The following is a 144,179-nucleotide window of genomic DNA, read 5'->3' on the forward strand; positions in this document are numbered from 1 at the left end:
ATGCATGTGCCATGGCAAAAGAACATTTCTGAATTTTAGGGTTTTCCTTTTCTTTGTTAAGACTCCAGCACTTCCCCTCAGTCCTACAGGTGAGAATAACAGAATATTAGACATGAACGTGATCTCAGAGATCATCTAAAGAATTTAACTTTTTCGTTTTACAGTTGAAGACATTGAGTTCTAGAGATGGAAGTGAGGGAATAATGTCACACTGTCAATTCCTGGCAGAAAAACGAGAATGACTACTAGGTCTCCTGACTAAAGGCTGGAGAGGCTTTCCCTGAGTGCTGCTTCTAAGGAGCCCCACACAATGTAGTAATGCCATTACTTTGAGTCTCTGGTTCTTTTTTTTTTTAAAGATTTATTTTATTTATTTCTCTCCCCTTCACCCCTCCCCCAAGTTGTCTGTTCTTTGTGTCCATTTACTACCTATTCTTCTTTGTCCACTTCTGTTGTTGTCAGTGGCACAGGAATCTGTGTCTCTTTTTGTTGTGTCATCTTGCTGCGTCAGTTCTCCGTGTGTGTGGCACCATTCCTGGGCAGGCTGAACTTTCTTTTGTGCTGGGTGGCTCTCCTTATGGGGTGCACTCCTTGTGCATGGGGCTCCCCTATGCAGGGGCATCCCTGCTTTGGCAGGGCACTCCTTGCACGCATCAGCACTGCACGTGGGCCAGCTCCACACGGGTCAAGGAGCCCTGGGGTTTGAACCGTGGACCTCCCATGTGGTAGACAGTCACCCTATCCATTGGGCCAAATTTGCTTCCCCTCTGGTTCTTCCATGAAGTTTTAGGGCTAAGCTCATTGTAAATCTTGATGCCATCTATGTATTTTGAGCAAGGACATATACATGCAGCAGGAATTTAAGAAATAATTTTATGAAATAAGTTCCAAGCATCCTCCATGAAAGCTTTTTTTTTCCCTTTTTAAGATGGAAAAACAGAATTCAAAAAAGTACACAGGAAGAAAAGGCATAAAAGCTGTCCTCTGCAAAGTAACACTTCCTCCAAGCCTTGACCTGGGTATTTATGGTTGGCCTTCTTAGTTTCTTACTTTCCCCCTGAGCTTGGTATTACTGTTAAATCCCTTCTCTCCACTTAACTCTGAGGCATAAATCTTCAGCATTTCCTTTAGAGTTCGAAGAATAAAGAATAAATAGCATTCTCTAGACTACACAGCAAGTCACTATGAGTATTACAAGTGGAGCACAGGAATTCTCTCTAACTCTCTAGAACACACAACCACCTTAGTTTGTAAACATCTCTAAGAGCATGGACTGTTGCTCTTCCTCTATTTACAAATGTTTGATGCAACAGCAAAGAACTTCTAATCCTGCTACTTTTGTGTGAAACTGTGCAGAAAGACGGTCTGGTACATGTTGTATACAGACAGGTTTTTTGTTTGTTTTCTGTAACACAGCGTGGCATTCAGAAACATTCCTCTTGCTTAGTCAGTGCTTTGGGGCATTAGGTATCGGTCCCATGAGGGAGACACTATTTAAATGACACTTCGAATGCACTATGCTCTCATGAATTGGGAGCAAATGTTCATCCTATAAAACATAATGATAAACTCGAGGGGCTCATTTTTAAGGGGTTTGTTTAAGGTGTAGAAATCGGGGGAAAATACTATGTAAATAATCAGATTTTAGCACAATTACTTTATTAATATGATATAAGGTAATTTCCCAGGCAAATATTTTCATAAAAGTTAGAGCGGTATTTGAGAATTACGACAATTTTTAAAGCCTTATTTAGTTAGAATGTTTTATATTCCATACCTTTAGTTTGAATTCTAGATTATCCTTTCTTTTCCTCTTAAAAACTCTGTTATTACCAGCGGTCACCCCTCGGGCTGAAGTGTGGTTTGCTGGCCTGGCGGGGGAGCAGCCGCGGCAGGCCAAGCCGCTGCCCCCATAATAGGGTGGCTGGTTGGACTCACCGCCACCCCTGAAGGGAGCTCGGCATGGGCGCAGAGTGCCCTCGGGTCTCCCCTTCTCGGCAGCCATGCTTCCGCGGCCGCCCCTCCTCCCGGATGGCGCCACACGATGCCTGTGGGGCGGCACCCTTCTTCTTCTTTCTCCCTGCGCAGGCGCAGGGCAGAAAATTCCAGTCTGCCCTTTTCCCCTCCCCCGACAGCAGCAACAGCCAGGCGTGGGCGGAAAAATCCAGTCTGCCCTTTTCCCTCCCCCCGGCAGCAGCAACAGCCAGGCGTGGGCGGGAAACTCAAGTCTGCCCTCCACCCCAGCAACAGCAGCCACCAATCCCTAAACCCTGCCCCTTCCCCCAGCAACAGCGACAGCCAATCCCTAACCACCACCCCTCCCCCGTCCAGTACCGCCCACTGACCTTTCGCCGGCAACCAATCAGAACAGGGCGTGGCTTCGACCAATCAGCCTTCCCCAGCCCCTATAAAACTGTTGCCTCTCCCTCAATAAAGTGGACTTGCGTGTTTACCTTGTCTCCGCGGTAGTTCTTCTGCCGTGCGCCCTCCAGTCCTGAGAGCCCCCGACAAGGGCCTGGCCTCCCTTGTCCCCAGTTCGTCGCCTGCTTCTCCACGCAACCCCTTCGTCGCCGGCTTCTCCGGGCGACCCCTTCGTCGCCGGCTTTGCCGGGCGACCCCATCAGCCGAACCGCGCAACCCCTTGTGAGACCGATCCCTCGTCTGCTGCCGGACCGACCCCTCGTCCCAAGCGGGACCGACCCCTCGTCCAGAGCTGGACCGACCCCTCGTCCGCAGCCAGACCCCACCTCTACCGACTGAGCAAGCCGCCGCAATTACCAAGTAGATGATGCAAGGGCACTTAATGACAAAACATTTTAATTTCAAAGCTGAAAATAGGCCCAAATAGAAAGTAAACTGGGTTTCAATGACTTCATTTCACTGACTAATACAAGCTCTGCAGAGGATGCATCAGGCTCTGGCTTGATAAAGGAAAACTTTGAAATAATCAATGTGACTGACATTCAAGGGTGAGGAGCCCTTCACTTGGATAGAGTTGAGAATTTTTTGATTGTCAAAAGAACTTCATGTTTTTCTAAAAATAACACATAATACCTTAATGTAACATCCAAGAGGCTTATTTCATCTTTTATATGCTTTATGTTATGAATGATATTATTATTATTAAAAATGTAATAAAACACTAATCAGGCTCCATTCCCAACAGGTCATAATTAAATAAATGCCACATTCTTGATTGTGCTAAGGCCAATTAAACCTAATTTCTCCTCTGTTTCCATACATAGGCTGCAGCTGTATATGCTATTGGGGTAATTAATTGCCACCAACTGCCTTCCTCTAAAAGTGGGATGTCTGAAATTGGTAGCACAACATGTGTCCCTGAGACCAAACATAACCTAATGCTGTTTAGGATGTTCCTGGTTCTTTAATGGCCCAGAGTGATTTTATTTTCTCCACAAACTGCCATTCATTTTGTCTATCTCTTATGCAGAGAACTGCTCAAGGATTCAGACTGCATAGGCAGCCAAAGGCAAGACGGGAAGCTCCCTGCTCCATCCCTGCTGGCAAGAACCAACCACGGCCTTTCAGCAGGCCTCAGCGAGATGAGCGGCACCCTCTCCTCGGAAAGTCTATGCCAGCTCATAAAATTACAAATGGGTCTAAGTTTAAATGAATAAATTTTTCAATTCCAATAGAAAATAACCTACCACTTGGAGAAGATATTTGGGGGAGGGAAGAGAGTTACAATGTTTATTATGTAGAATTCAAGATCAAAAGCAGCCTTAGATTGTCTTATTCATGATTAAAATATACTCTCAGTGGAAATGTCAGAAACTGTGCAGGGTAGGGACTTGCCCATGGCTAGATCATAGAGTCTTAGAGCTGGAAGGAAACACAAGAGGTTATACAACCAATGTCTTTCTTTTAAGGACAACCTATTCCTAACGAATGGAGACAAATTTTTAAAGTCTCAGCAATAGAACTTCCAATACAGAGAGAATGCATTTGATCTCCACTCACCCTGCTGTACCAGCCTACTGGGGAAGAAGGAAAACAGTTTATCTCCCATTTCTAGTTAAGAGCTACTTTAGAGGTAAAGATTGTTATTCAGCCTCACCATTCTCTTCTACAAGCTACATATTTCAATTCCTTAGCCTTTTCTGTCCATAATTTCTATACTCTGTAGCAGCTAGACTGAAAACAATTCAGAAGCTGAACAGTACCAAGCACAAAGATTGATTATATTCCCTAGTCTAGACTATTTTAACATGTACAGTATCTTGCTTGATTTTTAGATACTCATTCTGTTTTGCTGTCAACTGACTTTATCTACAGTGAAAGTGAGAAAAGTTTGCCTGCATCTATAAAGAGCTAACCAGCCCCCATCTCATGTGCACACAACTTAGCTTTCCTCCCCAAAGGAACTTCTTGCCTTGCACCAGCCCTTATTGAATTCCCTTCTATTTAATTCTGATCATGCCTCACAATTTATAAGAATCACTCATCATTTGGATTCTAGCTTCCATGGTCATCCTCCAGCTTGGAATCAGTTTGTCTCTATTTCATTATTTTGGGATATTTATGAAAGTGGTAAACAACCAAGGTCCATGAGTAGCCCCTTAAAAATGTCCCTGGTTTGAATCTGATTTTCTGATAAAACTACTCTCCAAGTAGACTCTGCATTTACTCTCTTCATGCTGATATTTTCCATTCATCTGAATTTTTACATTACAAATACCAGTAACCTCGGTGATACCCTATGAGAATGTATTCATTACAAAATATCTATGTGTATATTTCTCTGCAGTATATATAGTAAATTAAGATGTCCTTCTGAGATCACTAAAGCTATGGTGCAGAAGGCTATAGCATTTAACCACAGGTTTGATCCCACTTTCTTTGTAAATCACCTTGGGCATGTGCTTTCTGAAATATGTACGTGAATTATTGTCTTATTTTCATACTGTGGGTATTGTTTATTATGGAAGGGCCATTAACCCTGTAAGATGCAGATAATCTTCCACTTGCTCACCTACAGCAGAAGATCATTTATTGTCATACTGATTAAATATATTATGACAGCAAAGCTAGTAACATGCAAGGTATGGGCATGGAAAGAAGATGCTTCATGTACTTTCTCTGCCTGCTCTCTACAAAACAGTTTCTGTATCTAATTTGATCCTTTTCAAATAAAGAACATCACATTACCAGGAGCCATTTTATCCTCATCTTCTCACACATTGGTCTCCAGAGAAAACTCAAATCAAGGATTTATATAAAAATTGTACTCACAAAGTAGCACTCCTGATTAAGTTTATCATCAGTGCCAGCGTATTTAAAGTCTCGATGCCTGAAACACTGAACTCAAAGTTTTGCCTTTAGTACAAGCAGTAAAACAAATCTCAGGCTGACCTTCTCCAAGATGAGCGCTAAAATAATAATACCCCCTACTTACTTTTAAACCCAAGCCTACAGTGGAAGCTTGAACGAGATTACACCATGGCACAAACCACATGCGTGTGTACATAAAGATACATTATAAATTACATTTTCTACACACTGTCTCTATACACACACATAAGCTGCTATAATTTAGTTATTTACTATGTACTACTAGTGCTGTAAAATGTCATTTTCTAGAATACATCTGAGGGTTAAGTCAGCATTTTTATGATATCATCTGCACTGGGAAAACATTAAAGGCTCAATATTTAATAAACATAATAAACATCCCCATGAAACAAATTGTTCATAAACTACCTGTTTAATTTTTCAGGGTTCTTGAACCACATATTTTCTTATTAGTTGTGAGCCTGCTGGGTTGGAGGATAGATAGGGCCTGTCAGGGATAGAATATAATGTAGCGGTTTTATGAATTATTTCTGTGAGGAAAAGCCTATTACAGCTGACAAGAGGGTGATGATATTAGCCCATCATCATTCAGATGGCACCACCCTTCCCCCTTTCATCCGTCAGGCCTCTTGTATGGGGGCTGTAAGCCACACTGTCTTTGCACAGCCAACACAAAGACAAATTCTACTCTTTTCCTGAGTCCATGAAACATTTAGTATTTCATTTTGAATCATGGCAGATGACAGAAACAAATGGCCTAATGAATCTCCCTTATTGTGCCTTGCAAATCCGAAGATGAGCTAAAAGTAAAAATCTCTGTTTCTTTTCTTTCCTTTCCTTCCTCTTTTTTTTCTTTATATTTTTCATGCTTTTCTTATCCATGGACAGAAAACCTTTGCACCATAAATAGATGCTGAAGCTATAGAATTATTTTAATAAACAAGTCATTTTATTTTGAAATCTACTGCACCACTCTTCAACATCCTCTTTCTCCACCCTTTCTCCACAGTAACATTTGGGATAATATGCATTTTCATGCATTTTGTTGCTTTATAAAATATAAACACAACAGGAGGAAGGATCAGAAGGAAAAATAATAGGAAAATTTTACTGCATTTGGGGAAAATGGCAACTACTCATCAAGGTGAATTGAGAAGTATATATCTTTTTGTTTAATTTGAAGAAAAATTCATGAACTCTGCCCAAATCCTCTGCAGCACGAATCTGCAAGTAATTTGGCTGAACTGGCAGAGCTTTGGTGGTTATCTTTTCTAGGTGCCTGGACTTTGACTATGACATTGAGGTTTTTGTTGATGGAGTTGATCTGGAAAATAACAGAAAAGACTGGGAAGTGATTCCACTCTCCAATGGCCTCCATTTCTTACTCGCTATTTGAAAGGCTGCTGGGCAGAGCTGAACTCAAGGCAGTGGTGCCCTGGCGGCCAGACAAATACCATCTCTTAGGTTTCCTTCATGCTCTTTGCTCTTCCTTTTAAAGGAAAGGCTTGTTTGCAGTGCTTAGTGGTTCCTTCAGCTGTTTAAGCCTGCTTTACCATGTGTTCCCAGTGGCCCTCCGCTCTCAGACAATATTTCTGTATCATATATGCTGTTTTCAACAAAACTCAGACATAGGTATCGAAAATATGCATTTTCCCCCATAAAACAGGCAAAGAAAATATGGTGATTTAGGGCTAAACACAGGGAGAGTTGTAGGAGTTAGTAGGAGAGAAAAAGAGAAAAAAATCCTCCTCTGGTTCTTTGGCATGACTTGGCCTTTTTCCTCCCCTTTCTTTGACTCTGTAGTAGCTTTTTCACAGCCATTTGAGTTGTCAAGCAAATTTTTCTTAGTTCAAGTATGGACAATTGATCCTGATAGATGTAATAATTCCCAAACTTAGGCAAAGCCTGCAGTCAACATACAAGAGACAACTGATGCCATAATATGGACCAGTGGCTCTCCAGGTCAAACTTCCTTCAGTTTTTTTGAGTAAAAGTAGAGCAGTTACGCTGCCAAGTCATATAATATTAATTATATTGCAACTTAATTTGTTAAGATTTAGTTTTAAGTAATTTCTTTTTTCCTACAATGTGATATTTGACAAGCCACATTTAGAAAACATGAAATTCAAATATGTGGGTTTTCTTTAATTTTGAAAACTTTTTCAGAAAGAAAGAACTCAATGTTTTAATATAAGTATTATATATTTTGTTAAATGAATTTAGTTTGCTAGCTGCCACAATGATAACTTTAAGAAATGCTGGATCAAAGGACTTCTCTCACCTTTCTTATGCTCTTGACTTACCAATTTCAAAAATATTTGCCTTTTTCATCCCATAAATATCTGAAAAGTAAGAAATTGTTATAATCCAAATATACCAGAAACTGGAACCATGGCAAGAATATTCAGTTGCACAAATAGAACATTTGGAGATGTGTGGGTCCAAAAGTTTAGCACGGGCTCCTTCTTCATTCCCCAGTGCCCTTCTTGTCCTCTCCTCATCAGTCTCTGAGCCCAGTACTGGGCAGGATTAATTTTTTTAATTGAAAGAATTAATGAATACCTTCTGCTTCTTTCTAACTGCTACATGTTATTAGGCTGAGAGAAAAAATTAATTAACTAAAGCAAATGTACATTAACATTAGCAAATATAAACCAAACCAAACAAACAAAAAAAACTAAAAAGAAGTAGAAGTAATAGATTTGCCCCCATAGACCTTTTGCCTGGTTTCTTAAAGGACTTAACATGTAAAGCAATGCTCAATGGAGTCATGGTGAAAGAAATCTCCCAGGAATTAAGACAATACCTTATCTTCAACTAAGACAATACCTTATCTCCAAGTTTCTCCCTCCTTACCATCAAGGCAAACATATTTGCTTCTAACTTTGATGGACTTCCTAGTTAATGAATGTATATTGATTTTCTAGTGTTAGTAAAGGGCATCCTTTTAAACTTCATAGAAATATATGATCAGGAAAATGCTGAAATTTTAAAAATTAAAAATAGATGTGATCTTGCAAATCAGCAAGCAACTAGACTTGGATGGAGGAAAATAAGAACTGAGACAGTATTTGTGCATACTTATTAATGAGGAAAGGAACATTGGCCAGGTAACGTGGAATCAAACGAAACTGCTGTTTTTGTAGGTCAGGAACAGTTGACCATCAGCAGTTTCGTATAGTTCAACCTAATTAGATACTGGATTTATAAAAAGCCTAAGTTGCACATTTCTTGTAGAAAAAGAAATACATAAAATTTCTTAATGATATCTTGGGGCCTGATGAGGGGTAGTTATTTCCAAAGTCAACATAAAATTTCATTAGAAGAATTAAATACCAAGAGAGTTTGAAGGAAGTCTCAAGGAGTTTACTTGTATTTCTGGCAGCTTTATTTCAGCTCTGTCATTCCTTAAAGGAACAAATCTCCTTTTCCTTTCTTGCTTCACCCTGCCCCACTGCTTACCACCCCTCCTTATCAAAGTAGATATGGTTCTTTCCTTCCTATCTCTGATTCTGTGGTAGGCAAAGAAGAATAGCTTAAAGATAAAAAGCATGGCAACACTGAAGCCTGGTAAGGAGAGCAGATGCCCGGGGCCCCACATGCAGAAAAGGACCCCACTCTTGGGGTATAATGCTTTGCTGTCACCATCTTGAAAGTATTAATAATTATATCATTATTAACAATTATATCTTTGTGTTTTGCAAGTGGAGTACTATGGGGTAATGGGGTGCACGTGGAGTTTGGAGCCTTGAAGTTCGGCTTACCACTTTTGACCTGACTGTTCCCCTGTGCCAGTCCCCACCAAAAACACCCTTGGTGCCTGGCAGGAGCCTGGTTGCAGGCACAGGGAGGGTTGGGGTAGGCATCCCCCCTGGCTGAGGGAGTGTGTTATTAAAAAGAAAATAAGAAACGCCTTGACAGGTTGAGAGTGGGACAAAGGAATAAAGGGTAAAGGCTGTTTTTTGTTTCTTGGTTTTTTTAACAAGGAGCCCCACAATTCATTTTTCTATGAGCATGACAAATTATGTAGCCAGCCTTACATAAATGTATTTGTAGTACACATGTGAGAAAGCAGAATTCCTAGAAAAACTTCAAAAAGACAGTTTGGAATCTGGCAGGTATTCAAGTGTGTGTGTGTGTGTGTGTGTGTGTGTGTGTTGAGGGGAAAGGAAAGAGGAAGGAGTATGTGGTATTTTGAGACTGTATGTACCCAAGAAAAGATCAAGTTCTTAGAGCCAATCAACTCCTGTGGTGTGAACCCATTGTAGGTGGGGCCTTTTGATTAAATTACTCCAGTTAAAGCCTTTGATTATATTACTTCAGTAAGGTTTGACCCAGGGTGGGTCTTAAACTCTTACTGGAGTCTTTTATAAAATGAATAAATATGGAGAGACAAACAGAGGAAAGCTACAGAAACAGAGAGACAGCCAGGGAAGCCAGAAGCTGAAGCAATGAAAACTGGAAGAAGAGGGAGAGACCAGTAGATGCTTCCATGTGCTGATCTTTGGGGGAGAAAGCATCACCTGATGATGCCTTGATTTGTACACCTTCACAGCCTGCAACCTAATAAATTTCCAGTGTAAAAACCAACCCATTTCTGGTATATTGCTTTTGGCAGTTTTTAACAAACTAAAACAGAGGACAGGTGAATAAGAAGTCTATTTGAGGGAAAACGTTCAAAACACCGAGAGTAGAAATTACTCTTTCAACCAAAAAATGTTTGGTGAGTGGATCAAGTCAACAATTCAGAAAGGAAGAAGGAGTGAATATCATGTTAAAGCTAAATTTCACCTCTTTTCTACTAAGATCATGAGTCTGAAATACAGATTATTTCAGCACAAACTATTTGAGAATGTATAGTACAGGTAATAGGAGATACTGTAGCTTCCATAAAGTTTTGGAGAACTTGAGAAAGGATAAAAACCAGGAAGAGACCCTGGAAGCCAGAACAAAAATATTCTGTATTTTTTTTTAGGTGCTTTAAGTGAGATGAAGGAAGTTCAAAAGATTGGACTTTTTTGTTATTTTTGGAAGATTATGTTCAATATGCATATATTTTTAAAAGATTTATTTGTTTATTTATTTTTCGCCCCTACCCCCCATCCCGGTTGTCTGTTCTCTGTGTCTATTTGCTGCGTCTTCTTTGTCCGCTCTGGTGTTGTCAGCAGCACGGGAATCAGTGTCTCTTTTTGTTGCGTCATGTAGTTGTGTCAGGTCTCCGTGTGGGTGGCACAATTCTTAGGCAGGCTGCACTTTCTTTCGCACTGGGCGGCTCTCCTTATGGGGTGCACTCCTTGCGCGTGGGGCTCCCCTACATTGGGGACACCCCTGCATGGCACGGCACTCCTTATGTGCATCAGCACTTCGCATGGGCCAGCTCCACATGGGTCAAGGAGGCCTGGGTTTAAACCACAGACCTCCCATCTGGTAGACAGATGCCCTAACTACTGGGCCAAGTTTGCCGCCCAATATGCATATTTTGATACAAACTTTTCTCATGTTATTTTCTGCTAAATAATTTTATTTTCTCAGAAGATTTTGAGAATGATAATTGAGCATTCCATACCTATTTCAGATGGCAGATATTTATAGGAGTGGGGGGAGATCATGAATATGTAATTAAAGGCAACTTGGGGTTTTGTAGGAATGGTATTTTTGACAAGAGTGTCCTGCATTTATTTAGTGCTAAGGTGAGATTCAACTCTCTCTTTGAACATCTATAGTCTGCATGTACTTCTTAATTTCCTATTAGTTGTGGCCAGTCTCGAAGCCAAACTCAGCTTGTAAATGCATTACATTCCCCCTAGCGTGGGACATGACTCCTGGGGATGAGCCTCCCTGGTGCCAAGGGATTACTACCAAGTACAGCTGATGATGTAACTAGAAAATGACCTTGAATAAAAGGGTCAACTCAGACCAGCAGAATATCTCAGTCTACATATAATACCAGGAGTTAAAATGCTTTTTGACCTGAATAAAAGGGGGAAATGAAAAGGACAAATGAGTTTACATAGCTATGAGTCTCCAAAAAGAGCTGGGAGGTTATCAGGGGTTTGCCCTTATGCACACCTCAGCAGAGTCTCAGAAACAGATAAAGTAGATACAACCCCAGGCATTGGTTTTTCTGAGGGCTACAGAGACCCACAGGTTCTATAGTCATGGCAGATGGAGTTCAGTGCCATGTCAGTTGGCTCTACTTTGGAATTTGTGTTTCTGTGTGATGGAGCTGGACTCAGATATGATCTTTGTCCACAGGTCTTTCCTGTTACTTTTACCAGAACTGTAGTTGGTGCTGGGGTTTAATGTATACCCAGGGGACCTGAGTCTCTGGACTGACCATGTGATAGCCAGGCTCTGAGTCTCAACAGACTTGCAACTCCTACACTCTGGTTTATTGGACTTACCCCACTCAGCTAACATGGAGGTGAAGAAGGTCAACCACCACACTAGGGAGCTAAGAGTGCCTACAACTGAAAGTAGGAGAATTGCATCTAGCATCCATGTGGCATCTAAGCCCCCTCTTGATATAGATGTGGAGTGGACACAACCATTCTAAGGTCCACAGGATGGAGGAATAGAGTATGGATTAGAGTGGACTTACTGATATTCTATTCATGAACTATTGTGATTAGTAATCGAAGAAAATGTGGCATTGGTGTGGAGAAAGTGGCCATGGTGGCTGCTGGGGGTAGGGAGTGGGAAGAAGAGATGTGATGTGGGGGCATTTTTGGGACTTGGAGTTGTCCTGGGTGGTGCTGCAGGGACAGTTACCAGACATTGTATGTCCTCTCATGGCCCACTGGTTCGACTGTGAGAGAGGGTGGGCTATATGTGGACCATTGACCATGAGGTGCAGTGGTGCTCAGAGATGTATTATTCACCAAATGCAATGAATGTCTCATGATGATGGAGGAAGTTGTTGTTATAGGGGGATGAGTGAGATGAGAGGGGTGGAAGGTATATGGGGACCTCATTCTTTTTAATGTAACATAAAAAAAAGAAAGACAAAAAAACTTTAATAAAAAAAATTTCTGATTAGTGTGGTCTTAATTTTAAATTTATTTTTATGTGCATTTACTTCATCCATTGAACTGAATAAAGTCCTTGAGAGTATAATATCCTTGAACACAGTGATTTATTCATGGTTGGCAATCAGTCAAGCTGTTAATTAATAAATTAACTAAAATTAAAGTCAACACACCACTCTTTATCTGATATATTTTAATATCTAAACAGTCACTACACCATTTTTTATTGTGATTTGCTCCATCTTCTCAAATTGCCCTTCCTCTCCTTTTGCTCACTTTTAATATAATTTAATTTAATTTAATTTAATTTAATTTTATTTTATTTTATTTTATTTTTATTTTTAGTAGGCACCTGGGATTGAATCCAGGACCTCATAGTTTAGAAGCAGGTGCTCAACCACAGTTTTGGCTCACTTTAAATCTCCCTTTTGCCAAGACCCAGTTCAAATGGAGCCCCCTACCTGAAACTTTCCCAAATTCTTCCATGGAAATTGGTCTACCTCTTTGTATTCTCTCAGCATATTGAACTTCGGGATTGTTAGTGCACCAGTCACACTGTGCTGCATTTTGTCTTCAGTGAATCCAACAGCAAGGAAAGCCAGTTATTTCAGCCCTAAACCAGATTAAATTGACATCTCACACACACACATACACAATTATTTAGCTAATAAATGACATCATTTTCCAATATAGGAAAAACAATTTGGTTATTGCCTGTAAAGAAGACCTATAAAATAAATGGGTAGATTTAGAATAAAGCAGTTTTATCTCATATGTATTCATGAACCAGCTAAAAATATTAGTACCAGGGTAATTAATTACTCTCTCTATAGGAAACTGACTAAAAAGAGTGATCCTAAATCCCATCATTAAAACAAGTTGAGTAACAAATTGGGAAAATTCTATGAGTTTAGAGCAAAAGGCAGAACTTCCAAGAGAGGTAACACTTGTTATAAATCATGCCCAAATCTGAAAGAGTAAAATGGTGATGATATAATTTATACTATCATTGTTCAAATAATATGTTTTAGACAATATATTCCATGATCAAGTAAAGAGAGTATGCATCCCATAATCTAGTACTAGAATTAATGAACACTGAGACAAACAATAGCAACTTTCTCAAGATAAATAGAGGTGGCACTTGAGCAGTCTTTTGAAAATCTAAAGTTTTGAAACACTTAATACATTGTCCACAACTTCACTTTTAAATATCTTGTTCCTTTATCTGGAATATCTGCCGCTGCTATTCATACTTTGTGACCCAGGTTTTTTTGTTCCTTTTTAATATCATTTGCCATTTTGTTCTATAATTATTCACATGCCAGTCTTCTTCACTGGACTGTGAGATCCTCAAGAACAGGGGTCCTATATATATATATATATATATATTTTTTTTCCCCTTAATCACTGACCTTCTAATATTTGGTATAGTGCCTCACATGAAGTATGTGATCAAGACATGTTTTTTTGAAAGCTACTGTTTTAAAAAGGCTTAAAGATAAATTATGACAATAGTTAGCCAATTTTTATATTTGAATTACATAGAAAATTCCAAGGAAAATGGAGACGAATACAGATTAAATACCCACTTGTACATTCACACTCTCTTTCACACATGCACATACACACACATACACATGCACTTCATACAGACCCAAGCTCCAAAAGTGACAAATCAAAACCCTGCTTCCAAATCTCAGCAAGTAAATGCATTACCTACCCCCCCAATGTGGGACATGATTCCCAAGGATGAGCCTCCCTGGTGCCGAGGGATTACTACCCAGGACCAGTTGGTGATGCAACTAGAAAAAGACCTTGAATAAAAGGGGAAAATGGTAAAAACAAATGAGGTTTATGGCTAAGAAACTTTAAAATGAATCAGGAGGTCATCAGAGGTGTCATGCTTACATATGTCTCAGTAGGATCCCAGAGACAACCAACTAGATACAACCCCAGGCAGAGGTGCTCCTGAGGGCTACAGAGACACCCCGGTCCTATGGTCATGGCAGATGGCTCTGGAGTTCAGTTCCTTGCCTGTGGGCCCTACTTTGGAATTTGTGCTACTGAGTGTGATGGAATTGGACTCAGAGGTGACATCTCTACACATGACTCTTCTGTCACTTTTACTGAACCTGTGGTTGGCACTGGGGTTGGTGTGTGCTCAGGAGACTTGAATCTCTGTGCTATGTTCTAGCTGGGCCCTGAGCCTCAGCAGAGTTGCAACACTACTCTCCAGTTCATTGGACTTACCCAGGTCAGCTAACAGGGAGATAAGAATGGTTAACCATTACACCAGGGAACCTAGAGAGTCTACAACTGCAAGCAGGAGAATCCCATTCATCAGCCATGTGGGATCTAAGCCCCTCTCAAATTAGAGATGGAGTGGACATTGCCATTCCAGGGTCCTCAGGATGGAGGAATAAAATATGGATTAGAGTGGACTTATTGGTATTCTACTATAGAATTATTGTGACTCTAGCAATGAAAGAATTTGTATCATTGATGTGGAGACAGTGGCCACAGGAGTTGCTGAGGGCAGCGAGAGAGAAGAATAGGGGTGATATGAGGGCATTTTTGAGACTTGGAGTTGTCCTGAATGATATTACAGGGACAGACACATGACCTTATATATCCTGCCATAACTCACTGAATGGAATGGGGGAGAGTGTAAATTACAATGTAAACTATAATCCATGCATGTATTAATCAAATGTTATGAATGTGCCACAATGATGAAAGAAGTTGCTGGTGTGGGAGGAGTGGGAGGGGTAGGGGAGTGGGATATATGGGAACTTCATACTTTTTAATGTAACATTTTGTGTGATCTATGTATCTTTGAAAAAAATGCCTCATCCAGTATAAATAAATAAATGAATGAATGAATAAAATTTAAAAAACAAAACCAAACCCTGCTTTCCCCAGCCTGAATGACAGCTAATAGGAGGTGGTTCAGAGGTGGGGCTCTGGGATGGCAGCAGGCTTGTTTCTCCCTGCCTCCTTCCCTTTTCCAGGGGCCAGAGGGAGCTTGGGTGGCAATTCTTCCCCACTGTGCTCCTGGTAATTCTTGACCCAGATCTCATTCACAACCTCTTCAGCAGAGTGTGTGTCCTTCTTTTTGGCCACGGGCACAAAGCTATAGGTTTTGTTGGCCTGTTAGCATGTGAGCTACATCCTCGGCTGCCTCCCTACTGATGAGGTGGTTGTAATTATCCTTGTATTCACTGGCCAGGCTCACAGCTGCACGTCCCCACTGGGCTGCCTCTCTTCCTGCCACTGGGCCAGCTCTTTCAGCTTCTGTTTTTCCTCAGCCATCTGGTTCCACTCCTCTCCATGATGGTAGGAGTCCAGGTCTTCATCTGAGGGTGCAAACTCCTTTTTGAAGATCATGATATAGTGACACTTGTCATCTTCCCAGAAGGAGAAAGATGCCAGGCCAACCACTCCACCATATGATGTAGTATGTGCCTCTCTATCTTGCTCATTGCTGAAACATTTCTTGACCTGCCCACTGTCTTGGATGAAATCTGACACTCTTTTTCCATCCTTTTATGAAACACCACTGATACAAATTAAATATTGAAGAAAACCCAAGCTAGAGAATACATATTCTACCCAATGGAAAGATTATAATGTTTTAAAAATCGAACAACTAAATGTGTATTTTAAGCAACATGTGATATATCTAAAAGGCATAACAAATAGTATAATGGACAGAGATGTAACAAGCCAAGAGGTGAAACATTCTATATATGCTGGAATATCATTTTATAACCCCATGTATTCCATTCTTTTCTTTTTCTCTTTCTCTCCCCATCTCCCACTTTCTCTGTCTGCCTCCTGAGTAATCACTATGCTAAATTTGGTTAACCTTTCCATACATGTCTTTGTACCTTTACTACATGTTTGTATCCTTAAATACAATAATTTATTATTTCTGGAAAAATTATTCTGTTTCATGTTACTTCTTTTCACTCAGCATTTTATTTTTTGAGGTTTATTCATGATGATACATGTAGCTCTAGCTCATTGAGCATTGCTGAATAGTGTTTCATTTGTAATATACTATTCTCTTTTCTACCTAAATTTAAGTCATTTCTTTTTCTTTTTAAAAAATGACAATTAGTGTTGCTTTAAACATTCTTTTTTTGCCTTTGTGTACAAAAGTTTTTCTTGGGCATATACTGAAGGTTCTTAAATTTAATGTAGTTGAATTTATTATTTTTTTCCTTTATAGTTTTTTTGTTTTCTTTCTGTCTTAAGACATAATTCCATTTTCTTCTAAAAGTTTAAAATTTCCCCTATTACATCTAAGTCCTTGATTCATTTGGAATTGATTTTTGGTGTGAGAGAATAAATAATATTGTTCCACATGAAAATTTATTTGTCTCAGCAAAATTTATTGAAGAGACTTCCCTTTCTTCATTGATCTCAATGAAAGCTATGTCCATAAATGCATGGCTTTTAATATATGTAAATTTTCTTGTCTCTCTATTCTGTTTCATCGGCTTGTTTTCCCTACATCAATACTACACTGTTTTAATTATTTAGTTTATATGTCTTAATATTTAATAGGACAAACCCTCCTGCTTGATTCATCTTCTTTAGAAGTGTTGTGGCAATTCTTAACATCGATTTTACAAATAAATTTTAGAATGAGTTAACTGAGTTGTACAAAGATTTAAATAGGATTGCTGTGAGTTAATGGATCAATTTTGGAAGAATTAACATCTTTGTGAATATTAGGTCTCATCAATGAACATGGTATATTGCTCCATTTTAATCTCTTACTCAATTAAATGTTATAATTCTAATTGATTGTTGCTTCTATGTAAAACTACAATTGAATTTTGTATATTGAATTCATATCTAGCAAACTTTGAACAATTTCTCAAGTAGGAACTGAATAATGGGAGTCCTGGTTTTGTAACATGGCAGACCTTGAGCACCAAGGATCCCTTTCACTGCAGAACAACTGAAGTCTGAAAAGCTATACTGTTTGAGGCATCTCTTTGTGGTGTCCAAGGATCTCTCCATTCCAAGACAATAAATGGCAAAAACAGAAAAGAAAACCAGCAGAAATTGAGAAGTCTAATTATAAAGTTGTTGGAGAGGATTTGGGCCAAGGAGACTTCTCATACACTGCTGGTTGGAGAGCAAATTGTTAAATTGTAATTTTCAAATTACCTTGAAAAAGAATGTGGCAATTTTCCTCAAAGGTGATTCATTTTATACCTCAAGACCCAGAAATCTCATTTCTACATATATGCATGCAAGAAAGTCTTATGAATATGTACTATATTTATATAACATAAATATCAATATAACATTTGACTATATAACATAAATATTTGTATGTTAATATAATAAAAATAAAATGAATAAAGATGGGAAAGATTATAAAAGATGCATCCATTCCTTTAAAAAATAATCATTAAACACCTACTCATGCCAGATGCCCTTCCATGTACTGGGAATTAAATAATACCATGTTACAGAATTTAACCAGACAGAAAAAAAAAATCTCTGCATTCAAGGAGCATGAATTCTATTAAAAATCAACTAAATTAAGCTTGTGCAACAGAATTTATAAAAATTAACATACTCATAAATTTACCTGACGGCAGATTAAAAAGATTCAATGACTGCACTTTAAGCAATAAAGTATTTTAAAATTGTCATCAATCTAGACAAAGGAGAATGACAAAAGTCCACTTAAGGAATCAAATTCCTCTAACATATTTATCTGATTCCACTCTTTCTGACAACAGGAGAGCTGCAGAGATGGCCAAAGGGTTTGATTTCAAAAGTAAACTGAGTAAATTATTGTTTAGTCTCTTAAAGGATTTATTTTCTCTTTATTGTTTCAAAGAATGTGAAGACCAACTCTATTTCTCTTCACTAACGGTCAAATACCCATATGCTTAAGATTTAAAATAACTGTCTTTCAAATTCGGGTGCAGATATGGATCAACTATACCTTGGCTATAAATATTGAGCCTTTGCCCATCCCTTCAGAAATTCAACGTGAGCTGCAGCCAAATAATCACTTGTTAATATTCAAAATATACTAGCCCACAGTAGAGAACCTGGAGGTCATTGTGTTCAGAGTGTTAATTAATAAGTACTCCGTTGTCTTAGAACTGCAGAATTTTTACCAATCTGAGAAAAATTACTGATGTAGCTACAAAATATTCTAATTCAAATTTGTAATATTAATGGATGCTTTGACATAGCAAGGCTGTCCTTAACCTATATAAATAGAAGTAACCAGAGGGGGAAAGAAATATAATCTAGCATAAAAACTGCAAGTGACCCTGGAGCTTTAGACGTGAAAACAAAACAAAACAAAAAGCAATATTTACTATTTGCTCCCACCTGAGTGATGATTTATAGTTTAATTCTGATTTGAATAACAGCAGTTATTGGGCTAGAGTTTGGAGCATTAATTCAGGATAGGGACTTTTGCATTAAAATTTTCTAAGTTATGATTAAATAAAAGACTTCTACTAAACTCTAAATACACCTTAAAAATGGCAAGTGAATTTTTGAAAATCAGTGCTTAAGCCAAAGCAATAAAATATTTCTAAAGTTTTATGAAAGATATTAGTTTTTACATAGATTAATAAGAAGAATTATACTACTCTGAAATGAGTCAAAGCAGATGTCAGAAAATAAGTGGTCTTGAATAAACTGGGATCAAGAAATCCTGCCCATGAGGGAAAACACTTTACTATCTTTCCTGGCCGATTCATAGTAGAAGACGTATAAGGCTGCTGACATCCCTTTGGCTGCGTCTCAGTATATAGGTTAAAAAATAGATTTGACCAATGGGACCTCACTTTGCCACAATGAATCCAGTACTGATTCATTTTAATAAAAGAGATATAATACAAATAAAACCAATATTTGTACATCATTGTCAAATGGATATTTATATGTGGAAAAGAGATACTTTAGAAATATTCTCAGAAAGTCCCTAAGGAAAAAATTAAGACCAAAGATATGGTAAAGTTTTCTAAAAAGAACCTATCATTTTTATAGGATCTCTCTCTAGAACTAAAAAATTCTATTTTACTCCCATCTGTTAATATCTTCTCTGAATATAAAATCCAAATTAAAAACTAGTTCTTAATAGAAAGCTTTTGTTAAAAGCAACATTTTGAAATGCTGTCAGTAACTATCATAAATATTTGAGAAGTTAATATTTTAATCTTCAACTATAGCACAGAAAACACTTTTAGTGACAGACAGTGCTTCATTAATGGAGTTCTGTGTGTCTAATTGCTTTAGGCACAGTGAGCTGCATTATTTTGACACATGACATGCAATTAGTATATGGTCACACGGCTAACGGGAGATTTTACACCTTTTTTCCTTCTACATTCAGAGTGAATAATTAGCATATTTTTTCTGCTTAGAATAATAATCAGAGCCTTAGATCAGAAATTGCCTAATGAGGTAAAATTCCAGTTGTTGACATTAATACATGTGACACATTTTTTCAGTTGTAAAAGTAAACCTTGTGCTACCACTTCATTTACCCTTTCCAAAGTGCCCTCATGAGTCAGGTGTTACATTGTTCTTAGCATAAAATTGTTGAGAAGAAAGACCCCAGTAGATGGTTTCTGCCATTATTTCAGTGATCCTCACAGAATGGGAGCCAAATAAATACTGCTGACAAATTTTAAAAGGGTAACTTTCAGTATCTTCTGTTGCCATTAAATGATTATCAGCATTCAAAACGGAAATATGAAGCCAGTTATTTGGGAGAGTTCATAAAATGAAAAAATAGATTATTTTACAATACACAAGTTCAAAAAGTTGAAATTTTCACCAAAATGTTCCTAATTTTGTTTAAAAGTAACTAAAAGTCCATCCAATATTTCCCTAGACTTCCAGCCTAGAGCAGAAGAAATCTTAGGTGAAGTTAATGAAACTTAAGTTTCAGGGAACATCAATTCAATAGCCCCGACGAAAATGTTGTATTCCTAATAATTTTCTCCACAAATTTTTTGCTTTTTGTTTAAAGAGCCCTCTGTCTAAATTGTATGTGTTTCAGTCCCCATATGACTTGGATTGGATCCTGGTAATAATCATCATGACACATAAATATAAAACTGTTAAACCCTCAAATAATTTTTTTTCTCCTTTGAAAATAAGGTCCTTTTTTGGTCAAAATCACATTGACTTTGAAAAGTTCTATCAACAACATTATTAATTATTCAAAGTGTCAGACCTTAAAGCTATCAAGTTTCTACCCTTATCAAATTCAAAGATATGAACTTTCATTTGCCCCCTTTACTTATTCCTAAACATGACCCTGTAAAATTATTAAGCATTCTCAAATTAAGCTTAGTGGTCAAAACTATGACCTTGATATTATTTAATGTGATCTATACTACAGAAGAAAGAATGCCAAGGAAAGAATAAAAAACGGAGCATTTGTCTGGTCTTAGTTTCTTCTTTAAAGTAATTTGCGTAGGCCAGAATGTTTTCAAATGTATTTATGGAAAAGTAAAAGAATTTTATTATTAATTAAAATTAATTGATATTAGTTCTAAGGGGCTTGGTTAATCAAAGAAATTCTAATCTTCAAATGCAAACCATCAATATACTCAAATATGTGTATATATATAGTCAATAATGTTAGGATTATTATTACTATGGCCCATAGTGAATGACTTATTGTTTCACATACAAGAAATCACCAGGCAAAATATCAAATGGCCTACGAACTGTACCAACTCCTGTTTGGTGCCAGATGCTTGTGAAATATAAAAAGAAATGCACCCACCATATCAAATTAATTAAATGATATTTAAGATGAATTTTTAGTTTATAGAGTAGCCCTATCAGTGTTTGAATTGGCATCCACAGAGTGTCCACAGAGTGTCTTCTCATTTTCAGCCAAAGAAAATGTCATTATGTCACAGCAGGAAATAGGTATAGAAAGGGACCATTGTTGGGAAGTTTACATAGGAAATAATGCAGCTGGTGTGTGTTGACAACAGAGAAAATAAATTTCAAAGGAAAGTAGTGTAATAGGTGTGATTCTCTGGCCAAGGTGGATGATAGCAGCAAGGTACATACACTGGAATAAACTTATAGGTATATTCCATAAAAGTAATGGTCATCATTAAGTGAACATATACTATTACCATATATTTTACATAATCCATCCCTAATATTCAAGATGCGCTGTTATATGAAATATTTTTGTTTTACAGATAATTTTTGTAGTCTTTTACTGGGCTAACCTAGCTAAGCTGGGAATATATTTTTCCAGGTAAGGTCTGGCTGCCAGAGACATTGTCATGATACTGTGAAGACCAACATGAAAGAGCAGCCCTTTTGCTCAGAAGGTTGGTATAGGATGCCAGGGACCGCTGTGGCCACTAACCACATTGTGGTGTGTGTGTGGCTGAGGGGAAAAGGGGAGGTGGGGAGTTGCAGCTAGTCAGCAGCAACTCCAGTTCCCCTGTATCTTCTCCTTTGGTTTCTCCTAGTCTGGCCAAGGGCCATGCACCTCAAGACAAAGGACATCAACTTCTGTAAGCCAATGGCTTCGCTGAGGTTGGAGACAGGTACAGATTCAAAACAGTGCTTGCACTTTCCAGTTTGTCTTCACTGTGCCTTGCTTGCCTCACATCCATCTTTGTTCCCAACAGTCAGCCCTGCTGACTTATAACAACTTCAGGCCCTCCCTTGGTGCAGACGCTTCTTTATTAGCTCCCACAATTGTCTGAGCCCGTAATGAATCTCTTCTGTCATATACTCTTGCGACTCTGATCAAACTCTGATTCAGAAACTGAACATTAGATAGAAAAATCAGGATTCTCTGCTTCCAAAGCTTATGACGAGGTTATACAATACAGCACATTTACATATTAAATAAGAAAAACAGAAAAAAAAGCAAGGGATTTGATTAGACATTAAATGTTCCCCTGCAAGCTACTATAAATAGACATAAAAGAATACATCCCCGGAAAAATAAAACTCATGAAACACTAGAGATGTACTCATAAAAATTGGAGTCAAACCTGGAAAATGACTTTAATCATTACCTTTAATTATTATTGTCCCAACAGCACTAGCCAGTACAAGTAGAAATGAGGGCCATAAATCTTGATAATGAAAACAAACAAATAACTATTGGATCTTATATGATCTTATTGTATAATCAGAAAATCTATAGGAATCAATTGAAAAAAAATAGAATTCATTTTTCTATTTAAGTGCAAGAAAATTTATTATTCCAGGAAGTGGCAGAAGAGACTCTAAACTAGGTCTGTCTGACTCTTCAATGCTCTGCCAATTCTGGAATAGTTTTAACAAGATGTGCACATGTGGTTTATATTAAGAAAATGATACACATTCTACGTATTTTTAAAATATAGAGAAAGATTTGATGATGTAAAGATATACAAAATAACCTTCATGGGAAGGTAAATATTGTAAAGATCAAATTCTGCCCTTATTAATCTAGAAGTTCACAGAATTAGCAATAAAATTAATATTGGGCACTTGAAACTGGAAAATTGGCTCTATTTCTTTTGTAAAAGAAAACAAGGAGGGAAGAGTATTAGAGAAAATTACACCAAATAGTAATGGTATGGGATATTAAACTCCTTCATTTAACTACAATAACTAAAGTAGTGTGGTATGGTCTAAAAAATATATATGCAGATCCATGAAATAGATATAGACCCTATTCCATATAAGAATTTAATAAAAATGGAGAAAGACCAATGAAATGGGGAATATAAAAAAATATTAGGACAACTAACAGACACTTTGAAGAAAATAATCAATTTGTACTTTCCCTTACATCAAATGCCAAAACATAAATTGCATATATATGGATATTTGCAAACATACATAGATAATCAAACTATAAGAAAATATAGCTAAAAGAAAATATTTATAAGACCCTTATAGAGGAGAAGACTTTCTAAACTTTGAAACAATGGAAGAAATTGCAAATTTATAGAAAATATAATAAAATGGTTGCTTTTATTATATAAATCATCAAATAAATAAATTCATAAGACAACCATTAACATTATAAAAAATGGATAATGAAAAAAACAGATAATGAAAATGATCAGATAATTTACAAATGAATTATAATTAGTAAATAAACATAATGCAAGTGTTAACTCTCACTAGCAATCTCATTAATGCAAATTTAAACAATAATGATGCATCATTCTCACTTCCCAAGTGAGTTACACATGTGACTGTGTATTTTAATATTTTGATCAAACAATCCTAATTCCAGAAATGTGTCATTAACAAAATCCCAAATACTGAAAACTATGTATAAAAATGTTCATGTCAGCAATATTTATAACAAAATAAACCTAAATGTCCAATTAATCATGATACATCTTTTCAATCAGATACACTTTATGGAATAGAATGTAGTATTTAAAAGAGTGGCAATAAAGATTATATAATTACATTCATAATATTTTAACAATGTCTATTTTTAAAAGCAGAATAAAACATTATATACAGTATAACTGCAATACCATTTTTAAATTAAAATAATAGTAAGGGAAAAGAAGACTAAAGGGAAATATAACAAAATATCAACAGCAAGGAGAAACATTGCAATTAGTAATTTAATTCTGAAGTTTTCTACTGTTTCATATGCCATTTATATGTGGTAGATCCTAGGATTTATAAACCCTTTATCAAGATTCTGTTCAGGCTTAAAATTTGATGAGATTAATCTAGCATTTCCCTCTTTTTGAGTGTATTTTGTAGGCCACTAAGTTCTATGGATTTTTCTGTCTGACATATACTTAGCAAATAATTCCTCATTGTGTATCTGGGCAGATTGTTTCCATTTCTTCTCAAGTATTCCATTCTGATTCCTATGCTATAGTCAACTACTTGTTCAAAAATACTATAATATATATTCAAAATCAGATTTTGAATTATAGTAACTTTATTATTATTTCACCTGCTCCATTTTTTACTATAAAATGGTAGAGACTGGTTACAATACACACAAAATCAGAACATTAGAAAAACTGTATAACATCTATGAGTAGGAGAATTACTATTTCTACTGCCTCTCTGAAAGTGTTATAAGAAAACAGGTATTCATTAATTTAGTAGATTCAAGCATGTTTTCTTTCATCTCTCCTACTCTTCGCTTACATTACTTGAGACAACTTATTTTTCCTAATTTAAAGGTTTGAAATAGGATAGCTTCAAAGTCAGTTTCATATTTTAACATATTTTATTACTAATACGAATCTATAAAGCAATTATCAGAAAATTTAAATTCTATTAGTTGTTTTGAACATATAGGGATCAACAGCTGTCACATTTTTAAAAATTTAATTGAATATATTAATTTACTGAGAGTACAGATACTGCCAAATCTCATCTTGTATAATTTAGCCTTATAATTTAATTTGTTATTTGTTATTCACTTAAACATTACCCAAAGAGAAAAGAGTTTTCATATTAAACCATGTGACTGAACATACAATTTTCTTTTTTTAAACATATTTTAAGAATGGAAAAACCTAAAGTTTTAGTTATTATTGAAAACTCTATTACTTTTGCACCAGCATCCTCACATTGCATTCGTTTACTAATTTCCCACTTTATAAAGAAGACTTACTTCTGAAAATTCACTCAAAGACAGGGAACTATAAAATAACATTTCAACCATTTTAGACTTCACCCACTCTATAAATATTATGTCACCAAATACACCTGCTTCACAAAAGCCACTCAGTAAGGAGAACTTTATACAAACAGCTTTTCCTCAATGTAAATGTGTTTGCAATCTATCAGGGCCTCTTAGTTTGTCTATCTCCTTAAAGATGTAATTTTGGTTATTGAATAAATTTTACTGAGTGACCATGCACCAGGCTCTCTTTTCTTTCTTACTGGAATTTTACTTAATGGGTTCTAGATATGACCTATAGCCTTTTAAAGTGAAATCTTATCTCTAGAACCATGTTGCCTCCTAAATAGTCCACCAAATAATAAGAAACACAACATTGAGTTTTGTGTAGAGATTAATAGTTTTGAAAGTACATTCACAAAAGTTACCTCCTTGGAATTTCAAATCCAACCTGTAAGAGAAGCAAAGTCATCTTATTATACCCATTTGAGAGGATCAAAAAGTCTCAGAAAATGTATAGACAGAATTCTGGACTCCAAGGCAACTGTTCAACTAACAAAGCCATGCCATTCTTTCTCAATTGTTTTGAATTTTCTCACACTTGATATATTTCATCTTTGAGAATAAAATTAGAGGAGTGATGAAAACATTTCATTCTGTAATATCTCATTCATTTTAGGTACATACCTAGTTAAAAGAGCTTCAGATGTACTTATTCTATATTTCAACTACTCCCAGGCAAGCTTTCTCCTGGCTTCTAAGTACACTTCATGCTGTTTTTTTCTTCTGGGCTCACTGTTTCCTCTCAGTTAATTTGTCTGGCTTTTCTTCTTCTGTTCATCTCTTATATTTTAGTATTTCTAGAGTTCTGTCCTGGATTCCCTTCCCTTCTCACCTGCTCACTTTTCTTAGATATACTCATAACTTTACACAGTTTTAAATGCCTACATGCTAATGACTCCTTAATGCATAGCTCCATTCCCAAACTTGCACCAGAGCTCCACACTCACTTATACAATTGTGTTCATGACACTTCCACATGGCTATCTTATACTCATCTTAAAGCAGCTGATCTTAACATGACCAAAAAGAGCTCTTTGGAACCCAGGTCTACAGAAAATTAGATCCTTCCTTCAGAATTCCCATCTCAGTAGATAGCAGCTCCATCTACCCAATTTGATCATACCCATCACCAAATACTATCTCTGAAATGATGTCTCAACTAGACGATTAGTTCTTAGCCAGTTTTGTTACCTCCATTCTTGGCCTTACAATCCATTCCCCAAACAGTATATATTTACCACTTTAGAACTTAGATCATGTGATTGTCATAGAATTAAAATTTTCCAGTGACTTCCTATTACACTTAAAATGAACTCCAAAGCTTTGAGTGGCCAAAATAGTGATAGAAGGTACTCTAGGGTACTGGTCCCCCACAGAACTTTTGAGCAACTCGCCAATACTGGCAGAACCATCTTCCTCAGGATTATGGAAAACAGTCAAAGGGTTTCTGTAAGTGGACAATGCTGAATTAAGAAAACACAGATTTAAAAACAGTAGGAGAAACATGTGTTAACCTTGCTGACCCCTCCCACACTCCTTCCCAGTGCAGTATGAAGCTGCACTTCCAAGTGGGTCTCTGGTCTTTTTTGGGAAAGAACAGATAAACCACAATGAACATACTAGGATACCTAGTCAGTGCCTATCTCTCAGGTGGCAACCTGAAATAATAAACCAGGAAACTCTTCTCAGGCTCACCTTCCCAGAACTAGCCTGCAGGCAAAATAAGCTTGGGGACAACTAATGTTGTATAAGAAAGGATTAAGTTAAAGCAGCCCGTGGCAAAGGATTGCCTGCTTTAAGTGATATAACAAAGCACCCAAAGGAGAAGAAATCTATTTATTGGGGAACAGAAGGACATTCAAATTCCTCTAAATTTCAAAGGCCATGAGCAAAAACAAATGAAAAACAGGCTCAGAAAAATCTTTGCATTTGACTCTAGCTGAAATTCTTGATGGGAAAGTTAATTCGGAAGGACAGCACCAGTCAAACACAGCCAATCCATAAAAAGTGTTCTTTTGTGATGGTTCATTTGAATTTGTAAGCCCCTGGAAATCAGGATATCTCAGTCGTATCACTAGCTGGATATAAACTTAAGGAACAGTCAGCTAACAGACTAATCCCAAACTTAACACTTAATATATTAAAATAGACAGGGTGCAATATTACAATATTAATTTGTCTGCAATATTACAGACAAACAAGAAATGGGAAATGATGGCCAATTCAGAGGAACGAGATAAAAATCTAGAAACCATCAAAAAGAAGAACAGTCTTTGGACATACCAGAAAAACACTTAAAAATAATTTTTCTCAATATGCTTAAAGAGATAAAGGAAAACACAGAAAAAGAACTAAAGGATTTCAGGAAAATGATGAATGAATAAAAGGAGAATTCAATGAAAAGATAAAAAATTTTAAATGTAACAAACAGAATACCAGAGTTGAAGACCACAGTAACTGAAACGAAAAATTACATAGAGGGTTTAAACAGCACATTGGAGCTGGCATAAGAAAAGAAGTCATTCAAAGGCAACTGAATTGATTCAGTTGGAGGAGCAGAAAGAAAAAATAAAAATTTAAAAAGTGAACAGAACCTGTGGGACAACATCAAGCATACAAATACATGCCTTATGGAAGTCCCAGAAGTAAAAGTAAGAGAAAAAGGGACAAAAGGAATATTCAAAGAAGTAATAGGAGAAAAGTTCTCTAATGTAATAGAAGACATGAATATGTACATTTATAAAGGCCAATGAACTACAAATAGGATAAATTTGAAGAGAACCACACCCAGACACATAATAATCAAACTGTCAAATATCAAGGATGAGGAGAGATTTCTGAAAGCTGCAAGAGATAAGCAATGTGGTATATATAAGGGACCCCCAATAAGATGTAGTGCTGGCTTCTCATTGGAGACTATGGAAGAAAGAAGGCAGTGGGACAAAATATTTAAATATGGAAAGAAAACAATGCCAACCAAGAATATCATATCTGGTGAGACTTTTTTTTCAAACAATGAAGTAGAGATCAAGATGTTCCCAGATAAACAAAAGCTAAGGGAGTTCATCACCACTTGATCTACCCTACTAGCAGTATTAAGGGAGTTCTCCAGACTGAATGGAAAGGACATTAGACAGGGCATTTAAGAGGCTTAAAGAAATAAAGACTTTTAGTAAAGCTAATCATGTAGGTAATTATAAATGCACTTTCTGGTATGTAACACCACTTCTTACTTCTAACAGGTGCTAGAATGGAAATGCATAAAAACTAATAATGTATCTATGTTTTTGGATGTAAAATGTACAAAGACATAATATGTAACAAGTACAACAAAAATGCTAGGGAATGAAAGGGTAAAGGAAAAGAGTATGTGCATGCAACTGAAGTTAAATAGGTATTAAATCATAGGTCAGTGTTATAAGTTTTGGGTGTTAATTTCAAGGGAATCATAAAGAAATTATATAAAAAATATAAACAGAAAGAAAAGAGAAGGGACTCCAAATGATACAATATAAAAAAGTCAGACAAATGCAGAAGTAAATCAAATGTGAAATCTCTCACTAATGGATGATTTGAGGGACATAAAGATATGAGACTTACAAAAACCAAATAGTAAAATAGCAGAAGAAAGTACTGTATTTTCAGAGTTTTAAATGTAGGATGGATACGCTCTCCAATCAAAAGGCAACTTGGGATAATAGATAAAAAAGCATGACCCAGCTAAATGCCATTTAAAAGAAACTCATCTTGAATTCAAAAATACAAATAGGATGAAATTGAAAGGATAGAAAAAAATATATACCATGCAAATAATAACCAAAACAGAGCTGAAAAAGAAAGAAAAGACAGCCAAGTTGGAAAGGAAGAAGTAAAACTTACCCTATTTGCAGATGACATAATCTTATATATAAATTTCTGAAAAACCCATAACAAAGCTCCTAGAGCTAATAAACTAATTCAGTGAAGTGTGAAGTGGTGGAGCACAAGATAGCATGTAAAAATCAGCAATGTTTCTATATACTTACAATTTTGCAAGCTGAAAATGGAATCAAGAAAAAATTTCCATGTACAATAGTAACTAAAAGAATCAAATATCTGGAGATAAATTTAACCAAAGATATAAAGGACTTAAACACAGTAATCTAAGTTAAAAGAAATAAAAAAATGGCCTAAATAAATGGAAGGGCACTCTGTGTTTATGCACTGGAAAGCTAAATATTGTTAGCATGCCAATTCTATCCAAAGCAATTTAGAGATTCATTGCACTCCCAATAAATATTCCAACAGACTACCTTTCAGAAATGGAAATATCAATCCTCAAAAATATATATGGAAGAGTAAGGAGCCCTGAATAGCCAAAACCAGCTTGAAAAAGAAAAAAATAGGAGGACTCACATTTCTTGCTTTTTCAAATTATTACAAAGTTGCATCAATCAAACCAGCATGGTACTGCCACAAGGTTAGAAATATAAACCAATGAATTCAAATTGAGAATTCAGAAATAAACCCTCATGTCTATAGCCAATTAATTAATCACTAGTTTTTTTATTAGAGAAGTTGCATAATGCACACAATTCCCATACATCACCCCTTCACTGATACCTTACATTGTTGTGGAATATTTGTTACAGATTATGAAAGAACATGATCAGACTATTACTACCAACTATGGTCTATAGCATACACTTGGTATATTTTTTCCCATACACTCCCTACGTAATACACTATGTATTAGTATAGTACATTTGTTATAGTTCATGAGAGAACACTCTCACATTTGTACTGTTAACCATAGTCTATCTTCCACCATATAGTTCACTGTGCTATAAAGTCCTATGCCTTGTAAATTTTATCTGAAATGTACACTTAGAGTGGCCAATTAATTTTTCATGAGGTGCCAAGACTACTTAATGGGAAAATAATAGTCTCTTCAATAAATCATGCTAGGAAAACAAGATATCCATATACAAGGAAAGAAAGTCAATCCCTACCTCACATCATATACAAATATTAACTCAAAATAAAACAAAGACCTAAATATAAGAAACAAAACTATGAAACTGCTAGAAGAAAACATAGGGAAGTATCTTCAGGACCTTATCATAGATAATGTTTTTTTAGACCTTACACCAAAAGCACAATCAACAAAAGAAAAGATAGATAGATGGGACTGCATCAAAATCAAAACTTTTGTGCATCAAGAGACTTAATCTTAAAAGACCAATCTACACAATGGGAGAAAAATATTTGGAATCCACATATCCAGTAAGGGTTTAATTTCCAGAATATAAAAAGAAATCCAGGGAACACGGCCGATGAGGTAGGCAGATAAAACTCAGCCCTCACTGAACCAACTGAAAGGAATACAGCTCAGCCCTCACTGAACCAACTGAGAGGGATCTAAGGACTGCCTTGTTGACCCGCTTTGGTGTACAGCAGAACAGGACACTGCTTCACAATTCCCAGGAAAGTCAGGGGCAGAGAGGAAGAGGCCAAAGTAGCAAGATGTGAATTATTAATCCTCCCGGCCACTGGGAAGTGTTCCCCACCCCCACCTTGGAAATACTGAGCGAGGATAAAATTCCTGGTGAATTGTATCTGACTGAGAGGAAAGAAGACTTCTTCCCTGCCAACTCCTTTAGATATATATAGAGCAGGAGGGTGCTTTGGGTCATCTAGGAGGATACTGGAAAGATAAGGAACCCCCAAAAAATCTTGAGTTTCTTGCCCCTGTGACTGGAAGTGGCATATATACCCCGCCCTCAGGACAAAGAGCCTAGGTGGAGCCCCGGCTTCAGCTTCCTCCTCCAAAAGGAGTGTGATGGCAACCTCCCTGGGAGGAGGAGGGGTCTGGGAAGGTGAAGAGTCGTTTTTTTGTGTGGTTATTTTAGCCAGCCAGGAGCCCTGCTTGGGTGTCAGAAGGGACCCTGCCACCACAGAGATAGGAGAAGGGGATATCCTCTGGCAGGTTGTCAAGCCCAGCAGCCTAGGTAAAGAGAGGAGTTAGACCAGAAAGGAGGCAGAGATAGCAGACTAAACAGCAGGACTGCAGGGAATCTAAACTGTCCAAGGGAAAAGGGGCAAATAGCCTTCTGAAAGGCTCCCTAGCCTAAGGAAACAGATCAGCCGTGGAAGAATTTCTGCCTAGAATATACAAGGTCCTTGGTTTGATTCCCTGTTCCTCTCTGAGGAGTAGTACAGGAGTATAGGGCATCCAGCTGAAACTTTAGGACAGGGAACATATTGACATTCTCTTTGTAGTAACTTCTTGGATCTCTCATTTTAAAAAAAAAAGTTTCCTTTTTTGTTTTCCTTATTTTACTCTTTAAAACCTGGCTTAAAACCTGCAGAGGACAGGCTGAAGGGTGCTTCATTGAATAGCAGGAGACTGAGAAGATTCCTGGGGGTCTAAGAGAGAAGGCTGTTTTTCCATGTTTATCTTTGTTTTATTATTATTTTTGCCTTTTTTCTCTTTTTTTATTTAAAGAGTAGCTGCTGTCTTGTTTTCTTGTTTTTGTGTTTCCCCTTCATTCATTTCTGTTTCTTTGTTTTTTTCTTTTTTTTCTTTTGTTTACCAATTTTCTCTACTTACACTGTATCTTTTCTCTCCTTCATATTGATATTTTCTGTTTTCTGTTATTCTTTCATTCTACCTCTTTTTGCTTGGTTTTCAGTTTTTTTCCTCTCATTTCTCTCTCTTTCATACTTTCTCTGTTATGTTTCTTTTTATACTTTCTTTACCCCTTTTCTCACCATTCTAGCCTTTTAAGTCATTCTATACTTTTCTCTTTTCTGTTTCTTATTTCATTGTTTCTGTTCCACATTTCTAATCTTATTTCCCTATACTTTTTACTCAGGTTAATTGTTAAATTTCCTAGGTCTTCTATGGCAACTCTCTTCCTTTTACTATTATTACTACTATTATTCATTTTCCCACCTATCTCTTCCTATTTCTCTGGTCCTAACTTTCTTTTCAAGGGAACATAGACAACAGAAAGGAAATAGAATAAGAAGCATGAGGTGTCAAAGTGAAACCTTACTACACTAAAAAACAACAACAAAAAACCCTATATAGAGAGAAGCTAATCAACTGAATAAACCCATCAAGATAAAGAGATGCCTAGACACCAACAAAAAATTACAAGCTATAATAAGAAACAAGAAGACATGGCCTAGTACCATGAACAAATTAAAACCAGGAGGAGATGCAGAACATGGAACAACTAATACGAGCTCTCCAAACAAATATCGCAAATCAACTTAATGAAGTGAGGAACAGTTTAGGGATATTAAGATGATATTGCGAGAACATACTGAAGAAATTGTAAATATACATAAAAAGATAATGGATATGATGGGAAGGAATGGCACAATCCAAGAAATAAAAAATAAACTGATGCACATAACAGCAGATTTGAATAGCTGGAGGAATGAATTAGTGATGTGGAAGACAGTACATCTGAAATCAAGCTGATAGCTGAACAGATAGATAAAAAAAATAGGGAAAATCCAGCAGGGACTTAAAGATTTGAATGAAAACATGAAACACACAAACATATACACTATACACATCCCAGAGGGAGAAAAGAAGGGAAAAGGGACAGAAAGAGTGTTGGAGGAAATAATGGCTGAAAACTTTCAACCCTATTGAGGGAGATGGATGTAATGTCCAGGAAGTGCAGCACACCCCAAACAGCATAAATCCCAACAGGCCTACACCAAGATATATACTTGTCAAATTGTCCGATGCTCAAGACAAAGAGAGCATACTGAAAGTGGCAAGAGAAAAGAAAACCATCACATACAAGGGAAGTTCAATAAGACTAAACACTGATTTCTCATCTGAAGCCATGGAGACAAGAAGGCAGTGGTAGGACATAGATAAGGTGCTGAGAGAAAAAACTTCCTGCCAAGAATACTCTGTCCAGCAAAGCTGACATTGAAAAATGAGGAAGAGTTCAAAATATTCACTGAAAAAAAGAAATTAAGAGCATATGTCAATAAGAAATCTGCACTTCAAGAGATACTAAAGAGAGTTCTGCACGTTGAAAGAAAAAAAGAGAGAGTTGGAGGAGAGTGTAAGAACAACTAAAAAGACAAAAAGAGAAATAAAAACAACATACAACCTACATAAACCCAAAGAAAAATGGCTAATGTTAATAATTTCTTGACAGTAACAACATTGAATGTTAATGTATTAAACTCACCAGTCAAGAGACACAGATTGGCAGAATGGATAAGGAAATACGACCCATCTATATGCTGTCTACAAGAAATCCACCTTAGACCCAGAGATTCAAGGAGGCCGAAAGTGAATTGTTGGAAAACAATTTTACAAGAAAGCAGTAACCAAAAAAGGGTGGGAGTAGGTATAATATTATCAGACAAAATAGATATTAAATGCAAAGTTATTGTAAGAGACAAAGACAGACAGTATATATTAATAAAATGGGTAATCTTTCAAGAAGAAAGAAAAAATCATAAACATTTATGCACCTAACAAAGGTGCCTCAAAATACATGAAGCAAACACTGGAAAAACTAAGTGGAGAAACCGATGACTCTGCAGTTATAGTGGGGGACTTTAATACACCATTACCACCACTAGACAGAACATCTCAAAAGAGAATCAATAAAGAAACAATGACTTTGAGTACTGTATTAGAGGACCTGGGCTTAATAGACATATACAGAACACTACACCAAATACAGTGGGATATACATGATTCTCAAGTGTACATGGATCATTGTCCAAGATAGACAACATGCTAGGCTTCAGAACAACTCTCAATTAATTCAGAAAGATTGAAATTATTCAAAGCAATTTCTCTAACGATAATAGCATAAAGTTGGAACTCAGTAAGGGCCAGAGAACGAGATTAGATACAAAGATATGGAAATTAAACAATATGCTCTTAAACAGTGGGTCAAGGAGAAAATCTCAGAAGTAATCAGTAACTATATTGGGATGAATGAAAATGACAACAGAACATATAAAAACCTATGGGATGCAGCAAAAACTGTACTAAGAGGGGAATTCATAACCATAAATGCATATATCAAAAAAAGAATAAAGAGTTAAAATCAAAGACCTAACTGAACTCCTGGAGGAATTAGATAAAGAACAACAATCTAACCCCAAAGAAAGTATGAAGAAGGAAATAACAAAGATTAGAGCAGAATTAAATGAAATAAAAAATAAGAAAGCATGAGAAAAAATAAACAAAATTAAAAGCTAATTCTTTGAGAAGATTAATAAAATTGAAAAGCCCTCAGCTAGAAAAATAAAGAAAAAAAATAGAGAAGAGGCAAATACACAAAATAAGAATGGAAGAAGATGTCACAGAAATAAAGAGTATATTAAGAGGATATTTTGAAAAATTATTTGCCAACAAGATGGATAATTTAGAGGCAATGGACAAATTCATAAAACACACAAGCAGTCTACATTGATGAAAGAAGAAATCAATGAACTCATCAGACCAATCACAAGTAATGAGATAGAATCATTCATAAAAACCTCACAACTAAGGAGAGCCCAGGACCAGATGGTTTCACAGGTGAATTCTGCCAAACATTCCGGAAAGAACTAACACCAATCCTGCTTAACTCTTCCAAAAAATAGAAGTAGTAGGAACATTACCTAACTCATTCTATGCTGCCAACTTTACCTTAATACCAAAGCCAAACAAAGATGCTACAAGAAAGGAAAATTACAAATCAATCTCCTCAACAAAATGCTTACTAAATATATTCCACAACACACCAAATGAATTATACACCATGACCAACTGGTATACAAGGATGGTTCATCATAAGGAAATCAATCAATGTTATACAACAAATAAACAGATGGAAAGAAAAAAATCACATGATCAACCCTATAGATGCAGAAAAAGCATTTGACACTATACAGCACTCTTTCCTGATAAAAACACCACAAAAGATAGGGATAGAAGGAAACTTTCTCAACATGGTATAGCTATATATGAAAAACCCACTGGTAACATCACATAAAATGGTAAAGTCCTAAAAGCTCTCCTTCTAAGACTGGGAACAAGACAAGGATGCCCACTATCACTGCTCCTATTTAACATTGTGTTAGAAGTACTTGCTTGAGCACTTAAGCAAGAAAAAGATATAAAATGCATCTGAACTGGAAAATAAGAAGTAAAAATTTCACTATTTGCAGATGACATGATCTTATACCAGAAAGTCCTGAGAAATCTACAACAAATCTTCTAGAGCTTATAAATGAGTTTAGTAATGTAATAGATAATAAGATCAATGCACAATAATCAGTAGCATTTCTGTACACTAATAATGAGCAATTGGAGGAGGAAATCAAGAAAAAAATCCCATTTACAATAGAAACTAAAAGAATCAAATATCCAGGAATAAATTTAACTAAAGATGTAAATGACTTATATACAGAACACTACACAACACTGTCAAAGGAAGTCAGAGAGGACTTAAATAAGTGAAAGATTATTCCCTGTTCATGGACAGGAAGACTAAACATCATTAAGGTATCTATCCTACCCAAACTGATCTACAGATTTAATGCAATCCCAATAAAACTTAACACAGCATTTTTTACTGAATTGGAAAAATGAATGATGAAATTTATTTGGAAGGACAGGAGGCCCTGAATAGCTGAAACATATTGAAAAGAAAAAAATGACACCAGAGGAATCGCACTACATGACTTTGAAACATATTACAAAGCTACAGTGGTTAAAACTGCATGGTATTGATACAAGGATAGACATACTGACAAATGGAACCAAATTGAGAGTCCCAACATAGATCCTCACATATACAGCCATCTGCTATTCAACAAAGCCACCAAGCCCACTCATCTAGGAGAGAATGACCTCTTCAACAAATAGTGCTTGGACAACTAGACATCCATATCTAAAAAATGAGAGAGGAACACCATCTCACACCTTATACAAAAATTAATCAAGATGGATCAAAGATCTAAATATAAGAGCCAAGAGCATAAAGACCTTAGAAAATAATGTTGGGAAGCATCTACAGTATCTTGTAATAGGAAATGGTTTCATGAACTTCACAACCAAAGCATAAACAATGAAAGAAAAAATAGATAAATGTGACCTCCTCAAAATTCAAAACTTTTGCACCTCAAAGGAATTTGTCAAGAAAGTGAAGAGGCAGCCTATCCAATGGAGAAAACATTTGGTAACTATATATCTGATAGGGGTCTAATATCCTGCATATATAAAGAAATCCTACACCTTGAAAATAAAAAGACAACTTATTTTTAAAATGGGCAAGTGATTTGAATAGACATTTCTCCAAAGAAGAAATATAAATGGCTAAAGAGCATATGAAAAGATGCTCAACATCACTAACTTTTTGGAAAATGCAGGGATATGACAGGGGTGCAGTGATACTATTGGGTTGAGTGGTGCAGGTTTGACAGGGGGTAGAGTGGGTTGGGTTGGGTTGGGCTGTTCATGGAAATGGGGGGATGGTTAAAGGAGAGAGTAGGTGAACACTGGGTATTGGTGGGTATGTAACTGAAACTACAATGTTGGGAAAGCTCTTTTGGATATAAGACAAGGAAGGGTTGTTGGTTTAGGGAGTTTGATGGGGAGGGTATCCAGAATAGGGTGCACCTGGGGCAGACTTCTAGGAAGTATGCAAGTGATCATTTTGTCATAGTGTGTTGAATCAGTGGGTGGACACCCACATAAAGAGTGGGAAGGAGTTGTACTCCCATTCTGAGGAGACCCACTATATTCTCAGAGGGTGGGAGTCTCTTGAGAGCATGGGTAGTGACTAATAGGGTCAGACAGGCCAGTGTGTCAAGCCCTCAGTTTCATTGCAAGTAACTACGAATCTTGCCCTTCAAGGAGGAGTGAAGTCTGGTGGTCACCATGGGCCTCCAGGGAAAGGGGTGGGAGCAATAGAATAGATGGGACAGGAGGTATTTTGACGGAAATGAAAGTGTTCTACATGATCTTGCAATGATGGATACAAGCCATGTTAAATTTCATAAAAAATTTATAAAAGTGGATGGTCCAAAATGTAAACATAAAGGTAAACCATTGACCATGGCTAGTAGCTATGTTTCAGTATTTGTACACCAGTTGTAACAAATATATCATCCACATATAAAAAGGTTATTAATATGGGAAGGGAGAAAAGGGAGAGGATATCGGGTAAATGGGAGTCCTTTGTGTTCTGTATGTAATTTACTGTGACCTAAAACTTCTTTGTAGGCAAAGTGAAAATTTTGGGGGGAATAAATGGAAGAAAATGTCACTACACATACAGGACTACAGATCTTACAATAATGAAAGGCAAAATGTCAAAAAAATTTTTTAAATATTTTTCATTATTTTTTAATATCCCAATTTTTAAATTCTCTTTTTAGTTTTTAAAAAATTTTTCTGTATTTTATTTGTTTATTTAAAAATATCACTATTTCATTTTCTTATTAATTGTATTTGGCTATTATATTGACTTCATTTTTTAAGAAGGTTTGGATCACATAAAGGTTACAACTGTTGCAGGGAAGGATCATTAGTGTGGGGTGTCAGTAATGGGGGATATATGGAGGAATTTCACCTGGGCATTCATATAAGGCATATAAATGTGTTCAAATGTTCATGGACATTGTCTTGTGGATGGAGAGTCACACAATAACCAAAAGAATATCAAATTCCCACCCAGGGGTGCTCTGCCACATTCTCTAATGGAACAGCAACAATACCCCCAAGTACAGGGGAAATGACTAGTAAAGGAGGATGGTCCATTGATGGGCCTTTGATATTGATGACTATGCTTATGAGCCTTTGCTCTTGAAGTTGAAACTTAGCCTAGTGTTGGAGGGTGCCTAAGAGTTACTGACTGGGAGCCTCCTTGTTGCTCAAATGTGGCCTCTCTCTAAGCCAAACTCAGCATATAAATGCAATGACTTCCCCCCAGAGTGGGACACGACTCCCAGAGATGATCCTCTCTGGCACTGAGGGATTGCTACCAAGTACCAACAAGCAATGAAACTGGGCGGGGGGAGGAGGGGGGGGCCTTGACCAGAGGGAGAAAAAATAAAAACAAATGAGTTTATATGACTAAAAGACTTCAAAGTGAGTCAGGAGGTCATTTCAGAGGTTACCCGTATGCACATCTCAGCAAATGACAGGGTTCCCAAGGGCTCTGAAACATCCAAACACTATAGTCAGGGCAGAAAGCTCAGAAATTTGGTTCCTTACCAGTGGGTCCTATTTTGGAATTTATGCCCTCCAGCGTGACAGAGTTCGACTCAGTTGTGGTTTCCCTACACATGACTCTTTTGTCCTTCTTTTTAAACTTATAGTTAGTACTAAAGTTGGCAAGTGTACAGCCAAGAGATTTAAATCCTTGGGCTGTCCATGTGCCAGCTGGGCCCTGAATTTAAATGGAATTACAACAACTACTCTTTGGTTCATTGGACTCACCCAGGACAACTAACAAGGAGGGATGATGGATAACCTGCAGTGGCTTGCTCGGTCAGTAGAGGTGGGGTCTGGCTGTGGATGAGGGGTCGGTCCAGCTTTGGATGAGGGGTCGGTCCCACTTGGGACGAGGGGTCGGTCCCACTTGGGAAGAGGGGTCGGTCCGGCAGCAGATGAGGGGTCGGTCTCACAGGGGTTGCGCGGTTCGGCTGACGGGGTCGCCCGGCAAAGCCGGCAATGAAGGGGTCGCCCGGAGAAGCAGGCGACGAACTGGGGACAAGGGAGGCCAGGCCCTTGTCGGGGGCTCTCAGGACTGGAGGGCGCACGGCAGAAAAACTACCGCGGAGACGAGGTAAACACGCAGGTCCAACTTTATTGAGGGAGTGGCTACAGTTTTATAGGGGCTGGGGAAGGCTGATTGGTCGAAGCCACGCCCTGTTCTGATTGGTTGCCGGCAAAAGGTCAGTGGGCGGTACTGGACGGGGGAGAGGTGGTGGTTAGGGATTGGCTGTCGCTGTTGCTGGGGGAAGGGGCAGGGTTTAGGGATTGGTGGCTGCTGTTGCTGGGGTGGAGGGCAGACTTGAGTTTCCCGCCCACGCCTGGCTGTTGCTGCTGTCGGGGGAGGGAAAAGGGCAGACTGGATTTTTCCGCCCACGCCTGGCTGTTGCTGCTGTCGGGGGAGGGGAAAAGGGCAGACTGGATTTCTCCGCCCATGCCTGGCTGTTGCTGCTGTCGGGGGAGGGGAAAAGGGCAGACTGGAATTTTCCGCCCTGCGCCTGTGCAGGGAGAAAGAAGAAGAGTGCCGCCCCACAGGCATCGTGTGGCGCCATCCGGGAGGAGGGGTGGCCACGGAAGCATGGCTGCCAAGAAGGGGAGACCCGAGGGCACTCTGCGCCCATGCCGAGCTCCCTTCAGGGGTGGCGGTGAGTCCGACCAGCCACCCTATTATGGGGGCAGCGGCTTGGCCTGCCGCGGCTGCTCCCCCGCCAGGCCAGCAAACCACACTTCAGCCTGAGGGGTGACCGCATTTCCCCCTTCTTTTCAAATAAGGGCCAGGATGGCAGCAGCAACAAGTAGCCGAGGCCCAAGAGGCAGTAAGCAATGAGGGAAGCAGGGCTGAAGAAGGAGGTGAGTATGACGGGGATATAAATGTACAATTTAGGGGGCGGTATCTTGCCGTTGCAAGCAAGGGTGGCCAATGTCCAATTTTCGTTGATCTCGGTGGCTATAAGGTCCATCTGCTTGTTAAAAGTCCAGGGTGACAGCGCGTTACAGGTAGTTGATCTCTTCTTGGCGGCGAAGAGTGGTAGAGGTAGACTGTGTGATGGTCTGGAGGATCACAGTTGTGAGGACAAGTCGCGTCAGGGCACCAGCGATGATGGTGGCGGCAGCGTCGGGAGTGGTGGAGACATAGGCGAGGGCAATAAGAAGGCCAAAGTCTCCATGGGCATGAGAGAGGCCGATGTTAACGGGGCGGGCTGACATGGGGCGGCCCAATCTGCAACGCAATGGGGGTTCAAGCAAAAAAAGGAGGGGGGCAGGGGACGAGAAAGGACTCTTTGGATGGCTGAGAAGAGGAGTGAGGTCGAGACAGGAGGAAACTCTGCAGAAGTATGGGGAGGCAAAAACAGAAATGTTATTAGATGCTAGAAAGCAGGCCGCGGGCCGGGGAAAGCGGGTTGCGGGCCGTTTAGCAGGGCTGGAGCTGCTTGAGAGCGATGGCGGCATGTGGGGCCGCGGTTACAGAAATCTTGGGGCTGTTTCAAAGAGATCTTACACCAGCGAGTGTCTAGGAGACCGGCGAGGGCCCGAACTTGCGGGGCTTGCTTAGCAGATAGGATGTTACCCATTGCTAATGGCCTTTTGGAGCCGATAAGAAAAGGGGCCCTTACCTTGAGAGCGTGGCGATGGGAGCCGAGGTGCACGGTGAGACGAGGGGTCGGAGCCAATGGGACTCTGACGGTGGTCGCGGGCCAAAAGAAGGCCCCGACGAGGGGAGGGCGGAATGACGAGCAGTGGAGCAAGACAAAGGGGAGCAAGCGCGGAGGGGAGGAGGCAGAGGTGAAGGCAGGGGTGGAGGTGCTCAGGCACGCGCTCCTGAGAGTTTTATTGGCGCCTCTTAATCATAGCGGGTTGGTATAAGCCCCCGACATGGAAGGAGAAAGCCATCCAGCGAATCTCCCAGACCGCCGTAGATCATATGAGGTCACCAAGGTTCAGGAGCAGCAATGCAGAGCGAAAGGGTAGGGGTGGGAAGAGAGGAGGGTGTAGGGCTGTGGGAGGGTTACTTCAGACGTGCAAGCGCGCGCTCCCAAGAAATCCAAGGCTCCTCTTAATCATAGCGGGTTGGTATAAGCCCCCGACATGGAAGGAGAAAGCCATCCAGCGATTCTCCCAGACCACCGTGGATCATATGAGGTAGCCAAGGCTCAGGTAGCAGCAATGTTGCACGAGAGAAGTCCCACGGTGAGAAGAGAGGAGGGGGGGGCCCGTCAGGTTATGGAGTGAGGCTGTGGTGGGGTTGCCTTGCCCCACGTTGTGCTGTGGTGGGGTTGCTTTGCCCCACGTTGGGCGCCAGCTGCAGTGGCTTGCTCGGTCGGTAGAGGTGGGGTCTGGCTGTGGATGAGGGGTCGGTCCAGCTTTGGACGAGGGGTTGGTCCCGCTTGAGACGAGGGGTCGGTCCCACTTGGGACGAGGGGTCGGTCCGGCAGCAGACGAGGGGTCGGTCTCACAGGGGTTGCGCGGTTCGGCTGACGGGGTCGCCCGGCAAAGCCGGCGATGAAGGGGTCGCCCGGAGAAGCAGGCGACGAACTGGGGACAAGGGAGGCCAGGCCCTTGTCGGGGGCTCTCAGGACTGGAGGGCGCACGGCAGAAAAACTACCGCGGAGACGAGGTAAACACGCAGGTCCAACTTTATTGAGGGAGTGGCTACAGTTTTATAGGGGCTGGGGAAGGCTGATTGGTCGAAGCCACGCCCTGTTCTGATTGGTTGCCGGCAAAAGGTCAGTGGGCGGTACTGGACGGGGGAGAGGTGGTGGTTAGGGATTGGCTGTCGCTGTTGCTGGGGGAAGGGGCAGGGTTTAGGGATTGGTGGCTGCTGTTGCTGGGGTGGAGGGCAGACTTGAGTTTCCCGCCCACACCTGGCTGTTGCTGCTGTCGGGGGAGGGGAAAAGGGCAGACTGGATTTCTCCGCCCACACCTGGCTGTTGCTGCTGTCGGGGGAGGAGAAAAGGGCAGACTGGATTTTTCCGCCCACGCCTGGCTGTTGCTGCTGTCGGGGGAGGGGAAAAGGGCAGACTGGATTTCTCCGCCCATGCCTGGCTGTTGCTGCTGTCGGGGGAGGGGAAAAGGCAGACTGGAATTTTCCGCCCTGCGCCTGTGCAGGGAGAAAGAAGAAGAGTGCCGCCCCACAGGCATCGTGTGGCGCCATCTGGGAGGAGGGGCGGCCGCGGAAGCATGGCTGCCAAGAAGGGGAGACCCGAGGGCACTCTGCGCCCATGCTGAGCTCCCTTCAGGGGTGGCGGTGAGTCCGACCAGCCACCCTATTATGGGGGCAGCAGCTTGGCCTGCCGCGGCTGCTCCCCCGCCAGGCCAGCAAACCACACTTCAGCCCGAGGGGTGACCGCAATAACCAACATACCAAGGAACCAAGAGTGTCCTCAATTGCAAGCATGAGAGTCCCATCCATTGGCCATAAGGGATCAAAGTCTCTCCTCAGTTAAAAGTGGAGTGGGCATCAGTATCCCAGAATCCTCAAAATATGGACTAAAGTAGACTTACTAGTATTCTACTACTGACTTTTTGTGATTCTAGCAATGGAAGTAATATTGATATGGAGGCTGTGGCCACAGGGGGTTCTGAGTGTAGGCAGAGGAAAAACAGGTGTAATGGGGACATTACAATAACAGATACAGGCCATTATGTATCTTACTATAACCTATAGAATTGAGTAGGAGAGAGGGTAAACTACAATGTAAACTATAATCCATGCTTAGCAGCAATGCTCCAAAATGTGTTTATGAATTGAAATGAATGTACCACACTAATAAAAATGTTGCTAATGTGGGAATATGTGGGAGGTGTGGAAGCAGGGTATGAGAATCCCCTATATATTCTCTGTAATATTTACGTATATAAGTATCTTTTAAAAATTAAAAAAATGAAAAGACAAAAAAAGAAATCCTACAACTCATTAACAATAAGACAAACAACCTAATTTAAACATTGGCAGAAGACTTAAATAGACATCTCTACAAGGAGGTTATACAAATGGTCACAAAACACATGCAAAGCTGCTTCATATCATTAGCCATTAGGGAAATGCAAATCAAAACCACAATGAAAGAAATTTCCATTTTCTAAATTAATATTAACCATTTCTAAAGAGCAAGGAGTTAAAAGTTAATAGTTAAATTACTGCAATTTTTCTTCCTTGAGAGAAAAATATATTTTAAGGCATTTTAAAAAATGTTTACCCTTTCAACACAATAACAATCTTCATATTTGAAATGATTAGATATTCTTATTACATCAGTTCTAACCTAAGACTATTTCTGAACCTTAATTTTTCATCAGTATAAGCTAAATTTAAAATGGTTACAGTTTTTAAAAATAACAAAGGTATTATTTCTTCTCATTAAACTAATGGAAGTGAATTAAATGCAGAGATTATCACAAATAAAATAAATTAGTAATTTTTAAAAATGTATTTCTTTCAAGATTTATTTTTTTTCTCTTCCCTTCCCTGCCTCTCCACCCACCCACCCACCCACCCCAGTTGTCTGTTCTCTGTGTCTATTTGCTGCGTGTTCTCTTTGTCCGCTTCTGTTGTTGTCAGCGGCACGAAAATCTGTGTTTCTTTTTGTTGTGTCAGCTTTCCGAGTGCACAGCGCCATTCCTGGGCAGGCTGAACTCTTTCACGCTGGGTGGCTCTCCTTATGGGGCACACTCCCTACGCGTGGGGCTCCCCTACATAGGGACACCCCAGTGTGGCACAGCACTCCTTGCGTGGGCCAGCTCCACATGGGTCAAGGAGGCCCAGGGTTTGAACTGTGGACCTCCCATGTGGTAGACGGACACCCTAACCACTGGGCCAAGTCCGCTTTCCAAATTAGTAATTTAAAAAATATTCTTCTGGATCAAAATTATTATTTCCATATAATAACAATGCATTTACAATCATGCATTAAATTCCAAGTCAATTGATCATGTTAAAGGTACTGATTTAAATGCCAAAATAATTTAAATGGTTTTCATATATCAAGAACTTTTGCCATTTTGAAAAGAAGGAATGCAGAAAACACTTTTCTGTGGATACTTCAAAACTCTCAGAAACGATTTAAATATTTCTTTCAAAGACAGACTACTTCTCAAGTATAATGTTATAAAAATAGATAAATGTTTTGATGGAGGAGGATTTAAATATTTCTCCAAATGAGGGAATCATATTAACACTCAAAAGCTGTTCTGAATATATACTTTTTATATTTGAAATATTTATCTTTTAAAAAACTTGCAAGATATCATTTCATGCCCACTAGAACGCCTATCATGAAAAATTGAAAATAACAAAGTGTTGGAGAGGATGTGGAGAAATAGGAACACTTGTTCATTGTAGGTGGGACTATAAAATGTTGCAGCCACTATTGAACACACTTTTTTGGTTTCACAGAAAGTTAACTATAGAATTACTACATGATCCTGAAATTCCCCTTCTAGGTACATATCCCAAAGAACTGAAAGCAGGGACTCAAGCAGATATTTGCACACTGATGTTTATAACAGTGTTATTCACAATTGCTAAAAGATGGAAGCAACCCAAGTGCCCATCAACAGATAAACACATAAAAAAATATGGCATATGAATATAGTAGAATATTATGCAGCCACAAAAAGGAGTGAAGTTCTCATACATGTGACAACATGGATGAATCTTGAAGACCATGTTGAGTGAAATAAGCCAAACACAAAAGGACAAATATTGTATGATCTCAATGTTAGGAAATAATTAAAAATTCATAGGATTAGAAATGAGAATATGGGTTACCATGAGCTGGGGTAGCAGGAGGGAATGGGAATTCAACACTTATGTGATACAGAGTTTCTGTTTTGGGTAATGGAGAAGTTAGTAATGGATGGTGCTTTTAGTAGTACAATATCGTGAATGCAATTAAACTACTCAATTATATGTTTGAATTTGGCTAAAGGGGAAATTTAGGGTTGTGTATAAGTAAAATAAAACAGGATTGTACAACTCAAACAGTGAAACATGAAGCAAACTACTAACTATAGTTAATAGTACAATCATAATAATATTTTCTCATCAATTGTAACAGAGATACCATACTAAAGTGCTAAAAATAAAGGAATGTATATGGAATTTTGTATTTTCTTCATGATTTTTCTGTAAACCTACAACTTCTCTAAAATATGGTATAGACATAAAAACAGAATACAAGTAGCTATTATAAACTTTGCCATTTAGCTCACTGGATTGCTCAGGAGTACCCTTATTCTACAGACCTCCTGAAGACAATGTAAAACTGTGCTGTTGTATCTTGAATTTGCTTCAAAATAATCTGAGGAGGGGAGAGTAGGTATGGATCATGAGTTGATAATTGGTCAAACTTAGTGTTGGTGCATTAGTCAGCCAAAGGTGTGCTGATGCAAAATACCAGAAATTGGTTGGTTTTTATAATAGGCATTTATTTGGGGTAGGAGTTTACAGATACCAGTCCATAAACCATAAATTGCTTCCTTCACCAAAGTCTATTGTCACATGTTGGAGCAAGATGGCTGCCAACATCTGCAAGGGTTCAGGCTTCCTGGCTTCCTCTGGGCTCAGTGCCTCTGTTTTCTCCACCAGATCAGCTGTAGACTATGAGGCTCTCTAGGTTTTGCCCCTCTCCACAAGGTCAGCTGTAGACTATCAGTTGAACAGCTCTGTCTCTCTCCCTAAGGCTTCTGCTGTATCTAAGGAGCTGTCCCTGTTCCTCTGTGTTCTTCTCCTGGCTCAGGTCTTCTCTCCCTGGGGCTTGCTTCTCGTTCCTCTGTGTGCTTATTTCCCAGGGCTCCAGCTTAAGGCCTCAGCATCAAACTCCAACATCAAAGCTCCAACATTAAGAACCCTCAATTCTGTCCTTTGCCATGCCTTTTATTCTGTGAGTCCTTATGCAGCAAGGGGTGGGGGCTCAACTCCCTAATGACATGTCCCAATAAAAGCCCTAATTATAGGGCTTCCTCTAAAGGAAATAATAACCATATAATGATTCCAGATGGAAACCAGGAGTTCCAGAAAAAAGTGTGAAAAGTTTAAATACATTGGTAAATCTAAACTAATATGTATAGTTTCAAAAAATAATAATGACATATGTATTTAAGTATGTATGTATATGTATTATGTACATGTATGTATGTGAATAAAATGAAAATATAAGGTAATAATTTCATACAAATCAGGAGTGGGGAAATACGGTTAAGGTGTTGTAGTGACTTGGTGCTATGTACCCCAGAAATACATGTTCTTAAGTTTAATCCATTCTGGTGGGTATGAACCCATTATAAATAACATCACTTCAAGATGTCAGTTCAACTAAGGTGTGGCCCAAATGAATCAAGTTGGGCTTTAATCTGGATTAATGGAGTCATTTATAAGCACAGTGAAAAGAGAGAAAGCCAAAAGGAGCAGCCAGAAGTTGGAAGTTAATGGGACATGGAAGAGAAGATAAGCGAGGCCACCATATTCATTGCCATCTGACAGAAAAGTCAACGACTGAGGAGTACCAGGCCCAGAACACCAGAGTCTTTGGGGTGAAGGGTCATTTTGAGGATACCTTGATTTTGGACTATGCCTAGCCTCAAAATTGTGAGCCAAATAAACATTGTTTATTTTTATTTTGGAACAAATCAATTTTATTAATACATATTAATAAAGCATAAATCCATCAAAGTGTACAATCTGGTATTTGATATAATCACATAGTTGTGCATTCATCACTTCAGTCATTATTACAGCATTTTCATTATTCCAATAATAATAATAGAAAAAAAACTCATCACCTCTTATTCTCTCTATGCTTCCCCTGCCATACATGGTTGCTATTCTGTTTCCATCTTTCCAATTTATTTGCATTTATATTTTGTAAAAACAGTATTACATAGGCAGTATTACCAGTATTCATATTTCTCATGAGGTATACTATGTTCTACAGTCCCAGGTTAAAAATTTTAGCTTCCCTTCTGGTAATATACATGACTCCAGACTTTCTCATTCAACAGCTGTCATACCCATATAAAAGCTCTACTAGTTGCAAACAATATGATCTACTTTCACCATTTCTATTCATTTCCAAAGATTTTTTAAAAAAACAAAAACCTTTCTACCAATTCTGCACAGATTAACCTTCAGCTTTTCATTCTCTACCCTCACTCTACTTTCTGGTGATCTATATTCTAATTATTTATTCCATGAGTATACACAATATATTTAGTACATAATAGCACAATCATACAGTATTTGTCCTTTTTTAATTGGGTAGTTTGTCTTTTTAGTGTTGAGTTGTATCTCTTTATATATCATGGATATTAAACCCTTATCTGATATGTAATATCCAAATATTTTCTCATACTGAGTTGGCTGCTTTTTATCCTTTTGACAAAGTCCTTTGAAGTGCAAGAGTGTTTAATTTTAATGTGGTCCCATGTATCTATTTTTTCTTTTGTTGCTTGTGCTTTGGGTGTAAGGTCCAAGAAACCACCACTTACCACAAGATGTTTAAGATTCTTCCCTTTATTATCTTCCAGAAGTTTTACGGTTTTCACTTTTATATTTAGGTTCTTGATCCATTTTGAGTTAATTTTGTAAAAGGTGTAAGACAGGGGTCTTCTTTCTTTCTTTTGGATATGGCTGTTCAGTTCTCCCAGCACCATTTGTTGAGTAGACTGTTCTGGCCAAGCTGGGAGAGCTTGATTGCCTTGTCAAAAATCAATTGACTGTAGATATGAGGGTCTGTTTCTGAGTTCTCAGTTTGGTTCCATTGGTCAATGTGTCTGTCTTTATGCCAGTAGCATGCTCTTTTTTTTTTTTTTTTTTTTTTTTTAACCATTGTAGTTAAGTCATATGCTTAAAAGTCCAACCTAGTTTATCCTTTTTAAGACATTTTTGGCTATTTGAGGCCCCTTATCCTTCCAAATAAATTTGTAATCGACTTATCCATTTCTGCAAAAAAGTTTTTCAGGATTTTTATAGAGATTGTGTTATATCTGTAAATCATTTTGCATAGAATTGACATCTTAACAATATTTAGTCTTCCATTCCATGAACATGGGATGTCCTTCAATTTATATAATACTTCTTTGGTTTCTTTCAGCAGTGTTTTGTGGCTTTCTGAATACAGGTCCTTTATGTCTTTGGGTAACTTTATTCCTAAATATTTGTTTCTCTTAATTACTATTATAAATGAATTTTTTTCCTGATTTCCTCTTCACATTGCTCATCAATAGTACATAGAAACACTATTGATTCTTGCATATTAATCTTGTATCCCAACACTTTGCTGAATTTCTCTATTAGTTCTAGAAGCTTTGTTGTGAATTTTTCAGGATTTTCTCTCTATATATAGATCATATCAGTGAATTGCAACAGTTTTACTTCTTCCTTTCCTATTTATGTGCCTTTTATTACTTTCTCTAGCCTAATTGCTCTAGCCAGAACTTCTAGCACAATATTATTGAATAACAGTGGTGACAATGGGCATCCCTGTCTTGTTCCTGATCTTAGTTTTCATTATTTCACCATTTCAGTCTTTACCAGAGTGAGAAAGCTTCCCACTGCTACTATCTTTTCGAGTGTTTTTCTATCTCAAAAGGATGCTGTATTTTGTCAAATGCCTTTTCCACATAAATCAAGAGGATAATGTGATTTTTCTTCTTCAATATATTAATGTGTTTTATTACACTGATTGCTTTTCTTTTTGTAAATGACCCTTCCATATCTGGGGTAAAACCCACTAAATCACAGTGTATAATTGTTTTAATGTGCTTTTGGATTCAGTTTGCAAGTATTTTGTTGAGGATTTTTGCATCTCTATTCAATAGAGATATTGGTCTGTAATTTTCTTTTTTCTGTAGTATCACTATCTGGTTTTGGTAATAGGGTGATGTTGGATTCATAGAATGAGTTTAATATTGTTCTTTCCTGTTCAATATCTTTTTCCTTATTAAAAAAATTTATTGGTGTATATCACTCATACATAAAAATACAAAACAATAAGTGTATAGTAATAGTTGTGAACTTAAAAAACAAACATACATAACATCATACAGGGCTCTCATACCTCACCCTACCACCAATATCTTGCATTGATGTTACATATTTTTAACTAATGATTAAAGAGCATCCTCAAAATATTACTACTAACCAAAGTATTTTCCCCATCTCACCCTATTATTATTTTTATATCATTTATACTTGAACATACATAAACAATAAATGTATAGTAAAAGGTGTGAACTAACAAGGCAAACATGCAAAACATCATACAGGGGTCCCATACATCAACCCAAACCTTGCATTGTTGTGAGACATCTGTTACAAATTATAAAAGAGTATTGTCAAAATCTTACTACTAATTATAGTCTTTATCTTATAATGATGGAATTTCCCCCCAACTACCCTATTATTATTTTTTAAATATATTTTTATGACAGAAGTTGTAAACATAAAAACAATCAGGTACATTGATTCCTGAACAACACCCCTCTATCAATATACCACACTGTGGTGGCACATTTGTTACAGATTATGAGAATATCATTCAAATATTACCAAGTCCATAGCGTACATTTGGCACACTTTTCCACACTCCCTGTATTAGCCAGCCAAAGGGGTGCTGATGTGAAACACCAGAAATTGGTTGGTTTTTATAAAGTGTATTTATTTGAGGTAGAAGCTTACAGTTACCTGACCATAAAATGTAAGTTACTACCCTCGCCAAAGTCTACTGCCACATGTTGGAGCAAGATGGCTACCAACATCTGCCAGGGTTTAGGCTTCCTGAATTCCTCACTTTCCCGGGCTTCCTTCTTTTTTCTCGCAACAAAGCTCCTCAGTGTGCTTACTTCCTGGGTCTCCAACTCAAGACTCCAACCCTTTTATCTGTGACTCCCCACCCACCAAGGTGTGGGGACTCAATAACTTATCAATGTGGCCCAATCAAAGCCCTTATCATAATTTAATGGCACCCATGTACAGACCAATTTACAAACATAATCCAATATCTATTTTTGAAATTTAAGAACCCTATCAAACTGCTACAGACCCTCATTATCAACAAAGTACATCTTTGGCATAGATGCATGAATATTACATTATTACCATTGACCACAGTCCATAGGTCACTCCAGTTGTACTTTCCCCATGTTTCTACACATTCCACCACTCTGAAATAGTGATGTACATCTGCTCTAGCTCACAAAGGACACTCTTGCATCTGTACCATCAACTACAATTCTTATTCACCTCTTGGATTACTGTGCTATTCAGTTCCTAGATTATTCTCTGGCATGCTGTTAGTTGGCATTTACATACCTAGACTACCATTTTCAGCCACATCCCCATTTATAAAACAGCTGTTACTATGATGTGTTACCATCAACTCTGTACATTTCCACACTTTTACAGTAAAGCTAATTAAAACTTTAAACATAAGTAGTCCATCTCAGTCCTCCTCTTATCTCCTTTAAGAATTCACCACCTACCACTGGTCTTGAAAATATTTTCCTACATTTTCTTCTAGAAGCTTTATGGTTCTTGCTTTCATATTTAGGTTTTTGATCCATTTTGAGCTAATTTTTGCATAAGGTGTGAGATAGGGATACTCTATACTTCTTTTGGCTTTGGATACTCAGTTCTCTCAGCATCATTTGTTGAATGGACTGTTCTGTCTGAGCTGGGTGGGTTTGATGGGCTAGTCAAAAATCACTTGACCATATATGTCAGGGTCTGTTTCTGAACCATTAATTCATTTCTATTGGTCTATGTGTCTGTCTTTATGCTGTACCATGTTGTTTTTACCACTGTAGCTCAGTAACATGATATAAAGTCCAGAAATGAGAGTCCTCCAACTTTGTTTTTTCTTTTTGAGATGATTCTGACTATTCAAGATCCCTTACCCTTCCAAATAAATTTGACGATCATACTTTCCATTTATTTTTCAGAATGCTAGTGGAATTTTTATTGGGATTGCATTGAATCTGTATATAAATTTGAGTAGACTTGATATCTCATTGATATTTAGTCTTGCAATCCATGAAAATGGAATGTTTTTCCAATTATTTAGGTCTTTTTAAAACTTTCTCTTAAAAATGAGTTGTAGTTTTCTGAATACAAAGTGGTTTACATCATTGGTTAGGTTTATTCCTGAATATTTGGGTTTTATCTGTCATATTTTATTTTCCCCACTCTTTTGACCCTTTTAGTTTCTTTTATTGATATAATCAATCTAGACTCTCTTTCAGGCCTCTTTTCTGTCTTTTCTTTTCAGGCAGTAGCACGCCCTTTATTATTTCCTGCTAAGCTGAGCTCTTGGTTGCAAACTCTCTCAGTTTCTGTTTATCTATGAATATTCTTTAAACTTGCCCTCATTTTTGAAAGACAATCTTGCTGAATATAACATTCTTGGCTAGAAGTTTTTCTTTTGCAGTATCTTAAATACATTATACCACTGTCTTCTTGCTTCCATGGTTTCTGATGAGAAATTGGCATGTAATCTTATTGGTTATACTTTATCCTTTATATGTTATGCATTACTTTTCTCTTGTGCTCTCAGAATTCTCTCTCTGTCTTTGGCATTTGACATTCTGATTAGTATGTGTCTCAGTGTTTGTCTATTCAGATTTATTCAGATGGAAGTATGTTGTGCTTCTTGGACATGGAGATCTACGTCCTTCAATAGGGTGGGGAAATTTCTACCATTATTACCTCAAATATTCCTTCTGCCTCCTTTCCCTTCTCTTCTTCTGGGACACCCATGACACACATAGTTGCAACCATGCAAGCTAATACTTTGTGGTATTTAGTTCCCTGAGACCTTGTTCAATTTTTTCCACTCTTTGCTTCATCTGTGCTTTTGTATGTTTGCTTTCAGAGACCATTTCTTCAAGTTTACCAATGCTTTCTTCTGCCTCCTTAAATCTGCTATTATATGATTACAGTGTATTTTTTATTTCATTTATTCCACCTTTCATCCCCACAAGATCTGCTATTTTTCCATATGTGCTTTCCAATTTCCCTTTGTGCTCATCCAATGTCTTCTTAATATCCTTAATCTCTATTTTTAAAAAATATTTATTTATCTATTTCCTCCTGCCCTGCTATTTTTGCTGTTTGTGTTGTCTTCTTTTTCTCATTTTCTGTCCTCTATGATTCACTGGGATTTGATCTGGAGACTCCTGATGTGGAAAGAGCTTCCCTGTCAATTGTGGCACCTGAGTTCCTGGTTTCTTCTATGCTTCATCTTGATTCTCTCCTTGTCTCTCTTTTGTTGTGTCATCTTCTTGCTGCATGTCTCACTTGTGCTGGCATTGGCTCACCATGCAGGCACTTGCATGGACACTGGCTCACCATGTGGGTGTGCTTTTTCTTCTTCTTTTACACCAGGAGGCCCCAGGGATCAAACCCAGGTCCTCCCATATGGTAAGCGGAAGCTCTATCACTTGAGCCACATCCACTTCCTTATACTTAATCTCATTAGCCATCTCATTGGATTTATTAAGCATATTTGTTTGAACATCTATGATTAGATATCTCAACTCCTTTATGTCATCTGGAGGTTTATCTTTTTCCTTTAACTGGACTATATCTTCTTGTTTCTTGGTGTGGGTTATAATTTTTTTTTGGTATCTTAGCATTGGTCATACTAGAGTATTTATTCTGGATTCAATTTCTCTCTTTAGTTTAAGACTTTCTTGCCCTTTCTCCCTTGCTTGTTGTACAGTAAGAGACAAGGATGTAGTTGGTGCTGTAAGCTGTGGAGGCTCAAGCTGTTCTCATTGCCCCAGGGACCAATGAGCTTCTCCCAACTTTCTCTTTTGCCAGGGGTAGGGACAGAGCCACAGCTGTGTACAATAATTCAAGTCATGCAGGCCTAGATTGCAGTTGCCCAAGAGACTGGTGAAGCTTCATGTCCCTTCCTCCCCTGCCTAGGGTAGGGATGGAGCTGCAGGTGTGGGCAGATCTATGTCATATGGGTCCAAGATGACTGCAGTTGCCCCAGGAGACTTCCAGTATTCAGTCTGTGTCAGCCAAATGTACCTGCAGTTACCTGAAGAAGCTCGTGCAGGTCCTGCCAGATTCCTCCCTGCTAGAGGTGGGGCTGAACCCTTGCCTAGGGTTGCATGCCAATCTGGGTGAAAGAAAACAGTCTCTACCATCACTGTGATTTTCAGTCAGCCTGGCTTCCTTCATGCTGGGGTGGAATCAAAATGGTTGCTACCAGACTCTTTCTGATTTGGACAGGTTCAAACTTGAGGTATTTTTAATATTATACTTTATCCCACCAAATTTACTAATCAGTAGCTGTACTGGTGCCTCACTGTCTCTTCCTCCCCCATTTTTGGTCAGTGAATCTTCCAATTCCTGCCATGGAATAGCTCTCAAGGGTGCTTGTCCTGCCAGTGGAGAATGGGCACCAGCCTCCAGGGCATGGAGTGCTCCACTTACAAATTTTCTCTGCAGATGGAGTGTCTCTTCCTTCCATTCTTTCAAGGATGCTCTTCTAGTGTCCTGGAGACCCCAAACAGGTGCTTTAGATAGTTCTGGGTGATTACTAACTGCCCTGTAGCATGAGTTGACTCTAGGAGCTCCTTAGCCTGCCACTATCTTGCTGGTTGTCCCTCCTGTTCAATTTTTTTGAAAGAACTTGTGCAAGACTGGTATTAGGTCATCTTTGAATGATGGTAGAATTCACCTCTGTGCTTTTCCTTTTTGGGCAGTTTTTGATGACAATTTCAACCTCTTTACTCGTGTTTTGTTCATTGAGGATTTCTATATCTTCTAGGGTCAGTATATTTTGTTAAAATGTTTCTAAGAACTTGTCCATCTCATCTTCATTGTCTAGTGTTCTGGCTGACATTTATTCATAGTGTCCTTCTATGATCTTATTTCTGCAGGATCAGTGACAATGTCCCCCACCTCCTTTCTGATTTTATTTATTTGTGTCTTCTTTCTTTTTTTCTTTGTCTGTCTAGATAAGGGTTTGTTGATTTTGCTTGTCTTTTCAAGAACTAACTTTTGCTTTTATTGATTCTCTATTTTTCTTGTTCTTCATTTCATTTATTTCTGCTTTGATCTTTACTATTTATTTCCTTCAGCTTGATTTGGGATTAGTTCACTGTTCTTTTCCTAGTTCCTGCAGGTGTGCAGTTAGATCTTCAATATTAACTCTCTCTTCTTTTTTTAATGTAAGCATTGAGGGCTATACATTTCTGTCACAACTCTGGCTTTGTGATGTCCCATAGACTTTCTTTTATTGTACCAATACTGAGGAATGAGCCTGATATCACTTATGTAGGAATCTGGCACTCAACCACTCAGTTACATGAGCTCCCCTGAGCTGGTCCCTTCATTTGTTTGCTTGTTGTTTGTTTTTGTTTTCAGAAGGCATGCAGGACTGTAACCCAGGACTTCCCATGTGGGAAGCAGGTGCTCAACCACTTGAGCCACATCTGCTCTCTGTCTAATAGATTTTGATATGTTGTGTTCTCATTTTCATTCATCTCAAGATATTTACTGAATTCCCTTGCAATTTCTTGTTTGACTCATTGATCATTTAAGAGTGTGTTATTTAAATCTCCATATATTTATGGATTTTTCCTTTTTCCATCCATGACTGATTTCCAGCTTCATTTCATTATGATCAGAGAAAAGTGTTTTGTAAAATTTCAATATTTTTAAAATATACTGAGACCTATCTTGTGACCCAAAATATGGTCTATCCTGGAGAAGGATCCATAAGCACTTGGAAAGAATATTTTACTGCTCTTTTGGGGTGCAATGCTCTGTAGGTGTCTATAAGGTCTAGTTCACTTATCATATTATTCAAGTATTATGTCTTTTATTTATCATCTGTCCAGATGTTTGATCTAATACTGAGAGTGGTGTACTGAAATCTCCAACTATTATTGCAGATATCTATTTCTCACTTCAGATTTGCCAGTGTGTGCCTTATATATCTTGGTGCACCCAGGTTAGGTGCATAATTCTTAATTATAGATATTTCTTCTTGGTGACTTGCTCCTTTCATTAATATAAAATGACCTCTTTTTCCCTTACAAGTTATGCAACTAAAATCTATTTTGTCTGATATTAATATGAAGATCGTTTTGGGCTACTATTTGCTTGGACTATCTTTTCCTAAACTTTCACTTCCAACCTGGCTGTGTCCTTAAGTCTGAGGTGAGTCCCTTGTATACAGCATAATAATGGATCATATTTTTATCCATTCCATCAGTCTATGTCTTTTGATTGGGGAGTTCAAGCCATTGGTATTCAATGTTCTTAATGTAAAGGTATTTCTTACTTTATCCATTTTGTCCTTTAGATTTTCATTGTCATATCTTACAATTGTCTGTCTTTTTTACCCTTTAATTTACCCTTACTAACAATCTTCATTTCTATACACTTCTCCAAGTCTCTCATCCTTGTTTTATTCCTTTCAGGCTGCAGCACTCCCTTTCACATCTCTTGCAATTCTGGTCTTTTGATAGCATATTCTCTCAGTTTTTATTTGTCTATGACGACTTTGAACTCACCCTCATTTTTGAAGGACAGTTTTTCTGGACACAGAATTCTTGGCTGGCAATCTTTTCTCTTTCAATCCCCTAAATACATCATACCACTCTCTTCTTGCCTCCATGGTTTCCGATGAGAGGTTGGCACTTAATCTTACTGAGGTTTCCTTGTATGTGCTGTTTTGCTTTACTCTTGCTGCTTTCAGAATCATCTCTTCATCTCTGATATTTGTCATCCTGAATAGTAGGTTTTTCAGAGTAGGTCTACTCAGATTTATTATGTTTTGGGTGTGTTGTTGTTCTTTGATATTAAAATATTTATGTCTTTCATAAGGGTTGGGAAGTTTTCAGTCATTATTTCCTCAAATATTCTTCCTGCCTCTTTTCTATTCTCTTCTTCTGGGACACTGATAACTCATATGTTCATGTGTTTCATTTTGTTATTCAATTTCCTGAAATCCTGTCCCATTTTTTTCTATTCTTTTCTCTTTCTGTCCTCCTGTCTTTTCCAGTTCAGATGTTCTGTCTTTGAAATCACTAATTTTGTCTTTGAGTAATTAAAATCTGCTGTTATATGCCTCTATTTTATTTTAATCTCATCTGTCATGTCTTTCATTCCCAAGCTCTGTTATTTTTCTTTGCAGGCTTTTATATTGTTCTTTATGCTTACTCATTGTCTTCTTAATATCCTTTATCTCTTTAGTCATTTTCCTTCAATTCTTTGAATTGATTTAGGAGATTTGTGTGAATATCATTGATTAGTTGATTAAATCCTGTATCTCATCAGGATATTTGGTTTGTTCCTTTGGCTGGGTCATCTCTTTCTTTTCCTAGCATGGCTTGTAATTTTTGTTGTTGTTGGTGTTGTTGCTGATTTCAAGGTATATGAATATGTTGGTGAATTTATTCTGATGGTCAATTTCTTTCTCTAGCCTAGTTTTTTTTTTGAGTTCTTCTTTGATTTTTGTTTCAACTTATTCTAATTCTTTAAAATTGCCCAGCTTATGTTATCAAAATCAGACCAGGAACTCAATAATGGGGCACAGATTTTCTCCCAGGGGTGGGGCTAAAGAGAGATCCCCAAATCAGTTTTTCTCTTTATAATTTCCTGGCCAACCAACAGATGGCACTCAATGGTGAGTGTTTTGGTGGAGGTGTTTCTATCAATTTCTGCTTTCCCATGTTTATAGTCTGGCCAGAGCCAAGATTCAACTTTGGTTCTGCTGGCCAAATTCACCAAAGAGAAGCTCTCTTTCCTTGTAACAGATGACTGGAGGGAAGTCATCTGTTTCCTTCTCAGTAGGCTTCAGTAGGCCAGGGTTTTATCTAGGCCTTAATGTTTTGAAGGTGGGGGATGGGAGCCCTTCTTGGATACAGCTGGGGTTTAGTAACTCATGTCTGTTGTTTCAAGGTCTTTATCTTTCTGTCCCTCACCCTACTAGGAGTTGAACAACACTGTTCTGGTCTGCTGTCTCTCAAAGCAGTTCCCTCAGACAGCTTTTGGCCCATTCTACATTATTACTTTGAGAGAGGTGAGCCCTGCCTGTCTCCTCTGATGCCATCTTCCTGAAACTCCATCAATTTGCGTTCGTTTAGCCAGCACATTGCCTGGTAATTGATGTAGCAGACAAGAAATTAAAACAGGTGTTCTAAACTCTTTACATTGTCCCATTAGGTGGTAAAAGACCCAATTATTTTCTGATTTTTGGGAGTCAGTAATCCATGCTGTAATCTATGGAGAAACCAATAAAAGAATAATAAAAATTTGTACAACTTGCAAGTTATATAATACAGGGAAAAATGGAAAATAAAGAAAACACCTCAAATAATAAAGAAAAACAAACATATCTGGTACAAACAGAAATTGCTCAGTAAGATAGTTTTAAACTCAAATATGCCAGTACATATATTGAATATAAATATACTAAGACGCATCTGGAAAAGACCGTGGGAAGATGGTAGAGTAGGAAGCTCCAGGAATCAGTCCTTCCACCAAAACAACTATTGAACTGGCAGGAACTGACTGAATCAACTATTTTTAAACTCTTGGGTCTAGTGGAAGACTATGCAGCATCCAGGGAAGACCTTAGTACATTATGATAAATACTGGTGAGTTTCACTCTCCCTGCAGCAGCTCCCATTTCTCTACCTCAAGCATCATGGCATCAGCCATGGGGACTAGAATTCAAGTGCCTGGCACAGCTTTTTGGTGCCAGAGTGGGACATAAGACCTAATATTTCAAGTTCTGGGTATGTGTGGTCTGGTGCTGGTCAGTATTCTTCATAAGCTATTTCAGATTGCTGGGGGTCAATTCTGAGGGCTGTCATTGTTACAACCTCCTGCTCACTCCTCCCCCACAGGCAAAGGTGGTAGATGAATCTTAAAGACTGTAACCTTCTTTAAAACAATGGAAAAGGACTGCATTAACTGAAAGATTACTGAACCAAGAAAACACAGTTTCCAAAGTCATAGAAGAAGCTATTCTTCCCTTGCTAGCCCTTCTGCCGCCACTTACACAACACAAGCAGAGTCAGCTTATGTTCTAATTGTGGATTTTTGGCCCTGTTCCAGAAAAAGCTGAGTGACCCTGTGTATATACTGGGTGCATGCATGTCAGTGCCAATCAGTTGAGTAGGAATCTGAAAGACTGAACCAGGGAACTAGCCTCAGGCTTGCCCTCCCAGGGTTTGTAGAGAAGCAGCTTGCAGACAGCTGAGACATGGTGAGAAACAATTAAGTAGCAGCAGCCTGGGACCATTGACTACCTGCATTAAGTCACTCAAAAGAATATCCAGAGGAGGTAGAAGTCTATTTCAAAAGTATTAGAGGGAATTGTGGGAAGATGGCATTGGACTAACAGGTAGAGCTCAATTCTCTCACAAAAACAATGGAGAAAGAGCCAAAGTTGTCTGAGGGAGCTGCTTTGGGGGTCAGCAGACCAGGACAGTGCTACACAATTCCCAGAAGGGTAAGGGACAGAGAGACAAAGAAGCCAAAACAACAAACAAAATGAGTTTCCAAGCTCTGGTGGTGGCTGGGAAAGGGTCCCTTCCCCACCCTCAAGATATTGAACTGGGGTAAAACCCCTGGCTCACTACAGCTGATTGAGAGGGGAACAGACATCTATCTGTTAGCTGTTTTAAGGGAAAAGGCAGGGAGAGTCAGTGAATTCAGCCAGCGAAGCCTTCTTTGAATCTCCACTTTGGAGATCCAATAAAGGAACACAGGAAAGCCCAGACTGAAACACCCCCATGGAAAGGTGCACTGATGAGTGCCATCTGCTGACCAGTCTGGAAATTGCACAGACAAAAACTGTTCCGTTTGTATCCTAACCCTCTGGAGGACTTTGGTGCTTACATTAAAAAAGAAGAAAGCTAAAATTGTATATATAACTGCACACCTGGAGGAACTAGATAACAAACTAATCCCAAACCAAGATCAAGGGAAAAAATAGTAAAAACCAGAACACAAATAAAAGAATTTGAACAAAAAAAAATAGAATTAAAAAAGAAAAGTTGGTTCTTTGAAAAGATCAACAAAATCAAGAAAGCCTTAGCTGAACTGACAAAGAAAAAAGAGAGGAGATGCAATAAAATCCTAAATGAAAAGGATTACTACTGACTCTGCAGAAATAAGAAAGATCATAAGCCCATACTGTGAAAAACAGTATGTCAAAAAACTAGGCAATGTAGAGGATATGGACAAATTCCTAGAAACACACAAACCACCTACACTAAGCCTAGAAGAAATAGAAGAATTCAACAAACAAGTGAAGAGATTGAAACAGTCAGTCATCAAAAACTCCCACAGATGAAAAGCCCCAGATGGCTTCATTGGTGAATTTTACCAATCATTCAATCTTGCTGAAGCTATTCCAAAAATTGAACAGGAAAGAATGCTACCAAACTCATTCTAAGAAGCCAATATCACCCCAATACCAAAACCAGAAAAAGATATTATAAATAAAAGAAAATTACAGACAAACATCTCTAAAGAACACAGATGCAAAAATCCTCAACAAAAAACTCACAAATTGAATCCAAAAGCACTTAAAAAATTATACACCACAATCAAGTGAGTTTTGTCCCAGGTATGCTAGAGTGGTTCAACACAAGAAAATCAATTATTGTGATAAATCACATTGGTAAATTGAAGAAGAAAAATCACACGATCTTCTCAATTAATGCAGAAAAGGCATTTTACAAAATACAGCACCCTCCCTTGATAAACTCCAGAAGATAGGTGTAGAAGAAAGCTTTCTCAATATGGTAAAACGCATATATGAAAAACCTACAGCTAACATCATACTCAATGGCAAAACACTGAAAGCTTTCCTGCTGAGATCAGGAACAAGTCAAGGATGCCCACTGCCGCTATTGTTATTCAATATTGTACTAGAGGTTCTAGCTAGAGCAATTAGGCTAGATAAAGAAAAAAAAGGTACCTGAAAAGAAAGGAAGAAGTAAAACTTCCACTGTTTGCTGATATGATCCTATATCTAAAATCTCCTAAAAAATTCACAGCAAAGCTACTAGAACCAATAGATAAGTTCAGCAAAGTGTTGGGATACAAGATTAATAAACAAAACTCAAAAGCTTTTCTATATACTACTGATGTACAAGCTGAGGAGGAAATCAGAAAAACATTCCATTTATAATAGCAACTAAAACAGCCAAATATTTAGGAATAAACTTAAAGAAGGACATAAAGGACCTATAGTTAGAAAACTACAGTTCATGTTTTAAAGGAAACTGAAGAAGACAAATAAATTGAAGGACATTGGTGTTCATTGATTGGAGACAAAATATCAATAAGAGGACTTTCACTTCCAGACTCTAAAGCATATTACTTAGCTACAGTTTTAAAAAGAGGACAGTACTGGCATAAAGACAGGCACATTGACCAATGGAACTGAATCAAGAACTCAGAAATAGACCTGCAAATCTACACTCAAGTGATTTTTGACAAGGCTGTCAAGTTCTCCCAGCTGGGCCATAACAGTCTATTCAATAAATGGTGCTGGAACAACTCATATTCACATAAAAAAGAAAGAAAGAGGACCTCTATCTCACACCTTATACAGAATTTAACTCAAAATTGATCAAGGACCTAAATATAAAAGTGACAACCATAAAACTCCTAGAAGAAAATATAAGAAAACAACTTCAAGATCTTGTAGTCAGGTGGTAGTTTCTTAAACCTTACATCTAAAGCACAAGCAACAGAAGAAAAAATACATAAATGGGACTTCCTAAAATTAAACACTTTTGCACCTCAAAGGACATTGTCAAGAGGGTGAAAAGGCAGCTGATTCAATGGGAGAAAATATTTGGCAACATATATTCAATAAGGCTTTGATATCCATAATATAAAAAGAGGTCATAAAACTCAACAATAGAAAGACAAACTACTCAATTAAAAGATGGGCAAAAGAGAATTGCCCAAAGAAGAAACACAAATGATGAAGAAAGACATGAAGAGATGCAAATCAAAACTATAATGAGATATCATTTCATACCTTGGGGGAGTTTGGTATTGTTTATAAATTCCAAAAATAGATATTGGATTGTGTTTGTAAATTCATCTATTCCTCTGGGCATAATGAATTGTATTAGACTCAGAGGTTTCACTTTTATTTTATTAAATAAGATTAGGGCTTTTAATTTGACCACATCATTAGGGTGATTCAATTTGAGTCCTCACCTACAGCTAGCCTACAGCTATGGGCTATATAGATGGATACTCAAACTCAGACAGGTAAGTAAAACATACAGAGTAGGTGAACACAGGGAAGTAAAACACATGAAGAAGGAGAACACAGGGAGTTTTTGATGCTGGAGCCTCAGGGAAAGAGCCAAGTCGTTCACCTGATAGTTCCCCGCTGTCCCTGGAATAGAGATGAGACTTATGCCTACAGCTGAGATCAGAAGAAGATGGGACCATGGAGCTTTAAGAGGAAGGAGGAAGGTTGAACCCTCGCAGATATCACCCACATCTTGTGTCAACACATGGCATACTTTGGGTGAGAAAGTAACTTTATGGTACCTTGAGTTGGACTCTTTAGGGCCTGGTAACTCTCCCAAATAAATACCCTCCATAAAAGCCAGCAGAGTTCTGATACTTTGCATCAGCACCCCTTTGGCCGACTCATACACACCTACTGGACTGGCCACTATTAGAAAGTTAGAAAACTAAATGTTATAGAGGATGTGGAGAGATAGGAATGCTTACTAACTGTTGGTGGCAGCTCCTAAGGAAGTTGAATATAGAATTGCCATGTGACCCAGCAATACCATTAATTACTAGGTATATATCCAGAAGAACTGAGAGCAGTGACATGAACAGACATTTGCACACCAATGTTGATAGCAGCATTATTCACGATTGCTGTAGCAGCATTACTCAACAACCCAGGTATCCATCAATTGATGAATAGATAAAAAAGTTGTGGTATATATACATGATGGAATATTTTGCAGTGGTAAGAAGAAGTGAAGTCATGAAGCATATGACAACATGGATGAACCTGGAGACATTATGTTGAGTGAAGCAAGCCAGACACAAAAGGACAAATACTGTATGATTGTGCTATTATGAACTAAAGAAATTGTGTAAACTCATGGACTTAATAATTAGAATATAGGTCACCAGAAAATAGGAGGGTAGAAAATGGAATGCTTAAATTTAATCTGTGTAGAACTGGTAAAAAATTTATCTGTGAATCTTTGGAAATGAATAGAAATGGTTAAAGCATATCACCATGTTTGTAACTCCAGGGCTATTGTATGGGTATGACTGGTTGAAAAGGAAAGTCTAAGGTCACGTATATTACTAGAAGGAAGTCTAAAAACTAACATGGCACTGTATTTGATAGTAAAACCTCATGTAAAACACAAATATGGGTGATATTGCATATATAAGACATTTTTTACAAAATATAAATACAAACATACTAGAGAAAAGGAAAAAGAATAGCAGTTATGTATGGCAGGGGAGGCATAGAGAGATTGAGAGGTTATGGGGTTTTCTTTTAATTATTATTGTTATTGGAATAGTGAAAGTGATCTAAATGATTGACGTGATGAATGTACAAATATGTGATTATACTAAATACCATTGATTGTATACTTTGGATGGATTTCTGTTTTATTAATATATATCAATAATATATCAATAAAATTGATACATTAAAAAAAAGTAGTGAGAGTGTTGACTTGAATACCTAAGAAAACTGTAAATGGGGAATTCCTAAAGTCTCTAGTAGGCATAAGCCCAGATAAAGAGGCAGCATCTGTGACTCCACTCAGAGACAGGTAAGACAGAAAGGACTGAGAATTTGCATTTGCTCTGGGAGAAAGCATCATTTTGATAATGCCTTGAGTTTGGACTTCTCCTAGCCTCAAAGCTGTGAGCCAGTAAATTCCTGTTCTTTAAGCCAGTGTCTATCAACAGATGAATGAGAAAACAAAATGTGGTATATAATACCCAGGAATATTATTCAGCTATAAAAAGAAATACATTTTGATACATGTGATAATGTGGATGAACTTTGAAGCTATCTTGTTGACTGAAATATGGCAGACAGAAAAGGACAAATATTGCATGACTTCACTGATCTGAAATAAGCAGAATAAGCAAATTCAGAGTCAGTGATCAGAATACAGGTTTCCAGGGTCTGCAGTTAGAGTAGATAATGGGGAGTCAATGCTTAATTAGTACAGAGTTTCTGTTTTGGATGATAGAAAAGTTTTGTTACTAGATAGTGTTGATTGTAGCACAACATAGTGAATGTAAGTAACACTGATGAAGCATATCTGAATGTTTTTAAAAGGTAAATTTTAGAGAAGCAGATTTGGCTCAACTGATAGAACATCCGCCTACCATATGAGAGGTCCAGGGTTCAAATCCAGAGCCTCCTGACCCATGTGGTGAGCTGGCCTATGCACAGTGCTGATGTGTGTAAGGAGTACTGTGCCACACAGAGGTGTCCCCCATGTAGCGGAGCCCCTCATGCAAGGAGTGAACCACACAAAGGAGAGGCGCCCTGTGCAAAAAAGTGCAGTCTGCCCAGGAGTGGTGCCGCACACACAGAGAGCTGACACAGGAAGATGATGCAACAAAAAGGGACATAGATTCCCAGTGCCGCTGACAAAGATTGCAAGTGGACATAGAAGAACACACAGCGAATGGACAGAGAGCAAACAATGCAGGGAAGGGGGAAGGGGAGGGAAATAAATTTAAAAATAAAAGGGTAAATTTTAAGTTCTATATATGTTACCAGAATAAAAATTAAAAAAAAAAACCTACATAGGCCTGTACAAAACAAATGGTAAATCCTAGTGTAGATTATGGACTACGGTTAATATTATAATCATAATAATATTCTTTCATTAATAGTAACGGAGTTACCACACTAACGCAAAGTGTTAATAATAAGGAAACCCTGTTTGTGATGAAGGGCATATGGGAATACTTTATTTTAGGCATGAATTTTCTGTAAATCTACAACTTCTAACAAAGTTTTAAAAAAATCTAAAGCTGGTTGACTCCCCCATCTGAGAAAGGGTGCATGTATGTCAGTGCCAATCATTTGGGCAGAAATCTAAGAGACCAAGCTAGGAGAAAGATGAAGTAAGCCTGCTGCAACTTATCTTTCCCACTGATTTCAACTGAAAACCCTGGACAAATGCAAAAAATAAAATAAAATAAAATAACTAACCAGGACTCTAAAATTAGTAATAGCAGGGGAGAAGTAAAAACTTGAAGAAAGACCAATATGATTGTCAAGATTTGTTGTGGGCGATTAAGGCAGCATGCATAGAATCTACCTTTTAGCAATGCCGGTAACATGGCCGCCAGAGCTGATACAACAATAGCTTAGGTCACCCTCCCCCCCTTCTTTACAGAACCAGTTCCCGCCAAAAGTTCTTACCTCAAATCTGCCTCCCGCCCTAGCAACAGCAGCGGCCAATCCCAGACCGCCACCTATCCTTACCCACCACCCCCCCTCCTCCATAGAGTATGTATGCTCAGTCCCCTCAATAAAGTTTTGCAGCTTGATCAGAATACTGTCTTGCTGTCATTCCTTGTGTCTCTCTTGTCCCATATCATTCTTTCCCTCCTAGGATCCGGAGCTCTCGTTGATCGTCCCGCTGGCCAGGACAAAGATTCATATGGGGTTTTTTGTTTTGTTCTGTTTTGTTTTTGACTCATTTATCTCCTGGTTTTGAGCTGAAGACAATCATAATGCGGAACAGTGTAGCAGGTGAAGTCAACAAAAGTCCCTACAGATGACTGTCCTGGTCAGAAAGTGTGGGAAAAGTCCCAATATGTTTTATCTCTCTCTTTTTTCCCGCTGCCTTGCCCCACAGCCAGCTCCAAAGCTCCTATCCCACGCCGCTGGATAGGAAAACAGTGGGAAATGGAGTCCTGTCTTAGGAGTAAGAGAATCCCTCTTACTGTTTCCCTCTCTTTTCCCACTTTCACCTCACCCCAAGGGTGGTTTCTGGGAACTGTATAATAGGCCTGGAGCGAAACCCCTGAAACTGCCTCCCCAATATTTCTGTCCAGAAGAAACAGGGTAAAGGTCTTTGGAACAGGTGAGTGTGGCAGTAACCCTGGCAAGTGAGAGTTGGAGAAGAGAATCTATAATTCTTTATTTAAACTGGCATTAGTACCAGGTTCATTCCCAATCTGTGCATGTGTCAATAACCAAAGAAAGGCAGCAACGGTTCTGAAAATTGAACTACAACATAAACACCTCTTGTTTTAGTTTTTTATAACTATGTATTTCCTTTATAAATGAAAAATAAATATTAATGAAAAAAGCTGATATATCTGTAGTAATAAAGTCAAATGAAGTAGATTTTAGGTAAAAAAAAAAATTGCTAGAGTAAGGAAGGAGTATTATGCCAAAAAAACAATGAAAGCTTCCAAATTTATATGCATCTAATAACACAGTCTCAAAATATATATAGCAAAAATTGATAGACTTACAATGAAAAAGAAACAAATTCACAATCATAGTGGAGACTTTAACAAAGTACTTTATCTAAGTGATAGGACAAATGACACATTTAAAAAAATCACTGAGGATATATTGAGTATAAACATCCAACTCAGCAAACTTAATGGATTACTACAGAATATCACACTAGAACACTGAAGAATTTTCATAAAAGTTGACCCTGATCCATAAAGCAAGTCCCAATATATCCAAAAGGATTGAAAACACTGTATGCAAATGGTCACAATATAATTAAACTAGAATTAAACAAAAAAGGCAATAGCCTTCCCATATGCTTGAAAACATACATCTAAATAAGAAATAAGTCAAGGAGGCAACCACAACAGAAATTGGGAAATATTTTGAACTGAATGATAATTAAAATTCTAATGTGAAAGTTATGGGGGTACAAATAATAGATAAAACATATACTGTTAAAGGCTTAAATTAGACAAAAAAAAAGCCAAAATCAATAAGCCTATATCAAAAAGTTAGAAATAACAGAAATTTAAATATGAACATAGCTTAATGAACTATAAAACAAGTATAATGTTGTTTTTATAACAAGGCAATATGGTCTGCAAAAGGTAGAGGACAAACATATAAACTTACAAAAGAGAATATAAAAAAGTTGTTAATAACCAATGTCAGAAATGAGAAAGAGAAAAGAACTATAGATCCTGCAAACAATAAAAAATCACAAAAGAAATTTTGTGCTCGTAACAGTATATTATAAAATATATAAATAAATTTGTAAGTTTTTATAAAATTAACAAATTCTCAGAAAAATGTAACTTAGTGACACAAGATTAAATAGAAAATCTAAATCCCACTATAACTTTAAAAAAATGAATCTATTATTAAAAACAAAGATTATTTTCTTTAAGACTAGATAACTTCATCGGTGAATTCTATCAAATATGTAAGGAAGAAAAAAATGTCAATTTAAACAAACTTTTCCAGGGTATAAAACATAAAGGGACAGTCCTAAACTCATTTTGTGAGGCCAAACTAACTTTGACACCAAAACCTAACAAGAACCATTAGGAGAAAAGGAAAGTATAGGCCAACCTCACTAATGAAAAATCTGTAGTAAAGTATTAGCAATTTGAATCTAATGACATATATAAAGGAAAATACATTATTATTACCAAGTTGATTTTACTCCAGAAATATGTAGTTCATTTGGCATTTGAAAATCAATCCTTATAATTCACTACAGTAACAAAATTATAAAGAATATATAGACACATGAAGAAAAACAAGTTTTAAAAAATGTCTAGCCATAGAAGAAATTATATTATTGACATAGAGACAGTGGCCACTGGAGATGCTGAAGGCAGGGAGAGGGAAAAAGGGGTGTAATATGGGGGCATTTTTGGAACTTGGAATTGTCCTGAATGCTATTGCAATGACAGATATAGGCCATTATATATCCTGCCATAACCTACAGTAGTGAGTGGGAGAGAGTGTAAACTACAATGTAAACTAGAATCCATGCTTAGTGTCAGTGCTCTAAATGTGTTCATCAATTGCAATGAAGGTACCACACTAATGAAAGAAGCTGTTAATGTGCGGAATGGTGGGAGGTGGGAGGAGTGGGGCATGAGGGAATCCCTTATATTTTTTTGTGTAATCAAAGCATCTTTTTTAAAAATAAGAAATATATTTTTAAAAAATATAATATTCATTCATGACTTTTTAAAGCCAAAAACTAGAAATAGAAGAAAAACTTCTTAAAGAGAATTTACTAATAATTTACAGAAAAATTTAAAATTGATGGTGGAATACTAAATACTATGTCTTGAGATCCTGAATGAAATGCATGTTGATCACCACTATTATTCGACATTATCCTGGAGGTTCTAGCTGTTCTCTAATTCAAGTAAAAGAAGTAAATGCATATGCAATTGCATATATATAAATGTACATGTGTGTGCATATATACATAATATATTTAAATATGTATGTACATATAGAACATAAAGAAGAAACAAAACTGTCACTATCCATAGATAAGATAATTATTTATGTGGAAAATACAAAAGGATTTAAGGTAAAGTATTAGAATTACTATTTATATATATGGGCACAAGTTCAATATGCAAAATCAATTTCATGTTTTATATACCCACAACAGAAAATTTTTAAAAATTAAATTCGCGACAGCACAAAAATAAAGTATCTCTAATACATCTAACGAACTCTGTACAAGACTTCTATTGGAAAACTATCAAACATTAATGAGAGAAATTTAAAGAATATTTTAAAACTATAGGAATATAGTATATTCTTGAATTGGTGTGTTTTATTTTATGTTTCTTGGCCTGGCTATTGGTTACATGGGTGCTCTCTTTAAGTAATTGACATCTTTGTTTTGTGCACTTTTCTATAAAGTTCCTAATAAAGTTAACAAAAGAGTTCACCTGAGATTAAAATAGTTTTAGGACTTGGCCCGCGACACCAGATGATGACTCAGCCTATCTCCCCACCCTCACTGCATCCCCATCCCCAAAGGACTGGCTTGCAAGCATGAAGGAAATGGAATAAAAGAGAAAAAATTGGCCATACCCCTTCTCCCACTTTGGGTTTCCCAACTTGAGGTAGCCCAGTGCTGAGGAAAGAGGAATTTTTAACTTTATCATATATGGAGATACAGTATATCATTCAGGTTGGACCAGGACAAAGAGACTTAATTTTTTTTTTAAAGATTTATTTATTTATTTAATTCCTCCCCTCCCCCGGTTGTCTGTTCTCTGTGTCCATTTGCTGCGTCTTGTTTCTTTGTCCACTTCTGTTGTCGTCAGCGGCACGGGAAGTGTGGGCGGCGCCATTCCTGGGCAGGCTGCACTTCCTTTCGCGCTGGGCGGCTCTCCTTATGGGCGCACTCCTTGCGTGGGGCTCCCCTACGCAGGGGACACCCCTGCATGGTGCAGCACTCCTTGGCGCATCAGCACTGCCCATGGGCCAGCTCCACACGGGTCAAGGAGGCCCGGGGTTTGAATGGTAGACCTCCCATGTGGTAGAAGGATGCCCTAACCATTGGGCCAAGTCCATTTCCCGAGACTTAATTTCTTATTTGAGAATGACTAGAAAAGCTGCATGATTTACCCACAAGTTAAGACAGTGGTCGGGGGAAAACTGAGACTGCAGTAGAAGGGACAAAAAGACAAAATAAGAGTTGCTTTTTGCTTGTACCCTTTTGAATCTAGTCTGTTTTATAAGCTGGATATTCCCATTTAAACCCAGTTTTTAATATTACAATAAGCATGATTGGTAAGAATAGTTTCTTTAGATTGTAATTATGCCACAGATTGTGTCAACAGTAATTTATCCCATTTTGAAAGACATAAAGGAGTTAATGTTATTTTCCAAGTGTCTAAATTACTCTAAGAAAAAATCACAAGGTTAATATTCTGTTACATATTCAAATTCAGGAAATCTGTCTATTGCACCAAGAAATCCACTGTATTACAATTCTGTTAAAGCATAGAATTGGGTGTAATTCAGATCATCTTGGTGCTCAAAGACCTTGCCCTACAACTATATTAGAAGTACAGGAGAATTGCACCAGGTAATGAAATTATAGCATAATGTGGACAGTCTTGTAGTTCCTTCTAGCAAAACAAATGCCAAGAGTTGTGTACCATATGATTTTTTCAACATATAGCATTGATTACTTTACATGATTAAAAATACCTGAGTACACAGCATATCTAGGTAATAATGTTATCAGATAAAAATGTGATGAGAAGACCATTCAGCAAGTATTCAGGAGACCTGGGCAGCATATATGAAAGCACATAATCCATGATCAGAGATTAATGTTCTGTTCTCTGCACTTCTGAGTTTTGTATAGATTTCTATTATTGCCAGTGTCATATTGTGTGTTATTTAATGGTTTGCATTTCAATCCCTTCAAATACACTATTGACACTTTGAGATCATTAACTTTCCTCATCTTCGTCGGTATCTCATATCCCTAAGGAAATTACCTGACATATAGTAGATGGTCAATAAGTGTTATTAAAGAAATAGAATTATAAAGAGTCATTACACAACAAGATATTTCATCAAAAGTCATCAAGGGGAGGGTCAGTTTTACATTGTCCATCCAGTGTTGACCACGTTGTGTTCAGTAGGAATTGAAAACCTCTCCATATTTCAGACCAGTCCCAGGGACTCTCACTTTGTCTCCATGAGTGGTCTTCTCCCTATTATAATCCTCAAGAATTTGAGTCAATGAAAATGAATTATAATGAGGAGAAGAAATCAAAAGATGAGATCTTCAATAAGAACAAAATATTGAAATTGCTTGTATATGCCTATTCTAGGCTATATCTACAAATTATATGACATTAGCATACACAGTATAGCTCACGGCCTTTCTGTTCATTTTTGACCCTCCTTTTGGAAATTTAGAGGTGGAGACCAATAATCCTTCTCAGAAGATAATTATGAGTAACAATAAAAGGTCAGCAGACATGGGATAACTTTCTGCATGTCTGCCAAGAAGATATCATCTCCAATCATGAACCAAAGGGTCTTTTATTCAAATTCATCTCAAATATACCCACCACCCCAATACATTGGAAATTTGTCTATAACAAATGAAGAATCATGACAGTAATAAAGTTACATTTTATTTTACAGCTCTATCATTATGGGATTGAGTTTTCTTTAAAGAGGACTTTATTATTTATATCTCCTTCCTAATTGGAATCAAAGTATCATAAGTTTTCAAGAGACTTTGGTGGTCTTTTAAATATTTGAGAGCTGAACATACAGATTTCTTTTGATTATCAAAAAATTCATCTGGGAGCCTCTGGATCCAATTTCTTTGTCACTGTTGGTAAGATAAGGTGATGCTGAGCTATTGCACCCTGAAGAAGAAAATAATGAAATGTCGCTAATATTTTCAGTTGCATATCCCTGTCAGTGTATTTGGAAATTATTCTAATCTTGGAAAATGTGAAGGTTCTGATAAGCAAAAGCTTTTCTTGATAAATTTATAGTTACAATGATACTATGATTTTGAAATTTGTCAGGAAGCTTAGAGTCCTCTAAGCCAAGTTAATAGATTGCAAATACACATTGATTATATTATGATAACTGAATCTATCACAGCATTGCGAAGCTGTTATCAGGAAGGTAAATAGTAAAAAAAAATTTTTTTTGAATTTAATCATACTAGCTGGTATATTGTAAAGCAAGAAATGTTTATTATCATTATTGACTCACTATGTCTTGGTGAATGACAATTTTTGTTAGGACTAGAAACCCAAGACTAAATTTCTGAAAGCTAGAGAAGATTTTATTCAAAGGCTTAGCTGTCTAACTACTTGTGACTATTAAGCACTTCAAATGTTACTAATCCAAACTGAGAGATGCTATCAGTGCAAAATACACATCAGATTTCAAAGATACTATAAAGTAAAGAATTTAAAAATCTCATTAACAATTTTTATATTGATAAATGTTGAAATGATATTTTGACCATATTCGATTAAACAATATAATTACTAAAATTAATTCCATCTCCTTATTTTTATCATTTTTAATGTAACTACTAGAAAATTTAAAATTACAAATATGGCTAACATTTTAAAATCACATTACACTTTTATTGTAGTTGCTGTTCCAAGTCATAGATTATAATAATATTAAGAATTCTGGGCAGAATAATTCACTTATTGCACTTAGAACTCATCTTCCATGAAATTTTCCTGGCACTCTACCTAGCAACTGCTTAGCAATCATGCATAGTCTCTTTGATTTAGATATAATTCATTTATTTTTATTTTCTTGTGGTATAAGTCTTATCATATCTGCTACACATCTATGAGTATTGCAATTATTTACCTTCGTGTCTGTTGTGCTCTTACTGGACTATATAGTCAGTCAGGAGAAGGTGACTTATCAGCACATAGTAGGTTGCCAATAAAATTTATAGAATAAATTTTAAGAACAAGAAATGAACACCTTTTCATACAATTTCTAGGAGAGTCTTCCTTAATGGACACTAAATAAATTTTGTTGTCTGATTTCTGATTTGGCTAGTTGCATTAGTTCAGACATAGCTGATCTAATCACAGTTAAAAAGAATCCTCCCCACTCAATCTGAAATTGTTTTATAGCACCTTTGTTAAGTCAATCAGAGGGAAATACAGATAGTACCACTGTACTTAGAATCATAGAAACATTATTTCAGAATTTATTATTAATTTGTTCCATACATGTTTATTAAATTCCTGTTTTGTATACGGCATGGGGATACAAAAATTAATGAATCATTATTCTTGTATTTGTGACACTCACAGCCTAGATGGGGAGACAGACCAGTATTCAAAGTATTGTGTTCTGTGTATGACTGAAGAATATACATCTTATAATGGTGGGGAAAGCAGTCAGTTCTACCTGGCTTTATAGCAGAAATTAGGATTTAGCTGAAGCTCTGAAAGATGAGTAAATGTTTTAATCTCCAATCATATTGGTAAAGTAGAAGAGGGGGTGCTCTCGGCAATCCATGAAGTGAAGGGCGTAGAAAATAGTGCATTGGGGCATAAAAGAGCAAGTAAGTTTGTGTGTTTGAAGTTAGGAGATGGTGAGCTGGAATGTAACAGGGCCAGATCATTCATTCATTCAATCTTATTCAATCTTTTCAACTAGTACTTATTAAGGAAGTTTAGTGTATACCATAGCAGCTCTAGCCCTGGATTCAAACTGCCTGGGGTGAAATCCCCTATCCTTGACTAACCATGTGATCTTAGACCAGTCTTCCCGCCCACCCTCCCTCCCTTTTTATTTTTTAACATTTTGATTCCCCAACTTGCTCATCTGTGCAAAAGAATGAGATATTAAAATAGTAATTACAAACTGTAGAGTTCTTGCAAGGATTGAACAAAATAATTCATTTAAAATGTTTAGCACTGTCAAACCACTTCAGCCAAAGACCACCAGCAACATATTTGTGGTTGAAGCTGAGTTTATTACTTGTTGCAGTGAGGGGAAATATACACCATGGGAAATTTGCAGGTAGCTCGGTAAGAGGGTATTAGAAATGACCTATTTTAGAATTTGGGCTTTGGTTGGGAGATTTGAGGAAAGGCCCAAGAAAGTAGGGGTTTGCTGTAGGTTTTGTGCTATCAGAAAGGAGGGGCAATTCTGTGATGAGTATCTCAATAAATCTCATCCATAGAGAGTAGATTAGAGCTAGAGTGAGGAGTAAACTGTTACTTGTAAAGAAGTAGCCGCCACTCATATTAGCCAGGAGAGGGTATTGTTTGGTGTTTTGTCATGCACTGTGACCTTGTTTTTGTCTGTTCTTAAATATATCATGAAGTGGTCTTGTTTTGCCTTATTTTATAATGGTCTCAGGATAACCTTGCCTGATGTTAGTGAGATTATGTCCAACAGAAGAATAACATGGCTTACATATAAATGTCAGACCAGTTTTGAATGTCACAGCCTGCATTTTGTTTTTCTATTAAATTTCTCAGCACTGAGTCTAATAAATAGTAAACATTCAACAAATGTTTGAATTACGTTCAGACATCAAGTGGAGACGTCAAGTAAACAGTGAGTTTAGAGTTAAGCTCTGAGGAAATCTGTCATTAGTGGTCAAGAAGAGGAGAAAGAGGCTGCAAGGGAAAAGAAGAAATAACAAGAGACAGAAATAAAACAGGGAGAGAGTGATGTCACAGAAGCACAAGGAAGGAAGTCTTTCAAGGAAGGAAAGAGTGGTTGATAGCTAACAGATACTGTTAAGAGGTCAAGGAAGATGAGTTCTGAAAACTGGAATTAGGAACTGGGAGATCCCTGGTTTCCTTAATGAGAGGAGTCTCAGTGGTTTAATGAAGGCAAAATTTAGGCTGGGTAGGTTGAGAAATGAGTAAGAGGTAGACAACTGCTTAAAAGGAGAGGAATAAAAATTAAGTTGTTTGCTAGAAAGTTTGGTAGAGTCAAGAGGGTTTAAATTATTTTTAACATGATAAAATTTTTCTTATTTACATGTTTATGAGATGATTACTCTTGAGAGGAAGAGGTTAAATATATAGTAAAGACAAGAAAAACTGATAATGAAAGGTTCTAAAGGACGCAGGTAGGAATAAGATCAAATAATGATGGGATATTTTTTTGTTGCCTCACACAAGATTTTATTCCCTGGACAAGGTGAACTCCTTGGATGATTCTGAACTGACAAATAAGCATAATTAGATAGCAGGGTAAAATGGAAGGTAGGTTGAAGGATTCCAAAACTGGAATTACACATACCATTTAGGATTCTAGGCCAGTAGTCCAGAAAAGGAAGGTAAGAGCAATAACAGTTGTGATTGAGAAGAGGGCACAATTTAAGGGGTACTTAAGAAGAGAGAAGTGGCATGATGTGGCTATTTAGCATAATGGGGTGCCAGAAGAGTGAATGACATAGAATTGTAGAGGTGGCTCTGGATTTTAGATTCGGAGTCGGCAGGTAGAAGGAGGTACTGTTCACTTTGCAAGACATAGAAGAGGATAAGCAGATTTAAACAGGACTATAAGGAGATGCAGAAGATTATGAGTTCTTTAACTACTCACTTATTCATTTAACACATTTATTGGAAACCTATTTTGTGTCAGGAACTCTCCTAAACTCTGTGGAAACACTTTTGAACAAGAGAGACAGGGATCCTGTTGGTGCTTATTTTAGAGTGAGCTTTTTTTTCTCTCTCTCCCTTTTTACTTGAGCTTGAGATACTTTCAAGATTTCTAAGTAAATATTTTAAATCAGTTGGATATACCAGGGTAGAGGCTAGAAGAAAGGTCTGAGATGGAAATTATACATGCACATGCACATATACATATGGAGAGAGCATATTGATGACAGCCTTCTTAAAATGTCTCCAACCCCCAGCCCTCCTGAGTACAGCATAATTAATGAAGAAACGAAGACATACTTCTCATGTATGTCCTAAGACCTCTGGTTATTTTGGTGATTAGCTCACAAGTTCTCTTCTTGCTTTTATATACAAATATATAATTTTATTCTTATCCGCATGGCATAATTGATTTGCATAGCCTTTGGAATTAGCCAGAGCTGAATTTGAATTCTAATTCTGCCCTTTAGGTATGAAACCACAAGTCATCCAATATTTATTGAGCACCTACTAAGCAACAGCAGTTCTGTAAGGCACGGACTTTCTCCAAAGGTTAGTAATCCATTGTCCTTGCCCTGGAGAAGCTTCTAGGTCCAAGCAGCAAGTTATTTATTTAAGATCTCAGGTTCATTTCCTCCTTGCCAAAATGGGGAAAACAATAGTTTTCTCATGAGGTTTGAAGAATAAGTGAGGTATTCCTCAGAGGGTCTGGCCTTGTGCCTGACACATATTTCTCCAGATCATGCTAAGGAGTTAGATAAATGGTGATTTCATTTTTTAGGGTCACAATGTCACCAAAAGTGCATTCTTCCAAATATTGTCACTACTTCTGCTCCTGGGATTCAGTGTTTCCATTAGAGCATTATATTTACTGGCATATTTTAGGAAATCTTACCAATAGCTATATATTTTCATGGGCTGATTCTATAAGCCAGAAGCAAGATTTTCTTTGTGGGATATAGTTATGCCAAAGTATGCATCTGCTGTAAACAATGCATGTCTTATGGGGTCATGCCCCACTGTGTCTTGATATATCAGCCTTTTGGCAAATTGCTGCTTGTCTGCCTTATCTAATGCCTTATCCAAAAGGCAGAAAATATGTAACCATTTTAAACATTCATATTTTTACCAGAACAAGGATGACTTAGGAAAGGTATTTAAGGGAAGAATTCAATAAATAAAAGAATCAAAGGAAGGGGTGCCTGCTATACGTTTTCATTCGTGTTGGCAGTAACTAGGCTTTTGTGCATCAATAATTTTTAGCAGTTGCTCATAAATTCCCAGCCCTTTAAATGCATATGTTGAAAAGTTAAGGACACTTTACTTAGGATACCTATGGACTATTGCCTAAGATCTTATTGGCTTTCTGCAATCAGTGAGCCTAAAGGTCTAGAAAGTTTTCATTTTTACTTTCATTGCTACAGGTGTCAGTTTCTATGGCTGCTGTAACAAAGTACTACAACCTGGATGACTTAAAATAACAAATTTATTTCTCGCTGTTCTGGAACTTAGAAGTCAGAAATGAAGTGGTCAGATGGGCCCTGATCCCTCTGAAACCTGCAGAGAATAATCTGTCCCATTCCGCTCTCCCGGCTTCTGGCTTGCTGGAAATTCATGGGGTTCTCTGCCTTAGCCATAATGTTGTGTTCTCCCCTGTCTGTGTCCAATAACCCCCTTCCTATAAGGATACTGGTCATATTGGATTAAGGCCAACCCTATTCCAGTTTGGTTTCATCTTAGTTAATAACATCGTCAAGGACCTATTTCCACATAAGGTTATATTCCCAGGACTGGGATTAGGACTTGAACATGTCCTTCTGGGGGGCACAATTCACTATTAACACATGGTCATGCTGCCCATGATTTCCCCCTTGTGATGAATCTTCCATGCAATATTGCATGGAATATATTTAATAATTTTCAAACAGGAGTATTTTTAAATCTTCTGGGAGGTCTGATCTCTACAAGGAATGATTCTCACAAGGAAGTTTTTGCCCCCTAAAGTGAACAATTTCTGAGAAACCTGACAATAGCTCTAATAAGATTAATATAGAGAAAAGAGAGAGTTGATGGTGGGGAGGGGTACTGTAACTCACATGTCCTAGTAAACTTAACTTTCTTTAGAAAGAATATATTCTCAAACTTCACTGTGCATTAACACAGTGATAGACTCTAGGGAATAGTCTAGAAATACTTAGAGCATTCTTTTTGTTCACATGAAACAGTAGAGAGAATCACATTAAACCGCAATAAAACATACACATATTTTAACCCTTTTTCCATCTGTCTTCCACCACCTTTCTGGAAGTGTAATCTATTACCATTTCACGTTTGACATTTAATGGTTTAATGAGATAAACACATATATTCAGCATCAGACTTTCTTTCTGGTTATAGATTTAAATCTTTTTAATACTAAATTCCAAGACTCTAGGGGAAATCGTTACGAGATTTCACTGGACATCAATCAGTGGACTTTTCAGATGGACTAAGTCAACTTTATCTCATCCATGTGATTTTTCAACAAGGTGAAAATAAAAGGAAAAATAGACATTAGAATTAGGAAGACCTAATTCACATAAATCTCTATCAATCTTTGTGATTCTAAGAAAATAATGTAAAGATTTTTAATCTTTGGTTTTCTCATCTATAAATGGGAAGAACAAAAGAGTTTTTAAAGGATTAAAAGTGTTTGTACCTAATATATAAAAGGTGCTTCAATACATTATTTTCGTTATTTTTCACTATGAATATTATGGATTTCTAACAAAAGTAACTTCTGAGATGCAATGGTTGTAAGACAGAGCAGTATTTCAGTTTCACTTTACATTAATAAGGGAGACTTGGTCTCAATTCTTCTTGTATGTTATAAAGAAACAATAACAGCCTGGGTAGCGAGAAAGGAGTTCTCTGTTGGGTACGTTGGGTTTAACCTTCTCCTCTCAAGCAGCAGTCTCCAAAACTACCTGAAGTACAAATTTGTAGTTGGAAGAATTCTAAAACTGTCCTAAGATCTCTATCCTAGGCCATAATTCAGTTCTGTTATGTGCAAAGGATAAAGGGATTTTGCAGATGTCCAAAATCTGTTGATTTAAAATTAATCAAAAGGAAAATTGTCCTGGATGGATAAACCATTTGAAGTCCTTAACAAGAGGGATCAGATCTTCTCCGAAGTCAGAGAAATTCTCTTGCTGGCCTGGAAGAAGTAAGCATTCTTGCTGTGAAAGGGTCTGTGAGAGAGCCATGTGGCAAGGAATTAGGGGTGCCCTCTAGAATCTATGAGTGACCTCTCATTGCAGCTGGCAAGAAAAACACTTCATTCCTGTTACCACGAGGAACTGAATTCTACCAACAATTATGTGAGCTTGCAAAAGAACCTAGAGCTCCAGAAAGGAACGCAGTCCAACTGACCCCTCGACTGTAGCCTTGTGAAATTCCTGACCCACTGAAATGGTAAAATAATAAAGGCACATTTTTTAAGCTTGTGGTAATTTGCTACTTAGCCATAGAGAACTAATATAAAATTCACCCTTTTCTAGTCTTCCAACAGACTATTTGCATGGTTGCTCAGGAGAAGATACAGTCCAATAGTTAGAGGATTGACAACAAATGTGACTGGAACAAAATGGTTTCAGCAAGCAAGCCATTTGAACCTGCTCAAAATTTTCAAACATTTAGGTAGAGCTATTAGAATGCAATTTCTGACTAAGGATATAGGTATTAAAAGAGGGAGAAGAAACTTTACTTCCAATCCTTTAATAAACTACCCGCCTTTATCAATTACTAAAGCAGCCCAAATTATAGTGCTTCTTAATTAAAGACATGGCAACTTGACAACTATCCTAATAAAGCAGTTGAAGTGTTGGGAGTCACTCAGTTTAATTGGAAGAAACGACTCTGTTTACCAGCATAAATAATGTAAACAATCTCACAGAACTAATTATAAGTGACAAGAAACCCTTAGGAGGGTTAGTAATAGATTTTAATGTGAATTCTTGAGTTTGATTAGCTGTTTGAGCATTGTTTGACTTATTCTACAGTCAGTCTCAGATATTTATCGGTTCCAAATATGACCTAAAAACCTTAATTTCTAGGTATCAAGAAGTCACAAGTTTTGGAAAAGAGGAAATTAGGTTGAGAACTATTACACTGGCTTCTTAATTGAAACACATGTATGTTAAAATGATTTAAATAAAACAGACACAATTACACTATTTTTAGGTGTAAAAATATAAGGAATTAATGGTTTAGTATTTTAGCACTTAACATTGTCAAGTAGCAAAGTCAAAGACACAAGTTCACCATGTAAAGGCAACCCACTTGTCCACAAAGCAAGTTGTCGTGCATTGATGACTGCACTTACATAGTTCAGGAAATACACTGAGTCCATGTCTAATGAAAAAGGTAGGCTGAACACTCAGAGACAAAAATGACGTGGAAAACTGACAAAACATGAAAAATATCAATGAGCCATTTGTACTTTATTTCATGTGAACCAGAAATACACTAGTCATTTCAGAGGACTTATATAAATAGTTTTGACCCTTGAAGGCTCTCAAATTGAAGTTCGAATGTGTGTGCATGTGTGTAACGTGTGTGGACATGCGTATGAATGGAAAGATGGAAAGTATTCACAAGGAATAGCACCCAATATTCTATGATCCTTACCTAAATGAAGTTAAAAGCTGTGTCAACCAAATTCATACAAACACTCCAAGGAAAGATTATTTTTGCCTTTCTGTAAATAGACCAATAAGTTTCAAGATTATATTTTGAGTTTCCCAATTCTTTTGTGTTATTCCCAGCCTTAGTCAACTTTTCAAGAAAAACGCTGAATGTTTATCAACCCTCAACCCGGAAACAGTCTGACAGTTCTGAACTTTTGTATTTGGAGGAACAAGGAATAATCATTTCCAGCAATATTGAGCAAATAATACAAATGGCTTCTCTGGCTGATCAAATAAACCTTAAACTTTGATTTAAGCTCTTCCTCTATGATAGTATCTAAATTTCCTACTGCAAGGAGGTAGTTTTGTGAACTTGAGCAGGAGATTAGCATTGGTTCCATCATCACTTTCTTTCTATTCAGCAATAACCAACTTAATTAAAAATATTTACTATGCAATAAATATAAGTTTCATTATGGAAAAACAGAAAGTCTGGATAAGTGAAAAGAACATAATTTAAAAATTTCATAATCCTTTACCCATTTTGGAAGGATATTCTTCCTTTTAATCTATACAAAATATATATCTATGTACATATCCTTTAAAAAATAAAATAGCAAACATAAAAATTGAATTAAAAATCCCCTGGGTAGCTAAACCACTCTGGGTTTAATAGCAAAATAAGTTGGAGGGTGCAATCAAGAGCCCCCATGGGTCCTCTGAATCACGTGGGCAAGCCATGATATGGTGTAGGACATAGTGACATTTATCAACAACAATTCTATATTTCCACGGACCCTAGCAACAAACATAATAGTTGTCACAGATTTAATAGGATAAATTTGTATTATAATATATTGATACCATACTTGTATACAAGACTTGCTTCAGGGTCTAACTCTATTCAGCATCAAATAACAAGCTAATAAAAACTGTAGCAGAAACAGTTTTACGACCCTCCATTGACTTGTGTTTTACATTATATTATCTTATTGCAGACATCTGAATTAAAGGTTAACAAACACTATTTAATGGGTTGTCTGAATGAATGTACAGTGCATGAATACATGCTTCTTGCACTTTCTCTGAGTTTTTTTGTTATTCCTATTGAACTATCCGTTTTGATACTACACACGCTTTGTGATATGGGTTAAGACACGATTCTAAGTGGTGATGGCTCTTGACTGACTCTTTTAAGTAATATGAATTAGCACATTTTGTTAGACTACCTCCAATTAAGTGCATGTCTACCATTAGAGCAATCTGTCACCATTTTAACAATGTCATTAACATCTACAATATAACTCACAGGCGCTTTGTTCTTCTTTCAAAATTAGTAGTACATACATTTATATAGAAATCTTGAAATACAAAAACAAATTTAAGAAGCCTTCAACTCTAAGCTATACAAATATTTTTAAATGGATTACCCAGAATGTATGAATTTACTAAGAAAATAAACAGAAATTATCATCCATTAAAATGTACTAATGACATAATCTGTAATTTACTTTCCTTTTTAATGTAGCAATCAAGAAATAGTTTACTGTACTTCTAAATTTATTTGGGACAATGAAAATAATCTAAGTTATTGGGCTAATGAAAGTAAAAAACAGTACATAAAATTCATGAGTTTTATATATAAATGATTGTCAGTCTAAATATGTTTTGGAAATGTTTTAATTCATAAAAACAATACATTAAATGATAAAATTTTATTAGAAAATTTAGATGGCAATATCATCCTATAAATTGTTAAAATACATTTTATTTACTACTGTGGGCTCAGTAAATAGGTTAAGATTCAATTATTAATAAATAATAGGAGAAATTGTGAAAGTTCTGCTCCAAAAAAAAATGTTTCTATATTGACACATAATATACACCATTATTTAAATATGAATTTGAAACTGAAATGTATTTGTTTACTGCCAACTAAGATCATCAGCATGTATACCAGTTCTCTTAGTATTACACAGTGAAAACTGAAGTTTCCTCATTGATAATTAGGTTGCAAATAAAATATCAAATGAAACCTGACTCCAAGGATGGAGACATTGGAATCATTTTTCAGATAAAAGAAATCTCCCTTCACTGACCTGACCTATGTTATAGGACTCTTAGAATGATCTGCTAAACATTATAATTAGTTTGACTCATGAATTTCATCCCTTACTGGAGTATAAATTGTTTAAAGTCAGAATTAATGTTCTGTACTTCTCCAAAACTTATCCCAGGACTTAGCACATGGCAATTAATAAGTAAATGCCCTGCAATGATCTTAAATGCAGTGTGCCTAAAATTAACTCACTTTCTCCCCCTTAATAGCTCTTCTTTTTCTGTATTCCTCACCTCAGTGTCTATTCACCTAGACACCCAAGCAGAAATCTATTAAGTTATCTTTGACCATTCCTTGATTCATACTCTCTATTCTCAAATTCAGTCCAAATTTGTCTTGGTTTAAAATTCCTAACATTTCTCAAATCTGGCTTTTCTTTTCTATTCTCACTGCTCCTACTTCTTGCTAGGCCCCCTTTTTCTTGGTATTGATCTCAAGAGTTCAGTTATCTTTCTGATTTTAAGACTTGGAGTACATTTGGGCCCTATTTTCTAGGTTCAGAACATGATTCTCTGTGGTACTGGGGGAACTTCTGCTCAGTTCCTTTGGCATTCGTAACTGGGTATTTCTCACATTTCCTCCCCAGAAACCACTCTGCAATCTCTTTCACCTTTCATTTCTTCTCAAAGTTCTGCTTTTTTCTAATCATCACCATCAGAAGTGAGTCACAATTTGTTTGTGTTAGGACCAAAATTCTTAACATTGTTTAAAAGCTACACCTAAGACATTAATTTAAGTACTAAATGAGGTTGGGGCCACAGAGAATTTAAATTTGGGAATAAAATGCTGTTTAAAAAGACAATCCATTTTAAATTTAAAAAGGGATATCAACTGAGACCAAATTTGTGCTTTTTCTTCATGGGGAGTTTTTAAAACACAGTGATGAATTTGTGGAAAAGCTTTTCTCTAAAAAGCTAGTGGTCATCAACTTAAGTGAAGTCAATTATTTCACTTCATCCTCAATACTAAACCTTTTCTTCCCTAAAATAACTACCTTGGCAAAGAAAAATGCTGTCACAAAAGTGAATTATTATTGTGTACCAAACTGAGTTAACTGTTTCTGAGGCTCTTTCATGTTATACACAGACAATCAAAATCATATTTAAGAGCAAGTACATTTTGAATTGCCTCTGCTTTTGGAGAAAAATACAGTACATGCCACTAAAAATGATAATCTGTTTATTCATTCAGCATACATTTCCAAGATTTTAATTGGTACAAACCAATCGACTAGACCTCGCCTATTTACTTGCTCTTGATTTTCTATACCTCGACAGGCTCAGATTCAGGTTATCCAAGAAAAATAAAAGTAAGAACATAGGATTCTTCCAGGGATTCCTGGACAATAGGACAATTATAATGGAAATGCCACAGAATTTGGAATGAGGCTAAGCCATGTATTAGACTCATGCTATCTAATTGAATTTTTAAAAAGTCACTTGAATTGTCTGGGCTTGACTTTTTTCCTCAAAAGCTAACACTTTTTAAGTATTTGATACCTTCCTGACACTGTGCATAGACCTTCCTATGAATTGCTGCATTAAGTCTCACAATAATCCTATGAAGCAGACTATTATCTTCATTTTATAGATAGGAAATTAGAAGTACAGAGAGGAGAAGGTCCTGAAGGTCAATTGTTAGTGACAGGAGAATCAGGATGTAAACCAGGATGGTTTAACTTTAGAGTCAATATGCTTTACCAAGTACCATGATAATCTGCTTCATTAATTTATGTTGTTGTAAGGAGTACATGAGATTATTATAAAAATGGGTCTTATAAATACTGAAGTATTATATAGAGGATCAGAATAGTTATTACTATTACTAAACTTTATATTAAAGTTCTAACATATTTCAGAGATTTCTATAAACTTGCTAATGCTAGAAATCCAAAGAAGTAGGGGAGTTCATCTCATATTCCATTTAGGTTTAAGGGAAGAAAAGGAAGAAAAGAAGGAAGGAAAATACTGTTGCTATACTCCAGATATGTTCATGAAATATCTTACTGGATACCAAGCAAGCAACACCCCCATGACTTAGGTGTTGTTGCTCCATTATATGGATATGAAATTTGAGACTCAGAGTAATGAGAAATTTGCTAAGTTTCTAATACGCATAGGGCAGAATTTAAACCCAGACCCATTTGACTCAAGAGCCAGGTTCTTTCCACTATATCCCACTTCTCTATGGGATGGCAGAGGATGTATTCCCCACCACATCCAAGGAAAAATCCAGTTTGTTGTATGTGATGTTTACGTCAAATAAGTGGTCAAAGTAAGTGTATATCTGGTTAAAAGAATATGTCTTTATTTTCATTTAAAATATTGGCCTGCTCTTTATTATACTGTGTTTAGGAAACAATAGTCTCTTGTATCCTGTAGCAGTTTGGCATTATTTATGAATTCCAAAAATAGATATCGGATTATGTTTGTGAACTGGTCTTTTCCTCTGGGCATATGAGATTATACTGGATTAGGAGCTTTACTTAATTAAATAATGATTAAGGCTTTGATTGGGCCATGTCAGTAGGACATTGAGATTCCCCCCCACCTTGGTGGGTGGGGACTGAGAAAAACTGCACCGCAGAGAAAGGAAGTTGGAGTTTTGAGCTGGAGCCCTGAAAGTTTACACACAGGAGAAGAACACAAAGGAATAGAGAGGACTCTTTAGACATGGCAAAAGCCTGTGGGAGAGAGACAGACCTGTTTGCTTGATAGCCTGATAGCCTGAGAGTCTACAGCTGACCTTATGGAAAGAGCACAGCAGCTGAGAGAAATGGAGTCCTAGGAAGAGAGGAACCCCAGAAACCTGAACCTTTGGCAGATGTTGACAACCATCTTGCTCCAACATGTGGCAAAAGACTTTGGTAAGGGAAGTAACTTATGCTTTATGGCCTCGTAACTATAAGCTTCTGTCCCAAATAAATACCCTTAATAAAAGCCAACAGATTTCTGGTATTTTGCATCAGCACCCCTTTGGCTGACTAATACATACCCCTATTATAATAAATTAGAATTAAATACCTTTTTAACATGTCTAAAGAAAAAAATACAGTGAGTGGCATTCATTTCTAAACCCATGCTTAGGCAGGGAATAGACCAAATGATTTCATGAGAACCTTTGTTTACTTAAAGCCAATGATTTTCTAATTTGCAGATTGAAGATTATATCCAGAAACTAGCCCCATTCACATTTTTAAGGCCCTTCCATTGAATTTAGAGGATTTAAATTTTTAATACTTTTTTTTCATTGATACAAAATCTCTTATACAGCTTTATCAGGTAAATTGTTTTGTTAATCTGTTGACTTTGAACTCAAATCTGTGGGTTTTAAAAATTAACTACCGTTTTTAGCTTTAAATACTTTTTCTTTCCATTTAGTTAGGTCCTACCTGCCATTTTGTATTCATTAATTTGTTCACTTATTCATTCAATAAAATGTTTTGAACACCTGATAAGGGCCAGGCCCTCTAATACAATAAGAGAAGCACAAGAGAACAAGAAGAATGTGGCAGGCAGTCACTCTCTTTAAAGAGGTTAGTTAACTGTCTAGTATAGGGGGCTGAATTGGGAGAGGACAATTATACAAGTAATTTCAACATTGTGTAATGAGTATTTTCGTAGTAGAGGTAGAGGTTTCTATTTGAGTACTAATAGGGGACCTAAGCCAGCCTAAGGAGTCAATGAAGCTTTCTGGAGTTGAGGACATACAAACTAGAGCTGAAGAATGGACAGACGCAAATGGGGTGAGGGAAAATGACATGGAGCAGGTTCTCCAGATAGTACAACCAAATCACACACGGTCTGGTTCTTCATATTGTCCTTGATAACTATCACTTATTAGATCCTATCTCTTGATAGGGTCTATTGCCTGCAGAAAAGGTATTATATGGATTTCAGAGCAATTACATTTGTGTGTATAGAAGCTATGTCTGAACAGCATTCTGAACTTTGATTGAAATCCTGAACTTCGATTCTAACAATATCTGCTTTTCAAACCAGGATTGAGCATAATTGTCAAATAGTAAGTGATTCATGATCACTTTTAGATAATCAGGCATCATGCTATATTGATTAACATGCCAAGCACTTGATAGCACTAGGTATTATGGCTAATGCAAAATAATTATTTTTCCTTCTACTTCAATTAAGGCTCTTCAGATTGATGTAATTAAAAGTGCAGTGGCATTTAAAATGCATCACCCAAATGAAGTACCTAAGATTTACCTGGTTCAGATTTGTAAGAGATCTAAATAATTGCAATTTGCATCCTCTGAATCCACATGTTACTTCCTTAAGAAATCAAAGTCTAAACTAATATATGGATATAAACATATTATCATCAAGTACTTGATTATTTTCATGGCAAAATTGTTCAATAATAGCACATCAACATCAGGTGTAGGAGCAAGTGCTTGATCAATGCTTAAATTTAGGAGTTCTCATTGCCCGTTACCTATTAAGAATTATAAGCTTTCCAGTTTAACTGAGAATTCCATGTTAATTGCATACTTTATAATGAGATTGTTTGTTATCCCTAGCCTTCAACAGCACTGATTAAAACTCTCAGCATACTCACTAAGTTGATATTTTTTTGCCTACTGCTTTCACACCTAGTATAGTGTGGTTTTAAAAAGAAAATTGAAGATGAATATCACTTATTATTAACTTTGTCCTATAGATGTCCTTTGTACTTATAGCTCTCTGACATGCAATGGTATCAAGGATAAAAAAAATCATAGCCACAACAAAGGAGACTTTAGCTCTCTGCAGTCCAAGTCAGATTCTGCTTCCATGTCATCCTAGAACAAATTAATGACTATTAAGTGAGATAATGTTGATCTTTATTGGATTACTAAACTCATCTCTAATTTTTATATATATTTGTCATCTTGGGAAAGGTAGACTGTCTTAGTCTACTGTAACAAATAACACACATTGGTTGGCTTAAACCACAGTGATTAATTGGCTCACAATTTTGGAGCTAGTAATCCAAAATTAAAGCATTGGCAAAGCTGTGCTTTCTCTGATATCTGTGGCATTCTAGTGGTGAAGAATTCAAAGCCAAAGCCTGCAATAATAATCTACATATTACAACCTCTAAGGTATTAAAAAAGAATAGAAAATGATTCTCTTTAATAAGAGAGTTTACGTGATAAAAATGTAACTGAAAAATAGAACAAAGTAAAGCATAATACCCCAAAATACTGTCTTGAGTCCCACAGGTACCAGCCAATTCCTACTTGTACTTTGAGAGATCAAAAGAAAAGGAACTCCAAGTTCTAACTTTGAAACACTGCGTTTTACTTCTGTTTACTAAATTGTCAGCTGTAAAGAAATATTTGCACCATATTATGGAACTATAGTAAACACATCATCAGGTCGTTTTATGAAAATAGTAGTTTTTATTTCAAAGAAAATAGAGATGAAAGAACAGATGTACAATAAAAAGAAACTACACATCGATACCCTATTCTGATTGCCCACATGGTCTGCTACAAGAATATGCTTTCACTTCCTGTTCTGGTTACCTCAGAGCACACACTAAAGAAAATTATATCCAGTGGGTATTTTTAATGTGGAATGCAAACACTTTATTCACAGAGAGCAGTTGAAGATTTCAGCCCTGAACTCAGAATTTTTGCTGCTTTGTTTATGACTACTATAAAAGCCCAATCAAAATTTCTAATTCATACAGCATCTACATCTAAATCTTTTCCACATCTTTGAACTATGTTTATCTTCACACCTCTGGGAAGTAATTACGATCATACCCACTTTACAAATAAGGAAAATGAGTCACACATCAATGTTATCCATTTAAGGGAACAGATTTGCAGACAGATAGTATCTTAAGCATGATAAACTGTCCCTGATCTGCTTTTCAAATTGCTATTGAAACAACTACCCATATACAAAAAATAGTGGAAAGCACTAGAAACTGTCCATGGTTTACAGCAGAGTTCCTCAGCTGCCTGCTACTATATACCTTACTACAATGAATGAAGGGTCAACTCAGTCCAGGTCCCCGGACTTACTGATATTCTATTCATGAACTATTGTGATTAGTAATCAAAGAAAATGTGGCATTGGTGTGGAGAAAGTGGCCATGGTGCTGCTGGGGGTAGGGAATGGGAGGAAGAGATGAGATGTGGGGGCATTTTTGGGACTTGGAGTTGTCCTGGGTGGTGCTGCAAGGACAGTTACTGGACATTGTATGTCCTCCCATGGCCCACTGGGTGGAATATGGGAGTGTGTGGGCTATGGCATGGACCATTGACCATGAGGTGCAGCGGTGCTCAGAGATGTATTCACCAAATGCAATGAATGTCTCATGATGATGGACGAGATCATTGTTATGGGGGGAGGAGTGGGGTGAGGGGGGTGGGGGGTATATGGGGACCTCATTTTTTTTAATGTAATATTAAAAAATAAAGACAAAAAAATAAAAAGAAAAAAATAAAGAAAATGAAAAATGAGTGGATGGAATCCCAGCAAAAATACAAACGACCTTCTAATTTGGTTGGGTGAGGACCACTGCCACCTTTTGGATACATACTAGAAACAACTCTGGGCAGGAAACACACAGCAGGGCTTTCTCTTGTGCTCTGCCAGCCTGAGAATGAAAGCACTGCCCTTGGTTTGCTCCTACTGGGGCAACTACAACTATTTTAAAACATGGCCTCTAAGGTCTCTGGTACCCCTGCTATCGATGTGTAAATGCTCTGTTTGAATGATGACATATTCTATCCTCCATTTTGATCTACTTTTCAGAACATCACCACATTTTCATGTCAGGTGATGTTTTCTGGGTTTTGTTTTTTTTTTTGTTTTGTTTTTTTTTAAGATTTATTTTTATTTATTTAATTCCCCTCCCCTCCCCCGGTTGTCTGTTTTCTGTGTCTTTTTGCTGCGTCTTGTTTCTTTGTCCGCTTCTGTTGTCGTCAGCGGCACGGGAAGGGTGGGCGGCGCCATTCCTCGGCAGGCTGCTCCCTCCTTCGCGCTGGGCGGCTCTCCTTATGGGTGCACTCCTTGCGCGTGGGGCTCCCCTACGTGGGGGACACCCCTGTGTAGCAGGGCACTCCTTGCGCGCATCAGCACTGCGCATGGGCCAGCTCCACACGGGTCAAGTTTTGTTTTTTATTTGTTTGTTTGTTTGCTATCTTAAAAGTTATTCAATGTCATTCTCCAACTGTGGAAAGATGAACTTAAACATAAAATAATGAGCTATTATAGTATAAAGGGGAATTGTTAACTTTACTATATATTATAATCTAATTGTTTTAATAACTATATTGTTGAACATAATTCCCTGTTTATATTTCTATGTCATATTTTTAAGTGGCTAAAATGTATGGATGTTTATTTAAGATCTGATTTATTTTGAAAAAAAAAGGGGAGGGGGAATTGGTGATAACAAAAAATACTGGTAGAACAACATTTTGCCTGAACAATGGTTATAAATATACTTATGAAATTCATTTGAAGTGTTATAATATATATATATGAGAAAATATATATTCTAAAATGAATAATAACCTATATTTTGATATCCCAAATTGTGTCAGATAAACCATAAATTTCAAGATGGAGGGGGGTATAAATAAAAGAAATACAAATATATTAAGTTTCTTATTTTCTAGGAATCAGTAGAAATTGATTCATTTTTATTCATTAATTAGAAAAAAAATCTTAATATCTTAAAGAAAACTACCCTAACACATGAATCTTCCTCCATGTTTTAAAAGATTTTTAAAAATATGGAAAATTAAACCTTCTGAATATTAAGGAAAATAAAAGAAAAAAGAAAAAATAATCTCTAGATTTATGGCTTGAAAATGAAATCAAAGCTTCAACGATGGACTATACAAAAGTTAATAAAAATTAAAATGTAATATGTATAAATCAGGCAATTCAGAAAAATATATGTTCACTAAGTAGATTTTAATATAAAAAGAAAAATAATTTAAAAAGATTACTGACAGGTAAAAATAAAAAGATAAAGTTAATTAGGCAGCAAATAACAATTAAAAAATAACTGATGAAATTGATGAAAACCCAATTTTATAATTGTACCACACCAATGCAAGACATTAATAATAAGGTGTTATATGGGAATCTTGTATTTTGTGCATGATTGCTTTGTAAAGCCATGAGTTTTTTAATTTTAAAAAAGAATAAAGCTTTGAAAATAAAGATAAGACCCGTTTCTTTCAGAAAAATAATATAAATAAATGACAAATCTACACAAATATAAAAAGAGGAAAAACAAATTAGGAATGAGAGCTCAAAATTATAAAAAATATTGTATTTTTTAAAAACAGTTTAAAGGTCAATTTTCTGAGAAAAGACAAATTACAAAAATTGATTCATAAAAGAAGTAAAAATGCTTTGATAAGAAATGTAATAAAGTATCAAGACATTATATTCAAATATGCCTTCACACATTGGTAAATTTATAGATTAGTCTTTTCAAATTTTTGAAGAATAAATAATTCTCATGCTATTTAAACAATTCCAGAAGCTAATATAGAGAAAAGATTCAAAATTCACTTTCATAAAGTTAGTATGATGGAAACTTGGCCAAGATTGTATACTTAAGTGAAAAAGCTATGAATTCTATGAAAAAAAGACTATGAACATTCACATGTACAAGAACAGAAACTTCAAATTTTGAAGTAGTCAATCTTTCTTAACTTCTTTTATGATCTTGTACATATGAATGTTCATAGTCTTTTTTTCATAGAATTCATAGCTTTTTCACTTAAGTATACAATCTTGGCCAAGTTTCCATCATACTAACTTTATGAAAGTGAATTTTGAATCTTTTCTCTAACGCTAACATAGAAATATCTCCAAGACATATTTTTAAGTGAATAAGAAGATGCAGAACAAAATGTATATTATAATACATTTTATTTTTTTAAAAATTATTACCATGTGCTAGTCCAAGGTTTTGCATATGTGTATTCTGTCAAGGACTGTGTAGGCTCTAGGATCTGACCTTATTTGCAAGCTAATAAGCTAGCCTGCTACTGTTTTATCAAAGAGGCAGAAGACATGAAACTCGTAGATCACAAACAGAGGTGCTATTACTCTCAGCAAAAGCAGTAGACAGTGTCAGCATGATGTTCATTTGTATAGGAATCCCATGTCTCCCAAATTCTACGAGGTAATGCAGATGGGGCCCAGGTGAATACCTGCCAGGCAGTAGGCCGCAGTAGAGGAGAGGTACATTGAACTTGGGTTGAGAGGAACTGGCACTTTTATAGCAAGTCTACTCTTTTTCTGGGTCTAAGTAGGAGAATTACTTCAACCCTCAGGGTTGCATGCTGTAAACACAAACTTAAAAAATGCCCAAGTACAGAGTGGAGAGGACCTTACATTCTAATAGGTACTCTCAAGGGTTCATGGAGGATTGCCTCTCTTAATGACTGTGTGTGTGTGTGTGAGTGTGTGATGCTTGGAAAGACATACAGCAAACTGAAAACTGGGTAAGGACTGGAATTGAGGAGGGAGATGGCAGGGAACATTAGCCTTTCAGTGTCTTACCTTTATTCAGGTTTTATTCAGGTAAGAAGTTGAAAATTAAAATTAGTTTAAAATTAATTGTAAAAAGACTTTAACAATATATTTCTCCATTGTTAATAGTATTCATCTCTGCCTATTTTATTTTCCTATTTTCTTTTTATTCGATTCTCCTTCATACCTCCTAAAATATGTAGTACTTTCATAATTAGTTAAAAAATGATATTATTTAAAAATAGATATCACAAGAGATTACATAATCCAGATTCATTCCATCAAAATAAAGACATAATGAAAGCTGTTTTTTTTTTTCAATATTTTATTTCTAGGCTTCCAAAGGAAAAAAAAAGTTCTTAGTGCTTTGAAAATCTTACTCCAGTTCAGTTCCACAAAGCATCACCTTTTCATAAGGTGTGTATTTTACTAAGGATTCATGGGGTTGTGCCAGGGAACATTTAAAGATTATTAGCAGTTATGGCTTTACATTCTTGAGAGCTCTATAGCCTGAAAATTCACTGAGAAGTCAACGTGTGTTTATAGAAATTCAGGTTTTAATTATCCAATGTCCCAGGGTCACTAAGGACAATAATAAACAATATTTATCATCACTTCAGCTCAGTGCTCAGGGATGCATGTGAAACAAAGCAGCCAAACCAAACCTGGCAATTAATGGTGAGATTAAGACATACTCACCTTGCAGTGGCCATTTAGAAATATCCAGTAATAACGTTTTTTCATTCTTATAAGGATTACCAGGTTTAAATCAATATTGAAGTCTCCAAGACAGTAAATATTCAATAGTTCTAGTGAAAGCTTATGTTAAAGCTCTACGTTTTAAATAACATACTTACGAGTTATTTTTTTTAATGGTGTGCAAAATTCTTTTGTGAATCTAATAGGGAAATTTTTACAATGGTGTATCTAACATGAAAAATATTAATCATGATATAGAAACTTCCCTTGAACCTTTTAAAACATTGAGGAAAAGGTGGAAATGCTACAAAATAAGAAATTCCCTTTATAAAATTCAATCTCTGCAGTGTCTGGTGGTTAAAAGAAACCAAGTCCTACTTGAAGAAGAGAGGGAGGGAAAGAGTCAGTCAGTGATTCAACCCTTAATTTAAAAGGTGTTCTTTGTTTCTCTCTCTCCTTGATATACTCATGGCAGAATTATAGCAATGATAATCCTCCCTGAGAAGATTCTTTGAGATCACCTGGTAGCTGTGGCACTGTAGGTACAAAATATAAATGTGGAAAGTAATGGTTCTCCTCCCCATGAGTGTTTCTTATTCTGGTCAATACTAGAGGCAGAATCACTGCCTAAAGTGACAGTATAGGTAGTTGCCATAAGAGGCTACTTTCTGTAATGATTTTTTAAAAAAAGAAAACCCAAGAATGCTGATGGAACCTGAGAGAGTAACTCCTGGTAATTTTCTATTGGACAATATGACATGTTGAATTACCAGTGTCTATCAAAATCTCATCTAGTAATGGAGATTTTTTGAAATGATTTTCTTTTGTCAGCTATAAAATTAATGAGTCAAAATATATTTAAAATCTGAAATGGTAAGCTATTGCAAATGATACTTAAGATATGGGCTTTGTTGTAAAGAAAAAGCAATGCTTTACAGAAATAAAAAATTAATCTGTATTTCTACAGTAGCTAATAGTCCTTAAGGCAGGAAGGCAAACAACTTCCCAGCAGAATGCCTATGAAAATAGCAATAAGGTAATTAATTAACTAATTAAACTCATATCAACCCCAAAATCAAACCCTAACAGAGAAATTATTTTTACAATATGGAAGAAAGATTAGGTAGGACTGACAAAATAGAGAAATCACACATAATGTAATAAAAAATAAATAAACATAGATAATCCTTCTCTATCACTATCCTCTGACTCAGAAAATCTATAACATATGTAATACTAAGGCCACTTCCTAATATCCAAAACTAGGCCTTTTCTTTTGGTGGATTAAAAAAATATTCCAGTAACATATATACAAACACAAAATTTCTCCTTTTTAACTGCTTTCAAGTGTACAACTCAGTGGTATTGACTATATTAATTAAATTGTGCTACCATCATCACTATCTACTATCAAAACTTTTTCACCACCCCAGACAGAAACTATATCTATCAAGCAGTGACTCCCTACTCTCCCCTCATCCTCAGCCCTTGAAACATCTCCTTTCTGCCTCTATGAATTTGCAAACTTGAGATAGACAAAGCCTATCTTCACCTCTCCACTCCCAGCCCCAGTACACCAGCAAAGCAAGGAGAAAGCAGCTAATTTTTTTTGAATAATTGAATGAATTCATCTTTCTATTTTTAATCCGAGACACTCACTGAAGCTGAAAAAGGTCCGACTTTAGCACAATATTTCTGGGATGTTTGGTCCCAACTAAGAGAGTATTCAAGTTAGGGGTAGAGAGAAGAGACCGATTAGAGACATGGAAATGGACTTCATAAAGTGTCCACCTACACTGGACAAGCAGCCACACCAGAGAAATCACCATCAGCTGCTGGATCCTGGGAACTGTGCTAGGAGCAACTGAACAACATGCTCTCTGGGCTTCCCCCCAAAAGGGAGACTTGACCTGCACGTAAGTGGATGGCAAGTGGAGCCAAGGAACAACCCTAACCATGGGTGTGTGTCAGTAAAACAACATGGGACCTGTAAAAAACATGCAATCAGGAGAAAGGAAATATCACCTTGAAGATCCAGATGTTAAGACCACTTCTGAAAATTGTCTAGTACACCAACCAAAGCAAACTTGTGAAAAAAGTCATTTGACATCTTCAATGGGATGCAGGAATACAAGAAATGGGAACAGGAAGACATCCGGAAATAACAAGCTCAGACAAAAGAACAAGAGAATGAGGCACAAAAACAATAAATTAGATGAAAAGGAAATGAATCTCAACAATAGAATCATAAGCCACAGTGGATCTAAATGAGTGATGGATGAATATGGTGAACTCTGCTTTCAGACCTCCTTCCTCTCTTGTCACAAATGCCATGAAATAACCACAAAAATAACATTTTTACAAATAAATTTGTAACAGTGCAGGACAAGAATTCCCTGTAAAATAGGAAGGAGGTAGCATTAATTTTTTAAAATTTAGAGCTGAAGATAATTACAGCTCAAAAATATATAGGAATAGACCATCATGGAGTAGGCGCAGTTTGGGAGGAAGGAGCTTCAAAAGCAACAGTTGGTGGCTACAGGGGGCCCTACAACTTTCATCAAGGAGAAAGTTTCAAGTTTCATTTAGAGAAGCTAAACAAATTCAGGCCCATCCCCACCCAAAACCACCCCTCAATAACTCCCTGTACTTACACATTTACAAATAAATACAGGAGAGTGTGTAGGCACTGGAGCCAAAGAAACGGAGAAGGTCCATTTAGGCAAATATTCTTACCTGGGGAGATGGGCAACACATATGTGCTGATGATAAACTGATAAAAGTGACAGTATAATCCAGCATGATTAGCCAGTCAAAGGGATTCTCACATTCAAAGATCATCAGAATTTTAAATAATATTTGATATTCCTAAATATTTGAGGAAAACTAACACCATGACTGAGAGGAGAGAGCAAAAAACAAAGTAGCAGAAGCAATGTTCAAAAAAGGGAAAATATGTGAATGAGTGTAAACTACAACATAAACTATAATCCATGTTGTGTAGCAGTGCTCCAAAATGTACTCATCAAATGCAATGGATGTACCACACTAATGAAAGAAGTTGTTGATGTGGGAGGGGTGGGGGCTATGGGGAGGGGGGTATATGGGAACCTCTTATATATATTCCCTGCCCCCCCCCATGGCTTTTTGCATGCTGTCTGCTCTCTGTGTCCATTTGCTGTGCATTCTTCTGAGCCTGTATTTATTTTTATTTATTTCCCCTCCCCTCCTTGTGGCTTGCTTGCTGTCTGCTCTCTGTGTCTGTTCACTGCACTCTTCTGTGTTTGTTTATTTGTTTGTTTGTTTCTTGTCTCCCTTTTTGTTGCATCACCTTGATGAGTTGGCTCTCTGCAGCGCTTGTAGGCCTGGCAGCACTCCACGGCACCAGGGCTGGTGGCTCTCCATAGCATGCAGGTGAGCATGACTTCACAAGGAGGCCCCAAGATGCAAACCCAGGGTCTCCCATATGGTAGATGGGAGCTCAACTGATTGAGCCACAGCCGCTTCCCACCGCTTATATTTTTTTAATGTAACATTTAGTGTGACCTATGTATCTTCAAAAAATAAAAAAAAAGGGAAAAAAAGGAAAAACAACCAAAAGTTACTAATCAATGTAAACTGAGCATAATTTTCCTTAACAATCTCAGAGAAATTCAAGACTGTATCTGTGAGAAATAACTTTTTATTATGAAAAAATGGTGAACATATTCAAGAGTCAAAAGTATAGAAAGATTACTTTATTCAATTACTTAAAAAAAAAATACCCATGTACTCTTCGCCAGCTTCAACAATTATCCCTCCACCCTGGATTATGCTAACAACAATTTGGAGGTTGTTGTTTCCTGAAAGATAAGCTTAATATTTACCTCCCATACATACTCCCATAATCCAGACAATGGTACAGAATATTTTTAAATTTTATCCATTGCATCAGCTATAAATCCTTTATCAATATGTCGGTTCTTTCCCAAAAAGAATTAAATACTTTTACAGTTAAAATTCCAATAGAACTTAAGGAATTAGGTTTTTATAGAGAGAAAAATTTCAATAATAGCCAAGAAAAGTTTGAAAAAGAATGATGATACCTTCATTTAAAAATATTCATTAAGTGCTACCTATTTGCTAGAGGCGTAGTTGTAAACAAAGATTATAATTTAGCTTTAGGTCAAAAACATGGCAAAATCAATAATACAGCAATCAATGATATAAAAGGGATAATATACTTAATTTTTTTCAATTGATTTTGAAGAGCTTATTTATATTAACTACAAGAAAAAATGATTGGATGCAACTAACGGAGAGCCAAATCACATAAGAATCCAACAAAACTTGACATGCACTGAGCACTTCCCATATCAAGCACCAAGTGATGCATATTAAATGCCTTTTTCCTTAATTCTCACATCAACTCTATAAAATTGATACTGATATTATCATCATTTACACTTGAAGAAACTGAGCGTTTCCCAAGTAAGTGATGATAAATAATTTCCCAAGTAAGTGATGAAGTCTGGATTTGACCAAAAATTCATCTATTTCTGGAGCTCAAGAATTTCATCAATATGTTGGACAAATGTTTTTGTATATTCAGCCTAACTACTAGCTAAGAAAAAAGGCTACTGAAATAGCAATGCTTTATCATTTTACACTTATCAATAAAGATATGCAAAATTGATCAGGGTACAATGTGGACTTGTAAAATGTTTGACTTTCAGGAAAACATTCTGGCAAAGGGTTTTAAAGTCTTTGACATAGTACTTCCACTTTTAGGAATTTATCTTGAAGAAATAATCAGAAATGTAGATATGAATTTATAGAGAAGGATGTTTACATCAATGTTATGATAACAACAAACTTTTGAACTCACTAAATAAAAATTTATAAATAAGGCACCCTTCATAAGATGATGAATGTAAATAAAATTAAAAATCAAGTTTAAGAAAAGTACTTAATAACATGGGACATGAAAATTATATAATACTAATAATGATGGTGAGATGCAAAACAACATATAAAATACAAGCTCAATGCCAAATTTTGTATGAAAAATAGATACATTTATGAAAAGGACTATATAAATAATTATTTATATGTGAACACATAATATTTATAAATAGACAGATATGTATTTAAAATACATAATGGGGATTTATATATTTTAAGAACAATAGACCAAAATATTCATAGGGATTATGAGTCTGAACTATTTTGAGGGGAGGTGAATGTTCTTCTTGAAATTTCTCTTGTATTTCCTTAATTTTCTTCAAATGGATATTTATTACTTATTGAGTACAATTCAACACATATAACTAAATAAATGAAAGATAAAACCAGTGAGAATAAACCCGCTGGCCTTTTCACTGAGTCCAATTAAAACTTCTAAATATACTAAAACAGTATTAGTAAGCCTTCATTTACTTCTCCTAATCGAGAAAAAAGGCTAATTAATTTATAGGTAATATTTAAAGTTTATTTTATGTAGCATGTCAGGAGACACAGTTAAAAAAGTGTGTTTTACAGTCCTATGGAAGGTAATAAATGTCAGACACATGTAGATACAGTTATAACTTTATGAACACCCAGGGTAATGCTCACAAGGAAAACCTTACACAAACACCAAATGAAAAGGCATGTTTTCTAAGCACAGTCAGGGGACTGTTTTTAACTCCATGTGTAACGTAGGTGAGATAGAGGGTTAAGGGCTGCAGTGCAGTGGGCTGACAATAAACCCCCTGCAAGTATGTGGTATGATGGGGTGTTAATTGAGTAGCAGGTGAACATAAATAGAAAGCACAGAGGGTGTGTAGGGGGGGTCTTTTTGTTGATGAGGGAACATAAAAATGCTGAGCTCTATAATAAGAAATAAAGACAATCTGGGGTTTATTGCTCTGACTTCGTTCTACCCTCCACAGTACAGCCTTCCCTGGTTTAAAATGCTTGCTAGGGAATAATAAGATGGCTTTTAAAATGTGTGGGTGATTATAGGATAAGTCAGACATGTTCTTGAAGCTTATCAAAACTTAGGGTTTTTGTTTTGTTTTATGTTTTTGTTTATGTTTTAATGGTCAGATGCAATGGTTTTTGGTAGTTGTTGCTGTTTCATGTCTTTATTGGCTCAGAATGTCTTAAGACCTATAAACAGTGACTGGGTCTTTCAGAATCTAGAGTAAAATTTCAGCAGGACACAGACACCAGAAAATATAAACAAGAATGGACAGAAACAAAGAATTACTCAAGCTTTCTAGAGAGTTTTTTTTCCAAAAAGGGCTTTTTCTGCTTCATTCACCTAGGTTGTATCTGAATACACAAGTAAATTCTTAAATAAAATATTTTTTTTACATTCTAATGTTGATATTTCACTTTCCCCAGGAAATCACAATACAAATACATAAAATGCTATTGAAAATTTATCTTCCTCTGAAAAATATTTTCAGATGCTTGAGTACATAGTCACTGAGAACAGCGCCCACTTGAAAAGAATGAAGTCCCTAGAGGTCCCTTGTTACTTTTTACAGGGATTAAATAGATCCAAGAGGTATATAAGACATTTTTAATCTAATAAACTTTAATAATGACTGTTAATATTTATGACACATTTCCTATGCACAAGAAACTATGCTAATTTACTTTATCAAATGAGGATATCAAGCTGTAGATAAAGTAAGTTTTGTTTAGTCACATGACTAATTAATTATAAACTTGATGTCACACCCAAGTAATCTGACTCAATATAGAGCATAAATTTTAAACTGTTGTACTGTACCCTCTCCTTACATGAACTCTTAAAATTCATGTAATATTTACTAAACAAATACTTTGTTTTAATAAATAACACCTTGATATTCCTCAAGAGTTGAGTCCTCAAAAAAGTTACTTCCCTGTGTAGTCCAGAGCAGTAATTTTTTAACTTTCATTTTCAAACAAATCACCCGCGAATATTGTTGAAATGCTGATATCGATTCACTCGGTCTGAGGAGTGGCCTGAGAGTTCGCATTTCTAAAAATTTCCCAGGCGATGCACAAGCTGCTGCTGCAGACCACACTGTAAGTAGCAAGTCTAGAGGGTTTGCTTGAATTGAGAGGAAAAGATGAGTTTTACAAAATGTCTTATAATCCAATCCTATATGTCACTAAGCTCCCAGGGTACAATCAGACAAGCAAGCATTCCCAAAAGCAGAAATTTGAGAAATATTGGAAAACCCAGCAGGAACGAGAACCACAAGGATAGAAGTAGTGGTTAGTGTCCCAAGAAGCCCAGAAACCTAAGACTCACTTCAGGTTTCTTCCTCCTATCCAACCCCATCTCTCTGCAGCCACTCATTTACCACCCCCTGCAGATTTAACCTAAACAATACTTCCGGTTTTTGTTACTTTTTGTGTCTGCATCTTTATTCCTTCTGCCACTGCCTTGGTTTAGTCCATATTACTTCTCACCTCAGCAGAGCAGCTTAATATGGGAATGGGGTCTCTTGTCTACTCTCTGAACTACTTCTAGACCATCCTCTATACTGCTGCCAGAGAAACTTTCTAAATATTAATCAAATGACAGACACTTCCTTACTTTACATCCTTCAACAGCTCCCTGTATCATTAAACTTCAGACTTCCAGCATAGCACACATGGCTCATTGTGACCAAGGCCCATCTGTCCAATTAGCTCATTTCTTCCATTACCTCACACAAACCTCTTAGAGGAATACTGAAGCAGTGTACAGCTCTACCATTGCATCATGATGTTTTATACCTTCATGCCTTTCCACACGCTACTTTATTTTGAAAGTCCTCTCCTTTCATTTTTTCTCCCTGCGACCCCCTCCTACACAGCTAACCAATTTGCCCAGATTCAGTTCCAGGAGTACTCTTGATATCTCCTTGAATGGGAGATGACTTTGAAATTTCCCATTCAAGAATGAGTACAAGAGGTCCACGGTATAACCTGATGATGCTGGAGAATTTTGTGCTCTGGGGCCTATAAACTCTCAAAACTAACAAACGAAAGAATCCTTAGATGACAAAATTTAGCACTAAGGGTGATTGTTGGGAGGAAAAGCCAAAGTGAGTGGGATAGGGACTGTAGCAGCCAAGAAAAGAGAAGGCCAAGATAAAATGGGGAAGGATAGCAGAAGAAAAGATCTAAGGATGTTGAAGACCACTATTTTCTTCATTGAAACAACAAAAAGATAGTTTTTCTGGTCGATTCCTCTCTTCCAAAAGTACAGAAAAATTCATTTCATGGGAACTAAACAATAGCAAAGGGTCATGACAGAATCTTATATAAAATTAGTATAAAAAATGAGATAGAATTAGGAATGGAATAAATCCTTCAGACAAATAAAGAATACCAAAAAAAAACACCTATGAAACAGATGAAGAACCTAATGTTTCAAAATAAGCCAAATGAAATTAAGAAGTGATAGGCCCTATCAAAGAATAACATAAATCAGAGTATGAATGCTCATGTGAGGTGATTAGAAAAAATAAAGATTTTAAAAGAGAGGTAAAAATCAGGAAAGAATTGAAAATAATAGGAAAAAAGTATCTCTACAGTTAAAAAGAAATGATAAAGCAAATGTACACAACAGAATAATCTTTGAAAGAAAAACAAATGGGGAAAAGGAAAGTTTAAAATTAACAGAAATTAAGAAAAAGTGAAAAGCATGCAAGAGAAAGTGATGAATATAGAAGATAGGCAAAGAGGCACTATAAACATAATAATATTCTCTGAAGAAGAGAACAGAGTAAATACTAAAACTATAATTGAGGCAAACTTTTCTGAAATAATAATAATAAATAAAAGACTTGAAAAGGCATACCACAAACTTGGGAAATCAGTTCAGAATAGTCAACACTGAGAAGTATTCTACTAAAGGATTGGACATTCAAAAGACAAAAAAATATTTCGGACACCAAAATTAAAAACTAAGTCATTTTGTAAGGGAAAGAAAATCAAATTGTAATCGAATTTTCAGTTAGATTTCACAAGTCTAAGTGGTTGAACTTAGTGATGTATTAGTAATAAAATTCAGTTACCCAATAAAAGAAAATATGAGCAAGGATACCAACTGAATTCCACATATAAAGGCTACAGACAAACTAATATGAATATGCGTGAACTCAGGGAATAGATTGGACAGGAGTTGATGGAGCTGATGGTTGTTGTGAAAGTGAGTGATGGTTACTTAGGGGATTATTATTATATTCTCTCTATTTTTTATATATTTGAATTTTCTTTCAATAAAAGTTTCACACCAAATATCTTTTCAAAGAATAAAAGGAGCCCTTCCCTAAGCATCACTTCCAATTCGATTTAGATGTCTCCCCATAACTCTGTCTTAGCTGTGATCCTTCCTTGAGGGAAGATCTGAGCTTTTTTTGCCTTTGCAATCCCAGTTGCTATCAGAGTCCTGACAGGAAACAGAAGGCACACTCAAATAGGATAACTGAGGAGGGTTCAACAATAAAAGTATTATTTACAACAGTGTGAGGAGGGTTAAGAGAAACAACAGGTGAAGCACCCTGGGGCTCACAACAGCAGGAAGCCATTACCTCCTCTTGCCCAGTGTCAAGGGGAGGGGAGATCTACCTGCAACCTAGTGAGAATTGTACCTTTAGGAAATGGGCGCTGAGAGGAACTGTGACTGCTGTTAGAGAAACAGACCCCGATCCAGAGGTTGGTGTGTAAATAAATACCTCACAGTCACTCCAATATCCTGCTATCCCCTATTGGCTGAATCCAAATAGAAGGAAGAGAGGCAGTTAATGCAGTCAATAGGAGAAGGGTGGAACATGGCTCTTGAGGATAAGAAAATTTAGCACATCAAATAATAATCGTTTTAATAAAATAAATGAAGCCTCAAAGCAGATATAACCTAGAAGCAAGCCCACATTCACAGTCTATTAAAGTGGCCAGTGTTGATGTCAGAGGTGCATGCAAGTGTCACGGAGACAGGAGGTTGTGCTCATCCTTACTGATTGAGAAGGTTTCCAAATTACAATTGTCAAACTCTTTGGTGCATGCCTGAGCACACTGGTGTGTGTGTGTGTGTGTGTGTGAGTGTGCAGGAAGGAACATTTGATGACACCTTTCTCAGATGGATCATTTCCCTCTCAGTCTACAGAGCACAGGTTCAGAAAATTTAGATTACTGTGGCAGATTATAGAAATGGTCACAAATGTTTCTACATCGAGAAAATTTATGTGGATGCATACTTTATCACCTCCAGTAGTATTTTTAAGTAACATGCTAATATCAGAATATCAATGTAAATATACCTGCAATTGTCAGTTAACCTCATGCTATTATTTTTAGACTGCCTGAGGCAGTGTAGCGGTACTGTCAGAAGGAAAAATAACACGGAATAAGGCATTTTCACATTCTTTTTCACAAGCCAAGACACAAAATGGGCTCATTATCAACATGTGGTTGCCTACGGTTCAATATTAATATAGATTTAGCTTTCTCCAATAACTACTGAGAGTTGTATAATTTAGCAATATGTAAACATGTGTTCTCCCAGGAACAATATGCTGCCAGGCAAATGAGATTTTCCTCCCCAATCCTCCTTTGAAATAAACTAATGAAGCCTGAAGATATGAGGTACAATTGTAGAGAAAAATGAGTTTTCTGAAGATCACAGTTGTGCTTCCACCTGATCAGCTAAGCAGAGGCCTTGTTATACACAGGAAGCCTAAAAACAGGGATTTTTGTTTGTCATTCCACATTCTCAGAGATCCTTCACCTCATAATATCTACTAAGACCATGGACTTCCAAATATTTCATTCAGCAGCCAAAGCAGATCTTAAAGGACGGCTCTATCTACCCTAATAAGCTCCAAGGTTAAGGAATGATTTTCAGTGTCTATAAATTTAAGTTCAATTTCGATCATTTCCCTGGATTCATAAAGAATAAAATCTCATTCACATTATGTTTTATAATTGCGAATTTCTCCTTCTATTAAAAGATAAATTCACACATTTAGAGACTATCAAGGTTTGAAGCTTACAGTGGCAATGCCAAAGCTTTGGAAGATCTTGAACTGCCACACTCTCAAAATAAAAAATATTAAGAATATAATTTCAAAAGTCATTGAAATTGATTATGATCAAGGTATTGAAATTGGCAAGGAAAGAAATATAATAAATCTCTATCAAAATAAGACTGTTTAATTGTAGCATACCATTCCTTGGACATGTCAGATAATCACAAATTTAGTGTTTTGGTGAATGCCCTTGGTCTTAACTTAAGACCAATTGGATATAGTAGCAAAGGGAACTCTGAGGCCAGATTGCAGGGTTCAAATCCTAGCCCTGCAAATCAGCTATGGAACTTTTGACAAATTATTTAACCTCTCTGAGCTTAGTTCTGTCATATGCAAACTGGGATAATAAGAATATTTTCCTCATGGAGTTCTATGGAATACATGAGTCAATAAATTTTAAGTACTTGGAAAAGCACATAGATCTAGCTATATAGGTATTATATTCTATCATTATTATATTAAGATATGATATCTCGTTCTAAAAACTCAGGACTTTGCAGAATCAGTGTTAAATAGAGAAGCATATTGAACAAAAGGTATCTTGAGACCTCACTGCTTTCTTTTAATGTCATTTAAATTTGAAAACAAACGAACACAAATCCCCCAGAGTTGGATTTATATGTAAAGAGTCAATCAGCATAATCTTAGGCTGAACCATCCTAGGGTGAACCACTGTGTGTTAAACATTTGTCTTCTCATTCCCATAAACAACTCGATAAAGGCTAAACTAGGAATACCACATGGTCCACTCTTTAAGAAGTGCTAGACTTAACCGCACGGTAAATTGAAACAGTGGGCAGAAATGTCATACCACTACTGTTGACTCATCAGTCATATTGAACAGATGAAACAATCTGAAGAGAGGGGCAAAAAATCACTGGATTCTCTTCTTGGACAAACTATTACATTGGAAGAGAATTCTGAGTATGCCATTTCAAAGTTTCTAAATAATATTCAAAGGATAACTCATATAGGCAAACGTGGGGTTAGCAAAGTACCTGTCTCAGGAATTCTTGAAGTCTGTATGTCAAAAGCAAAGGGAAATTGAAAAAAAAAAGTGCTATTTCAACATTTGTAGGTTCTCAGTGTCCATGAAAATCAACCTGGCTAGAGATGTTCAAATATAGTGGTTCCAAAAGTACATCTATAGATTCAAAAAAAGGTGTATGTTTTTTCTAAAATTCATCATTTGTAAATTTAGAATACATAATTAATGAAATATGAGGACGTAGATATGACAAATTTTCAAGAGACTTGGGGTAGAGAAAAGGAGTCTAGTATGAGAGGAAAGCATTGATTCTGATGTACAACAGACCAGGTAGCATTATCAATTACTATTTGTGTAATTCAGGTAAATAACTTTCTAAACCTCAGTTTTCTCATCTGGTAAAATGAGATTAATAATATTTATCTAAAAAATAATATTTATCTAAGAGTTGATGTTAAGATCAATTTCTGCAAAAGTTTTACCCAAATGCTTGTATTTCTATAAAGTTTGCTTTAAATTATGGAACACATGGCAACTTAGTATAATTTACAGATTGAGTATAATGTACAATTACTTTTTAATTAAATAGTGGCAACTTTAGGCTGTTTTACTCACCTCTCTAGGAGAAATGGAACAGTGGCCTTAGCAGTCAGTAAGACTCTCCTAGCTGTGTTGAAGTCCCTCACTGATATCTATGCCTGGGCCCACTATCATATACTCTACCCTCTTGCTCATGAGTATTCCCATTGAGAAAGAGCAACAGGTGCCTCAAATTCACATTTTCTACCATCATAATGTCCTTGTTATCATCTTCTTTCACTCACCTTCCCATATGAGTTTTCAAGAAACTAAAAAAAAAACCATTCTAGATAATATTATAAATCTTTAGGCTTTGCATGCTATGCACTAGCATAATCTCAAAAGTACCCTCCCCACACCCACACATTTTCTTGGTGGCAGCTGTTTAAATTGTGGGTATATAGGCTGTAGGCCTGTCTGTGCAAATCCAAATCTTGAAGTGATAGTAAATATTCCAAGAATGATAATAAAATACACTATCTTTCATAGACTAAAATAGTTTAACATGGGCTTTGTACATTTTTACTCTAATAATGCTGTTGGGTTTATGTATGTACACAGGCAGATATCTTGTCTTCCTTGAAACTAAAGAGCTTTTGATTGTGTTATAATGGACTGTGGCTTTCACTCTAAATAGTTACGTGGAATACACGGTAATCAAATCTACGATTTCTGCCATAACAGCCACAACGCCGCAACCACCGCAGTCCCCTAACGCATCTAATAGCTGTGAAGGAGGGTGTTATGGTTAGAAGAGCACAGGATTTGCAGTCAGGAGACTTGTGGTTTGAATTCTCAGCCACTTACAGGCTGTGAGAATGTGGGCAAGCCACTAAACATATTTCAGTCTTAGTTTCCTTAATTATAAAGTAGTTAATAATTTCAGTCCTATAGATTTGTCATGAGGAGAAAACTATATGATATATGTGAAAGAAGTTTATAAATTACAAGTGCCATACAAAATAGTTCACTAGCCTCTAAGTTAATTTTTATGTGTGCAATCTATCTTATTTGTAATTTTCCAACACAGAATTTATGATGATTTAGTTGCATTTTACTTTCCTTCTGTCTTTTCTGTTTATTCTCCCCCTCCTGTCTTTCCACTCTCTAGATTTTTATTTAAAATATTAATTCCCAGTAAAATCTCAAATCAAAGTAAATGCAATGGAGAAAATATTGTAGCAAAAATTGCCCTCTCTTACCCTTAAAAGCACATCTATTTCTAGCCCACTCTAGGGACTGATGGCAGAGAGACTGCAAGTGCTTCAATATTAGACCCAAAAAGGTTGGTGAGGCAAAGGGCCAGCCCAGAATAGCCCAGACATGGAGTTGGAGTGTGCCTTGCCGGAGACGGGGGCTCACAGTGTTTGGGGGTGAGAAGATTCAAAAACCTTAAGCCAGACGATGCTAACAAGAAGAAAACAAAGTTATCTTAGAATATTTTGGTTCACCAGCAGTTTCTCTAGCCAGTGGGAGTTTAAAAAGAATTGAGAACATCTAAATTCTATATATGAAAGAGCATTTGACTGATAATAAGAACTAGGTTTCTGTTTCTGATTTGTTCCAAACTAGTTCCATAACTAAAATTTGAGCAGGTCATTTGGCCTGTCTGGACTTTAGATTCAATAGCTGTGGAAAATCTAGATTATTTCTAAATTCTCTTCAAGATCTAAAATAATTCATTCCTATGACCGCTATGCAGATTAAGATCCATTTGCAAAAAATCATCCATAATCCTATAAAATTTCTGGTTGATATGGTTTTAAGATTTTCCCAATCATTTGGGAAAATTCAAGGATCCTGTATAAGAGGTTTCAATATGAGTCAAATTAATATCACTTTGTACCAACCTCTTCAGCATGACACCCTCCCAGGAATCCTGACAAACAGTAGCAATTTCTGCCTGAGCAACAAATCGAAATGTATTATTAGTGCAACATTCCCATGTAATCCATGTCAGTAAATCTTTGTTAAATGAGGTATGTGCAATTCTTAACTTTAACATATAGAGAAAATTATAATCCTTGGGGGTTTGAAAAAAATGTAATTAGAAACTCCTATGGTGCTGCATTCCAGATTTCTCACAGGTTTTACAACATTGGCCCACAGAGGAGGGAAGCAAAAATCCTCTCCAGGAGCGTCCTGCATGTAGTATAAAATCCAGGTCTTAAATTTCTCCATTTGGAGAACCCCTGGAAGAGCTCCTAAGAGCTCTCTTCTCCACAACATCTCTTTTCATCTTTCTTATTCTTGTTCTTGCAACCACAAAAAAATTCCTGTCAGAGAGTTCACATTTACAAGCTACTGAAGAGAAAATATCTTTGTTTTGATTTTGTTGTCCTAATCCAGGAAATTGTTGAACCAGATTAGTGAAAAAGAGAGAAGAATGGCTCTAACCTGATAAAGAGTGGGAGCTGCTAAACAAATGATTTGTCCTGCAGGAATTAATATTCAATAAACATTTTATGTTGATTAAATCGGGAACTATGCACTAATATATGAATGCATTTCTTAAGCCATAAAATAATATATAAGTACTACTCTGTTACCAATATTTCAAACAGAGAAAAAAATTGAAAAGAGACAGAAATATTACCAAAGCAATAGATTCTTGCTAAGCTCTAGTACTGTTACCACAAAAGATGTGTTCAGGGCTAGAAGTCAACCTTTTGTGATTCCTGTCTCCATATGATGACTAATTCTTTCTTTTTTCCTGATTTTTTCATCTTACTTTCTTCCACCCACATTGTATTCATGCCTAGTAAGTGCCAGTCGTGGTTACACACTCAGTTCAAATTTTGAACCCATAGGTCATAGACTCTTACAAACTCACTGAAAGAAGTTCACATTTAGTGGCAGTCTCTTTCAGCATTTGCAAATAAGTGCTGTATTCAGCTCAGCATCTTCAAGAGCCCCCTCAGAAAGCAGAAACTTGAGAACCCACAGTTGGAGCTCCTTGTGCTCCTTGAGTCCAAGCGGCAAATGTAAGCCCATCGGCTTCACTCTGACCCTCGGCCTCGGACCGTTCCGCAGCCCTGACCGTCTGTCTGGGAAGTATGCCTGCTTGGTCTCTAAGTATGCTGGAATGTGGATGTGGATGGGTCAGGAAAACTCCAGTCTGAACTGGGGTAAAATCATAGAAAATCAAAAATCGTTTCCTAGAGATGGAGGACCAGCATATCATCTTCCTATGTGCATCATAATTCATCCCTTACCCAAGATTAGAGAACAGTTCCCCTATGTTGTTGCTTTGTTCATTGCTTCTTAGCCTGCTATTTCTGGTGTTGCTATTAATATTATTAAAATAAAAAATAAAAATATTGGTGAGTATTGGCCACAGAAAATTTAACCCTTAAGGATTTTCCTGCAGGTTGTCTTCCCACTATGTCTGCAAACAAAGGATTAAAGGAACTTTGAGGGCCCCAGAAAGTCCTTCCTGGCTGTCTGGGTCCGTGTTAAAAGTTAGGAGTTATTGACTCCCTTTCTACAGAACTTAATGCTTCAGAAACACAGATGTATTGTTCATAAAGCCCAAATAGAACACAAGCCTGCCATTGTCAGTACTGAGGATTTCCCTAGTTGGAAGACTGTTGGGATTAGGGGATGGAGATGAGACAAAGGAAAGGAAACCTCTCAGTCACAACAAACTTGTGCATCTCCGAGGAGAGACAGTTCCATGTCATGAGTTCACTGCTAGGAGCTCTGAATAGAATTACCTACATTCCAGTCAGTCAAGGTTGTTTAAAATACCTGTGCTCCTAAAGCCAGGATGTCATTATAGATTTAGCACTACTAGCAGTGTTCTCTTTGTCACACAATGAAGCAATATGGCTAATTAACACTCACTAGGGAGCCTGAAATAATGATGCCTCTCTTCCTGGAGCCAATTACTCAAATATTCAGATTACCTACCCACTATTTCACTGAAAGAAGTGTCTTTGTGTGTGTGTTTTTTTTTAATTTAATTCCAGCATTATGTATCATGTAGCGTCACATTTTGTGATGTTATGTCACAGCCTGACAGCTTACAATGAGGGATATACTGAATGTATTGGGTGGTTAATACCTGACTGAATTAACAAGGCAACCAACTTTCCAAAGAAAGAAAGTGTGAGAACAGGTATCTGCAGTACCACCTGGGATATCTGGAGGGAGAACATGTCTGATTTACTCAATCAACCACTGTGTGTCACTATTGCTTCTCATAAAAACACATGAAAGAGTATTTGTCTGCAGAGAGGCACAATACCTACTTGTAAACTGTATATGGGTCCATATACAGAATCTTTGATGGATATTCATTCATAGGGATTATATTTCAGTACTATTTAAATGATCTCAGTCCTGTAGGAATTAATTATTGAGAGTCAGAAGAATATAATAGGAAGAATATTTATGGGCCTTGGGTGGTACACATCCGCTGAGACTTGATATATGACCTTTCTTCATTTACTCATTTATTCATTAATTGAGTTGCATACATATTCTCTACAGGTACTCTGTCAAGGGTTGGAATGGTAATGGTCCCTGTCCTTGCAGAGCTTCTAGTCCAGTGGGGAAAATGGACTACTCCAGCTCCATTCCCTTCACTGTTCCTCAAACAAGCCAAACACAGTCCTGCCTAGGGCTTTTGCACTGGCAGATACTGTGGCCTGGAATGTTCATCTCCCAAGATGCTTTCATGACTAATTTCCTCACCACCTTTAAAATTTGCCCAAAGGTCAACTTCTCAGTGAAGTCTATTTGGCTAGCCTATTTACATTTACATTTCCCTTTCCACTAGCACTCCTGCTTCTACATTTCCCCCATGGAAAAGAAAAAATTACACAGGGTTGTCAGAGAAATCCTCTTTGAGCAGGCAGCAGAGAAGCAGAGAGGTAAATGATGAAAAATAGTCATGCCTGGGGGGGAAAAAAAATGGCTCATTTGCCTCCTCTGTAAACCAGGGATACATATCACCTGTTTCCTGCTGGTGAGGAGAGGATTAAATGAGATAACATATGCAAAGTGCCTAGAATGACTTTCTAAATACACTATGTCATTTATCTACTCAAAACTTTTAGTGTCTTTTGATTTTCCTCTGAAAAAAGTTGAAACTCTTAGATTAATACAGGACCTTCCATGATTCCACAGCCTAGTTCCTCTTTCAAGACTTTCTGATCGTGGCTAATATCCACAACTTCTGCCACCTCTCTTTCTCTCTGTTTCTCTCTCTCTCTCTCATCAATCTATGTTTAACTTGTTATGGGACCCAAGCAGTAGGCAGTGCTTGGCACACTATGTTCATAACCAATGTTTGCAATTTCCCATTACCCTCAACTGGTTTGGGCATATGTGCAAGTGTTCTATTTGAATCTCTTAATTTCCATTAACTGTACAGGCTGTATTTATAATTATTATAATGATATCAAATTAGATGTTAGTTCATAAAATATCAGTTCATTTAAGCATGCAACTAATACATTTTAAGATCCATTGTAGGGAAATGGACTTTGGCCCAGTGGTTAGGGCGTCCGTCAAACCCCGGGCCTCCTTGACCCATGTGGAGCTGGCCATGCGCAGTGCTGATGCGCACAAGGAGTGCCGTGCCACGCAAGGGTGTCCCCCGCGTGGGGGAGCCCCACGCGCAAGGAGTGCGCCCATGAGGAAAGCCGCCCAGCGTGAAAGTGCCGCCCACACTTCGTGCCGCTGATGACAACAGAAGCGGACAAAGAAACAAGACCCAGCAAATAGACACCAAGAACAGACAACCAGGGGAGGGGGGGGGGGAATTAAATAAATAAATAAATCTTAAAAAAAAAAAATCCATTGTAAGCAGAGAACTGATACTAATACTGAGCAAGGGGTAGACATAAGGTCATAGAAGATAAATGTAGGATCACCATCTTCAATGAACTAAAACAGAGATGTATGAGCAATTAACCAGCTATATTTTGGGACTAAATGCATTGTCATAAATAATAGTGTACATAAAAGAAGGCAGATGGCAGGATTAAATGATAAAGGGAAAATTTTGAAAAATAAATGTGCCTTTAAGGAAATGATTCAGGGCTAAGCCTGCAGTGCAATGTTAGGATAAGCACATCAGTGGGCACAGGGTCTAGATGCATGGAACCATGAGCTGAAATGATGGACCAGGGTTAGGATGAGGAATATGGGATGGTAGAACTCCTTATTGGAATATTTGTTCCATCATCTCAATGATAATCAGTTTGGAGTTTATTTTGAAGGCACATCGAAATTAATATCAGTGTAGTGATGGGATCTAAGAATTTGTGGCAAGTTGTAGAGGATAGTTAAGGTTGAAGTTGGAGAAGTGAGAGTCAAAAGGGCTAAGGGGAGGCAATTTAGGACACATTGTAAAAGGATGAAAGAAGATGCGGGGAAGTAAATTAGAACAGCACTAGTGATGCACTGCGATGGCAGACCTGATTCCCAGTGATTGGTGGGAGCAAGGATGATTCTAGGAACTCAAACAGAAGTGCTAGAGGAATGGTGAGACCATTATCTTGGAGTAGGAAATGCCCAAGGAATAATTTAGGGGGCAGTGGGAAGGGACAGATTCACTAAAGTTTATTCAGTCTTGGACATTAATTGCTGTGTGTTTGTTGTCCAGGGGACATTCAGATTGAGCTCAGATGGAGAGCACAGTTAGTTATGAACCAGGTCAGGATTTGATCAGGAAAGAGTAAGAACAGGATCATAGGTGTGGTGATCACCATTACAGTTACAGTGTACATAAAATTCTGAATCTTTTTCTCATTTTGCAATAAAAAGCAAGCATTTTTTATGTCACTAATTACCCCTGACAAATATCATTTTAATTGTTTCTAGCCTAATCCACAAAGTGGATGTGCTAAAAATTTTTGGCTATTCCTGTTTTAGATCTTTATATAACCTTCCAATTTTGCAAATATAAATAAATCTATAAAAATCATCTACATGAAAATATTTTTTTCTCACTTTTGAAATATTTCCATAAGGCTTGTTTCCATAACTGCATCAGATGTCTCAATACAATGACCTTTCCCAATCCTTTTATCCTTTTACTTCAAGCCAGTAAAATCTGTCTACTCCATTTCAGTGTGTCCTTAGAAACCATGACAATTGTTTCTGCTTTGAGTTTTCTTCCGGTCTCCAAATATACCACATTCTTTATCATAGTTCCCAATCATTTACAGCATCATTTTAATAATTTTATGACATGCTCTCAAGATAAGATCTCAGTGGTTGCCAATACTTTCAGAACAGTTGCTAAGGCACTGTATCTTGTTCCCAAAACCTCATTGACATAAGCCAACTCTGTCCAACCATAATGAGAGTGAAACATTATGAAACACTTGATTTGCTGGACAAAATCCACAGGACCACTATGGATTTCATACAAAATATTTATTATGTATGAAAATATTTATTATGTTATTTCATACAAAAATATAAATTACTAAGAATCGAGTTTAGATGTGGAATTTAAAAGTTTGCATATTTCTGTTGACAACATAATATAAGTATAGAAGCCATAAATAGTAGTTTTGCCTTTTACAAATCTTGGTAAATCCAACAAACATATCTCTATGTCTTCCTCTAGTTACTGTAAATGCAGCCTTTTCATCTAAGTGGGTAATCAGTAAATATAGAAAATAATACCTGTTTTTATTGGCTACAGTGAAAATCTGGGATGGACACATCTATCCTTAAAGTTGACTGTGATGACTCCTTAATTGTAAACATGGATTCAGCAAAAACCCCAAGTAAATTGTGCTTAATAACTTACTTCCACATGTTAAGTCGATCTGTATTTTAAGAAATTATATTCTATATCTTTTGGGTTTCTTTATTCTTGGTTCATCAGAATTGTGCTTCACTTTTTTAATGCTTGGTTAAATTTGCTTTTTAAAAGGTTTCTATTTACTCATTTAAAATAGACTAAATAGGAAATTATATTTTTCCAAGAGTTAATGGAAAGTATTGCTTTAGTTCCAAATCTAAAACATTTGAGAGATTTCACAAACTGGTGGAATATGCTCTCCTGGCCATTTAGGAAAAAGATGGTGCAGGGAAGAGAAATCACTTATGTACCACCATCAGCATCTCTTGACCACAGAAGGGACTAGATAAGATCTCCCAGCTCCACTCTCAATAAAGTCCTTGGGCCTTGATTATCATTTCTTGTCCACTTGTGACAGCCATTATCTGGACTGCCATGTGACAGCTGTGCCCAATACAGAGACTATAAAGCTAAGACATAGGACTTTATATCAAGGAGTTGATAGGGTACATTGTCATCATGCTAGGCTTCTGCTTTTCCATCTAACCAGCTGCTTCTCTGGTCAAATGCCACCTCCTCTGTGAAACCCGACTTAACTCTACCCAGGGGAAATAGCATCTTCATCTTAACTCCTCCATGACTACTTTCATACCTGAACTAACTTATTCTGCTGCATTGTAATTAATCTGCTCTGACTGAATCTAAGTTGTGATGTACCACTACTTTGGCAGTTTGGGCCAAATCTATTTATTTGTTTGTATTTAAAAAAGAAACAACTCCACTATAAATGGACCTGGAATTTGAGAATATTTGTGTCACTTATGAATTGTTATCTATGACATCCACTGCAAAATAGCATGTGTCCTTTGGTGATAATCCATCAACTCTTTATCTCAATCAGACTTTATCCATAATGACTCAATGGTTTGCTCAAAGCACCGATGAACAAACAAGTATGGTGGCAGGGTTTGAGGTTGTGTATCTTCTCAGCCACAAGGATTTACCCTCACTAAGGCTTGTCTGGAAACAGAAGTTTCCTTGTCTTCTAACAGCATAAGCCAATGATAAGCTCTCAATAAGGCACCAATTTCTACTGGTTTCCCAAAGAGAGGGTTAAAATTACTTCTAACTGGAAGAGAACAGAAAGAATTTGTCTTTCCTCCCTGGCATACATCTGCAATCCCAGTTTCCATGGTCTTATTTTACGCCTTATTTATCATCACAATATCCCTTCATTGTATTCAAGGAAATAACTCTACAGAGAAAGATGAAGTAATGGGTAGACATCCATGGAATTCATTCTTTTGTGCATGTACTTCACTATTTGAAAGCAGCTGGACTTAAAGAATGGTGGAATTGGCCTACTGAAGATGATTGTGGCAACAATTGGAGAATGACAACTTGAAAGCTTGGTGCTGGCCTATATGATGTGGAATACATGCTGAATCTGTGGCCAATACATGATGCAAAGGAGGGATATGAAAATGAACAGGACACTGAGTTTGTCAACTGACCATTTTCACATCCTCTTGTCACTGAACCAGCAAGCAAATATATAAGTTACTGTTTGACTGGAGTGTTTTATCTTAATTAGCAAAGAGGAAATAGGATAACTTTTAGGTAATGGAGTAAGGGAAGACTTACCTGTAGCCCAAGGAATTATTTGGGGGTGTCTCTTAATACTTTTATGATCAATAATAAAATTGATTAGAAGCTTAGTACATTACTGTCAGGATAACCAGGGTCTCCCTTTGGGCTAGAAGAAAAGTGCTTTTTCACTGTACAAGGGATAGTTGCATTACATTGTGGAATTACATTGTTTTCTTTTCTATTGTTTGGTAATATTTATGTACACTGAAAAACCAAAGGGTTTGATTTTTTGAATTTATAGTCAGCATCTATTCTAACATCTTGCCATGTTCTTTTGTGTCCCCATTTCCAAGATTCCCTTGCAGCTAGAGTTCTGAATGCAAATTAGGTGACAATAATGACATGCACTTGCATGAGATTTGGAAGATGGGAGTTAAAAATGATGATTTTTGGAAAGCAGATTTGGCTCAATAAATAGAGCATCTGCCTACCATATGGGAGGTCCAGGGTTCAAACTCAGGTCCTCTTGACTCATGTGGTGAGCTGGCCCATGCACAGTGCTGATGCACACAAGGAGTGCCATGCCATGCAGGGGTATCCCCTATGTAGGGGAGCCCACGTGCAAGGAGTGTGCTCCATAAGGAGAGCTGACCCATGTAAAAAAAGCACAGCCTGCCCAGGAGTGGTGCCACACACACAGAGAGCTGATGCAGCAAGATGGCACAACAAAAAGAGACACAGATTCCTGGTGTCACTGACAAGAATCCAAGTGGACATAGAAGAACACACACAGCGAATGGACACAGAAAGCATACAATGGGGTGGGGAGGAAGGGGCGAGAAATAAATAAAAAATAAATCTTTTAAAAAAATGATGATTTTTGTTGCCATTTTGGTTGTTGCTCCTATGTATCAAGGTTACAAAAGCATTCTAATTTCCACTTACTTGTGAGTATTGAGACATTTGTGGTGACAGTCATGTACTGATCCCTAGACCACAGCTATGGCAGTGGTTTTGGGTTCCTGAACTCAAGTTTGTATGATGGCTTCCTGATTCCCACAGTTATATCAGAGGAAGCAGCTCTCCTGGCATGTCATTTTAGACATCTTATTATTGGAGTCATCCCTGAATGTTCAACCTGTACTCTGAGTCTCTACCACTTCCTATAATTTTACAAGTCATCAATTCCATATATTAAAATATATTTTTACATAAAATAGCTGGAGCAGCTTTTGGTTGTTGCATCTGAACCGTAATGGAACCCAACCTATAATTTTCAGAAAAAATCTTTGTCTTATAGGCAAACAATGTTTATTTTGGAAAAATCTTTCAGGTTATCTTCTTTCCAAACCCAATTTTCAATCCTACTCTATAATATCCGGCAGTGGTTGCGGTCACCCCTCGGGCTGAAGTGTGGTTTGCTGGCCTGGCGAGGGGAGCGGCCGCGGTAGGCCTAATTCCAAGCCGCTGCCCCCATAATAGGGTGGCTGGTCGGACTCACCGCCACCCCTGAAGGGAGCTCGGCATGGGCGCAGAGTGCCCTCGGGTCTCCCCTTCTCGGCAGCCATGCTTCCGCGGCCGCCCCTCCTCCCAGATGGCGCCACACGATGCCTTGTGGGGCGGCACCCTTCTTCTTCTTTCTCCCCGCGCAGGCGCAGGGCGGAAAATTCCAGTCTGCCCTTTTCCCCTCCCCCGACAGCAGCAACAGCCAGGCATGTGCGGGAAACTCAAGTCTGCCCTTTTCCCTCCCCCCAGACAGCAGCAACAGCCAGGTGTGGGCGGGAAACTCAAGTCTGCCCTCCACCCCAGCAACAGCAGCCACCAATCCCTAAACCCTGCCACTTCCCCCAGCAACAGCAACAGCCAATCCCTAATCACCACCCCTCCCCCGTCCAGTACCTCCCACTGACCTTTCGCCGGCAACCAATCAGAACAGGGCGTGGCTTCAACCAATCAGCCTTCCCCAGCCCCTATAAAACTGTTGCCTCTCCCTCAATAAAGTGGACTTACGTGTTTACCTTGTCTCCCCGCGGTAGTTCTTCTGCCGTGCGCCCTCCAGTCCTGAGAGCCCCCGACAAGGGCCTGGCCTCCCTTGTCCCCAGTTCATCACCTGCTTCTCCGGGCGACCCCTTCATCACCGGCTTCGCCGGGCGACCCCGTCAGCCGAACCACGCAACCCCTTGTGAGACCGATCCCTCGTCTGCTGCCGGACCGACCCCTCGTCCCAAGTGGGACCGACCCCTCGTCCCAAGCGGGACCGACCCCTCGTCCAGAGCTGGACCGACCCCTCGTCCGCAGCCAGACCCCACCTCTACCGACCGAGCAAACCGTCGCAAGTGGTATCACCACCACCAATTTACCAAATGTAAGTTCCTGACATCAACCTCAACTCTTTCCTTCACTTCTTTCATCCAAATCAGTCAACAAAACCTGCTGGGTCTTCCTTTCAAACCATGCATTACCTTACTATTCTGGTCTATACCCTCTTTATTTCACATCTTACTCCTAGTTTCACCTTCCAATTGGTTGCCTTTTCTCCAGTATTCCCATGCAAATAAAATGAAGACAAGCAGATGGAAATTTCTGGCAAAAGGTAACAAATTTATCACTTGTATTTTCCTCCAATTCCTTTCAAAACCCCACTGAAATTAGAGTAGAAATAAAAGGCAAAAAGCCAAGAACAAAGATAATGAAACAAAAAACAAAAGCAGGGAAACGGACTTTGGCCCAGTGGTTAGGGCCTCCGTCTACCACATGGGAGGTCCGTGGTTCAAGCCCCGGGCCTCCTTGACCCGTGTGGAGCTGGCCCATGCGCAGTGCTGATGCCCGCAAGGAGTGCCCTGCTACACAGGGGTGTCCCCCGCCGTAGGGGAGCCCCACGCGCAAGGAGTGCACCCATAAGGAGAGCCCTCCAGCGCGAAGGAGGGAGCAGCCTGCCGTGGAATGGCGCCGCCCACCCTTCCCGTGCCGCTGACGACAACAGAAGCGGACAAAGAAACAAGACGCAGCAAAAAGACACAGAAAATAGACAACCGGGGGAGGGGAGGGGAATTAAATAAATAAAAATGAATCTTTAAAAAAAAAAAACAAAACAACAAAATGTTGAAAGCTAGAAAGCAAATGAAAAGTGGTAAATGGTATAGAAGACATGAGAAATCTAAACTTTTAGCCAGAGGAAAGAAGCCAAAATTAGCTTACTTTGCACCACAGAACTCTTAAAAATCATTCAGAATCCTGCAGTACAAAGTTTCTCTGGAAGCAGGTTGAAGGAAGAGAAAAACTGCATGGATTAATGGAAAACTCAGTTAAGAAAAAATAAAACTTCCAGATCCCTTCACAACTCTGTGCAGTTGGGCCACTGATCCCCCCACCCCAATACTGGAAAAAGACAAAAGCTTTATTTCTGGGAGATGTTAAACTGCTTATCATTGACTGGGGGTTGCAGGGATACCATACTGAAATTGGGAAGATTAAGACAGAATATATCCAGAAGGCTGAGACAGTCATTCTTCTCTGGTTCCCACAAGGTAGTCAGGCAGACTTACATGCATGAAGCATGAGATTTAAATAGTCATCTTTACTGAAGCCCAAGAGGAAAAACCTGGAGAAATCTCACCTCGGCATTGCCTAACAAAGCAGCCCAGCCAGGAGATCCTAAGGTGAAGACGAAGAGGATGAGCCTTGCCCATGAGCTCAGAATTAACCACTGAAATTTTCTGTGCCTTCCTCTAAAATGTGAGCCTACTGCTAAAATATTTAAGGAAAGTCTCTTATGGAAAGCTGGAGAGTAAAACAAAGGCTGTATGTAACAGAACAGAAAAGCCATATATGAAAAGAGAAAATATGGAGGAAAAGAGAACTTTCATGATCTTTAGATAGGTAAGAACAGATGTTATAGCTACAAAACAAGAATAGGATGTTATCTATAAAGTAACTTTTGGAAATTAAAGTCAGAGAACAGAAATGGGGAAAAAATCATTGGGAGGATCAAAGATAAAGCCACAGGAATCTCCAAAAGTAGAAGAAAAAGACAAAAAATGCAAAATAGACATGAAAATAAAGAAAATTAGAGGAACATTCCAAATAACACACACACAAAGACCCAAAGAAGAGAAAAGAAAGAAAACAGGAAGTCAAAAAGTATAAAAATGTATCATTTTTCCCCCAGAACTGAAGCACATCAAGAGTGCAGCATAAATGGTTTATCGAGTGCCTAACCCAGCATATGAAAATAGACCCACACCAAGGAACAACTCTGTGAAAATTCAGAACATTAGGGGAGTAAGAAGAAAAAAATGGTTTCACACCATTACTTTGGAAGGATGGGAAGAAGAAAGTGGGTGTCTGAAAATTCAGGACATAGCAATTTAAGCTTATTATTTAGAAAGTTGTCGATTACCTAAAAGAATCTTAAGTTTAAAACATGGACATGTTTTCTACCAGGAAGCAGAAATGGAAACGAGAGGGCTAGAGGACTGCTGTTTTTCATTTAAAAGCCTTGTAGAATATTTTACTACTTCATATCCATGTATAATTTTGATGATATTAAAAAGTATATTAGAAAAAAAAAGGAGGGGTTGGAGAACTAAAAACAAAACATCCCTGCATTTCATCCTGCAAATGCTTTAGTTAAAATACCACCTTAGCATGTCATACTCTATTTTTCAGTTTTCAGTAACTCCATTTAAAATTCCTTTGGCTAACAAAGTCACTGATAATGTGATTCTATAGCTTCTTTTCTTCAACCTAAATTCTTTGTACTAGTATCTTTCATTATTCTTTCCTTATAACATGGATAATCTTCTCATTCCTCTCTTTTCTATTGATATCCAACATGTATTATTAGCTTTCTTCTTTGAATTCTTCTGAACTTACAATCTAATGTGATTTATTATATCACTTTCTAATGCTCACAGGTATTAGTTCTGCACATGATTGCAGAATGTACGTACGATACTTCTGTGTCCACAGGATTGGAAACTATGCAAACTATACATTGCAAAGCATTGTTCATTAATTGGGAATATATACCTATATATGTTTGTACGTATATATATATATATATATATATATGTACATGCAAGAATCTAATAAATAGGTAAATGTTCAACTTAAATTTGTTGGTTTTATCTAATATAGAAACTTGATAAATCATTTCAGCTTTTAAAAAGAATGTTACCTCCAAATTGCTATTTACAAGAGTGTTTTCTTTAAACTAAGAAGACAATCTTAAGGATTTGTAAACTCTTATGTTTTATGTACTGTAGAAACTTGAGGAAAGGGGAATCAGCATCCAACTGAAGCTTCTGGAATCATCTTAGTCCATAATAATGAACCATAAATATTTTATGAATCTTATGGTCATGGGAAATTTGTACAACATTTTCTAAATATTTTTCCTGGAATAAAATTTTCAATTAAGAAATAATTTCAAATGCCTTAATAAGTCTTTTCTAGGTAAGAAAGAAAAATAGAAGCATCTGGGAAGCAGATGTGGCTCAAGCAATTGGGCTCCCATGTACCATATATGAGGTCCAGGGTTCAATACACAGGGTCTTCAGGTGAAGACAAGCTGGACCACACAGAGTGCTGCCCCGCGCGGGAATGCCAGCTAATGTGGTAGTGCCGGCCAACATGGGAGGGCCAGCCAACACAGAGAGATAACACAGCAAGGTGATGCAACAAAAAGAGACACAGAGGAGAGACAGTAAGAGACTTAGCAGGCCAGGGAGCTTAGGTGACACAAGAGAATGATGATCTCTTTCCCACTCCAGAAGGTCCCAGGATCAGTTTCCAGAGCTGTATAATGAGAATACAAGCAGACACAGAAGAACACACAGCAAATGGATAGAGAGAGCAGACAATGGGGGAAGGGGTGAGAAATAAATAAATAAATCTTCAAAAAAAATAAAAATAGAAGCATCTAATGTTGCAAAGGAAATAAGAAAATAATAATTAATGTTTGGAGTGCTCACCAAAGAGTCTCCTGAAGGGTCTCTTGCCGGAATAGTTCATGCAGCCCTAGGGACAATTTGAGATCCTTTTCTTTATTATTCTCCTCCAAAGCCAAACCACAAATATCCAGGGGGTCTGTCAGATTTATAAAGTCTTTGCCAATGAGCATTCCCCTCCATCCACAACACACATAGAAAGAAGCTAAAATATCAGCCTCTTTCTATGTTCTGAAATTTTGTAAAATTCTCATCTGTATTTTCTGTCATCTCTAATTTGCTTCACATAAATATGAGGCTAAAAATTATTTCCTTCTATTTTAACTGACAAGACTTCCTCCAAAATAAAACTCAAAAAGAATCTTTTAAAAAACATGATGATGGGTTATTACCCACCAAGGACAGCTGGAACTAGGGTTAATGGGTATGAAGGAGGCACAAAAATAATTATAGCAGATTGTTAAGAATGTACGGAAAGATGAGGAGAGCCAATGGCTCTAGAGCAAGAGGACTGTTAAGATATTTGTACTGCAGAGATTTGATCTCTCATCAGAGTCACCCTATAGTTGCCTATGAAAGTCAGATAAATGCAGGACTCAGAATCGTTACTGAAAACCTATGTTTGGTTATTTGAGGAATAATAAAAACTACTATTTATTCTGTGTACTTGTGTTTACTCAGCACTTTTCTAAGTGATTCATATTTTGTCATGTCTAATTCTTACAGCAAACCTGTGAGATTATTTCTTTTACAAATGAGGAAAATGAGACTCACAAAAATTAAGTGATTTCACTATGTTCTACAGACATTAAGTAGAGGAGTCAGGATTTCAACTCAATTCCCTCTAATCCCAATCTATGCAAATATTACAATAGGAAAATGGGTTAAAAAGTACTTTGAGGGCATGATCTCATTTTATTCTTAAAACTGCAAAGCAACTTCTGAGATGGACTGAACAGAATTCTTCATATTTATTTTACTAATAACACAAAGGCATTGTGATTTGGCCAAAGGCAATCATTACTGACCTAAGGTGACATCTGACATTATTTAACTTCTGGTTAAAAATTGTTGCATCAAAAATGCTCACCATCAGAGTTTGGATATTCCCTATTTGACATTCTCATTTTAAATGAATAAGAAACTAGGTTCTCAGAGTAGAAGCTATTTCTGTAAGGTCATACAGAGCCAGAAATGGTCTGAAACCCAGCAAAACCCCCACCTGCCATCACCATCTCATCACAGTCCAGGGCTCTCTCCCTTGCCGAGGACAATACCTGCTTTGGGCACGCATGTGTGCGCACACACACACTCTCCTGCACTCCTTGTTAGTGCTGACATTTGGAGTGTTTTGACTAATAGGGAATACTTTTCTTTTTGAAGCCCAGAGTAGGGAATAGCTTGGACATTCCTCTTTTTAATTTTCCACTGTGCATGGTCCACAGAATCTGACAGAGGCTGACAGTGGCAATACCACAGCAATGGCATGGACCTGTCATGGGAGAGATCAGAAAAGAGCCAACATAGAAATATTCTAAAATTTCCTCTTCTGGATGGTGCTTCTAACCTGCCATTAATAAGAGATCCAGCCCTTCTCTCCTGCAGTTAGTCGCTCCCGTTTGTCCCAAATGCTGTTACAATAGTATATCTTTCATTCTGAATTTCCACGACAAAAGATACGTGCAATTTTTAACATTTTTGCTGAGTCAATTAGGAAAATGGAGAGTGAAGAAGAAGGAAAGTTGAACATTTTATTCATTATAACAACAAAAACATATACTGCTTTCAATCAATATTGTTCCATATTCATAGCCTATGTGTGGTTAATTGAAACTACTGCAATACAGCAACTCCTGAGGTGAAACTCAGCAGTCACCGCAGCCAAACGGCTCAAAAATATAACTGAAGGTGGGGAAAAAAATAAGAGAATGCTTAAGTCAGCCCAAACTGCCAAACTAGTGGCACATCACAACTTAGATTCAGTCAGAGAAATCATATAGTCTTAGACCTGGAAGGGATTTTAGACAACTCCAATCCCCCATGTTACATATACAGGGAAAGAGAAACTGACAGAGGTTAAACACTTGGCCCAAGATCACACAGAAAGTGTCAGAGCCAGAAATAGAACCCAGGTTTCAAAAATCTACTCTGCTTTTACTCCATGAGAACTAGTACATCGTATTAAATGAAACTTGGGAAGTTACTGTCCATTGTCAAGTTCTTTTACGCCGACACGGAGGAAGGTGGCTACCACACCTCCACAGGGTCCCTTCCTGTCACAGTGAGCAGCAGACTCTCCTGAGCTAAGCAGGGAACCACGATTCATGATCATGAGGTTATAGCCTTTGTTTCTTAAATCCTGTGGTCACTGTCACAGAGGCCAGAGGTAGATGTTAACAATGAGGTCTCTGAATAAGACAAGGAGTAGGCACAGCTGCTGGTAATATTCCTTGTCCCCCTGAGATTCCAGAAAAGTTAGAGATATGGTAGTGGCCACAACAGCTGCCATACAAGCTTAAAGAGATACTACTCGGAAAGAAAAATTGACACATATTTACATAATTTGTGTATTGCTCTACCCTGTAGGAGGAATTGTGCTGGGTACGTTCGCGTTGTTACCTTGTTTAAACTTGACAATACTCCTGAATGATAGGAATTATCTCTATTTGCAGTGAATTCTGTAGGTTGCTTACATCTTCTTTTGCCTTTTAAACAAAACCACGACTTTTTCTTTTTTTAATTTCTCACCATCCATAGATATTTTCTCACAGAGAAACATTCTAGAAACAAATAATTCAAATCTTGAACAAACTCTTGCAGAAGACAGAAAAAAGAGGTTGGGGGAAGGAATACCCACTAATACATTTATAAAGCCAACATAACCTTGATACCAAAGCCTGCTATTGACAGAACTAGAAAAGGAAATCACAAGCTGTCATGAACAGAGATGCAAACATCCAAACTAAATATTATCAAAACAAATTTGACAATGTAGGAAAAGCTATAATACATCATGGCCAAATTGAATTATCACAGGGTTAGGTAATTTTAATAATAAACAAGGTTGGTTTAAGATTAGAAAGTCAATCAACTAATTAAGCAGTCCATTAAGAAGAAAATTAATTAAATAATTAATCTATTAAAAGACGTGATTTTCAAAGAGGCAAATAAATTGTAGAATTCAACATCCATATTAACTTTAAAAAAATACAGCAACCTAGAAATAGAAGAGAATTTTCTTTTTATCTACAAAAAATAATCAATCAAAATGGTAAGATATTTAAAAATGTTTCTTTAATATTCAGAACAAGATAAGGATGCACTCTGTGATATCTCAACTTGGCTAGGTTGTGGTGTCCAGTTGTTCGGTCAAGCAAATTTTTTCATAAATGGTTCTGGGGCTAATACTTAAAAATTGGAGGAATACAGAATCATTTATGCATTTTCATATATTTAAAACAAAAACATCTTTTCCATGATATGAACTCTATTGCACTTTGATTACTCTAATTGTTGTTACGTTTTAGACAGTCTCAAATTTCTTTCCAGATTATATGTATTTTCATTTGTTTCTGCTACTTTTACCTATGTCTTTTTATTTATCTTACTTGGGACCCCATGTGCTCTTAATCTAAGGACTCATGCTTTCTTCAATATCCCATTTTCTCTATTTTCTCTTTCTAAACTTCTTTTGGGTAATATCATACTTTTAAAAATTCCCCTCCATGTTTCCTAACAATCTGCCTGTACACTCAATTGGATTTTGGATGTCTTGACTTCTCAGGCTGTTCCACTTACCCTCCCTCTAATGGGTCCACTGTCTGCTCTCCCTAAAGCCAGTCCCTCCATTTGTATACTAGACCCCATCTACTCACAACTACTCCAGGACTTTGCCTTTATAATTGGTTCCTCTTTCTCAAACATCATCAATTTTTCTCTCTCTCAGATCATGTTTCGTACTCGAGCTATGATAATCTTTAAAAATATTGATCAGATCATTTCACACCCCTATTTTCCACCATCTTTTGGTTTCACCAACCTAGGAACCTAGATTAAGATCCAAAGACCACACTACTTCTAATCTCATCTCCTATCACTTTTTCCCCTTTTATACTGTTCTTCAAATCTTAAACTCATTCTCATGTTGGAGTTTTCATCTTCCTCCATCGTCTTACTTCAGAATTCATGCTTCACTTCCTCCTTTCATTCAAGTCACTGCTCAGATGTAGCTGCTTCAGGAAGTGCTTCTTTGTCCTTATATAAAGTGGCATCTGACACTGAACCTATATTACCCTACTTTACAATTACATGTAGTAATGATCACTTCATGACATTATTTTGTCTACTTATTTATTGATTTGTCTGTTTATTGTCTGAGACCCACACTAAAATGTAAAATTTTTTGAGAACAAGGACCTTCTCTTGCTGTTCACTGCTGTATCTACAACCTGGAACAGTGTATGCGTATAGCAGACACTCGGTGAAAATTTATTGACAGAATGAGTGAAAAAATAAAAAACGTATACTTCCGGTGCTACATTATTATTATTTGAGAACAGATTCCATGACATATATAAACAAAACAATCCAAATAGTACATGTAAATGTAAGCAGAGTTTATGTTCATATATACTTTTTAATTAAACAAAAATGAGATTACCAAAATTATATGTTGTTAAATTATTTTAGAAATCTCTCCCACTATGCCTTTGGACATTTGGTTTACATTTTAAAGAAAATCTTGATATTAAAAAACAAAAATATGTAATATTTATAGAAGTTATATATATATTTTGTTCATGACTACTATCAGCCCCTATTATTTGTTAAATTATTTGCTGAGAAACATATAATTAGTAAGAATGAAAGCAGAATATCATTCCCATGTATTATACCATTAACTAGTTGCATGAGGGTATTGAACCAGATGCTCTCTGAGGTCCTTTGCAACTCTAACATTCTTTGAGAGTAGGAATTATTAGTTTTTCTGGCAAACCCAGATTATGTGATATCACTCAGATATTACTAACCAAAAGGGGAAATGATCAGTGACTTGGTGATTCTTTCTCTGCTTGGAATGTTCAGGATGTTCTAGAAAATTTTCAAGGAATTTTATAAAGAAAAAAAAAAAGAATGAAAGTCAATTCCATACTCACCTCACCCCAATGCCAATCACCACTGACATTACAGTCCATTTAGAAAGGGGAAGGGGATAATATTGTAGTTCTGCCATTATTTCAGAAAGTACTTAAGTAAATCTCATGAGACAATCACACTTCACGCTTTACAATGTCAATTTTTTCTCATCACTCCCTCTCCCTTAAAGTCAATCAATGAATATATAGCAAGCTAGCAAATGAACCTACCACATTTAATTCTTCATTTTGAAACTATACAAAAAAGATGAACCTTACAGTCAGTTTTTATATACATTTTCACTTAACCAAAAATATTAAAACATTTAAAAAATAACAATGACACATAATTCCACTTATTATACCAATCAGTTCCTTGACCTGCATTATTTTCTTGCCTTCAACAATAAACAATGGATCCACCATCTTGTCACCGTTGATTTATCTTCACTCAAAGGAAAAAGCTGCTTTCATTTCTCAACCTGGTAGCATGTCAGTTTCAAAGATAGTCCTTTCTAGCACAAATAGTGACTTTAATGTTAATTTCATTCCCCATTTCCTGCCAAAACAACCACCCTGCAAAAACACACTTGCTTATGCCAGTTTATTATGGGTAGTTTAAGAGTAAGCAGACCATCTTCACTCCCTGTTAGCTGACCTGGGTAAGTCCAACAAACTGGAGAGTAGGAGTTGCAACTCTGCTGAGGCTCAGGGTCCAGTTGGCACATGGACAGTGCAGAGATTCAAGTCTACTGCGTATACAACAACCCCAGAGCCAACTACAGTTCAGAAAAAGTGACAGAAGAGGCATGTATAGAAAGGTCACATCTGAATCCAACTGCATCACACTTAGGAACACAAATTCCAAAGTAGGGCCCACTGACAAGGCACTGAACTTCAGAGCCACCTGCCACAACCATAGAACCTGTGTGTCTCCATAGCTCTCAGGAGCACCAATACCTGGGGTTGTATTTACTTTGGCTGTCTCTGGGCTCCTGCTGAAGCATGCATAAGCGCAACCCCTCTGATGACCTCCCGACTCTTTTTTGAAGACTCTTAACTGTATAATCTCAGTACTGGGGGAGAGTGTAAACTATAGTGCAAACTATAATCCATGCAGTGCAGCAGTGCTCCAATATGTATTCACCAAATGCAATGAATGTGTCACAATGATGAAAGAGGATGTTGATGTAGGAGGGGTGGGGAGGGAAGGCAGTGTGGGGTATGTGGGAATCTCTTGTATTTTTTTAATGTAACATTTTTTGTGATCTATATATCTTCAAAAAATACAATAATAAAAATAATTTTTAAAAAGACCAAAAAACAGAGGATAGATCCTGACTGAACCTGTGCATGAGGTTCAAGTAGGATCTGATATTACCATGGTAATTTATATTACCAAAAATATAAGAATATTCAGTAAGAGGTTTCAAATTCTGAAGGGGTAAGGCAAGTAGATAAAGATGAATGTATTATGAATTCTAGATAGCTTAATTCAGTAAGGAACCCCTTGTACCAAAAATAGTATAATAAAATATCAGCAATAATCTAAAAAAAAAAAAAGAGTAGCAGAAAATGTATATATTGGGTCAAATGAATACCTGTAATCTCTTCAGTTCATCCCAAACAATGTAGAAGTTTAGAATTCTCCACAACACTGATCTAGAAATGAGCAAAATGTGTTTTATACACCTGAAATGCCCCTTATTGTGCATTATAAATGCATCATCCAGAAGTTTACTGATATACCTTAACAATATTTTTAGCCTGGATCACCTCTTTTAAAAATATATATTATTTAACCCCTATACTCTCCACCACCTCTAAATAATATAAAATTACCCTTAAAATCCTCTACTATATCTTAGAGTAATGTAATTACAATTTATGATGCAGTTTAAAAATTTATGATTGGCTTTCTTTCCTTATATTTTATCATTGTCATTCACTGTTTTGGAGGCATCCAGGAACTGTGCTGCTGAAAAGCATGATGTTCTCAGTTCTCAGTTTGGAACAAATCTTTATTGCTATGTTGGGGCAGGGAGACATCACTTAATTCCTCACTTCTTGGTTGCTTGCAGTAAACTCCAGAAATCTTACTGCATTTGGGCTACACTGGCCATGGGGTCTCTAAATTGCTGTTCATGTCATACTCCCTCCGACACTACTTTTTTCAAATAGATTTATGTTTTATGTATTTAGGTCTTTGTCAAAACATACAGTACCCACATCCTCCTGGTGATGTTAACAATATAGAAGTAACATGCCCAGGAACTGGAGGCCTGTTCTCCTCCTTTACAATGGGTACAAGTCCATTTGTCTGTCAGAAACACTAGCACCCTCTTAACTTAATATTCCCTTGTAGCTTAGTCAGATGTGGGACAAGCCTTATTAGAAGTGCCAGAATCCCATATTCACCATAACCAGCATAGATGCCATTTTATTTATGGAGCTTTTCCTATACCCCAGTCAGAAGAAGAAAGAACTATAAAGCAAAGTGGCCCACCAAAAGAGGAACTTTCCTTGAAAACTGATATTTTACTTTTAAAATGTATATGAATTTACAGTCAAACCATAATACAGGAGTTACTTTTAATATGCAAATAATGGTTTAAAAGATCATTAATAAAATTTTTCAATTTTCTTAATGATTAATAGGCAAAACGATATTGTCTTCAATCTATCAGTTTTGGAGACCTGGGCTGTGATGTATCAAGCTGGCATCCTTCATCAGATTGAGCAACTAGTCACTGTTTCTTCCTTGAGTTGACATCGCTCTTTTGAGATCTTATCATATAAATATATGGATACAAATGGCAATAATTTTCTTAATGCTTTCTGAACTATGCCAAGGTAACCACTGCAGAGTGATGCCCAGAATCCCACCAAAGAGATAGTATTTGTAGTGGAAACTTAAATTGCTGACTATGAAGTCAGATCCTTGAGCCATTCTATGAAATCAGAATTTCTGTGCTCCGTTGCTTTCTATTTCAAGGAAATATTTATCAATGGACTCTTTTCCAATATAAAAAAAACTGGTAACTATGTTCTATAATTGATGCTAATTTTGAAATTTTCATCAGACATAACCAAATTGGGTCTTCTTAAACTTACCGTCCCCACAATCACTTTCTTCAACCAACTCTCAAATTTCATTTTCAATTCAACTATGTTAGACTCAGTAAAATCAATTAAGTCCTACCATATCAATGCTGATTGACAGAGTCAGCTAAATATGTCAATGTGGTCAACCAGTTCTTACCATAAGGATTAGAAATGTATTAATTCTCCCCAAGTTTTTACCCATTATTGTGAAATCATTTCCTCCAATTAAAATAAAACACACAAGGTTATCAATACTAAGTTACAGGGAAGCAGATTTGGTCCAATGGATAGGGCATCCGCCTACCACATGGGAGGTCCAAGGTTCAAACCCAGGGCCTCCTGACCCATGTGATGAGCTGGCCCATGCACAGCGCTGATGCACAGAAGGAGTGCTGTGCCACCCAGGGGTGTCTCCCGCATAGGGGAGCCCCATGTGCAAGGAGTGTGCCCCGTAAGGAGAGCCACCCAGGGTGAAAGAAGTGCAGCCTGCCCAGGAATAGTGCCACACACATGGAGAGCTGACACAACAAGATGACGCAACAAAAAGAGACACGGATTCCAGGTACTGCTGACAAGAATAGAGGTGGCACAGAAGAACACACAGCGAATGGACACAGAGAGCAGACAACTGGGGGGGGGGAGGAGAGAGAAAAAAAAATACTAAGTTACCTTTGCCAGCACTTTCTCCACTGAAGTGAATATATTTATAATGACAATGATAACAGCTAACATTTATGGCATATTTACTGTATATAATTACTTTACATACATTTTTTAAAAGATTTAAATTTATTTATTCCTCTCCCCTCCCCCCCCACCCCAGTTGTCTGTTCTCTGTGTGTATTTGCTGTGTCTTGTTTCTTTGTCCACTTCTGTTGTTGTCAGTGGCACGGGAATCTGTGTCTCTCTTTGTTGCATCATCTCCCCATGTGTGCGGTGCCATTCTTGGGCAGGCTGCACTTTCTTTCGCACTGGGTGGCTCTCCTTACAGGGCACTCCTTGCGCGTGGGGCACCCCTATGCCGGGACACCCCTGTGTGGCAGGGTACTCCTTGCGCGCATCAGCCCTGCACATGGGCCAGCTCCACATGGTTCAAGGAGGACCGGGGTTTGAACCGCGGACCTCCCATGTGGTAGACGGACGCCCTAACCACTGGGCCAAGACTGTTTCCCTCTTTACATACATATTATATTTAATTTTTCAAGGAGTCCTATTTAGTAGGTACTAGGATTACCTCCATTTTACATATGAGAAAACTGAAAGTCTCAAAGATAGAAACAGAATTCTAACTCAGGCTCTCCAGTGCTCAAATCTTAATCATGCTTTATTGCATCCATCTGTTTAGAGGAACAAGCTTTCAAAATCACTTCTTATTTCATTACAAATTCAATGGACTAAAAATGACTAATGTGTGAGTATTCCTCTTTCCCCTTTCTCTGCTTGTTAAAAGATTTCTAGCTTTCCTTGTGTTAGCTTCCTGCCCTCTTCTGCCTTTGAAGTAGCTTTCTGTTTCTCTAACAATTTCTTCATCTTTTGTGAATGAGGGAAAAAAAATGGAGGGGAAGAACAGGAAGCAGTTCACAGGGGTGAGATCTAGAAGAGTCTCTGGAAATTTTGAGGAAAGGGATAAAGGAACAATTAGGATTTATGAAGAGAGTGAAAGAAACAAAAATTGCTATGCTACATCACTTCATTTTGTACCATTAGCACGAGAAATACTATTTTGAAATTACTTTTGGTGATGGAAACTGTGTTCCTTGGACCACAGTAACAATGGGATTAAACTATTGAGAGTTTTAGACAAATTTATCTAAAAAGGAAAGACTTCAAGCCATCTCTTTAAACATGTTTTAAAGTCTTATTCAATTAAAGAAGGAAAATCCAGAGGCTGACCTTTAGGAGTGGTGACTGCTATTGAAGAGGGGGCAAAGGGACCTTGAGAGCCAGTTTTTCACATCACAGATTTTACGCCTGTTCAGTTGCATATAATTTTCCCAGTCAGCACTCTGATAGTGAAATATTTATTGGCCAAACACTTCTTTACTGGTTTTTGCACTTTCAAAATTACCATGTCTTCATGTACGTGATCACTATAAATACAGAGCATAAGGAAAAATATTATATATTACATATATTACATATTACATATCTAGGTTTATGATGAGTTTCCCAAATATTTGTTCAGGAATATGTTTGGACCACAGTAAAGTGCATCACCATTTGATTGTTCAATAAAGGCAACTTATTATCTGGTTATTTCTTTTTGATCCAAAACAAATTTGATCATATCTGCATCATAAAGTATCACCAATTTTTCTTCTTGTTGAGGTTCAGTTTCCAGGGTATATCTAAAATTGACCTTGAAGGAGACTTCAAGCAATTTTTTGTTGTTTATTACTGTGAGAGTACCTGTAGAGATGCCTTCTCTGTCATCCTCTGGACATTCATCTCTGCACTCTTAAGGCTACTTACTGTGTGTATCTGCAAAGCCATGCCTGAGATCTTTTTCTGGATGTAGGATCACATATAACCAGATGCATGATAAGCTGCAAGTGCTAATGAGTTAATATCCCACACACAGTTTTAAACATGACTGATGAAAGTTGCTGGTTAAATACCCCAGATTTCTGGCTTCTCAGTAATACTAATTCTGAGATGTGTACTATGCCTTCTCCCACAATTACCCAATGGAACTGATCACCAATTGCCCATATTCACTAACTGATTTAATACCACAAGTTTCCTTTATTGGTTTCCTTCACTCCCCTGATTCGTTTCCCAATTCCCCACTGGTGTCTCCTGGGGTCACCTCCCGACCAAACCACGTACACTCAAATGCTTAGGGTCTATTTCTATAGGAACCTGAACTGAGACACTGTCCAAAAGCATACTTTTATAAACCAAAATTTGATTGATTGCAATTGCAGAAAGATGTACAGATTTATAGGAGTCAGTGATGTTTCTTGCAATCAAAAAGATTTTAGAAGTTGCTTTGTAATAGGATTAACTCATTTTCATTACTCAAGGGGGAAAATACATTTAACTATGTGGGTCTTTGCATGATTGATGAAAAAAAAAATCACGTATGTTCACTGGAATATTTGTCTACTTTGGCAGATGAGCCTTAATACCAAGGCCAATAATGTCAGCATAATCTCTTTTTACCATGGTGTTTCATCTTGTTTGTTATGAAAATTCTACAATATTTATAGCACCACATACTTTCCCAAACACTAAAGCATCAGATTTTCACTCACAACATAAATGTTTTTGTTACCGGGATTCTAATTTCGGTTTTGCAACCATGCAGTAAAACTTTTAAAAGAGTTAAAAAAATTCAAAACAGCTACCTCTGATGTCTGAGATATGCAATCCAAGAAGAAGCATCATTTTCACCATGGCTTATAGTATTACTGGGTCCTTCCTCCTGAGAAACCCTTACTTAGGGCAATCCATATTCCTCCCTTCAGATTGGTGCCAATCTGTCTCCCCATCATCTTCAAAATGCCAAAAGGTTTCATTAAACTTTACATTAAGTAGCTGGAAATTATATTTACTTTTTTTTACTGCCTTTATGGCAACATTTCTTTCTCTTATTAGTTTGACAAAGCAGAAAATATCACTCCTAAACATTTTCAATTAAAAATAAATGAGTACAGGGAGAGATGTGACTTAAGCAGTTGGGCGCCCACTGCCCACATGGGAGGTCCTGGGTTCGGGTGTCAGTGCTTTCTAAAAAAGACAAGTAGACACAGCGAGCAGACACAATGAGCAGATGCAATGAGCAGACAGTGAACAGAGCCATGAGCAGACAACGAGCAGACAGATGAGGCAGCCAGCTCCAGGAGCTGGGGTGGAGGATGGAAACAAATGAGTAGGCATTTCTCTGTTAACCTCCCCTACTTTTCATCAGTGCTTCTACATTTTTCTATACCCACCCCTCCTTTTATGGTGTTCTGTGGTGAATGTAATTATTGAGATGATCAAAAGGAGCAATCACAACTGATAAACCCTCTCCAAGAAGCTGAGTTCATGTATGAGAGCAGATACTGGCCACAGGTTTTCTCCATACTCAGGGGCTTGAGAGTTTTGAATAATTCCAGTAGGCAGAAACTTCAAGAAATTGGGGAAAATGACAAAAATCTACCAAAAGTGGCTCTCGGGGAATATTTCAAAAGATTTTGTTCAGTATTTTTTAAATTAAATCTTAGATCCCACTAATATCTAACAAAAAACTGATTGTATTATAAAAAGCTTTAATTATGGAAAAGAATTGTGGTTTCATTACAAGGAAATAGAATAATTCAAGCTAGAATGACAAAACATATGTCCAAAATAGAATCTTAGGGATCCATTAAATGGACCAGTAAGAATTATTTGTAATTAGGATATTGTTTATTTGTATACAAAGTACTTGAGGACACTTAAAATTTGCTTTTCCCTCTTTAAAAGTGCATCTTATTCCTGTTTACATTGTTCAATTACATTCATTAAACAAAAATAAGGTCTGAATCATTTGCCAGTTTCCTTTTCTTTGTTAAGTCACATTTTGTCTTCCTGCTTCCCTCTTCTTAAAAAGTAGCCTTTGAAATAATGAGACTAAGGATTATAGAGAGCCCCCGAAGAGGCACCCCTTCTGTGGCATTAAACATAGGGGAACAAGAGCTAGACTGGGGGGAAGTAGACATGGCTCAACCGATAGAGTGTCCACCTACCATATAGGAGGTCAGGGTTCAAACCCAGGGCCTCCTGGCTCATGTGGTGAGCTGGCCCACGCACACTGCTGATGCATGCAAGGAGTGCTGTGCCACGCAGGGGTGTCCCCTGCATAGGGGAGTCCCACATGCAAGGAGTACGCCCTGCATTGAGCTGCCTGGTGCGAGAAAAGCGCAGCCCACCAAAGAGTGGTACCGCACACACAGAGAGCTGACGCAGCGAAATGACACAACAAAAAGAGACACAGATTCCTGGTGCTGCCAAGAATACAAGTGGACACAGAAGAACACACAACAACAGAGGGGAAGAGGGGAGAAATTTAAAAAAAAAAAAAAAGAGCTAGACTGGGTATTTAGAGATCTGTGTTTTGAAGCCAGTGTCATAACTAAAGGAACTTGGACACATGATTTAATTATTCCAAGACTCAGTGTCTTTACCTGAAAACTGAGAGTGCCATCCAACTAAAAAATTCTAAAGTGCAAAAATTGGCAAAGACTTTTTTTCAAAAGAGTTATTATCTATACAACTGTGCTTTGTCTGCTATACAAAAATATAGACTTACAAAACTAGTAAATGTATGACAATACATACTGCAAATGGAATTCTTTACATTAAAACTAGATTGAATACAAGTGTTCCTTAAGGGTGAGTTTTCCGTCTCCTTTAAAGCATAATGTTATATACTGAAAATTAATTTGCACATGCCTTTTCAAAGGCTCTGTTGCTTTGTGTGAGATATGCTGATAGTAGTAAATAAAATATATTCCCACTCTTCTTATGGTCAATACTTGCACTGCAGGATTAAATATAATGTGTCTATTTCCAAAGGATTTCCTATTAAACTCTTTGGCCACCTTTTGCTAGATGAGTGGTACTAGATGGTTTTTGCAAAAAAATATAATAGGGGAAATTGGTTTTCCTGAAAAAGTTTCCCCATATCCAATGTGTGTTTTCCATATGTGCAAATTTAATTCATTTTAGTCTAAGAATAATTATAATCTGAACCCAAGGGTATGGATATCAGTACTGAACCAGATATCTTCAAGATGGCTTGGAGTGATTAAATAGATAAGAGAAGGACATCTAATTTAACGTAATGGAGCTGTCACTTCTATGAAAAGAAGGAGGAAGTTTCTACTCTCCAATCTCATAGCATCGTTTGCTATACGTATATATGGAGTCAGGGGAGTCACTACTTTCTTTTACAAGCCCAAAAACCAGCCTCACCTACAGGGAAGAAGGGTCCTTGATAAGCATACAGAACTTTTCTTCCTTTCTGGGAACAAAGGTCTCTCCTTCAAGAAATAACAACAAGGCTATTTGGTATATATAATTAGCTAAGTACAGAGAAGCTGGAACCCCTTTCTATCACAACTACACATTAACTATAACTACTTTAGGAGAAAATAATTAGCATTTAAAATTTAGGCAACTACAACTGTGAAGCAGTTCATAAATAGAGAGGCAAATAAAGTCTTACCTGCTTTCAAGTTTTAAGTGACTTGTCTTGCTAAGGGCTGCATATATTTAGTCCAAGTAACCACTTCAGTTCAGCTGATACAGTTGTTGTTTCAGTGCTTGGCCAAATAGCCTTTTATGTTGCAATCAAGTAATAGATACAAGATTGACAAGTAACAAAGAAAAAGAGCTTTCAGTCAACATAGACTAAAATCCATTATTGTGGTGTGTACACTGTACTGGGGAGCTGTAAACACATCTTCATTGATCCTGCAGAAAGATAGAAATATCTCCCCGTCTATAGCTCAATCAAGGGCCTTTTCACAAAGGTGAAGTGCAAACAATATTGAAGAAGCAGAAAGAGAATGACATTAGTGAAACAGTAAATAATGGTTGGGCTCAGGAAACCTATCTATAACATTTCAAATTCCTGTCAGTTCAAATGAAATGTATAACCTCTCTATTTTAACCTCAGAAAGATCAGAACATAGGGGACTGTATATTCCTCTTATTGCCATCCCACTTTACCAACTGACCAAAGCAATAAGGAAAAAAATATCATTTTACAGCTTTGCATTTTTGTGGGTATTTCAGTGGATGAGCCTTCTGAAAAAGATCTCAACCATGAAGGTCAATAATTCACACACACATACACACATATACACACACCAACTGGGATCTGCTACCATTTATGTGAACAAATTTTGTTGATTATAAAAGAGAAAAAAATTAACATGCAGTGGAAGTAGAACTGGGTCTTCCTGGCAATGTGAAGTTTTATTAGAATTGCCCACTGTCATCAATTCTAAACTTCTATTTTCATTTATGTTTAAATACTTGTAATTAAGAGAAGCTATTTGGGAGTTGTAGACACCAATAAATAGTTCATATGGATTCCTAAGTAGGTTGTCAGAATGGGCTAAAGCTCAGTATAGTTTACAAACAGATTCATCTGTTAAATAAATCTTTATCCATAATCATTATTTATTCATTATGGCTAATCAGCATTCCAAGAAGAGGAAAAGTGAAAAGAATTGGTAATGTCTCAGAAAACAATTGCTCTTATACCTTCACATTCCTTAAATTTAGTCATCAGCTGACAAGATACTTAATCCTTTGTTCCTCTTTTTTTAAAAGAGCCTAAGTGAAATCAATACTACACATTTAAAAACAACATTCTCATTTAGATACAGAATAGGTAAATAAGAAAAAAATTGAATTAGCATTTTGTACCACTTATTATCCTGCCACGGCTTTTTCCTCCTTTCCTTCCCAGACATAAAATTCCAAAGGAGACAAAGACTCATTTAACTCAGGACTGAGGTATAGGTTATGCCTAAGTGTAGGGAACAGCAACAAGACATGATACTTTGAATTCTTGGGATTCTTGTTGTAGAGGGCGTTAATGAGGTGCGAACACAGCTCAATGAGTAGTCCTTTGATGTAGGCTTATAATCAGAGTCCCAAGCAAGCACACAGCATAAAGCAATGCAGAATTCTATCTTCAGGACCCCAGGAAAAATCTTATTTGATCAAAACCAAGCCTGGTCATACCCAAACTGAATCTTCACCCCAAAGTTCTATACTCTACCCTATATTCCAGGGAAGGCTTAGTTTAGGACCTTGGTGTTCCTTTAATAAACAGATACTTACTCTTCTCTTATTATGTGTTAAGCACTATGGCAGTTATGGTTAGTTTGGGTTGGAAAATATCAACAAGCAAACTTGTGTAAATTTAAGTCCATCTCTGGAACATAGAAAGAATAATTTCTTTTCCAAGGCCTTGGCACAATGAAAGGAAGATGCCCAGTCCAGAATTCACTCACACTCAGCTGAAAGGTGTGGGAAAATTCAACAAATGAATGTTGTATTCATTGCAAGTTTCCTTCTGATTCCCGACTCCATTCTCTGCTAGGTGTACAACATGTTCCCAACCTCGAATTCTCACCAGTCCTTTGACTGTAAATTTCAAATTCCTAACTGCTCTCCAAGGCCAGATTGAAAGGCTATCCCCTCCACAGTCTCTTCCCTTGATTCTCCGGCAGAAATGTTCTCTTTGATTGACAACCTGTTACAATCAGTGCCTGCTTCCCATGACCTACTTATCACAACTGTCATTGAACAAACTTATTTTGGGTCATAGCTCACCTTCCCTACACTGAAGGAGGTATGTCTTATTTCTTAGCACATACTAAGCTGCCTTAACTATAAGCAGCTGTAAAAGGTCTACTGAACTGACTTATACATGTATAAATTCAATGCTAAACCAAAAAGAAAAGTGAATCCTCAATTTTAATTAAGTTCCAAAGGCTAATGATGTCCAAAAAGAAGGGGATCTTTTGAAAAGTTATATCAATGCTAAAAAGAAACCAAATCGATCTCTGAGGTTTTCAATTCTCCAGTGTCAGGCATTTTTTCATGGTTTTTATCGTGAATAAAACACAAATAACTCTTTATGGGAATAATATCTATTGCCTTATGTATGAATGTGTATATATATGTAATTGTTGAAAATCCAGCTCTATCAAAATTGGTCCTGGCAAATAGAATATATTTCAACTTACAAAAGAGGGCTAAATGGTCCCCATTTCAGGGAAATAGGAATCCAATGGCCAGAAACTATGTATAGACCCAAAATATAAATTTTATTTCATCACTATTCTCCTACATGCAGCCTAAATAAATCCTCCAGCCAACTAATGCCTCATTTCTTTCTTCCATACCAATTCATATGTCTCAAACAGCATCCCTGGTTTGAAAGACCAAGATATTTGCTCTTCTTCAATTTAACACTATTTTAAAGTCTGTCTTTAAGAAGATTATTTTTATGAACTAGGTGGTCAACCACTAAAGATGATTTATGGCACCTATTTCCTGGACTAGTAATACTTAAGATCTAAGAATTAAAAAGGATATAAAGAGAAGATGGGTTGGCTAACTCATTCCAGCAGATAGCATAGCAGTGCAGTGACAAGCATTGCTCTCTCATTCAAAGGATAGGAACAGCTTGGCATTATCCTGAAGTCCCAACAGCAGATCTGGATTCTAAAAATAATAATAATCAAGAACACGTTCGAAGAATAACTGGGCTATAGAACTTTTGTTTCTATGTTTTGTTTTTGACTTCTTTCTTTTTTCCTTTCATAAAACTTCATGAACTGAGAGATTCAGGAAAACAAAAGAATCAGTAATGCAATATAATAGCAAGTGTTGGTATTCTCGTATTTAGCATTCAAGGTTTGATTTATTTGTGAACAATCCCAATGGCCCATGATATACAGAAATGTGTAATTTTGTTAAGACTGGAAATGAGTCTAGCTGACTTCTCGGCAGCTTCATCCATCTCCATATAGCTAGTTGTCTGCTTATTATTATGTAAGGATTTCTGAAATGTACTTGTTTGCTGAGGTTTCTTTTACATTTTTTTGCAAATTTGGTAAATCACTCTATTGTATATTAGGTGCTCATTCCCTATTTGTTCATTTACCAAATTATCTGCTAATATTTATAATCAGACTGGAAATAACTGCTGGCCCTAAGAATTAGTGTGATAATGCATCATGCTCTCAGGCAAGAATGCCATGAGCAATTCACTCCATCTCTTTTCCAGTCTACTACTGTGACTGCCCATGTCCTTTTTAGGGACAGAAGTCAAGCCATAAACTCATTCTACACAGTTGAAATCTGACCTCTTCTCATAATTTTTTTCAGCCCTTTTCTCCTGGTGTTATGATCTGCTTCCAGTGTCTCTCATATTAACTCAGTCATCTATTCCTTAAAAACTGATGTGGGGAAGCAGACTTGGCCCAGTGGTTAGGGTGGCCGTCTACCACATGGGAGGTCCGCGGTTCAAACCCTGGGCCTCCTTGGCACATGTGGAGCTAGCCCACGCCCAGTGCTGATGCGCACAAGGAGTGCCCGAGTGTGCCCCGTAAGGAGAGCTGCCCAGCGCAAAAGAAAGTGCAGCCTGCCCAGGAATGGTGCCACACACACGGAGAGCTGACACAACAAGATAACGCAACAAAAAGAAACACAGATTCCCGTGTCGCTGACAATAACAGAAGCTGACAAAGAGGATGCAGCAAATAGACACAGAAAATAGACAACCAGGGCAGGGGGTGGGGGAGGGGAGAAACAAATAAAATAAATAAATCTTAAAAAAAAAAATAACTGATGTGTTGAGAGTGCAGAACTTCAACTTCTGGCCAAAATGGAGCAACAGAGAGTAATTGATAGAGACTGGATTAACTCTCCCACCTGAACAACAATTGCAACAACAATATGAACAAAATACATGGTATTCAGACATTGGATATCAGGTAGAATAGGACAAAAGATGGCAAACTAATGAGTTGAGCCCTAAGATTTCCTAGCTTGTTGCTTGGAGAAAATTTCCAAACCACTGTGCAGTGATGGGGAAAACAGAATCAGAGAGAACCTAGCCAATCTTCATGAGTAGAAGAGAGAGGGCTGATAGAATGGAGATTCCAAGGCAGCTGGAGTTCATAAGGCAAAATACAATGGAAAAGAGAGTTGCAGAGAGTCAAGTAATTTAACTGCATTCCATAACAAAGCCTATCAATATTTATAGTAATACAAACAAGTCTAGCACCTAACAACAGTAAAATCACAATGTCTGGCATTCAATCAAAGATTACCAGGCATGCAAAGAAGCAAGAAAATATAACCCATAATTAACTAATCAAAACCTACCCAGAATTGACACAAATGTCAGAATTAGCATACAAGGACATTAAAATGTTTTTATATTTATATCCCATATGATCAAAAATGTAGAGGAAAGCATAACCATTTAAAGGAGTGACATTAAAGAAGACTGAAATTAAATTTTGAAGATGGAAACAGCAATGTCTGAAACAGAAAAATACAGTGAAGAGAGCAGGTGTAGCTAAGTGGGTGATCGCCTGCTTTGCATGTATAAGGTCACAGGTTAAGTCCACAGCACCTCCTAATAATTAACAAATAAATAAATAAATACAGTGAATGGAATGAACAGCAGATCTGACAGTGCAGAAGGAAAAAATAGTGAATTTGAAGACATAATAAGAGTAAAATAAACTATAAAATTAATATATAGAGAAAAAAGGACTGAGAACACTCAGTTGAGTATCTGTGAGCTATGGAGCAACTTCAAGCAGCCAAACATACATGTAATTGGAATCAGTGAAGAAGATGATAGATGAAATACAGAAAAAAATATTTGAAGAAATAATGACCAAAATGTTTTACTGGTTGTTTATATAATTTTTTTCTTTATCATTGATTTTAAGAAATTTGATTATATCAAAAGTTATATTTAATATCAGCCAGGGCCTAAGGGAAAATGTCTGGAGCAGCAGGGGGTGGTATAAATTGCTGAATTCTCCAAGACCAAGTAAGCATGTTCAACTCCAGAAAGAAACAGCCCAACTCAGAGCTAAAATTACCATCCTTGCTTTGGACTTTCCATTAGGACCTTCTAGCACAATTCCAGCATTCTCTAATAGGGTTGGGGGGTGGAGGGGAATTATTGTCAAAAAAAAAAAAAAAAAGACTCATTAAGCTGTATAAATTCTGAATAAGTTGAAGCCTTAACTGACTACCATTTCTAAAGACCTGATTCTTTTTTAAAAAATCTTCTCAGTAAACAAAGTTTGCATACACCTTAAACCAGCACATCAAATACATTAAAAATGATGTTCTAATAAGATCCAGTGTTATAAAATTATCAGAATTACAACCAAGAGGCAAATACACTAGTTAATATAAAACATTAAGACTAGTCTTAGTATATATACTTGGCTGAGAGAAATCTGCTTGGATTCAAATAACTGATTGTATTTAAACTAACCTATGAACACAATTCTGATGCACACTAGCCACAGTGAAATCCTTCTGGTTTCTTAAACATCTCGTCTGCTCCAACTTCAGCACCTTGGTGTGTGCCATCCTCTTTGCTTGGATAATTTGTTCTTTCACTTCTTTCAGAAGTCTGTTCAACTGGCGTCTCTTATAAAGGCCTTCAGACCACCATCTCTGAAACTGTGTTCTACTATCAGTCTTTGCGCACTTATCCAGCTCTAGATAACTTCATTGCACTTATTAGCACACAACATTACACTATCAAGTTATTTGTTTATTTCTCTAGAACAGGGATAAGCAAATCATGGCCTATGGGCCAAATTCATAATATGCAACACAGACCTTAAGTGGCTTTTGAAGTCTAAAATGTTTATTGTTTTGTCCTCCCAGAAAATGTTTGCCGATCTGTACACTAGAATGTAAATTCCATGGGGGCGGGATATTTATCTGCTTTGTTCATTATGTATTCCCTTTTCGTGGAATTATGACTGGCACCAGGGAAGAACTTGATATATATTTTTAAATGAATGAATTTAAAGTTAATAATCATTTTTCCCCAAAATAACATGCTGCTTGACTTAATTCAACCATCTTTCACTAAGAAAAAAATTTTAAACTGTAGCCAATACCTTCCTTTATTAACAAGTATTTTACGACTTCTGAATTATTGTTGGTGGACTAGCAGTAAGTTTAGAAGAAATATAATTTATTTCAGATGCATCATCGTCATAACTATGAAATGCATAAGCTGCCTATTTACAAAACTCATTAATAATTTTTCATTTCCTGGTAAAGATAAGAAATAAAGCTATTGAGTGACAAAAATCAGTCTTTTTCTATTCCAGGGATCTAAGCAAGTTGAAATAAGTTCAATCATAATTAAGGTGCATGATATTTCTAAAATACCGGAAGATGATTCAATGGCAAGAATGAACAGCAAACCTCAGTTTTGTCCATTCTATTCTAGTACTGATTTTATCCCTGAAATACACAAAAATCCTAGACTCATCATTAGACACAAAACCTTGTGCATGAGCTCTATGCCTTATCAGTATGTCCTTGTAATTGCTGCAAACTAGGGAATTGCATTGTGAGAAGATCAGAGGCTAAATGCTAAATTGATGAATGGTTGTAGGAATGATAAAATAGAAGTAATTATTTTTTAAAAAGAACTTCATGGCAAAGCAAAAGAGTGAGGAAAACTTACTCATTAAAACTCAACATGGTTAATAGGAGGAAAAGATCCAATTCTAAAATGGAGCTATTTTGAGTTTACAGGGTAAAAGGGGAATTCAACTGCAGCTTTACATCAATCTCTGCCCCCTTTTAACAGCATGTTAGTGTTCAAGGCTAATACTTCAAACACCCCAAATAATCCAATTATGTTTACTACACAGTGGGTTTTTCAAGAGCAAGCACTGCAGCTTCTGTCTTTTTATCCTGTATTTAACTCATCACCCATTATTGAAACCTAGGCAAAAGTCTACATTCAATAAACGGAGATCATTTGCTGATTTTAGTCTCCAACCTAAGAGACCTATTCTCTGTCCTTACTATTAGCCCCTTCCTGCCTTCTTTATCTTTCCATTTAAAAGTCATGGTCCAACACATTGACCACTCCCATGCCATGTTCCTCAAATCTTCTTGTACACTGCCAATTTGCTCCACTTGCCTGGACAGCCTTCAAACCTGGATCAACACATAAAAAAATCACCAGCTCTGGCCTCCACATATGCTTCTGGATGCAACTAGAAGAGTGCATAGTCAAGCATTGGTGTTAATATAAACGTTGGGTCTTCAACCTCAGCTGGACCCTCGATGTCACCTGGCAGTGCCTGGTCAGCTGTTTCTCCAGTTCTTCACAGAGATGGTTTCAAAGCTCTCCTACTGTCATAAAAGTTCTAACTCCACTACCGATATCCTCTCTCTCAATTGAAGACCTGGTCTCATAAAGAAAAGAGAAATCCCTGAAGTTTCTTTTACCCCACCTTTATTTTATTTTATTTCAAAGATTTATTTTTTATTTCTCTCCCCTTCCTGCCCCCCTCCCCCCAGTTGTCTGCTCTCTGTGTCCATTCGCTGTGTGTTCTTCTGTGACCTCTTCTATCTTTATCAGCAGCACCGGGAATCTGTGTTTCTTTTTGTTGTGTCATCTTGCTGTGTTAGCTCTCCGTGTGTGTGCAGCGCCATTCTTGGGCAGGCTGCACTTTCTTTCGCGCTGGGCGGCTCTCCTTATGGGGCACACTCCTTGTGCGTGGGGCTCCCCCACGTGGGGGACACCCCTGTGTGGCAGGGCACTCCTTGCGCGCATCAGCACTGTGCATGGGCCAGCTCCACACGGGTCAAGGAGGCCCAGGGTTTGAACCGCTGACCTCCCATGTGGTAGGCAGACACCCTATCCATTGGGCCAAGTCTGCTTCCTTTATCACACCTTTAAATGTGTCTGTACCTCCCCCATGCTTCTTGTATTTCCTCCTGGTACAATGGAAGAGAGGGACTGTCCCTCTACCTATTCTTTAGAGCTCATCACTTTCAGTCTTCTCAGACAAAATTCAATTAATTATTCCTTCTCCATCATCTGTACCTTAAGTCTCTCCCTCTCTTCTGACTCCCACAAGAGAACATTTTAAACATGCTCCAGGCTGTCTACATCTCCTTATGGTTCTTGCCCTCCTCACACCTCCCTCTCAATAGCAAGTTTCTTGAAAGAACTGCTACATTCACTGATTCCACTTCCTATCTGCATTTACTCTCAATTCATTCTGCCATACAAACTGCTCTTGCCAGGTTCACCAAATTTTTACTACCTTGCAATTAATTCTATGGACATTTAAGTCCTTCTTTCATTTAATTCTTGGCAGCATGTGTCAATGTTGACTGCTCGTGGCTTCTTGAAATACCACTTCATTTGGCTTCTGTAATATTAATCTCTCCAACTCTCTTCTTCCCAAGCACTCAACACTGAGCCTGGCTAATAGTAGATGTTCAATAAATATTTAATGTATGAGTAACTGCAAAAACACTAAATATAAGGTTCTGGGAAACTAATTGAATTCAGAGGGGTATATTTGTAGACTAAGATAAATATTCTTAAGAATAAATGACATAAATTTCCTTTGAATCATAAACTAAAGATTTAAATGTAGAAAAGGAACAATCTAGCATTAATTTAACTCCTTCAAAATACATGTTGATTAAATTGAAATATTAGAACAAAAAAGAAACATCAAGTAATGAATCTTTTATAAAAAAGGAAAATAAACCCATGCTAATATAAATGAATCCTAGATATCAAGAAAAATTGAGTATTTGCAACAGGCTTTTATCTGAGGTCCAGCCTGATTTGGAGGTAAGAGATGGGCTGCACTGAAGGAAAACTTTCATAACCAAATATTTTCCTCACCACACTTTTTATTTTAATCCTTTTAATCCATTAGAACATTCTTCACACACATTTTTGAACCCAATTACATTTAACTTAAATAGGAGAAAGTAAGGCAAGACATGACAATCATCTTCAAATAGTTTAAGGTTTGTCCTGCAGAAGAAAGACTATACATATCCTTTGTTGTTTCATGGGACAGAACTTGGACAAAAGAATAGAAGCGTCAGAGAGTCAGATTTTTACTCAATAGAGATTTTAAAACAAAAACGTAACTGGCTGCACCACAAAAAGGCTAGTTCCTCAACGTGGAAGGGGTTCAAAGAGATATGAAGAAGCAATCATGATCACAGTAGTTACTATTTGCTGACTACCTAAAATGTCCCAGACACTGTGCTGGGAATTTGCATAACTATCTCATTAAACACTCATCACAACTCTGTGAAATCATTATCATTATTTCCATATTTATGAATAAAACGTCTCAGGCTCCTAGAGGAAAGGCCACTTTCCCAAGATCACATACTTAGTAAAAGGCAGAGGAAGGGAGTGAAGCCAAGTTGTCCTGACTCCCATTCTTTCCTTAAACCCACACTCCTTCCCAGTGGAAGGGAAGTCTAAAGAATGTTCTCTAAAACTACTTATCAATTTTAAAAGTCTCTAATCTTCAACCCATAATTTCAGGATGGTTTAGGGGAGTTAAATCACAATTAGCCTACAGAAAGACAGCCACGTGAGCTTGAGATCTGAAGACTGACGAATGAATAAATGCCATGTTCTCCATTTCTTAGCAGACATAAGGCCATAACTTTCTAATACAGTGAAACTAATTCCTTTTCAACTTTTTAAGAACACTGTCAAAATTAAGACCTTTTATGTCCCATATTTTAATCACCTCTCTCTCCTTTGTGGTTCTATGCCCCTCATTTTCTTATTGTGCAGAAGAAGTAAATTTCTTTTCAGAGTGCTATATCAAGGGACATTATAATTTAAAGAATGGATTCAATTTGAATTTCTGATCTACTGCCAGTCTATTAAGGTAATTATTGAATCCTGTCTGGAGTCCATTATAAAAGCAAGTTGCACCCCTGGATTATAAAAACAAGGTGGCATTTCCCTGGGATTTGCCAGTCTCAAAAGAGTTTAAGACTTTCCTACCCAAACAGGCTCACCCAAGAATAATTTGCTAGTGGAATTCTTCCTTACTAAGTCCTTTCTCTAATTACATGACTAGGTCCTTATTTTAATAGAGATGACAACATTCAGACACTTGTCACACTTCAGTTAGACTAGACCAATAGAACTTCCAAAGGGCCCTCCATAGTTAATATCTTCAACAAAACTAACATTTGGAAACTGATTACCGAGCTAACACGAAAGAAAAAATACTCTGGAAGCCAAAACTGAGGTAAAAGAGGGAATCCTGGTAGGTAAGTAATTACCATGGATTCCATTTGCCAGAGAATTTTCTACTGTTCTGTGATGACCTTGAGCTCCTCTTTGACCCCATGCCTGAGAAACTACAAAGGATAAAATATATTTCAAAAATAGAAACTTCTATAAATTAAAACATAATTGAAATTAAGTTACCTTTCCAATTTTATTTCCCACCAGATTCCTATTAATAGTTGTTCCATAGATGTTC

The 144,179-nt window shown here is 37.2% G+C and overlaps 1 pseudogene; it reads right to left on the minus strand.

Moving 5' to 3' along the window:
- Window positions 1-6,502: 6,502 nt before the first annotated feature.
- LOC101421403 (sperm-associated antigen 7-like) lies at window positions 6,503-121,202 on the minus strand (annotated as a pseudogene).
- Between the last annotated feature and the right edge of the window lie 22,977 nt (window positions 121,203-144,179).

The sequence above is a fragment of the Dasypus novemcinctus genome, chromosome 3 (genome assembly GCF_030445035.2).
Source record: "Dasypus novemcinctus isolate mDasNov1 chromosome 3, mDasNov1.1.hap2, whole genome shotgun sequence".
Taxonomy (NCBI): Eukaryota; Metazoa; Chordata; class Mammalia; order Cingulata; family Dasypodidae; genus Dasypus; species Dasypus novemcinctus.